Consider the following 144,179-nt stretch of genomic DNA (forward strand, 5'->3'; position numbering starts at 1 on the left):
CATTTTCACATAAAAGACACAGTACTTATAGTTTACATTCATAAAACTGTCAGGAACTATATTTATAGACAACCAATATACGAGTGACCAAACAGGTCGTTTTTGAAGAAAGAAAAATATCCTTGCTATTTTTTTCTATTAAGTCCTTTTGTCTTCTCTTCTGCATTTTCTCACTTTATTATACATGCAATAACATTTTTAACTGCATGTTTGCAAATATATAGTGTGCAACAAACAGATTGTGGGGTAAACGTCATTGAGACAGCAACCTAGCGACAAAAATATGCAAACGACATGTGCACGCTGAACGGTGAAAAGGAGATGCGAGTTTCCCTCATGCATGAGACAGCATCCCAACGACTACAGATATATATGAATGACATATTCACTTTGCTGATGCTACCATTTGTTTGGGTTTTTGTTTAATCTGGTTTTTTTTTTATAAAGGTAGTTCGCTGTTTAAATAGACAAAATTGTTTTTTAGACAACGTTTACACAGTAGCTGATTATGTCCAGCGCAAAACAATGCTGTCATAATGCAAATAAATAATTATTGTTCATTATTTTAGTGTTTTCAAATACACGTTTGTAGTAGAAAATGCTGATATAATGATAAAAAATATGAATAATTTACAAATACCTTGCTATTCTAACTAATACAGGTTCGAATTCAATCCTCTTTGTAGATTTATACACATTACGACTCTGAAACACATATACACATCAAAATTTCTCCAGATTTCTACACTTATATCCAATGAGTGGCAAGGAAGTATTACGGTCAACTCGACTAATCAATTGTGTTTTGTTTTTTTGCTGATATGGGCTGTGCGATTAACTTTTTATTTATATATATAAGTTACATATTATAAAATTGAGAATGGGAAAGGGGAATGTGTCAAAGAGACAACAAAACGGCCAAAGAGACAACAAAACGGCCAAAGAGACAACAAACCGACCAAAGAGCCAACAGCATCCCAAGACCACCAATGGATATTTAACACGACAACGAGAAAATCCCGCATACGGAACTGACCCCTAAATAAGAACGTCTACTAGTTCAGAGAAATTGGACGTCTCACTATAAACTCCGAAACATGAAGATGAATAAAATTAAAATTAGGTTTGTTTATTAAAATCTAATTATTTTACGTTAGCTTCACAGCCAATGCCCCTCTCATTTATCCTTTACTTCAGTGCTTTGAGCGTTCCCGATGAAGGTATATCCAAAAAGGCACTTTGGATGCATTGAATTCATAGCATTTTGTTTTAAGATTTTACAGCACATGGCTATCAATTCTCGGAGGGTATCCTCAGCTCAGTAGTCAGTATTTCGGTTCTGACATGATCAGGAAACAAACCGTTCTAGAATTTTAAAAAATCAATTGTCCGTTCCTAAATTTTGAAATTATTAAGAAGCTGTTGTTTAAACTACCTTAGGCAAAGTTGAGATGGATTGGTCAATTTTTGAATATCTTTTTTTGTCATTTTGCACTTTGTCCTTTTCTTTTACACCTTTGACTTTGATCGTTCTTAATGAAGGTAAGGGAGCTACCATTTGATTTTTATGGGGGGGCTAGGATGAAAAATTGTGTCCTGCATTTTTTTGTAGCTGTAATCTCTGTCCTGCCTTTTTATTTTTCGCTCTAATCGGTCCTGCCTTTTTTTTCAGTTTATCCTGACTTTTTTTTACCTAAATTGTCGTCCTGACTTTTTTTTTTTGCAAGTGTCACATCCTGCCTTTTTTTTTACTCAAAACTCCTGTCCTGCCTATTTTTTTTCAAATTTCATCCTAGCCCCCCCCCCCCCACCCCCCACTCCCCCCCCCCATAAAAATCAAATGGTAGCTCCCTAAATCAAGAATAGAGTTTCGAACGCATGAAATTTTGATCTTGTTGTGTTCATGTTTTGGTCACGCTATTTCTCATGTACTATTATACAACTGTCCCAGGTCAGAGGAAGATTGACGCCTTCAAACTAGTTTAACACCACCACACTCTGTAATTGCATGTCTCAAGTCAAGAGACTGCAATTCAGTGGTTGTCGTTTGTTGCTGTATATAATGTTTGTTTGTTTTTCTTTCTTTATCTTGTACATAAATCAGGCCGTAAATGTTCTCGTTTGAATTGTTTATATACATTTGTAAATAAGGCCTGTTATAGCTGAATATGCGGTACTGGTTTTGCACTTTGTTGAAGGACATACAATGACCTACAGTCTTCACTGACACTTTCTATGTCAATTTGTCTCTTGTGGAGAGTTGTCTCATTGGCAATCACATAAAACATCTTCTTATTTTTATACTAATTACGAAAACTGAAAATTGACTAATGAACCTTAAAAAAAGAGGTCAATGTCAGATGAACCCTGCCAGACAACATGTACCCAATGTATTCATTCTATACACGAAATTTCTTGAATTATCGGATGAGTTGACAAAACCATGAAAAAATAAAATTGACATCTCAACCATGAAAATGCTGCCATACTGGCATAAACAACTCACAAGCATTTAATACTCCAAATAACCTTGACATATTCCTTTAAGTAACTGATAAACTGACAAAGCAACAACAAATTTACAATGCCTAATGAACTATGAAAATAAGATCAAGGTCAGATGAAACCTGCTAGATAGATATGTATACTTTACAATCACCCAAGACTCCAAATATAGTGGCCTTATTGCTTAAACCCCAAAAAAACTTTACATTGACAAATGAACCATGGAAATGATGTCAAGGTCATATAAAACCTGTCAGACATGTTTACCTGACAATCATTCCATACACAAAATTTAATTGTCCTATTGTATCAAGATATGGACTTTACCATAAAAACTTATATCTTTATCAGTGATCTAAGAAATGAGGCTGAGGAGACATATGCCTTGCAAGGGATCCATATATCCCAATTATAGTTATGATAATTATTTCACACGACAAGACTATAATTTTTGTTATCAAGCATTCACTGAACAATGAGGCATCAGCATACAAGGTATGAAGCATCCAGGCCTTCTTATTTCTGAAATATAAAACTTCATACAAATAGTTCACACTGGCACCACTGCCACTATATTGTTATCATTTGGAGACTTTCAACTCAGGCAAGACAAATAGTTATACCCTGAAAATGAGGCTGCTTTCAACCCAGGCAAGACAAATAGTTATACCCTGAAAATGAGGCCTTGGTCAGATGAAAATTGCCAGACAGATAGTAAAGCTTTCTATAAGGTATGGGTTTTGCTCACTGTTGAAGGACATGCAGTGACCTAAAGATGTTACATCAATGTAATTTGGTCTATAGTGGATAATTGTCTATTGGCAATCTTACCACTTATTTTAATTTTACAATGTGTATCTCTATAACTTCAGTATACATTTAACCTACTACTTGTTGTATTTGAAAAAACATACCTTATCAGGGAAAACTTAACCTTGATCTATGAAAAATGAGCTCAAGGTCAGATGAACCTTGCAAGCCTTGCAAGAATTCCTTATACCAAATATAAATATTCTTTTACTAACTATATATTTTGAACTAAATATATAGTGAGCTATATAGCCAGTACATAAAAAATCTGGCTCAGTGTGACAGTAGGGTTCATATTCATATCACATAATAACATTTTCTTTTCCAGAATTTAATTTGCCACTGGACAATTAACAACAATCTGCTATCGATTCATCATCCTCAAAAGCATATATCAAGCTACCTATACTGGCTCCTTGAGTCCACAGAGCTCATAATTTTTATTGCATATTGTTAACAATGAATTGTAAGAGAGAAAATAATGTCTTTGATCAAACTTTAATTTCACTAATTTTTATTTTTTGAAACATTTTTGATACTTAACAAAAAACTAAAAGTTATCAAATTCTCCTTTGAAAATGCTAGAACTGTGTAAAAATCAATATCAAACCGTGCTGAAGAAAAGACAACACCAGGCCAAAAGATAAAAGATCAACACGTCTATAAAAATCCATTAACCACTGTACAAAAAAACTAAAAACTGAGCATCTTGAGCTAAGATCCTGTTCCAATAGTGGCACCCATCATCCATGCATATGAAAAATGCTGTCATAATAATCTTAATGAGATTTATTTTCTCGCTTGAGCCGGTACAGCGAAGTGAGAAAAGCAATAAGTTGAGATGACCAATGATAATCTGTTTATCGCTATTTTACCTATGGCCACGTTGTTTGTTTCATTGACAATAGGCATGTGCCCCCTTAGTTTCTAGCGAAAAAATTTCATATCACTCGACTCAGAAAGGAAATTATAAGTAAGATTAAAGGAAAATTTCGTAAAATAGTGATAATGTTTTTTAAAGAAGAAAAAACCCAGGATAAAGGCTCAGACAAGTGGAACATAAATTTTAAACAAATTAATAAAACAATGAGACATTTGAGCCAAGCTGGCTAGTTTATTATGTCATCTGTGCCTGCTTACATTATAAGAAAGCTACACTATATTCAAATTTCTACAGTTAGGACGGAAACAGTAAAATGTAATATTTCTCAGAATTTCTAAAAACATTGAAAAAAAACAATATAACATATAAATAAACATAGACAATAATGTCCAAAATTTGTATCACAGTTTACAATGTATACCACAATTTCTACAATATAAAAAATAAATTACAATAAAATGCATGAATAAAAGACAAATTTATCAAAATATTTTGATTATTTAACATCATAACACATTTTTATATTTTCCAACAACTTTCAGTATTTTGTCATAGGGCTATTCCATTAAAAAGTATGTGGGTAGGAAGGAAAGTTTTTAATCATTGAATGTGGGACATGTGTTGCTTTTCAGTATGTGTCTATTACCAGTATGCAAAATTATCAAAAAATGGTTCTGGGTTGCAGGGGTATTTTTCAATCCCTTCCTATCCTCCCCCATACATTTCAATCAAAATAGCCATAAGTATGTCAGACTCAATAAATTTTCTGTTGTAATTTAAAAAAAAAAAAATCTTAAAATCAAACTTCATGTAAGTCCCCAATGTGGGTAAATCTTAAAACAGAAAAATCACAATTAAAAAATAGTCATCTAATCTTATTCCTATTCAGCAAAGAGGTTTTTATATTTCATATTAATGAATGTAAAGTTTAAGTAAGGGAATGTTATCAATTGGTAAATAGTATACTAAGCAATATAAAAATACAAACTCAAGTATCAATTAAACTTCATAGACCTATTCTAATACTTCTAAATAATAACTACCTAAGTTCAATGTTATCATGAAAAAGATCTTTAATAGAAATAAAGATAAGAAAATCATAGACTCTTGAGCTGTTCCTGAAATTTGATATTCCTGGCTATCATTAGAGCTTTTCCTGCTATATAAAATTATCAAATAAACTATAATATTCACCAGCAATCATTCCACTTTTTATATCATTTAAGACAACAATAAAACTACATTCAACAAAATACTTATACATCAATTGGACTGATCTAAGCAGAAATTTTATAATGTAAATCTGAACCTCATTCAAAATACTTAAATTGTTTTAATTCCTATAAAAATCCCAATCGTCAGATACCTAATTTCCATTAAATAACAATGCTTTCAAAAAATATTTTGTTTTTTAATTGATTAACAAGTGTCAACATCATCCCACCATGAGCACGCTATCTCAAAACCTGCATCTTTTTACTGACTGATGCTAAATGAATATATATTATTGCTTGTTCAATTTGATACACATGATAATATTACACATGTTAAATAATTGTTATTTTTCTATGAACTAGTATGTTTTGTATACAAGCTGTCTATTCAATCTCTCTACGATAGTTATGAAGCACCAGTTGCTCAGAGACATCATCAGAGTAAGGTCTAATCTAGGGTTTATAACATAGTTTATTTATAGCTCTGGGGTTAAAAACTAGGACTCTACTTCTGCTTCTATTCTCCTCTCCATGCTCTGAAAAAAAAATCAAATTATATTCCTTAATATACTAGTAATGTTATTTAAAAGAATTATGCAATAATTTATGATGCCAAAAAAAATCAACCTAAAAACAGACTAAATAAATAAATAGCTGTACTTTGACCTGTAATAGTTTAATTTACATGTTGTGACTTGGATGGGAGTTGTCTCATCAGCACTCTTTACCACATTATCCAAATAAGCTTTGCAACAATTACAAAAGTTTAAAAAAAAAAAAAAATCATTTCATGTTTAAGAAACCAAGAACCATAACTCCTGAAACAAAACTGTTTAAATGGATCTCAAGCTATTACATAGAAAAATATTAACCAATTTTTTTTCATCAATCGAGGAGTCCTGGACCAGCACTCATGAACAGCAAAAGTGAAAATCACTAACATTAATCTTGATCTCAGTTTAGACGTAAAAAAACAACATAACAAAATAAGAAGATTGGTTGACTAATTCTCAAGTAAACTTGACCATTTGTCAAAAACAAAACTCATTTTGTCTCAATTCTCAAGAAATACTTTCTATACATACCATACTATTTTCTATTGTATACAATCTATTTTCACTTTCAAAAAGGGATCTTTCTTTGTCTGTTAATTCCTGTTTCAAAGTTTTTATTTCATATTTTCTTCTCTTGGATGCTTCTTTTTCTGCTTTCTTCTTAGCAGCATTCTAAAAATTTCAAATCAATGCATACAAAATTTTTAACATAATGTTCTCATCATTTTTCCTTTTCAATATTCACAACAATCTTTGATTTCACTGTAAAATTTGACAGCTAATCAAGTAAAAATTAGTGCAATTTTGACATTTATAATCAGGAGGTAAGAAATTCTTTCTCATGATTTTAACTTATGTCTACAAAGAGTAAGTATTGCAGTGCAAAAGAGAAACTTTCTGAGTTAATTGATCAATGTTTGGTCATTACAACAATCAGTCGGTCACCTTTGGGTCTATGTAAAAGAAGGCATTAACAGATACAGATCCTTTCAATACATCAATTATTTGTGTGATAATTACCTTTCCAAAAATATCCTCAGGAGGACATCTATGTGATGGTGGTCGTATGTGTGCTTTCTCATTCTCAAGATGGAACGTCTGAAATGTAATAATATCTTGTTATGAATTAAAATATCAAAAAGTGCACATTTTTCAAAATTTCAAATGAAGATTGCAATAAGGTATAATCGATGCTACAGGTCAAAAGAGCAAACAAAATAAAAACAACACTTAGATCTACATATCTATCTTCCTTTTTTGTTGATTAAATGTTTGTTGTTTAAAAATAATGCGGTAACATTATACCATATTCAAGAACTGGTTCAATTTCTATTCTACTAAAAAGTCAATAGATTAAAATGCTGAATATTCAAATTTCTTTTTCCAAAGGTCTATAAAACTTTGACTTTATTCTATTTATAAATAAAAGTTGTTTTATTTCAGTCTCGAACATGAAAAAAATTCATACTGACATACCTTCCTTTGTTTGATAGCTGAATTAAGTCTGCGTTCTTGGTCAAGTCTATCTCTTGTTCTGTTCAAAGACTCTCGTAAGTAGTGGGTTTCTTCTGTTCTATTCTTTATATCAGTCTAAAAATAAACAATACAATTATAGAAAATCTACAATAGATTCAGCAGATTTACTATTACAGTTTTTTAACATGTAGTTCTCATCAAGTTTATAAGAAAATTTACATATAAGCTTAAAACAAGTCAGGGTAGAAATTTCCATTTTAATACAACCTGCTGAATTAAGCTACCTGCGAAATTAAAGTTATCAATTTATAATAATACAAATGTATGATCAATTGAATTCAAGAACTTGAGGCTCACTAGCTCTTTCTATTTTATCCATTCGTCGCTGACGACGTCTTTAGGAATATGACCTATGGGAAGTAATCCTTGTACAAAATCAACACCCAGATAGCTTAGAGAAGTGTCAAACTATCCATACTCAGTTTGAATAATAGTACTTACTGCTAGACTATCAACTTGTGTAGTTTTCTTTTCTGCTAGTTCTGTTGCTTGTCTGAAACAATGAAATAAACATTTCATAAAAAAAATCTAATTTATAACTAATGCAATAAGTCCTTTCCTTTTATACAGCACATGGACACCTTTGATTACATGTCAGTGTATGTGGTTGTACCTCTTACTGCTTGTATATAGTTCATAAAATAAGACTGAAAGAGTCATATTAGATTTATAATCTCCAATCTAGCTTAAATTCACAGGACTCAATAAAAAGAAAAAGTTGACAAAATAAATTTGAAAGACAAGTTAAAGAATACAATGGTTTTCTTGATCAAAGAACACACAAATAAATTTCAATGGTGTTTCTAAAAGTGGAGGCTGCTTATAAAACTGGCTAAGTTTGCAACAATACAAAGAAAAAGTGATTTCGAAAAAAGAGAATGGCAAACTTTTCAGTTAAAAAAATCATTTAATGCCAATTGCTGACAGTTCAAAAAGGTTTAGTTTTCATTTTACCAAATATAAACCAGGATGCATCCATTGAAGGTAGCAAGTTTCTGACATTTTAAAGCATGTGCATGTTACAACTACTCATCTCTGCTAAGCTGCTGTCCAAATATGACAGCATTATTCAGTATAACTATAGTTATATGTGAAGGGCAAACTGGTAAAGAGTGGTCGACAAAACCAAACGGCTTACAATTATTTCATGCACATTCAGATAACTTTTCTTTTTGACCAATTTACAATGTTTCTAAAATAAACTTTACCTCATCCTTGCTAGATCTCTCTCATAACCCTGTAACAGTTCATCTTTCCTGTCAATTCTTTCCCTAATTAATTTGATTTTGACAGTCAAGGCTTCACAAGCTCTTTCTCTTTCATCCATCAGTCGCTGACGCTCGTCTTTTGGAATGTGACCAATGGGACGTAATCCTTGTACAGAATCAACATCAAGACAACTAGCAATTGCTCTGAGAAGTGTCAAATACTGAAACAAAAGATAGCTTTATTATTATAATGAATTTATATTTGATATAAATTATTGAAAAAATGAATTTTCTATCTGATTACTAAAAGCTCTTCTTTAATATTCAATAAGTAGAACATAAGAATTGTAATAAGTTATCCATTGATGTTCACTTGTTTTTCAGATTTTTTACCAAAACTTTGCTAAAGGCTGCTGATGAAGGTTTAATTAGACATGTGAATCAAAGTCTCCAATTCTGTAAAATTTATTCTGATTACCACCACTGGGTCAATGCTTCATTTTGACCTTGACCATTGTTAAATAATCTTTAGAAAAACTTTACTTCAAATGCTTCATGAAAACTTATTTTAAAAGATGATCACTGCATATGCCTATTTAAACAACTAACAGTATTTTCACTAGCTTCTAAGGCATCCATTGTTTCTCTATGAGCACTACGTTCCATGTCAGCCTCAGCATTAACATTAGTCAGAAGTCCTCTAGCTCTGTTGACCTCTCTGTCTAGTGATGACACATTCAGTATGTGGCTGTCTTCAGACAAAGCCTGGTTGGCTCTCATTTCTGCTAATTCTTTCTTCAGAACTAATACTTGCTGTAAAGCCTGATCCTTTGTAGGCACTGTAAAAAAAAAAGGGGGGGTATTTAAATGTGCAAGTGATGTATAGCCAGTCAATGTCGTTAAAAACTTCCATTTATTGTATTTAAATGTGTTGGAAGGAAACAACTATGGCTATCGGTTATGTCTTACAACATCTGACTATACATATTAATAAATTAAAATAAACATCCATTTTTTTTACACAAAAATATTATTTTTTTTACACAACATTATTATTTTATCTACCGGTACTCATAAACATTATTAAAATGTCATTTAGTACTTATCTCTCGTACAACTTCAATAAAATGGTTTTGTATCAATTAAAGTGTTCATCATTAAGTTATGGGCAAATCAATATTGATGCTATTTTTAAGAAATTGAACATAACAGTTCAGCGTACATACAACCAATTCACTTTAACTGGCATTGACTTTAATCATGTTAAAAACTTACATGGGGGATTGGCCTGTTCCAAGACCTTGACCCTTGACCTCAGTTCAGAAAGTGCCTCCCTCTGTCGTGTAATAACCTGTTCATGTCTTTCTCCACGACACTGAGCACCAAGAGCTGTCATTTCTGAAGTAATTCTTCCCTGTAACAAATAAAATTAACTAGATTGAGATTTTAAAATCTATTTGAGTTAATACAAGCATGAAGGTTAAAATTAATAGATGTGTATATAAATAAATTAACAGCTAATTTGAATTACATTTTCTTGTAAATGTGATTTCATCTTTTTATCTTAAATTAACCAGTATTGAATGGAGAAATGATAGTTACATAATTGTTAACCTAGCTTTACTTGAACCTTTTCTCCATTTTGTACAATTAATTATCTACAAAATTATGACAAATCTCACATTATTCTAAGGAACAGTTTAGTTAAATTCAACAAGTGAAACTGCGAGCTACTGCTCACTGATGATACCCCCGCCGCAAGTGGATAATATTAATAGTGTAAAAATATGCAAGTGTTCGGTAAACAGGAAGTTGTCGAGTGATGAATCTGAAAACGCATCACACGGTATAGCTGACTTATAAAAATCCTGAAACTAAATTTAAGAAATCCTTGTATTGCAGTTCCTGAGAAAAATGTGACGAAAATTTTTAACTTGGTTATTATGTGTAAAATCATACAAGTGTTCGGTAAACAGGAAGTAGTCGAGTGATGAATCTGAAAACGCATCACACGGTATAGCTGACTTATATAAATCCTGAAACCAAATTTCAGAAATCCTTGTATTGTAGTTCCTGAGAAAAATGTGACGAAAATTTTCAACTTGGCTATCATGTGTAAAATCATACAAGTGTTCGGTAAACAGGAAGTTGTCAAGTGATGAATCTGAAAACGCATCACACGGTATAGCTGACTGATATAAATCCTGAAACCAAATTTCAGAAATCCTTGTATTGTAGTTCCTGAGAAAAATGTGACGAAAATTTTCAACTTGGCTATCATGTGTAAAATCAGACAAGTGTTCGGTAAACAGGAAGTTGTTAAGTGATGAATCTGAAAACGCATCACACGGTATAGCTGACTTATATAAATCCTGAAACCAAATTTCAGAAATCCTTGTATTGTAGTTCCTGAGAAAAATGTGACGAAAATTTTCAACTTGGCTATCATGTGTAAAATCAGACAAGTGTTTGGTAAACAGGAAGTTGTCAAGTGATGAATCTGAAAACGCATCACACTGTATGGCTGACATATATAAATGTTGATACCAAATTACAGAAAGGGTGGATGTGTAGTTCCTGAGAAAAATGTGACGAAAGTTTCATGGGACGGACGGACTGACTGACTGACGGACTGACAGACAGAGGTAAAACAGTATACCCCCCCTTTTTTAAAGCGGGGGTATAATTAACTATTCTCATAAATGAAAGATAACTAATATAGCTAATTTATAGCTCTTCATCTTTTATATAAGCTTTGGATTTCAAATATTTTGGCCACGAGCATCACTGAAGAGACATGTATTGTTGAAATGCGCATTTAGTGCAAGAAAATTGGTACCGTTAATTTTATTATAAATAAAAGTTCTGACTTATTATACCTCTTGATCAAGAAGATCTAGTTGCTTTTTTTGTTCTTCATTGTTCATTGATAGTTGACTTTCCAACTCCAGTATTCTTCTAGATCTTTCTTCTATATGTGACTTGTATTTCACCGATATGGATTTCTCTTTACTAAAGAAAATATATACAAATACTATCACAACATTATAAAATAAAAGTATGATTTTTATTTTTTTTCTATTACAAGAACTTCTTCCTCCTAAAATCACTGGAAGCAATGGAGTTGATCCTAACAAAAGTTCATTCACTGGTTTAGTAATACAAATCTTAGATTCTTATCCTTGAATCACATAGCATAAGGAATGTTATGGCAATTCACTATTCATGTAGAACTTTACCCCTATGTAATAAGTGTTATCTCTTTGACTTGTATGTGCTCAAATTTAGACAAAGTTATCAATGTGTGAAATGTAGATCAAAGTGATTCAAAGTCTGCATGGACCATCATCACTATGTCCCTGATGATTGCAATAACAAAACTTCCTTTCTCTATAATTTTGTAATGGCTTTGCACTAACATATGTAAATCAAAGTGACCTAATTTTTGCATGGACCTCTTTAATTATTTAAGATGTGTACAATGTTAACATATAACTATTATAGGGCTTTAATTATCTTGTATTCTTTTCTTTTTTTACAAATCTTTTAATACTTTTATTTAGAATTCAAATCAAATCTCCATATTTTTGAAGGCTTGACAAAGTTGACAAATGCATAATTATATTTTCTAAGCCTTACTTCTTTCTATATCTTATCAATACTCCAAATTGACAACAACACTTCAAATGGTCAGCAACCCTGAATACTAAAGGTATCCACTTCAGGGACTCTATCGAAATGATTCACACAGGCGTTGGTTCACCTCATGGAGTTTAATTTAATATATCTAATCAAGTATAGTCATTGTGTGTGTGTTTACTTCTTTCTATATCTAATAAAGTATAGTCATTGTGTGTGTGTTTACTTCTTTCTATATCTAATAAAGTATAGTCATTGTGTGTGTGTTTACTTCTTTCTATATCTAATCAAGTATAGTCATTGTGTGTGTGTTTACTTCTTTCTATATCTAATCAAGTATAGTCATTGTGTGTGTGTTTACTTCTTTCTATATCTAATCAAGTATAGTCATTGTGTGTGTGTTTACTTCTTTCTATATCTAATCAAGTATAGTCATTGTGTGTGTGTTTATTTGTTTGTTTTGTTGACATACCTGAGATCACACTCCACTGATTTCATTTCTTCTTTCTGCTTATCAATGATTTTAGACAATTTAGCCAGCTGTTGTCTAATGTCCATAAGTTCTCTTTCTCTCTGAAACAACAGATCCTTGTTTCTCTCAATTTCCTGTTTCTGACTTTCACTTAATTCTCCTGTAAAACAAAGAACATTTTACTAAAATGTAAAGGATTGTCATACCTTCATTATATTCAATAATCGTCATTTTTTCAATGAAAATAAAATACATTGTTTAAACTGTTTCAGCAGAGAAATTTCTATTTAGAAGATCTCTGAAGTAACATTTGAAATAATATTTCATTACAAAGAGGCATAAAACTGTTGAATAGTCAACATTGTTTCATTAGCTCAAACTATCCTGTGTTCTTTCTGAACATTGAATTAAGGTGAAAGTTGTTGTGCATTTAAAAGATTTGTTGTAATTTAAAAGAAAATCAAAAGCATCAGAACTTGCAGTATTCTAATCTGTAAGATATACATATGTTATTTACAAAAATATATCATCAGTTTAGAACAGGATTTTCTAGTATGGCAGTTTTCTTATACCAGAATAGTAATTTCCATTCAAATTTATTGGTACAGTACTTACCTGTAACATCAGATAATCTAGCATGAGCTCCAGCTAAATCTCGTCGTAATCCGAGAATCAAATCATCCTGATCTTGTAGTTTAAGTTTCAAATCACCGCTCTCTTTCCTGATATTAAAAAATCAACAATCATATTAATCTCAAGTTCAATTAGTGATGTCTTTTTTTATGTAATTTATTTTTCCTACTAGAAAAGTCTTATTTGTGTAAGTATTTGTTAACTAAAATATCACTATGTCAATCTATAATTTTTATCACGGAGAGATTTTTCTTACAAATGAAGAGTTGTCTCCCCTTTTCATTTGCTGATACACAGAGTATTTTCAAAGCATACTCATGTGTGGGTCTCATTGGGGTCTAAGCATGACCGATTTTTGTAAACGTGACACAGAAAATTGCAAAAAAATTGAGAATTGCTTACGTACATGGTGTCAGCGGGAAACAGGAATCTGACAAAACAGTAAGTGGGATCCAGGATCAGAACCCCCCAATAAGACCCCTCATGTTTGACCTTAGTTACTGCTTACCATAACCAATATGTATACACCTATTTACTTGTATCATTCTCAACTGGTAAGATTTCAAGTCATGACTTACCTCAACATAACAATGAGTTGTTCCATGGCTATGATATCTTGTGTAGGTTTTTGGACTATGACCTTTGGCTTTGGAGGGATGTCAGGTTTAATATTGGCAGTGGCTCTATTCCTGAGATCATTCATCTGTATCTTCATATCTGTAAAGTAATTATTTTTTTGTAATTAGCAAATGATTTCAGTACATAGAAGTATATAAACTAGAATTATTACTTCTTGATAAATATATTGGCACAACCATAATACAATAAATTTATTGATCTGTTGAACCCTGGGTATATGATCATAAAATTGAAATAACTTCCAAAAACTAATTTTGATATGGTCATGGCTAATAATCAATAGTCAACAATAAACAATTTTAAATATTTACAGTTTATTACACATTTTTTCACCAAGCTTTATACCTTTTCTACAATTCTTTATTGATTGAATTTTATATTTAAATCAATCAAGCAATCATTCTATAAACCAAATAAAGTTGGCCTATTGCTTATTGTATCAAACTTAATGAATAAACTTACCTTGTATCGTCTTTTTATGTGAAGAAATTTCCTCTTGATATTCTTTGTTTTTCTTCATTAGTTTTTTCAATCTTTCTTCCATTGCACAAATAGTTACAGAATGTTGTTTAGTTTGTTCTTTGAAAGACAATAAATCTTGTTCATATTTCCTTTCTCTTTCTCCTGAATCTGACACATATTTTGTAGAAGATTCAGAAATTGTTGCTTCTAATTCAACATTGCGTTGTTCTAATTCTACAATTGTTAATTTTAATACTTCTAATTCTGACACTTGTGATAAAGCTTCCTCTAGCTGTTCTTTGCTTCCAGATTCCTTCTCCATGAGATCCTGAAAAAATGAACATAATATTATAGCTATATCATATGCAGATATTAAATCTTACTAATTTTTGTAAAAATATTCAACATCGATACTAAAATGAGGCTGTAAATAAATCTATAAAAAAAAGTGGTCTCGTGAAGAGTTCTATTAAAAACTGCTACTGCTCACCGCCAAAATATTTCGGTAAACAGGAAGATGTTGAGTGATGAATCTGAAAACACATCACATGGTATAGCTGACTTATATAAACCCTGAAACCAAATTTCAGAAATCCTTGTATTGTAGTTCCTGATAAAAATGTGATAAAAATTTTCAACTTGGCTATCATGTGTAAAATAATACATGTGTTCAGTAAAAAGGAAGTTGTTGAGTGATGAATTTGAAAACACATCGCACAGTATAGCTGACATATATAAACCCTGAAACCGAATTTCAGAAATCCTTGTCAAGTAGTTCCTGAGAAAAATGTGACGAAAATATTCATGGGCGGTAAAACAGTATACTCCCACTTTTTAAAAGCGGGGGTATTTAAAGCCAGGGTATAAAAACAAAAACATTTGTGTACTGCATATGTATAAATAAATCAAGATATGACTGATATCCTGTTACAACTATTTTTCATTGAAGTTTAACAAAACACCTATTTTATAGTTTAACCGAATTTATGAAGTAAACCAACAATCAATTTAAAATAAACATAGACATGTTTGCTCATTTCTGTTTAATATAAAATAGATTGTTAAACATGCATGAAATAACAAATAGTATTTGATATATCCTACCATTCAAAGTTTGTCTATCACTTATTGTATATGATATACCTACCATTCTAAGTTTGTCTATCACTTCCTGTAATTCTTCTAACTTCGTTTGTTCTGATTCCACAGCTATTCTCCTCTTTTCCTCTTCTACTGCTTTTATTTCTTCCAGTGCTCGGTTCAATCTTTCTTCAGCTGGTCAAGATAAATTCAGTCATGTTATTTTGTTGTTTGAATTTTTCTATTTTAAATTTTATATCTAATTCATAAAAAACTATTTTTTTCAAATTCAAATTTCAAACTTTAAAACAAGAATTTAGTGCAAAATCTTAAAACTAGCTTCTTACAAAATTGTACCATGTATGGACCACCATAAATTTTGTAAGGTTGTGTATCTGACCAATATATATAAATATCATTTTAACGGATTTGTTTTGGTCAAAAGGTGCTTTTAAAGTTTTTCAGAAGGAAAAAGACAGATGAATAAAAATAGGCAACTTAGATACAATTTTCAAATCTTATAACAAACAGCAGACAGGTATAGATCATCTTAATTTGCATATTTAAGATTACAAATATAAGTTTTGTTTATATGATAATAATGATACAATTTTAACAATATTTACCTTCTAGTCTGGCTTTTTCCACAGCATCTGTAACCCTGTTATCTGAATCTTGTTTTGTCATGCTGACTTGTCGTTCTAAATCTGCTTTGTATTGTTGTTCTAATGTAGATATTTGTGATACAAGTCTTTCTTTCTCACTTATTGATGCTTCCCATTTAGAAAATAATGAAAGAATGTGTTTATCTGGACCTGTAAAATGATAAGTATTGCAAGTGTTAGTTATAGTATTCAAACATTATGAATAGATACAATTAGATAAAATATATTGGAAAATGCTTTCAAAATCTAATGATTCTGTTAGGTATGGATCTTTTAAAATAGTATTTTTGTTTCTTTTTTAACAAAATTCGTGAATGGTTACCTTTTATAAATAATTATTGAATCGGCCTATATCCCTCACACAAAAAGGAACACATGCATTAACTTTCATAACATATCAATATCAATGTTTCTGATTTATATCACAAAATCTCAAGAATTGGATTTATAATTCCCCATGCACAAAAAGAATAAAGCATGACAAGTTTTAACTGATTTCTATAAAGTGTAACAATATTTTCAAAAAATATGTTTGTACAATAATTCGAATATAAACAACCAACATGTATTGTCAATGAAAATAGAAAATTTACCAAACATAACTTACTTCTAGTTTTCATATTACTTTAAAAAAAAATTAAACTATTTGTTTGATAAACAAGTAGGGAATTGATACAAAAACAGCCGTTTTGACATTTAAAGTATAAAGACATGATAAGAAGAAGAAACAGTAACTCACCATCACTAGACAAGCGTACATTAACACCACATTTCTCCAGTGCATTGTCAATATGCTGCTCCCATGAACTAGCACCAGAAAGAATACTGACAAGAGCATCTCTAACCCATACATTGGAATCATCGGTAGATGAGGACTGCAATAAACAAATTTCCTGCTTGACTGAACTACAGGAAAATCCGTTCTCTTTCAAATGTGACTGCAAAATAGCAAACAAATAAATAATTACACCATTCAATGTGTGCTTTAATCAACGGATAACATGAGGCTTAATTGTATTTGTTTGTTGTTTTGTTAAAATTACATAAAATTAATTTCAAATGACAAAAATCACTCAGATCTTATACCCTATAACAAAAGTTTGGTATCAAAATATACACATTATTTTAACTTCTGAAAAATATGAACATTATTCTAACAGCTAAAGCAAACTTACAACAACTTCTTCCACTTGGCTGCGTAGTTTACCATTTGTTTTCTTTAATTTACTAGTAGAAGTTTCTGCTAATTTTAAGTCTGCTTCTAAGTCCTTTATTTTCTTATAAAATTCTGTTCGTTCATCAATTACTTTTTTCAAAGTTTCAACAAGTTCATCATCACTAATTTCTGCCTCTGGTGCCTTAATACCAGGAGTAGAGAATGCTGTCTGTACAATTCTACTGTGAAATCTTTCTGACTGAAATGGAAATTGATGGGATTCATTAATAAGCTTTATGAATTATGTTAAAAATATTAATTATGGTTATTCTGTTGGTGTTTTTTTTCTAATTTTGAAATGAGCACTTTCAAACATTCATGCATTCTGTATTTGGGTATTTTCTGGCTTACAGTTTGGTGTTAGCCAAGGCTCCATGTTGAAAGCCATTCTTTGACCTATAATGGTTTACTTTTTTAAAATTGTGTCTTGGATGGAAAGTTGTCTCATTAGCACTCATAGCACATCTTCTAATCAATAGCAGGCATTATACTATTTTAATAATTCTAAGATCAATTGGTACCTACCTTTTTAGAAGCCTGTTCCATATCTACCCTGACCATCCTTTCAGCTCTCTGGACATCAATTAGTTCTGCCTTCACTTTCTCAACATCAATCTCAAGTTTCTTCTGAACACTTTGTTCTTCGTAAACTTTAAGTTTCATTTTTTCAAGTTCTTGTTTCAAGCTGACAATCAGATCTTGTTGCTCTTGTGTTTTATTTTCTGCTGACTTGAATTTCTGAAAGATGAGTTTGTGTCATTTATTTTAAATGGACAGTTCCTGATTAAATTTCTTTGACAAGGGTTTTCCTATCTTGAGAGTGGGGACTAGCATATTTGGTGGGGTTCAACTTATTTTAATTTAAAAAGTAAAACCCCCTTAATAGCTTTCACTTGAAATACAGATACATGTATATTTGAAATAACTGAAAAGAGACAAATAATAAATGTTCGTAACTTGTGTAATTCTATGAAAAGTAGATCTCACATAAAATGTTCTAGCTTATCACTTACCTGTCTGAGACTTATGAGCTCTTTTTCTCGTGCGTCTTTATCTTCTGTTGTACGTGGTGTATCTTTTGGCTTGTTTAACTGATATAAAATAAACAAATAAACACTCAAGGGATATAAATTATATATTTGCTACATCAATTACTGGGTACCTTAGTAAAAGCAGAATAAATTTCAATTGTTTACTGTAAACTGTGATGGTTATATAACATACTCATTTTCATTGGTTGGTACCCATTTTCATGGATTTCAATAATGAATGTGAACTACAAATTTAATTGTTCATCTTAAATACAAATTTTCTATAGGATTGTATGCAGACTTTGTCAACACCACAAAATCAAATATCCATAAAATACAATTTTTCCTAAATCAACAAATTAGAACCTATATCTTAACCTGACCAAAAGCAATAAGACTAGACTAGTTAAAGCATTAGTGGTTTTTGGTATAAAAAAATATATGTTACCTTTGCTGTAATTGTAGTAATCTGTGTGTCTCTTTCTCTTAACTCTTTCTTCAAAGTTTCTATTTCTCTTGTAAATTTACTTATTGTTGAGTCCTGCAATTAAATAAATAAATACATTTTTTTAAAATGGTGCTTGACATTTATATTGTACAAGTTATTTTATGAATTAAAATTTGCATACTGAGACAAAAAGTATGTGTGTTATCATAATATTTTTTTAGCTTTTGAGGATTCAGAAATAAGCTCTTACAGTATTTTTGATCACCCCCAATTATTTCAAATAGCAATTTTGTAACTATGGTTTCTAAATTTTCCACCTTAACATAAAGATAAAGTATAGGACACCTTTTCTCCTTGACAAAAGTCACTTTAGCATAAGTGAGGTAAATGTATTAAACTAACATTTAACATATTGGTGCTTAAAGCTAGAATGCACAAACCAGAGCATAATGCTACACATAGGTTACACAAACTATAGCATAAAGCTACATGTAGGTTTCACAAACTATAGCAGAAAGCTACTTGTAGGTTACATAAACTAGAGCATAAAAGACTATATGGCATGTTAGTAAATAGGAGTGTTAAATTTCACTGGTTGATTTTTTTTACTTTTATAAAAATCTGATGACAAATGAATCCAATTATACATTTTCTAAGACTCTAAGTGAATAAATCTTTAATTAACATTGACTTGTTTATCTGTATATGATCAAAAGTATGGTAAATAATTGATTCTCAAATATTTTCTTTTTTTTATTTCAGCCAATTTTCATTAACTACTCAAAATTGGCCAAAACTGCCACCCCGTAAAAATAAATAGCAATACAGTAAATGGAAAGAAAAATGTAGTGCTGTGAATTCATTACTCCTCATAGCATACCAGTTTTTATTGATACAATGATGAAAGACAATTTTTATTAAAGGATTATTGTTCATCTATAAAGAAGGACAACATTGATTATGTTCAAGAAACCAAACCAAAAGTTACAGGAATAAGTTCTCCTAAATCGTTTAAATTGGTACTGTACTCATAGTATGAATTCACAGCTCATGTTTTTTTTTAATATCTAGCATATAAATATATGGTTATACAAATAGGAAAACAGAATCAAATCAAGCATGCAATGTAATACACAGATAATCACATCTTTTATTAATACTGAGAAAGAAATTAGATATAACAAATGTGTGAGGTGCATTTCAGTGCTGGTGCAAATCTTCCACCCAAACCACACCCATCAAGAATTACAGAGAAAAAGCAAAGCATGCATTTGTGTACCACTCGACTGAAGAAGTCATGCCTGACTTACTTTGCTGGACATATCACGCTGCATCTGGGTGACAAGTCCAGTTGTAATGCCCTTGTCTTTTTTAACACGTTCCAACTCATTTCTAACATTGTTTAATTCTTTATTTTTCTCTGCTATTTCTTCAGGAAGAAGAACTTTTGTCTCAGTGGATTGCAATAATACAAGCTGTAAATTTTAAATGGTAAATTTATGGCACAGTTTTTACAGGATCTTTAAGAAGGAACAACAGATTTTATATCATTTGGCAAGACTTTTTGGATATGAATACATTCTTTTTTACAGAATAAATTGATTCAATGTATGACAAAACACAAACAATTACTAGACAATGTTGTTAAAAACTGAACTTCACAAATTTAGTAAAAAAAACATGTAAAATGGGACACAAAACATTTTAGGCAAGCACACCAATACAATCTGTTACATTTAATCAAATTTCTTGGTAAGATATTACATCTTATGTTTAAATATTCTTTTGATATCAAAATGGTCTTAAATTTTTTCAAGGTAAATTTGCATTACCAAAAGCAAGCAGTCATGGCACCCACCAAACATCTACCCTAAAACCATACATTGCAAAAATCTGCATAAACTTAACCATATGTGTCTATGCTAAGCCAGGAATCTGTAGTTAAGTGTTTGTCTTCTTATTACTTTCTCTTTCTATTTTATTTCAAATAAATTAAGACTAAATAATTTCTTTTGAACTGCCTTGAAGGAAAAGCAATGGCAATGGAAGTTAAAGTCATTTTGTGAGGAAGGTCTCTCATTACTGAATTCAAAATGCTACAATGATCATTCTTTTACAGTGTGGCTGTGTCATTGGCCCTTGTGTTTTATAAATTTTGTTGCCTTTATCGCCTTATTCAAAAAAATATGTAAGTAAAATATTTTTGAATATATTCTGCTTGAAAGGATTATTCCAAAAGAAACAAAACTTCATGTGTCTCAACAAGTTACATCTAGCATGAACAAAACAAACATACACAACATTTGTATTTGACCCATGACTTACAATAAAGTAGTTTTCAATTCAACAAACTATTTCAATTAGCTTTCCAACTAAAATCAAAAATTAAATGCATGTGTTAATTGAAAACTATCTTTCTCACTAGGGGAGATAACTAAGATATTTTATCACACATCAAAGGGGTACAAGCTACAAAGATAGCTGTTTTTCTTCATTAAAATGTCAGTTACATTAGTAAGCCTATATCATGGGTCAAATCATGTACAACAGTTATAATTAGCAGACATTCACACTAGTGTTAGGTGTAGACACAAAAATTATATGTTTTACAAATTATCTACAGAAAGAATTCGGGATTTGAAGCTAAGAAGTTTTTAATTTTAAATTGTTTTGCAAATAACACACTTCCTGGGTCTTAAAAGTAGTTAAAACAAAAAGGTAAAAAAAGTTAAAATTTCTCTATTTCTTTCTCAACACCAGATTTGTATTTTGAAATTTGAAATGCCATTAATGATTCTCAACAGCAATTCATACAGATAGTAAGTACACATTTCATCAGAGCCTGAAGCAGACTACTGTATATGGTAAAAATTCATAAATAATGTAAGTCTAGCAAAAATCTGGATGATTATCCATTTGGTATATCATATCTTTGAATAAATTCAACCGAAACCTAATTTAACCATGAATTTAATTTCTCCTAACTAGTTAAACATATATCATATCTCTGAATCTAACTTTAGCCAAAACCTAATTTTACCATGAATTTAATTTCTTCTAACTAGCTAAACCAGTATTAACCTATCAATTATTACCATCTATCCAGTTAATGGATTGACATTTTAGTGAATAAATTGTGATTAACTTAGAATTACCTCTTCAAGTTCCTATAAAATTAAACAGAGTAAATCTAGTTTAAATTTGACAATATGGTCATTCAAATTCTCAAATTCATAAAAATAAACAAAACATTGATCATATAAAAGTAAAAACCCCATAATAAGAGAATATACTTTTGCATTTTCAAATGCCCATCTTTAAATTAATGTGACAAGAATTTTTCATCTTCAAATTTTGTTTAATTACTTGGACAGATGACTTTTAAATGATAAAAATTCCTAGAAAATAACTTAAAACAATTCACCTAAAATGTGTCTATCATTTTTTCCTTACCTGTTCCCTTAAAGCTGCAATTTCCTCCTTTTTGGCAGTGACTTCATTTTCTAAATGTACAATTCTCTGTGTGAAGTCAGGGTCATTTCCCATTATTAAAGGCTGTTGGTATATCCTCTGTTGAGCCTCTGAGAGCTGAGACTGTAATAATTGTATTTGTTGGTCTTTTTTATAGGCTTCCATATCCATAGCACGCAGACGAGAAACTTCTTCTTGTAGCTGCATTATCCTTTGTTCCTGCATACATAAATTGAAAATTGGGAAAACATTTCAAGAATGGTGAAAATATTTCAAAAATTGTTTACCCTTCTTCCACATTTTGTATGAAAGTTGCAGAGTCCATTTCCTGCTGCATCGAAAAACCCCAGAAATCTTCAATGGATTTTCTTGCTGTGCTGAAGACCCATTGGTGGCCTTTGGCTGTTGACTGCTTTTTGGTCAGGTTGTTATCTCTTTGACATATTCCATTTCCATTCTCAATTTTATAATATTTTCATAGTACAAAACAAGAATGTGTCCCCAGTACACGAATGCCCCACTCGCACTATCATTTTCTATGTTCAGTGGACCGTAAAATTGGGGTAAACCCTCTAATTTGGCATTAAAATTAAAAAGATCATATCATAGGGAACATGTATACTAAGTTTGAAGTCGATTGGACTTCAACTTCAACAAAAACTACCTTGACCAAAAACTTTAACCTGAAGCGGGACAGACAGACGGACGAATGAACAGACGAACGGACGCACAGACCAGAAAACATAATGCCCCTCTACTATCGTAGGTGAGGCATAAAAATGTATTCAAATTGTATGACAAAGAATAACTTATTTGCCTTCTCCTCTTTTATTTTTCTGTTATATTTAAGAACATTGAAAAGGTGGACCTTTGGTATATATAAAGAAATTCTAAAAACCTGCTCATGATAATGATTAAGAAAATCATTCATACCTTTTCTTGAAGACGTAAAGTTTCTGATGAAGTTGTTTGCTGTCTTGCATTACCAACCCAACCACAACTTGATGTTGCTAAAAAACAAAAATGTAAACAATAATTTCATGTCTGATTACAAAAATGTTAGTTTAAATACTGGTAGAATTAAATTATGCATTTCAAAAAGTGTTACCCAAAAAAATAAGGGGGGGGGGGGGGGGGGCATTGCAGGGTTAAGTTGTCAAATCATTAATCTTAATCTCACATTACCTTTTAAAAACCGTATTCATATTTAAAATAGTACTGAGACGAAAAATAATTTCAAAAGTACACACGGATCCAAACAAATTTTAAAGTCTCAATTATTATGTAACTAACTGATATTATCTAGGCAGTGGAGAATAGAATATATAGTGACATAATAGATAATAGCTATTTCTTTCACATTAATGTGAAGTAAACTATATGAGTGAATGTTATTTTATCCAACAAAAAACAAAATGCTTCAACAAAGAAAAAGAAAAGAAATGTGTTCCATAGTAATAAGTAAATCAACACTATATAGCGTGCAACTAACAGTTCCCATGTTTTACAGTCAGTGAATTATGTCTTTATGAATCAGTTTATTCTTAGAAAAACACTGGGGGGGACTTCTAAGATTGTCTCCATCTGTCTTGATTGTTTTTATGGGCAAATGCTATAGATAAGAAACTACCACAAACAAATATCGTGGGAACCATCTGAACTCTACAATTCTATTAAACTTTTAAATATGTTGCTTTGTTTTTGTGTACTAGCTAGAATTTGATATTTCATTTGGGTGATCATATTCCTTGAGACCTATACTTCTTCTTTTTGTATTCAACATAACATCAGGTACATTTTTTTACTTTCATCGTTGTTCAACAGGAGATTTTTTAGATTTTGTATGTTTTTGTGTTATAAGAGGGGTTGATTTTTCATTTTTGTGACCTACTCCTTCCTTTCATATTCAACATGAGGCACAATCTTATACTTACGTCGTTGTGCAACAGGAGATGCCACTGGTGTTCCACCAATGGTCTGAAACTTTTCAAATGCATTAGTTGTAGTTGTTCCCCTTCTTGTTGCTCCAGCACTTAGTGGGCGACTCCTGAGAGTAGGTGGGCGTGGTGCAGGACCCTGATTGACAGGTGTCCAAACTGTTGATGGAATGGTAAATGTTGAAATTCCAGTCTGGAGATATGGAAGAGGATTGGACTGAGGTACTTCTACTCCAGTGTAACCACCAGCGTCTGAGAGGAGAGTCAAGGGTTGTGTCCATGCTGGTCTTTGCTGAACAGGTGGGTAGCTTATCTAAAAATAAAACAAGAAAATATAGCTTACTGTGGATTCATTTATTTTCGTGGATACCAATTTTCGTGGATTGAAGAAAACTTGCGTATTCATGGTTTTGGCACAGTCTGCATTCATTCCTTTAGAAAATGCGTAACATCTAAATTCGTTGTTCTCCTGTACCCACAAAATCCACGAAAACTGGTATCCAACGAACATTAATAAATCCACATTAGTATATTGCCTGCATCTATGTTTCATCTGATCATTTTCCTCGTTAAGATATAAAGCAATAAAAATTTGCATCATTTGTATTACTAATGATATCATAAAATAGATTTTTATCTATGAAAAGTGACTTAATGTTAAGGAATTTGCTTTGAGACAGGGATCTTTGTTCCAAGAAAAGAAGTGGAAGATAAGTAAAAAGCTGAAAGCACTAACTACTACTCTGCAAGGTCATAAACTTTTAAAGTACAGAAACATGAGATATGCATCCATCAAGCAGTTTCAATATATTTCATTTCTAGCTAATTAAACATGATTCTGAATAACAGGAAATCTCAAGGCTTTCAAACACTGGAAAACATGGAAAGAAAAATGAAAACAAAATTGAATCAGATAGGCAACCTACTTTTGAAAAGGAAATCTTTTGATGAATCAACACTTGCAGTATAGTGCACTAATAATAAATTCAATGTGTTAGATTTAAATCCTTATAAAGAAAAGACCCATAATTCAAGTAAAGAAATGAGAACAAATATTTGTATAACCATGCTGCATGTATAAAGAAGAACCGTAGAGCATTAAGAGGAATTCAGATTGATGCCATGTTTATTCAAGGTTTATTTTCTATTTACCTTTGTTCATGTATTTAAAATTTATATTTGACAGGTGCAATAATTCCTCAATACCAGGGGGGAAAATGCATGTTTTAAATAAATTCAATATACTTTACTTGATAATAAATTTAATTTCCTATTTCAAACTTTTGGAAGTATAATTTAAGTAATGTTCCATTCATCAATTGAATAAATAAAATATACATGAAGATAGAATATAAATGCTAATTAAACACTGAAAGAAGACCATGTACAAGAAGGTGCTTTTTCAGTTTGAACATATCAATGCATGCAGCTATCAGGTGCGGCTCCCAAGGGAGGGTTCAGTGGGTTGGAACCCCCCTTATTTTTTAACAATCCATGAATTTGAATGGGGACATATTGGAAGAACCCCCACCCCCTTTATCCTGGGTTAGGAAACCCCCCTTTTGAAAATGGCTGGATTGGCCCCATTAAAGAACTTAAGGCTGCAGGTAAACACAATAGGGTTTGGGGACAGATTAAAGGCAAAGTGGTCCAGGACATACATTTTCCATTTATTTGTTCAATTTAAGCAGGACTGGGTGCCAATAACCCCCTTGAAACAGGCCCTGATTATATGTCTCACTGAACTTCCTAGTTACCAAACTACATGTTTAAGGGGTTGTGACATATGAGGGCCCTCATGGGGTTTTTGATTATGTGATTACTTGGCCGTTTTTTTAATGATTATTTGATTATTAAGCCAAATATTTCATGATTATTTGATTACCTAGGACTGTATTTTTAGTTTATGATTATTTGATTATTAAAGATAAGCAAATATTTAATGATTATGTGATTATATTGGCAAAAAAATGGTGATTATGTGATTACTAGGACCCCCCCCCCCCCATGAGGGGCCTCACATATGGAAGGTCAATCACATATAAATTCAATAAAGAACTTTTATTCACTGAATACTTCCATATACTGGATACTTTAAAATGGTGTCAACTGGTGTCCAATAGTTTAAATTACTAAGATAAAAGAATAACAAAGAGGAAATCCAGTAGAAACAGTTGTTTTTTTCTCAGAGCAATTCTATGTACTGTATCAGTAAACTGGAACAAATCATTTCCAGACTACCAATTATGCCTTAATATATAATGTTAAAACTACATTTTATTGTAAGTCATTGACAATTAAGTCATCATAAATACAGTTGATGGTCTTTTGTGGAAGTATAAACGCATGAGGAAATTCAATTAATAAGCAGATAGAATCTCCTTAGCTTGCATCAAGTCTGCACAGATTATCCAATGAACCTGACTTTTCTATCATAGCAAATTTTGTTAACTATACAACAACTTCACAGAACTTTTACAAATACACAAACCAAAAGATTCAAAATCAAAAAGCATATACTTTTTCAGGCCTGACAAATACGATAGTAATGATGTATTAGGGGTAAACACTTTCCTAACAACAAACAGAACCGATTTTTCCAATAACTTGATTAAAAGTAATTCTGATACAATTAATAGCAATCACGTAACTCAGCGTGACCCTTACTTTGACAATTGACAGCAATTAAGATGTTATAATAAAACAATTAATTAAATTAATAAAATGAAAAGAAGAAAATCCATTGAAACTGTCTAATCAAATGTAAAAACATTGTTCGAACATAGCGACTATTGATTTTAACAGTAGTAGGTGTTTGAAAATTAGTACAAAAACCTTTTAAAGTTTAAACTGAATTGCTTTGTCGTGTTGACTCAACAGTTTCTATGTACAAATGTGTATATGGTGTTGTTCTTTCTTATTCCAAATTTATTAGTTTATCAACATTGTTTTAAATGCCTTCAGCTTATCATTCCAAACTATAAAATAGATTGAAAGATATATTCATTCCAATATAACTAGGGGGCATATTATCTAATAGTCATTGTGAACACCAAATTCATGCATTGCTATGCATCAAATGCACAACTGTGAAATCTTCTACTGACCTTTTTAAAATTATTGGGTAAAAAAATCTTCCTATCTTTGTATTTATAGTCATTTATAACCTAAAGTGGATACGAGTCTGCACAATGCAAACTTTTATCGGTTCTGAATAAAAATGTTAGTAGAAAATAGAATTTGAACTGCAACTTAAACGAAGATTGGAACAAGTGTTCAGTCATTTTCAACAGAAATTTCTTTTTTTTTGTTATTCATCAAATAATTGCAAGACAAATAACTTTCATGACACCATTTTGAAAAAAAAGTCTATTCATTCAAATTAGTCCACAACAATACAATGTAGTACATATACAGAGGTGAATCTGTTTTATAAATAGGATAGAACTCATTTTGCATACCAGTAGATAAACTCAAGAATTCATCCAACAGAATTTTAGCAAAGTTTGAAATTAAACAATTTACTCAAGTCAGTATATGTATATTCTTTAGCTTTTGGAGTTTAATGTACTCAAGTCAGTATATATATATTCTTTAGCTTTTGGAGTTTAAAATTGAAAAGGACTAATTCTAAAAATAAAAAATCTTGGATTAAATGTATATTTCATACTCAGTATCTGAACTGACCAGGGCACTTTTCTTAAGATCAAGTTTTTATTTTAATTCAGTTAGGAATGTTAAAACCACCTGAATATAAAAAATGAAAATGTTCTGCACTAAGCCTAAGACTATGGTCTAAAGTCAACATTACCTTACTATTATAATAAGTCATCACAGAATTTTAATCCAACAAATTTATAATCCTTCACTTCGAATCACTTTACTTTGAATTTATTTTCCACGTATAACAAACGTGTATTTTTGTATCTATATTATTTTACTCCATTATACTGTATAAATTCCTTTAATCATATCCAAATAGAACAGGAATTGTTGAAAGCAAATGCACCAAAAAACATGTGCATCTTTGTTTTACTTTTCGTATTTGTGCAAACTTGGTTGCCAAGAATTTGTTCTATCACAAAAATCAATTGTTTAAAGTTAACTAAACACCAGAGTAACAATTGACTTGTCTTATCAGTGACGGCTATAATTGGCCAAATTTTTCTAATTATTGACAGACAATATTTACACACAGTAACACAATATAACAAAAATGTTATAATTAAACATGCTCAAATTATTTTAAATCCTTGATATATGTCTCAAAACGTATGTGTTAGTCAATGAAAATCCTCCCCTCATAGATATGTGACAACAAGTCTAAGACTGATCGTTTGAAGATATCATCAAAATTTGCTATAATTAATAACCTGTGAATCGATTTATAGATGATCGCACATGGCGGATCAATCATTCTACCGATCAATGGAGTAGGAATTATGGAATCTTTTGACGAGGGATTTAAAGTTTTAACAAGGTAGGTATATATGTAAACCGATAAATGTAAACCTAAAATACATAAAAACTTCCAATTAAAAGTTGTTCTCAAAAGAATAGGATATAACTGTAATGGTAAAGAAAATAGTTCTATTACAATGTAAATTGTTTAAAAGTTTTGAGGATAATGGTTAAAGTTTGAAAAAGTTAAATTTTAACACCTGAAGTACACGTATGGGGTAAATTGGACAACTAAACATTATCATAAAGATTTAATTCAATACATATGTATTAGCAATTACCTGCTAAATAAAATTTTCAGTAAATAAATAAAAATGTTAGATCACTATTTGATATGAGTTATATTCATTGTTTAGAAAATTTATTAAAAAAAAATTACATTCTATTTAAAAATGAATTTACATTGATTAACCTGCAATGTGTTTGTACTTAAAAACTGCAGACAATAATTGTGATATTTGTCAGAAAAAAGATTGCATTTCAAAATTTAAGTATAACAGAAATCAATAAAAACTCAATTTACTTCAGAGATCCAGTATTTACCCGACCTCAATAGTAACCAAGATAAATATTAATGCATGTCTATATTAAGCTTAAATGAGAAAGGCATATCTAATTGAGAGTTAAGCTTATTACGCCATTAATTCAGACTATTTAAGCATCTTTATGGTAGTCCACTCAGTCAGATTATTGATGATTTTATCATTTATTTATAGTATCTTCAGTGAAAATCAGCCTATCTGTGCCATTAAATAAAAGATAAATACCTCTCATTTATTGTTTAAAGTTTTCTCACATGCCATTTTACAATAAATATTTATCTCTGATGAATTGAAGATTAAGTTCATTGTTGGGATTTAGGTAAAAGAAGTTTTGTAAACTCTCTATAAACACAGACTTTCTTTATCTTTACAATTTGTCAAGTTTTGACAAGGTAATATATTTAACCTGTAAATATAAACTTTTTAAAAAACATATTTCTGAAGTTCATACAGTAAGGTTAAAATTGAAAAGAGAGGCCCACTATAATTGTAATCTTACGTTCTTCTACAGTTAATTGATTTTTTTTTGTTCCAATTGATAACCAAATAATAGTAATAATGAATCCACAGTATAACCTTAATTGCAAAACAAAAATAGTTTATGCTGTGTTATCAAATAAGGAATAAAACTTGCAGATGCTTTTAGATTATCTTGAATTCATAAGCAGACTTATCAGACATGTAATAAGCGAAATCTTTTAGCAGTGCATAATAACATACTCTTGCACAATACAGTCAATTTATTTGATAGAATCTGTACCAACACTATAAATAAAACCATGAAAAAGGACTTTTAAGAAAATAAGTCCTATATTAGAGGGTTTGGATGGGGTTAAATGATTAAAGAATAATGCCCTTAAAAAATGAAGATTAGAGAATAACGGGCAAAAAAATTAAGATTAGAGAAAAAAAGGGGTTAATTTTTTGAAGATTTGAGAAAAAAAGGGGTTAATTTTTTAAAGATTAGAGAAAAAAGGGGTGAAAATGAAATGTTTACAGAATAACAGACCCCCCCTCATCCAGACCCTCATATAAAATACATTCATATCTGTCCAAAGTGTATAAGAAACCAAATTTGCATGAACGAATTGAAATATCGTGTCATAGACATACAAGACATGCATATTGTTAGCTAAAAGTTAGTCCTTTTTTACACAATTTAAAATTCTTCTTCAGAGCTTCAAATGCAAATACTGGTAGTATAAAGCTTTTTATCAAAGTTGTATTTATATTTTTTAAATGGTTGAATGAAAATTTATAACCATGTAATATATTTGAATGCTTCATTTTTTAAAGATTTAAATGATGAAAAGAAATAAATCATGAAGCGCATATTCAATTCATCATACTTTAAAGTTTCATTTTTTAAATTTATATACAATATATCTTCAATGTTGTACCGGAAGTTTGATCAAAGTAAATATAACCACCTAACAACTACTGCTGGGTTTGTAATTTTCTTTTTAATCAGTTCATCGCACACTAACAAATACAAATACTTTTAAAAATGGGAGATAACTCTAGTTTAAAATTATGTATTTAAATCTTTTAAAATAAGACTTCAGCTAGAGCCTGCTCTTTTGGTGTTTTTTTTAAATAACAAATAAACTTATCATATAAACCATTATTAAACAAATTTTCGTATTTGAAATGTTTTTTTGTGAGAGAAAAAAAAGGACAAACTTTTTATAAATACTTAGAAAAAATATAAGAGATAGATACGACCCAATATTCCTCTATATCTCTGACATGCAGAATCCATTAAAATCTAGTGTATGAACGTACAATGTCATATGTACAATATATTTTGAAAGTATACATTTTGCGAGCTTAATGCTGACATCAAGGCAGTGATATATTTATGGAGGTTATTGTGGTGTAAAAACATTTTACACTATCTTATGCTATATTTTTGTAGAATAATTATCCCTTCCACGATATTTATCTGAATGCATTCTACATAAATGTGTCTACCTTTTTTGAACGGTACATATGTGTACAAAAAACATAAATTAATTTTAAAAGGTTTATATTTAATATTATTGTGTATTGGTTCATGCAGTCACTGACCTACATATACTACATTATAACATGTAATTGACAGCTTAGTTGAAGGCTTGGTAAGACACTAAAAAGGTCAAAATCTACAGAATGTGTTTCTTATTATATGTCTTATCCCTTGTAATTGTAAAAGATTACCCTAGCTATTTAGTCATTTAATCAATACATTCTAAAACAGCAGACCAAATAATGTATCTATTTCTGAATGCTGAGCAGTAATGAACTTATCTTAATTGTGTATGATAAATGTCATAAAAGTAATAAAATTAACAAAATTCTATAAGTATGATTGAATAAAGTTCATAAGAGTACAGAAATGACAGACATGTATGTACAGTTTCAAGCAGACAAAATGACATGACTGTCTCAAGCCATGGATGTACTTTGCAGAGATCTACAAATATAGATTGCTTATTAAATGTATAATAATGCCAAAACAGTTATCTATCTTAATAATCCTAAATGTATTGAATGTGTGGAATTTCCCTTTTTGTATAACAATATTATACTGAAAACCAGATCAGGAAATATATTATTTTTGTAATATTTTTATCTAAGGATTGACCAAAAGCATTGAGCTGACATATGCTGGTGGATGTATATTAACTCTTATAGAAAACATTAAAAAATATCATAGATTTTACCTTTAATTGTATCACACATAATTTCACAAGCTTGTAAATATTTGATGGTGAGGCACAACTTGAAAAGACTTATTGTCTGTAGTTATACCTTTGTAACTGTCATTCCAAGCAATATTATATTACATGATTTATGTGGACATACCTGTCGATATCTAGATAACTGATGATAGAAAGAAGTTTTCTACAGAAAAGAGAGAAAAACAGTAAACAAAGGAATAGGAAGAGCTGACGAAAGTGTGTCAACTGTATTCAAGATATCTAAGGAAAACTTGAACTCTCAATCCAATTTGACTTGAATTTGTCTTTTGACTCTGTAAAACTGTAGTACAATGTACCATTTATAATATTATTAAATGAAATGATTAACTTGTTGGAATGTACTTGCAGTCCCTTTTTTCATAACAGCAGAAACATAATAAGAAGTTGTATCTTTTTTGACACAGTTTTCATTGATCTAGTACAGCATATTTTCTATTAGCAACCTCCTGCAACAGTAAAATATCAATGCCAATGTATTATGTCATCTATTATGAATGATAGCAATGTCTTCAACACATTCAACATGAAAGACTTGAAAATAAGCTTTCCAGTAAAGATACTTTGGAGTGGAGAATATGGTAGGGTGAAGTAACAATTGTGGTGAATGTTACAATGTTTTTCAAAAATGTTCAACTTGATATTCCAAACTATCACACCTAGCAAGATATGAATTAACATGTAAAGTGTGAAGTGAAAGTGTTAATTGACAAATTGGTTCAATACAAATTACAAACGGAAAAAATATATATTTCATGTATTTTGTAAATTTATTGAACACATAAAAACACCAACACCAAAGTTACAAGGGAATACACAGACTCTTTTTAATGAATCTTTTCATTGTCTGAATAAGAAGGTGGAAACCATCATACAGAAATTTACAATATGTATTCAATCTTTTAACATAGTTAATTATTTCTGATTTTTTACTATCATTTTCCAAAAAAAGGACAATCAAGATATATTTTCTAAAGTTACTAAAACACAGGTTTGTTTATAACTATGTCTGACACTAATGCTGTTGTTTATGAAATTGAAATATATACACAAGCTAATGATAAAAAGTAGGAGAAAGATAGGGTTCTTTTAACTTCTTTAAAGACATTTAAAAGATGTATGCACTATTTGTTTTTGTGACTGCTGTTAGTCTGTATGTAAATTCCATTTCAACATGCAGTAAATTAAATGTTCACTATATAAATTGCAAGATATTTTAATTTTAAGCCTTTTAATATTTCTAGATTCTTATTGTTTGTGTAATTTTGATGCACTAGTGAAAGCAAGCTTTTATCCTCAAACAAATATAAAGGATATTTGTTTTTAAAATATGAACATACATGTAGATATACTATAAATGTTGTGTTCCATGTTTGCCTTAATAAAATAAAGCAAGCAAAAAGAGTGTAGTGAAAATTTTGCATTCTGTCACTGCATGTTTACATGTTTGGTATCAAAATGTTTTAAAGTGCCTGTATGCCAATAAGGCTAAATGTACTATAGACAAGATAGAAAGGAAAAACAACCATCACCAAGAGAAAAAGAACATGCAGGTCTATTGGAAGTGAAATATTAACAATGTTACTCTACCTGAGTGGATGATCTTAATAACTGACTTTGTGAAAACTGTCGCTCCTATTAAAATGAGAATTGTACAAATAAGAAATGAAGTTACATGTTATCATTTAACTATGATAATGAAACTTGAGCCTGTGTATCGTGTAAACATGAATAATAAATAACAGTTTAGGAGGAGATGATAAACTACAAATATACCACTGCGCTTTTTCTTTCTGATTTTGGGCATCTGGTTTTTAAAGGTAACTCCTAATTTTAAATTTTGTTACTTAAAATGTAATGTATGCATACAATTTAATCTGAAATCTTTGTTATTGAACACCTGTTAAAATCTTAGTTCTTACTACAAGGGCATAATGTTGACTACCACAAAACGTAGTTCTAACTGCAAGGGCAAAGTTCTGACATATTTACTTTTGTGGCATTACAATAGATTAATAAATATTCACTTACTGGTGGTGGATTTTCAATTTCTAATGTGAATGGTACACCATTATATCCAAACTTAATTAGGTCTCCAGGCGCCAATCTGACAGTTGCATTCTGAACTCTACATTCGTTTACATATGTTCCTTGGGATGTGTTCAGATCTTGCAGCACATAACCATCTTCTTGTTCACTGTACTCAATAACACTATGTTGAAGGTCAACACCTTGTGTCTGTAATTAGTTTAAATAATCATTCAAAAAGCATGAAAAACAATATTAACTTTACAAAGCTAAATAATCTGTAAAAGGTGTAAAAAGTGAATGATCAAGGAATATAAAACATTACAGGCGGGTCATGGTAGGAGTACCTTCATTAGGAATAATGGTAAAATACCTAGCTAAATGATGCCAATGATAGTTTTTGATGCATGATGATAAATGTACAATTTTAACTGATGATTGAAAAAAAATCATCTGATTTTGACGAAATATGTTTTATTTATTTTGAAACATAGTGGCAAGACATGCAAGAGTAATTTATTTGACACCCCTGACAATTCACACTGTAATTTCAACAAATTTGACATTAAAAGTAGCTGCAAATGACTGTTTGATACTAAACATAAGAGGCATTCCTACCCTCTTACATTCTGAAGGATGAACAACCATGAACCAAAATATAATGAAATTTGATACTCTCAGACTAGTATGAGATTACTCTGACGTCCAACAGCTGTTTGCCAGACAAGCTGGGGCCGTGGGCCTGGCAAAACAGCTGTTGGACGTCAGAGTAATCTCAGACTACTCTCAGAAAAGTGATTTGATCATCTTTTTTAATATAAAGGTACATGAATATAGGTGATTTTTTCAGAGACAAGTGAGTAGTGTCACCTTCATGATGAAGGACCTTGGATGGAAACCTCTTGTGGAAAGAAGACGCTAACAACGACTGGTACTACTATACAAAATAGTGACTGACCTGGTAGCCATCCCCACTGAACATCACGTAGAATTTAATACTAGACCATCCAGAACTTCAAACAAATAAAACTCTTATCAGCAAATATTGACATATATAAACATTCATTTTTTCCACAAATTATCATTGACTGGAACTTACTACCAAATACTACCGTGAACTGTAAAACTGTGGAAAGTTTTAAGGCACTAAAGGCAGTTTATAAATCGTGTGACTAGTTACATCAGTGGCGCACACACACTTCCTGGATAAGTTTTACTCAGTATTTTGAGTTCATTTCCAGTATTATACAGATACTTGAAGTGGGTCTCAAAATTTTATCGCTATTCTCAGCTGACCTGAGAATACACCTTATCGCTATTTGTCCGCCATTACTGGACATCACACAGGTTCCCGTAAAATTTTGACGTCATAATTCAAAATATCTGACGCCACAATGGAAAAGTGATTGTTGTATGACGCCAATAGTTCAAGCGGAACAGATTCTCGGGTCAAGCGGAAATAGCGATAAGGTGTATCGGTCCTGCTTGAACTATTGGCGTCATACAACAATCACTTTTCCATTGTGGCGTCAGATATTTTGTATTATGACGTCGAAATTTTAAGGGAACCTGTGTGATGTTCAGTAATAGCGGACAACTAGCAATAAGGTGTATTGAGGTCTAAGCATGACACAGGATTGGCTTGGCTTCCTTTTTTAGTGGGACACGTAAAAGTTGAATAATTTAAAAGCGTGAAAACAGGATACAAAGTCTGGCGGGAAACGTGAGATAACATGCACTATTGTGGCATGGAGAAGCAGGATATGGAATTCTCAAAAAACAATAAGCCAGATCCAGGATCATACCCCTCTTGAAGTGTGGTTTTTCTGTGTACTACACTTTTTTCAAATATATGAATATTCAATAAATCTATACCTGTAAGTTGATGTCACAACCTTCACGTCCAACTGTTGTCACTTTGGGGGCTAAAGTAAATGCAGACCCATCATTTCCTTTTAAAAATGCTTTCATCTTGACACTCTAGAAAGTTGTTTACATTTGGTTGCTGCTCGGGTTACCAAATACTCATGAACAGGTGCCCGTTTTCCCACGTGTTTCCTGAAAATATTTCTTCAGTTGTCAGTTTTGATGAGATATTTGCAGACTCTATCAATGTAGGATTAAATTCTCCACGTGGGATTAGTAAATTAAGTCAGAATCAATTGTTTTTCTATTTTACATGCAGAATAAACAAGTTTTTTGTCGGCGCGAGTGATGTTGCGCATGCCCAATAGCGCATAACAACCAAACATCCGAAACCTCGAACCTGGATACAAAAATAAGCAGAATTGTTTTTATCTCTGAATAATAGTTTTAATCTTATAAAGGCTATATTTTTAATTGTCTTTTCTAGTGTTATGTAAGATATAAATGTTGAAGGTACACTTTAATAATTTTTACAAAAATTTTCTAGTAGAGATTATTGAATAAAAAATCTGTATCTTTCATACGTTTAAACTAACGAAGTAACTAGGAGGTTAAACAAGTTGCATTGTGCTTCTGAATTTAATGTTTACATATTTTTTAATAAAATTTGGACAACTTTGAAATATTAAATTGCCAAGTGACAGCTTTTAGCAAAAACAAAAATGCCAAGTGCACTTGTTCTACTCGCCGAAGGGGCAGAAGAAATGGAAACCGTCATCACAGTGGATGTTCTAAGACGGGGAGGAGTACGTACCTTATGCTTAGGCTGAGTCCCAAAATTATAATCGGCCCAAAATAATACACCTTATCGCTATTCCCGGCTATCAGACCCGAGAATCTGTCCCGCTTGAATAAACTTATGTATCTTAATGTACATGTTATTGTAACGGATCACATCAAAGACATCAAATAAGGCGATAAGTCGAGTATGCGTTCTATATAAGTATCTTTATTCTTCAAAACTACATATGGCTAAATATACTATATCATAACAACCGATTCTCTTCAATAAAATAAAATACACATAAACATACATCGTAAGTAAAAATATAACTTAAAAAACTAAAGGCATTAAATACTAATCAAACAATATGATTCACTTTCTTTCACGCTTCATAAGTAACTTGTTAAATTAAAAAGTTAATTAGAATAAATATTAATTTATAAATACTTTTACAATTCTTAATATTTCTTCTTAAAATAAATATTGTTCTTAAAACTGTACATAAATTATCTCTTACCGATTATGATCTCTCTATAACAGGTTGGGAACAAACCCCCTGTAGGGTGATTATACCTCTATAGAGGGATAATCCTTCTTTAGAGGGATAAAATTATCCTTCTATAGAGGGTTATTTTTGTTTGCACTGGATTTAAAGCAAATTAGGGCAGAATGGCATTATCTAGTTATATTGGCTATAATCTCTAGCATTATATGCATCAACATATGCACTTTACTAAAAATTAGGATAACCAGTTTTCTGCTAAAGTGACAAAACTTGCAATCTATTGTAAACCTATCTGAACACCTGATCAACAGCAAAAGGAATAGGTCTCGGTTATTGTATAGAAAGGTATATACTATGAAAATTAGAGCGAGGGGCTTTGCCCCAAAGCTCTTATTTTCATAGTATATACCTTTCTATACAATATCCAATTTAGCACATATTTACAACTTGAGTAATCCTGTAATTAGTCTATTGATATGTTTTGGCTGACTGGATGTAGCTCATTTACGTAGTTTTGTAAATCTACTCACTATAATATCATTGTAAAAATTGGATTTCAAAAGGCCCTTGACTTTAGAATGTAAAGAAGGTAGCTGCTGGTGTACGTATGTTTATTGATATGAACGAAAACGTTGTTTTACTATACATGTACTTATTTACATGGTAAGATGACAAAATGAATTGACCAAGAGCAGACAATTCTTAAATTGCAGTGAAAGCTTTACATTCTTGAAAACATTTTTTTAATTTCACATAAAACCTAAAACTATCACAAACAGTTGGATCCCCGTCCCACATCTTTGGTTGAAACACCTTTAAAAAATGGCTGGATCTGCCCATGGTATGTACCCATAGGTAGTCTAGTAGGTAGTTTATATGCATGAAATATTTGTCACTGGACATTAGGCAACCAATTATCGACCAATTTATGACTAAATATATCAAATTTCTTTATTAATAATTTCCCTTTAAAAGATTCATGGTTGACTCTTTTTGTGTACAAAGTAATTGCATGGAAGATAAAGGATTACAAATTTTAGATTGAGTTGTACTTTAATCAAGGTATAAAGCACCATTATTATTACTCTTTATTTAAATGAAAGAAACTTTTTTAATTGTCAAAACAAAATTTAGATCAAAAGATTGATTAGTAGGATGTTAAAAATCTGTTTGAAAACTAATTACAAACTATTTAGTTAAATTTGGAACACATAATTTATTTCAAAATAGCCAGTAGCAATTTTTGTTCTAATATCTTGATTACAATACAATGAAATCTTACCCTTGTGGTCATTCATGCGTAGTTACTTAGTACACGGAAAAAGTATGTACTATGAAAATTAGAAGGCAAATTCAAGCAATTTGATTGGACGAGAACTTGTAAGTATGTGCTAATGGGCGTATGACATTTGCGCCAATTTGAAAATTTTCATTCTTTCATTTGCGCCAATTTCATTTTTTCATTTGCGCCGATTTTATATTTGTTCCTAATTAGATTTACAGGTAATTTAATACTTGTACATGTACTGTACTATACCATTGATAAAATCTGGTTATAAATGTTGTTTATTTATGTTTAATAGATATAGGAAGATGTGGTGTGAGTGCCAATGAGACAATTCTCCATACAAATAACAATTTAAAAAGTAAACCATTATAGGTTAAAGTACGGCCTTCAACACGGAGCCTTGGCTCACAACGAACAACAAGCTATAAAGGGCCCCAAAATTACTAGTGTAAAACCATTCAAACGGGAAAACCAACGGTCTAATCTATATAAACAAAACGAGAAACGAGAAACACGTATATATTACATAAACCAACGACAACTACTGTACATCAGATTCCTGACTTAGGACAGGTGCAAACATTTGCAGCGGGATTAAACGTTTTAATGGATTCAAACCTTCTCCCTTTTTCTGAAACAATAGCATAACATCACAACAAAGAAAAACATACGATAAAATATCAATTGGCAGACTTAACTCAATCAAAAAACGTATGATTAAATAAGTTTATTTTGATTCATATTGTTCTGGAACTTCGTTGTAACATGATGGACATATTACACACTGAAACCGAGGAGTAAATTTTTTAATCATCGAGGGCCATACATATCGGAACTTTAGTGTCCTGAAACATAAGAACATATCTTACGAATGTACCACAAATCGTGTAAACCCAGAGTCACCACGGATTCTATTGTCAAAACACTGATCGAGCATAAACATGTGGCAGATATCCGAAAGACAGAGGTTAAAGAACTACGGGTACTGTCAAGAAAAAGTCTGGAGGTGTATCTTGTAGGTCTTCTTCCATCTCTCAGTAGTGAGCAGGAGACAACAGTTATATACATGTTATGATTGACAATTCATTACATTTGTACAAATGGCTAATGGAAGAGGTCTTAAATGATAAATGAAAAATGACATGACTTGGATGGAGAGTTCTCTCATTTGCACTCATACCACATCTTCTTATATCTATTCACCTGTAATTTACCTGTAAAAAAAATCGGCGCAAATGAAAAAAAAAATCGGCGCAAATGAAAGATAAATCGGCGCAAATGAAATGCAGATCGGCGCAAATGCAAAACGCCGGTGCTAATTGACCTTTAAATTTCATGTTAAATCTAACAATAGAAATTCTGTTCAGTGAGGCATAAGTGAGTAGAATTTACCTGATCATCAGAGCTTTCAATCATGGTGAACAATAGATTTTATATTTAGTCAGATAAGTATCAAACTGGGTATGTGCATATTAAATTAAGTACATTAATTGGTGCATCAACTGTTCCAGGTTACTGCCATAATAAGTAGAGAATGCCATTCTGCCCTATTTTGATTTAAATCCAGTTTAAACAAAAATACCCCTCTATAGAGGGATAATTTTACCCCTCTATAGAAGGATTATCCCTCTATATAGGTATAATCACCATACAGAGGGTTTGTTCCCAACCTGTATAAAATAATGATGTGTCTCCGAATATCAAATAACTAGCAATGAATAAAAAACTAGACAACGTAACGTACGTCAAAAGCGAAACGTCATAAAACTTAAAAACGGGAGATATTATAATGTTCATGATCGCAACATTACATATGCGCAAATACCCAAAAATAGTATCTACAAGTATTATAAATAAAATAAATAAATTCAGTAATAATAAATAAAGTAACCCAACAATTTGGAATAACATTTCAAATCTAACAATTATATTAATGTTTCCGGATAATAACTAGTATAAATAAATAGAAATCAATAAAATTTTAACATATGTTTATAACCACAAAAGGAAGGTTGGGATTTATTTTGGGGTTTATGGTCTCAAAGGTTTAGGAATAAGGGGCCAAAATAAACATTTTTGTAGTTTCAAGGTTAATAACTTGTGATTAAGTGTATGAATCTCTCTGACTCTCTGAAATTATACCACAATTTTTCCATACTACAAAGGGACGGTTATGGGGGTGGGGGTGGGGTTGTTATGTCTCAAATCATTTAGCAATTAGGGGCAAAAAAAGGGGGAAAACAAGGGTATTTCTGGTTAAAGGACAGTTTTGACAATTTAAAAGCAGTGTAAGGGAGGTAACCTAATTCTATTTAAAGAATACTATATATATGTTTGATTACCTCCCTTACTCTGCTTTAAAATTATGTATTTAGAAATGAATCATGATGATTGTCTTGAGATGATTATCTGTAAAACTATTTTTAGAAGTTACTATTAATTTTAACCATGACTGTATGTCATTTTATATTTTGATATTTCATGATGTATTTAAATGAGTAGTTATTGTTGCAAACTCCATAAGAAATTTGAATTGAGATTATTTTTGAAATAAGGGAAAGGGGGAGGTGAACAGACCACATTCATTCTGTGCCAGAAACCTATGCTGTGTCAACTATTTAATCACAATCCAAATTCAGAGCTGTATCAAACTTGAATGTTGTGTCCATACTTGCCCCAACTGTTCAGGGTTTGACCTCTGTGGTCGTATAAAGCTGTGCCCTGCATTGGTTCAAGAATTGGGTAAACATTATTTTTCACCAGTCACTCGTTTCATATACTTTAATGTAATTGATTACATTACAATTACAATTACATGCTAATTCAATGTAATAGTTTACATTTCAATTACACACTAAGTCAATGTGATTGATTATATTACAATTACACACAAATTCAATGTAATCAATTACATTACAATTACACCTTAATTCAAACATATTCCATTACTTAATATTAATTTTGAGGTTTTAGATTTTGCATCTGACATTTACCTCCTTTTTGCATCAATTGAGTGACCTAATGATGTTTGCTGTAAAAATAATTGCTTTGGACAGTGATATATATATCCAATCCTTTTTTCAATTTTGATCAGAGTTCTCGAACAGTGGTGGTCCCAGGGATTTGACAACTAAAATATGCAAAGGACCATCACAATTTCAGAATTATTAATATAAAAAGTAGTGAGGTCAGCAGTTTTTCTTCAGGGACCACCAGAAATAAAAAGATTTCTAGAACTTTGTTTTGATGCTAAAAAATCATTGGCTGTCAAAAGACTCAATAAGTGATAATTATAAGGTGTATTGTGCACAATCAAACAGCAATACTGTGACAAAAATTAGCAGAGAGACTTGCAGGCTTCAACATACAATGTACAGACATTAACAATAGATAGGTGTCTATAGGGTATCTCAAGCTTTTTATCATCTAGTGTCTATAAAATACGGTACACTATATGTTTATCTGTTTATTCCCATGTGGGGCAACAACAAGGATTTTTGGATTGTAACGTCTTCTATACAAGAGTTCAGCTCCTAAAATGAACATTTCAAACTCTGTTGAAATTTTCATATTTACATTAGAAATCTAGTCCCCCAAGACTATATGCAGATATCGATAAAAAAGAATGAGTTATGGTAAAAATGTTTATATTGTTGAGTCCAGTATCTTCTATGGGAATATTTAACAAGTACCTGCATATGTAGAGGGGTTAAACTAGGTATTTGCAATCTCAACCTTTTCCCTTATTAATCTTGGTCAGCCTGATCAGAGAGTAAAAGAACATACAAATCAGTACAGGAAAACAATGGTCATTGTATAATAGATAACAAAAGCACAAAATAACCTACAAATTATATATACTATATTAAATCATTCAATCCTATGTATACTCTTCATATCCCATGATGTACATGTGCATGTATTTCAACAAAATTAAAGATTTTATACTATTAGATACACTATAGATTAAAATTTCATCAATTATGATGTCATCATATCATAATTTAGGCTTCTACTTTATGTACATATGCCTTTGCTCTTTCTTTATTTACAAATCATTTGGCTTTATTATATAATGTTAGATTAAAACTATGACAAAAAAAGTCTTAACATCCCTCTTTCTTTTCAATTTAGAAAGCTTAAAAATATTTCCCCTGTAAACTTAATGTACATGTAATTGTCTGTTATTATAGGTAGATGTGACACTTGCAGGTATTGATGGCATTGATCCAGTTGTCTGCAGTAGACAGGTGAAAATTGTTCCTGATAAGAGTCTTGATGATGCTTTGAAATCTGGTCCTTATGATGTGGTGGTTTGTCCTGGTGGAGCAGGAGGAGCAAATAATCTCTGTCAGGTATCTCCATAGTAACCATAGCTTATTTATTTCATCAGCTCAACCAGATCCTAAATGATGTAGAACTTTGCAAATATAGGTCACTGTACAGACATCTACAATGAACAAAACGTATGGCATAGCAAGTTTTAAAAGGCTGCGGAATGACAAATGTAAAGCAATTCAAATAAGAAAGCTAATGGCCTGATTTATGCCAATTATGGACATTACAATAAACAGAATAACAAATATGATATACAGCAACAAAAAACACCCAACTGAATTACAGGCTCTAGTAATAGATATTAGGTTTTGGTCTATTTCTCAGATTCTTTGAACATAATGGCTTTTATATTTGATGAATGGAATGAGTGAGGTGTACATGAATGTCTTGTAGATTTCATGTGACCTTGCCGACATTTTCAAAGTTCCTTGATCAATGTGTGCCAGTTTACCTATATCAGATACTTTGAGCTATTAAAAATCAACTACATTTGGGTATGGAATGATTGTAAAGTGTCTGTTTGACAGGGTTTACCTGACTTTGATCATATTTATATGGATCATTGATAATGTTAAATTTATGTGATACCATTCTTTTTGTTCTTCAACATAACTTTTATCATAATAAGTAAAGTAGGCAACACATGTCAGTGTGTGTTCTCTTGTTTCAACTTTTGCATTTGGTATTTGGGTATTTTATGGAAGTTTTAAAATCCTATTTATTTCATTTATAGTCTACTGCAGTTGGGAATCTGCTTCAAGAACAAGAAAAGGGTGGACGATATGTAGCTGCTATTTGTGCAGGTATGACATTATAGTGTTCTTATCTTAAGTCAACGAACACATGATACAAGCCATTTGATGTGCGTGATCTCTAATGGTAGTTAAATTATTTAATCTTATCCTTTTTTGTCATGTGTAATACCTATATAAGTAATATAATGAGAAGTGCATTTTTTTTTTTAAATTATTGAATTTTCTGCTCTGTATGTTCTAAATGGACAAGAGAAATTTACAATCTGGTTAGATAACCCAAATGTATAATAAAATGTGTAGGGTATTCATTCATCAATGACCAATGCCACCTTGCATAACAAAAACTTGTAACACATCTAGATGTCATCATAATTGTTTTCATCAATAGACAGTGGTTTTTACACAAAGTCATGCTCTTTCAAACAAGATTTGCAATTTGTGTATACCAGAAGACTTAAGCAGTATTTTATTATTATTCTTCAGTATTTCTTTGTGTACTATATTTACAGGTCCAACAGCTCTCAAAGCTCACAAGATATGTGGTGGAAAAACAGTTACATCTTATCCAAGTATGAAAGATAAAATGGTGGAAGGTAACATTTTAGTTTTTTAAACACAGTAAAATAAATTTTTAAACATTATCTTGTTTTGTGAAAATTTAAAACTTGTGTACCTAAATATTACCTGTTATTTATAGTTTACAAATTTATGCAAAGAATTTAAGATATGATATCAGCAGCAATCTTTGGAAAAACAAATCTCCTTATTATTTGCCCAGTTAATGCAGAATTGAATAGCATATAGATTATTTTTTTTTAAATAAGAACCCAAGGCTGATTGCAAGACATAAATCAAGACATGTCTAATCAATCAGCCAGACTAAGACTTGTGCTTTAAAAGATCATATATTGGTTGTGATCTACAGTTGGCTTTTTTAAAAATAATAACACATCTACTGTTTTGTGTGGACTAAATAGGTTGAAATTCTGAATTTCTTCTTTCAATCTTATTCTCTTTTATGTCCATTGGCAACTTGAATTTCTGGTTTTGTCTTGGTGAAATGCTTTTAAAAAGCTACTGGTTTCATAAAAACAAGCACAAAATACTGAATTTAAGAAAAATTCAAATAATTCTTTAAAATAAAATGATGTAGAAAACAACTAGAAATTTTTGCATATTTCAACTAGATTGTTTGCAGGATTTGGGTAATACACAATACATCATTTGCATCCATTTATTTAAATTCTTTCTTACGAGTTTCCTTAGTTCCTTCTACTTTAAAAACCTTCATCAGTAACCTTCCCTTATGCCTATATTTGGGAAAATACACCAACATCTATATAAAAATAAATTTACCTGTCTAAAATTGAGGACAAGAAATTTTGTGCTTAAAAATAATTATTGTGACTTTCACAAACACTTTCAGCATTCATATAAATTAGTATTGCTCAGTTGCACCAGTTGTGTAAACCATGGAGTACTTGGTAACCATAGGCAAATATAAAAGGAATATAACATCAGACCAATTTTAAAGAATTACCATTGCTCATCCAACACCCCAAAATTATCCTACCAACTGTAAAAACATGTTTTGTATGCCCCGCTGTAGTAGAGGGGGCATTAAGTTTTACCCTTGTCTGTCTCTATGTACATCTAAAAATTGGTTTCCGTTCTCTAACAAGTTTGCCTCAACCAAATGTTATGACACTTTTACACAATGCTTATTACTACAAAACACAGATCAAGTTTTAATTTTGGTGGCGTCACTTTACCCATTCTGGAGTTATGCCCCTTTATAAATGAAAAAATTCAAACTTTTTAGTTTCTGTTCTCTAAGTTTAGTTAGCCTCAATCAAATGTTATGAAACTTATAATCAATGCTAATTAAAAAAATACAGATCAAGTAAGAGTTTTGGTAACATCACTCCAAACAAATTGCAAATTTTTAGTTTCCGTTCTGTAACTTAGTTTGCCTCAACCAAACATTATAAAACCTATACACAATATTATACTTATTACCACAAAAGTCATATCAAGTATAAATTTGGGTAGCATTACTTTTATCGTTCATAAGTTATTTCCATTTATAATGTTGTATGCAAGCAGGGGCATTATCTGTGTCCATGGGGACACATTCTCTATTTATTTTCCCCCAAGTTTTTCTATGGCTCTTTCTACTATTTCTTTACAAATTAACCTTTTTATATGACTGCAAAAAAATATTTTGGGGTTCATATATCGCTTTGATGTTGTTGTCGTCGTCTGAATTCACATTTGGTTTCTGAACAATAACTTAAGTTTAAGTGAATGGATTTCCAATAAATTTTACAAGAAGGTTTAATACCACATAAGGAAGGTTGGGATTAATTTTTGTGGATATGGTACCATCAGTTAAGGAATTAGGGACAAAAACAAGTGTTTTTCTAGTTTCCAGACAATAACTTGTGAGTAAGTGGATGGATATCTCTTAAATTGTACAAGGTTCCATAATACAAAGGTAGGCTGAGATTGAGTTTTGGGGTAATTGTTCCAAGGGGGAGGCGGTGGTCAAAAAGTGTGGGTGATTATTATCAAGGGGTCAATTTTTTTTTCAAAATTTATTTTAAAATATTTTGGAAAGTTTCAAGAATAGAAGATATCTTTAAATTCATAGTATTGTGCAATAGATTTTCAAGATCTTTGACCACATATATTTTGTGTCAGAAACCTACATTATGTCAAAAATTTGCCCACAATCAAAATTCACAGTATCAAGCTTGAATATTGTGTCCAAATTTGCCCCAACTGTTCATGGTTTGACCTCTGCAGTCGTATCAGGCTGTGCTCAGCAAAGCATTTTATTCAGATTTTATATGCTTACAAATATCGATTCCATTTCCCCTTATATAACTTATCCACTGATTAATTTTATACTATTTTCTGAAACTCCTATTGCATGTGAACAATTATCTTCCCTATGAAGATATTGTCATTCAATCTGACATATTTAATAAGGTTGTGTAAATTAAGCTGAGTTTTTTAAAAACATTAAATCACTCAATTTACCATTTTGTTTTTGATTTTTGATAGGTGGATACAAGTATTCAGAAGACCGTGTAGTGAATGATGGTAAGATTATCACCAGCAGAGGACCTGGAACAACTTTTGAATTTGCTTTGAAAATTGTGGAAAAATTGCAAGGAGCAGAGAAGGCCAATTCATTGGTCAGTCCAATGCTTGTGAAGATGTGATTGTATAATTTTACAATGGCAGAGTTTGGTGCTTGTTTGTTGATATTTCACATAGTGACAGAAAAGACTGACATAAAAATTCAAATGTGGGAAAAAGATCACTATAGCTCACATGTTTGTTGTTGAATCATAACTAAATCATGTGATAATCTGATAAATGATAGTTTTTAAGGCTGTTTGCTTGTCATGTTTTGGAATTTTTGTCAGTTTTTCGGAATCCTCTGGTTTTATCCATTTGAATGCCTTAACAATATTTGCCCATGGACCCTCCATTTTTCTTTTTATAAATCTTTTAAATGTACAATTTTAAGCCTTTTTGTAAAAGTCTTATAAAATCTTATTTATTTTTTAAATAGTATTTGAGAACTTAAACTGGTCAATGATAAAGCTATGAAAAGTCAAGAGAGAACATTTTCCCGCCAAAATTCAAATGGCAAATATATTGAAAACAAGCACATTGACCACTATAATTGTTTTGGCTTTTTTGATTCCCCAATCTCTCCCCTATCAATTTATACTAGTTTTATGAAAAGTTATTTATTTTGAAACTGATCAGCGAACATCCTTAAGCCTTTGTTGACAAAGTGTTCCAATTGCTTTGAGTTAATGCTTTATTTGAAAAATTCTGAATTTTGAATCATTGCAAAAATTTTAACACTGATGCCTCAATCGTGCCATAATATGTTTTGTTATAATATCATTTTCATATACTGCTTGACATTTATAGAATATCATTTTTTGTTGATTGAAAATAAAAAAATTATAAACAATTAGATTGTTATATTTCTTAATGTCTCAAGATAAATAACACTAGTGTCCATTGCTCAATGTTAAGTTTTGTGTTTTTGGTATGTTTTTCTTAAACTATAAGCAAAAGGTAAACTTTATTTGTTATATGGAAGGATTGTAAGCTGTACATGTCTGCCTGGCCTGCATGGTATATCTGACCTTGACCTCATGTTCCTGGTTCATTGGTCAATGTTTAGTTTTCTTAATTAAGTCAGTTTCTTAGAAACTATAAGCAATAAGTCAACTATATTTAGAGTATTGAATGATTGTAAGGTGTACATGTATTTCTCGTTTGGTTAATATGACCTTGACCTCATTTTCTTTAATGCTTTATATTTAGGACTGTCAACATAATATCAATGCTTAGGAAAGAAGGCGAGACATTTCAGCGTGTGCACTCTTGTTTTTCGTTTTTTGAATGTTATGAGTAACATAATGGTTGTATTTGGTTTGTGGGATCTTTGCAAGTTCTTCATGTCTCTCCAACAGGGTTTACCTAACCTCGACCTCATTTCATTGATCAGTGTTTAAGAATAGTTACTCCATTAGCTGTTTATCTATACTATAAAATCAGTAGGTCAAGTACATTTGGTGCATACAATGATTGCAAGGTGAAAATGTCTGACTGGCAGTTGACCTCTGTTATTTCCATCTTTCAAAGGTCAATGTTATTTATTGTTCTTTGTTTGGTTTCTGAGAAACTATAAGCAACAGGTAAACTTTATTTGGCCTATGGAATGATTGTAAGGTGTACAGGACCTCATAAAGTGATTCATCAGCTATTCTGATTTTAGTGTTTTGGTGGTTACTATGATACTATATTCATTAGGTCAACTAAAATAGGCATATGGAATGATTGTCAGAAAGGTATCAGATAACTATGATCTTCATTTCATGGTTTATTGGTCAATGTGATGAGTCTGTTAACGAATTGGTAGACAAATAAAAAAACTGACATTAAATGGAGGACATAGAGGAAAGAACAACAGCAGTAGACGCTCGGATGAAAGCATTCTGCTTCCTCCCTATGCAATATATCGTGCTTACTGAGTTGCAAGTTGTTAGGTCTGTTTCCATATGCTAAAAACTAACTTTTATTTAGTTTTTGAATGATTGTCAGAAATACATGTCCATCTTGCAGGTTTTAATGGACCTTGACTTTATTTATATGGACCTTTCATAAAGGTAAGTTTAAAAAAAAAAGTTGGGATATACTGTTTACCTCTGTCTGACTGTGTGTCAGTCCATCCATCAGTCAAATCACCTGTACAAATCATCTTTTATAGGAACTATGTTACAAGGATTTCTGGTTTCAGGGTTTATATGAGTCACCATTGTGATGTGTTTTCAGATTCATCACTCAACAACTTCAGCTAAACAGGAAGTTGAAAATTTTCATCACATTTTTCTCTGGAACTACATTACAGGGATTTCTGAAATTTGATTTCAGGGTTTTCTATAAGTCAGCTTTACTGTGTGATGCGTTTTCAGATTCATCCCTCAACAACTTCCTGTTAACCGTCAAGTATTTGGGCAGGGGTATTATCAGTGAGCAATAGATTTTATGCAAGGCAGTGACTGGTGGCACAAATGTCTTTCAGGAATATTCTAAAATTCTTCTTCTCAGTGGTTCATAAAAATATTTCATTTTTTGTTCATTTTTTTTTTTGTTTATTCTGTATACTTTGTATACACTGCATATTTCTACTGCTTGGATGCAGGACTATTAGCATCTAATATACATTTGTTGTAGCAAGTCTGAAACAACAAAACACTGTTTTCAAATAAATCGTTTTATTTTAATGTAACATTAGTTTGAGTTTCAAACAAATTAAGCAGATGATAAAGGTGAAGAAAAAATAAACATACTTAACAATGGTAAAAATGCACTTATTTCAACTACACATAAAATCTTCCAAAATTCAATTACAAAAAATACTGCTTATGACCATTTATAACATATTTTGGACTTTTGGTACAGTGGATTCACTCCATACATGTATACGTATTGAATTTTCCATGTATAAAATTTTAAAATCTTGTTTGATAATATTGATGTTGGTATTGCTGCTGGTTTGTTTATTCTTAAACATTGTAAATCTTTAACATATCTATAAAGAAGGAACATATAGTTTTGATTTTTTTTTCATTCCTCTTAGAAAAAACACAATATTTCCAATTTGTCTTCAAATTTTGGCTAATCATCTTGCTTTTTATATTTAATTTAAAAGAAAAGTTATCAACTTTGGAAATGAAAAATGTGGAGAATTTTATACTTGCTAGAAGGAATAACCTATTCAACTTTTAAATGAGACAAAATGATAATTTAATATAATTTGATATGTTTGCAAATAATGTGTAATTTTTTTTTATGAATAAAGAGAGATAATTTGTTTGCATTCTATTCATTAACCCAAATAAATACATAATACGAATAACAAATGTTGTTTACAAACACACATAACAGCTGAATAGACAAAACAATGAAGAAAAAATGTCAGTATTATACAAGCACAACAAATTACATAAATGGATTTTCTCAAAAATAAGAAAAGTTTTTCATTAAGAAAAGCTTTTTAAAATAGTTTCTAACCTAGATTTTGTATGTAAACAAATTCATTGACTAAAATTTTTTTTAAACTCATTGAGGTTGGTAGCGGTTTTTTTAACGGTCAGGATGATTTTTTGGATAGAAAAAAGACATATTATTAAAAAAGGCAACAGAGTTTGTACAGGTCTAGTTTCAACTTCCTTTTTTCTTCCACTATAATTATCATATTTTGCTCATGTCATACTGGCTTTTTTTAGCTTTTTTTTATTCTTTTGTATAAGATTTCTATTTTAAGAAAACCCCATATTGAGTAAAAAATATGTACACAGATTTTTAGTAAAGAATGTGGAAAAATTAATCAATGTTAATTTTTTTTCTCAAATTGCTACCAGTACCAATTTTCCACTAATTAGCAGTTTCTTCACAACTGCCTTTACTTGTTCTTTCAAGCGACTTGTTGTTTCTTGGACACATCTCCCATTTCCATTCTAAATTTTATATAATTCATTTGCTGGATGAAGACACATTATTTACAATTGATTTCACTTCCTTTTATAAGAAAAACAATGATTGTTAAAGCACTTTTCTACAAACATCAGGTTGATGCTATATATTTTTCTAAGTTTTATCAAATAAGGAATAATTAACCATATGTAATGTATATATATCTATAAAAATAATGATAAAATAACAAGTACTACAAAATCTGGTTAAACCCCAATTGATAACTGTAATATTGGAAAAATTCGGTAGTTCATAACATATGTGTATAGTGTATATAAATTTCAATAAATACAAATTATGCTATTTTATTTAATATCTTAAGTAGCTGTAAAGAAAAATCTTTAAAACTTTTACTTCATAAAAAGTTTGAAAAAATTATTCCTACTAAAATACATATCTCATTTCAAGGTACACATGTATATGCTTTATAATCTTGTTACATATCAAATAAATGTACACAATGTAAATATTTTTAGTGTGATTAAATAAAAACTATGTTTCTTAAACTGACAACTAGGATATAACTTCCATATGAATATCTATTCTATTATAAATGCCCCTTGTGTTGATGCCCCTGTTAGGCAAACATATTAACCCGTTGAGTTTATAATCAGATATACCAACTATGGAAGTTTTTAACTACCTTGACTGGCTACACAGCCCTTGCACGGTCAGCCCTGGCTTGCACCTATTCGGGCATTTAAATAATTTAATTCTTACCATAAGGTTATTGATATAAGATATGAGGACAAAGGATGCAGGTAAGATGGTTGTTTAGAAATCATAAATTGCTAAAGAGCAAGATGTATCCATGGGGATTTCATAAAACCTTTTTACTTTTTGTCCATAATACCAACTGACATTTATAGTGTAAAAACTTACATTTATCTGAATTAAAACCGGATACTGAGGATTCATCTATTTTCGTTGGTACCACTTTGTGGATTGAGGAAACCTTGCTTTTTTCGTGGATATTTTATTTTGTGGTTTTCAAAAGTCTGCATAAATTCCTGAACAAAACTTGTAAATCATTGGATATTTGAATTCATGGTTTTCTTGGTTACCACGAAATCCAAGAAAATTGATATTCAACGTATAAAAATGAATCCACAGTATGTAAAAAAAAGTATACATAGTATGATTGCTAAGCTTAAAATATAATGGCATTGTTTAATGATATATAGCATTTTACAAATAAATTTGAGATTCATATTGTTTATTCACCAGAAACATGATAAACCATGCAAGTGTGACAGGTAAAAATTCTTGATTCAAACGATTTAACCCTGGATTAACACAAATCATTGCTGACACATTTTCAAACAGCCCTTTAAAATTCCTTAATAGAATTGTTCACTTGCAATTGGTTGATGAATATATGGTTTATGTTGTACAACAACAAAAAAACATGGTGGATATTTTCTCTCGACGTTTGTTAGATTTCTTCATGAATATTTATAAAAGCTAGTTTAACATCACATAATAAAATGACCAATCCTCCATTACAATTAATGTAGAATTTATAAAACACCAAAAAAGCCTAAATTTAATTTCATTATAAACCCCCACGGCCTTCAACACCTAGTACATATTTGTAATAAAATTTGTTAAGTTGTTCTATAAATATAAATGTAAGAACTGTATGAGGTCCTAATCTAAAGTAGTAAGGCGTAAATCCTTTCCATAGACTGAAAAATCCTTCCTTTCTCACAGTTTTGAATATCACATCCTGCAATGACAAAATATTATACAATTACTGTCTTTTGATGAGGTAAATATGCGGTTTTATTGACTTTTGAAAAAATGATATTCACTGAGGCCGACGGCCTCAAAATCCAATTCATATAGAGAAACCTACTAAAATAATACCAATATGGAATAAACAATTTTATACCAGCAAAAAATTGACAGTTGTCAATAATGACCATACATTTAAAAGCATAAATATTGATAATGTTCAAGAAATATAGTTAGGCACATATTGTTTTTTTTTTTAATTTTATCTAGATACAAGCATCTGAAAAAATAGAATTTTGGAAAAATAATAAACTTGCAGGTTTCTATATGTTTCTATATTTGTCAGAATGAATTTAATGTTAAATGTATGATTAATATATTGTAAATTCAGAAATGTTTGCATTTCTTTTTTTTTGTGAATTAAAAACAGAATAATTTTATAAATGGCAGATTTATTATTGTAAATCAAGAAAATACTACATGCAATTAATGATATCAAATTTAAAATGGGAGTTATTTTGGGGGATTGGGGGAAAACATACCCTTAAGCAATTTTGGTAATAGTAAGAACTTTAAAAAGGTATTGAATTTATAAAGTATTTGAAATAGCAAGAATCTTATCATCTTTGTCAAATTAAATCAACAAAGCACTTGGAATTATCTGAATTTGTTTGAACTTCGTGCAAGGTATTGTAATCGCAACAAATGTGTTTAATTCCCATGCTTAGTTTGTTAAATTCTAAACTCAAAAGTTTTCAAATAATTTTTCCAATCCTAAACCTACATAAACTAGACAAAACTTGTATTGCCTCTTGAATGTAAAATTAAAGTTTTAATATTTATTATTCTTTAAAAGCATGAAAATTATTTATTCGGTTAGATTAATATATGACATACCAAAGCATTCTTATACTCTGGTTTTCCATCAATAATCTTCATGTTCTGTACTCTGAAGTATAAAAAAAACAAGTAATGATTAATATAAATAGTATAGGAAATTGAATACAAAGAATCATTTTTTTTTTCAACCTGTATAGTATAGAAAATTGTATACAATCATTACAAAGAATAATATTTAATATCTTTTCAACCTGCATAGTATAGAAAATTGAATACAAATAATATTTATATCTTTTCAGCCAGCATGGTATAGACAATTTTATACAAAGAATAATATTTAATATTTTTTTAACCTGCTGTGAAATCAAAGTGTAGCGAGGAAGACATAGTTGGGTGTCTTGTCAGAGCACAGATAATTTAATCAAAATACATTTCTCAGCAGTTGCATTTTTTTTTATATGTGTACAAGTAGCTAATGGTGAGCTTAGGTCCAGTTCCCAATAGATAATTCATTCTCCTACCTTTTTCTATAACTCCATTAATTGTACATGTATAAATAAAAGAACCTCCCATTTGAAGAACTATTGCATTTTTTCCAATTTGTACATTTTCCAGTAGTATTCTTTTTCTCACAATCATAAATATGTATGAATGAACCATGCATATCTGTCATTACTACAGCTTACTCTTACACTTTGAGTGAAACCCTCTTTTGAAAATGAATCAATTTTTTTTTTAAATAAAAAACAATTACCAGTAATTGCGCCTTTTGATAAATTTTATTTCTTTTCTGTTAAAAATAATAATGAGTTGTGGCTTTTGTTCATGGAAATAACCAAATATTACAAAGCAAATCTCTAGGGGAAAAATTGTGCATTATTTAAAATGACTCTGTTTACATGAACGCTTAGAGATGAACAAAATATTATGAATGATCTTAATAGTTAACATTTATCCATATAAGTAAAGATCATCTATTAACCAAATTTAATAAAAATGCTTTTTAAAGTAGGGGCTGAATTTTTGGCCCATTATTCTCTATTCTTATAATTTAGAACCCCTATTCTTATTTCTTTATTTGTTTTGCATGTTTTTCTTTGCTCTTTATTCTTTGTCCATTTTTTTCTTTTTTCTCTGTAAACCTAATCTAGGTCTGTTTAAGATGCAAAATACTAAAGTCATACTTTACCTTGTCTTTGCAATATCTGTTGGCATTGATGCAATAGTTGTAACTAAACCACTAAACATACTGGAGACAAAATGTAAGAAAATACCCTCTCCAAAATATCCTGAAAATATAAAACCATTGTTTAATACGTGTATAGCAGAATGCACAAATTTCATACATCCACCACAAATAAACAAAGCCTCTTATGTTGAAACTAAAATGTTCCATAACTGGCCGTGTATAGGGTGCAACCCCTTCCCATCCCCCATTAGGGGGTCTCATTGGGGGGTTCTGATCCTGGATCCCACTTACTGTTGTCAGATTCCTGTTTCCTGTTTAACCTATGTACGTATAAAGCAATTTTCATTTTTTTTGTAATTTCCTGTGTCCTGCTAGATTTTATTTTCTGTTTTCACGGCACAATAATTTGACTGTCAGGTGTCACATTAACAAAAAAAAAATCTGCAATCCAATTGAGAACCACCAAAAAATCATGAAAAAAAAGTTGAAAAAAATAGTTGAAAATTTTTTTTTAAACAGTAGTTCACTGTTAAAATCCTTTGACAGGGACCTTAACCCTTACCATGCGGTGACCGTCATATGACGGGCGTACCCAATTAACCGTTATTTGGCTCCAATGGCGTTCCATACTTTTAGAAGTCTACTTTATGATACTTATTTTAAAAGTTGTGGATGTTCAGTCAACCTGAGGCTATCCATATTCCTGTTTCTCATGTATAAGTAGCATTTTGAGCACAAATACGGACTTGGAAAATTGTAATTGGCTAAAACTCGGTTTTCTGGAGGGGTGGGCTTCACATCTGTATCTTACACAGGAAGTTCAGAGGCATTAAACTTGCAAAAATAGTGCAAACCCATGGCCATATAACTACTGATCGTTATTATTATTGAAATACTCATAGGAAACAACTACTTCCGGTTTTGGGTCCATTTGAAGTCAAAAATCGGCAAAATTCAGGAAATTCAGTATTTTTGGTCCAAATGACCTTCTGTAGACTGCTGAACCAAGATCAGATTCACTCCGACCTAACAACTGTTGGGGTCAATTCGTTAACTAGGGTCCACTCTACATGCAGGCTACAGCTGGATACCTTTACCAGCATTCCTGGGTCTTGTGGGTCAAGAGAAAGGACGAAAAATCGGCAAAATTGACGCTTTTTGCACCTGATGACCCACTTTCGGGCAAATGAGAAATACAATGCTTTACCACTTCAAACCAAATACCATTGACTTATCATATATGGTTCCCTTTAAACTATGCAAACATTTTAAAGTCTTTAAACCATGATGAGAGGGTGTGCAGCCATATATTCTCCATTCAAATGAAATGTGCCAATGCTGATAAACTGCATACCAAATATCAAATATCATTAATTTAATATTATTGGTTCATCGTAAACTGACTCTATTACTAACACATTGAAGCCGCCCCCCAATAATTTCATGGTTAAATCTCATAAAAGTTAGGAATGTGTCACATTTAGAAGAATGAAACTAAAATATTTTTTCATGTTTCTAAAAGAGACAGTTATTTGTGCAATTTCTATTTTTATGATATCCTGTGCAAAAACATTCCAGTCAATTAACAAATACTTAATTTTAGAAGAATGAATTTCTTTTAATCTACTGTACCTGTTTTCTTCAATTCTTCTTTAGCTTGAGAATATGAAGCTAACTGTGCTGCATTAACTACCATTGCTCTTGCAACAGTCGGCTGCCATCCCTGTTAAAATTAACAAACTATAGTTTTGACTGATTGACATGGTTTAACTATCGTAGGAGTCAATGGTCAGAGTGACCTGACTTTAGTACATTTCTATTTGAAAAGTTTTGTGTACTACAGACGTATTTGAGTGTTTATTTATAACAATGTAGATTATAAAATGGATATGCAGAGTTATAGTAAATGAGATAGCAATGCTACAACCTATTTTTTTCTGGTAAAAATTAAGAATGATATTTTTAAACAAATAAATATTTATGTTAGTTGGCAAACTATTGTTTTTGCAAAAGTGGTGGCTAAATTCAAAATTTATCCCAGGAAAACTGTTGTGTAGTGTTTAATCTTACCCTCCACATAGTTAAAATTCCCTCTTCTGAAATAATCCTAGATATAGCATTAAATACTCCAGTGTAACCTCTTCTTTGGTCAATAGGTAATCTGTAAAATAGTTTTTGTAAAAAGTGCTCAACTGTAAATTTTAAAAGTATATAAGGGTTATACTAACATATTCTTTAAGCATTAGGGAACTTTATGATAGATGATATCCAATTGATATGGTATTTATATGTATCCCAAAATATCATATAAATTTAGATGCAAATAAGCCAAAATTATTAGATAATTAGTTGGATATAGCCATTGAAATGAAAATATCAATCTGAACACAAAGAAATGCAAATAAAATCTATAGATACTGTGAAATCTTTATTTAGTCATAGGCTATCCCCTTTTATGGATTTCCTTGGTACAGTATTTGGTTCCTTTGATTTTTTACTTCCTCTTCCTTACCTTCCATCAGCTGTCATTCTAATGAGACAAACTTCTGCTGGTGTTCCTACAAAGGCTCCTATACCACCAGCAGTACACCCCATAAACAACTTTTGAAATGCATTTGGAGGCTTGCCCTCTCTGAAAAATACAATCATCCAGTTCTGACAAACATGTTGCATTTTGATGATTTGAAACAAGTTGTTTAAATATAGTTAAAAAAACATGCAATTCATACTGCACCAAATTCATTATATTTGTCATCATTAATACTTGAAAGGTGTTTATTATTCAAAATCTTACAAATGTTAATAGTACAGATAAGAAAATTGATGGTCATATCAATCACTCATATTTCTATCACCCATTTTCATCTCATATGTTCAGTAGATGTCAACCAGATGACAAAATTGTAATAATAAATGCACGCAATAATTTCTGAATTTACAGTATCATTTTTCATAAACAGTATTCATCTTCTCTCAAACATAGCATACATGTATATATCATCGCTGTTATACAAAAACCTTGTATCTAAGGTTTTGATAATTTTACACCAGGCAGTAAAAAACTGAAATCTTTTTTATCGATTATTTAGAATTAAATATGTATGTGTTCCACTGTATGCGAAAATATTTGATCTTCTAACCAATCAATTACCAAGACGAACAAAAATTTCTGCACCTATATTGTTTTTTCAAAGCTTTTCATTATTTCTAAGCTATATTAGCTTTGAGAACCTACAATTCATAAAACTGTACCTATTGTAATGTCAGCTGCCGTGCCATGAGTTTTTCTTTTAAGATACAATATTTTGGCACAACAAAATGTCTCACCAATCCGACTACACTTTTTTGTCACATGTCAGAATTCTGGTTAATGATTGGTTAGAAGATCAGATATTTTGCATACAGTGGAACATACATATTTAATCCTAAATAATCGATAAAAAGATTTCCGCAAAAAATTGAGATACAAGGTTTTTGCATAACAGCAACGATATATTATAATTCAAATTATAACGTAGACTTACCTTGATTTTGATACATAATCAAATATATTCATGTAGACCCCAAGTCGAGTTGTTGTGTATGTTGCCTGTCTCAACAGTCCTGCTGAAAGACTGAAACATTCAAATAACCATAAGCAGCAATCCTACATGTAAAATACACAAAACACATTATCTTTAAATTTAATATTATTTCATAATACACAATATGCTTAATTTGAGTAAGAATTCTTTTTCTAAAAAGTTCAGTTTTCAAGATATTTTTAAAGGATCTTTATTACATCTCTATTACTGAATGCCACATATTTCAGGGAAACAGCAAGACAGCAACAGCCTACCTTTTTTTTTTTTTTTTTTCAGATTATGCAAATTAAGACTTAACATAATCCAGTTAGCATCAATCTTGAAAAATTTACTGAATAAAAAACAAAAACATATTTTCAATCAATCTTTCATTTGTACCTTATAGCATGTATAACAAGAGACTCAGAGAAACCAGAAATGCTTGTCTGGCATCAATTTATCCCTTCATTCAAGACAAGATTACATCGTACATAAATAACTTCATATCACTCTTTTCCATTAATTTCCAAAAATTCAAATATTTGGCCTCCTTTCAAAAACATTTTAAATTTGACGATTCAGTAAAGATATTGAGTCTGATGACCATGGTTTCAATTGGATGTAAAATACCAATCCATAATATCACCAACAATTCTAATATTTTTTCAGGAAATCATATACAGTCAAACCTGAGTAAACCGGACCCTGAATAAATTGGATTCCTGTTCATTCCAGCCGAAAATTATAGTCCCATTTTTTATTCTTCAAAATCTTTGTTAAAATACCCTTTGTAAACCGGACCCTGTGTACTCCGAATTCCAGTCTTATGATGCAGTCCTAATACTCTTTATCAAATCAATTATATATATTACCTGTCAAAACCAGTGTCTAATTAATGACAAGTGATCGATATGCAATCAAAACATATTTGTTTATACAATATGGCTTTTCAAGGTAATCAATTAGCCAGGTGTTTAACTGTGAACTTACAATCGTACAGTAGTCTTAGATAGTAGTGAACTGTATTATTCATTATAATGTGTCAATTAAACAAAAAGACACGCCGAATATACATTTTTGTATCTCGGATTGAACTTATTTTGTAACTTGGATACAAAAAAATCAAAATCGCGGAATAAGAAATTTATATCGTGTTTTGGAAATCCTTGCTACCCTGTTGTGAACCCCTTAACCAATGACCCTGATAATGAAGAACACCTGGATGATAACAATCAATATGTATTGAACACTGTACAACAATATTTCGATAGTTTCAAGTTACGGATCATGGAAGTAAATAGAAAATCTTGTATCACAATCCAAACCAAGCGAGTATTATGATGCAAATGGAAACAATGAAAAACGAAGTGAAAGTGAAATTGACAAGTCAGAGACTGATGCTACTGAGGTCTATTTGATATACAATGACATACGAGGAAATGTAACACACGGTGGAATTATTTTTTTTTAAATTCGAGGAACAACCAGTTTCTTATATAAATTAAAATACTATAACCAATGAATATGAAGATTCAAAACAACGATTATATGTTATTTCGTTGTTGTGTTTTGTATTTGAATTTATCAGTTTATAATTTACAATCTGACAGAACTTTTACATGCAATATGTCGGACGTCTGAATTCATTTACTTCCGGTCAAAACGGAAACCTGAATATACTGACTCACTGTCCAAACCATCCCTTTTTTATAGTCCCATAGCTGGCGGGTTTATACAGGTTTTACTGTAGTTACCAAAAAATAATTACACATAAATGTACATGATGTATGTGCAATTCCTTGGTCACTGCTTATAATTTTATCAAAATACAAAAATATTAGAGTAGACTAACTGTTAATTACCCTGTATATATTCCTCTCACACCTTCCTGTCTCAAAATAGTTACTAGTGCATCACCAGTATTTTTGTATTGTTTAGTTTTACCCATTTCCCCTGCAAATCATAAATAAAAGTTTTAAAATATGTGATTTTTCTTACTTAAAACCAAGCTTTTTAAAATAGTGTTGACTTGCATAAAAATTCAACCATCACTAATTTAGGGGTAAGATTAAAGATATGTCTCATACAATAAAATTTTCAAATTGAAAATGAGTGTGGAGTGCCAAGTGATATAAATATTGGATTTTAAACCTCCTATTTGATATTTTTTTAAAGTTTAAATATCTCAATTTGAGGCAATATTATATCTGACTCAGTCCAGTGATTTCTGAAATTGATGGCTTTAAAAATATCCCTACCTTAAAAACAATATGGACAATAAGATTTTTTTTCATTTTATATGCAAATTTTTGTTTGTTTTGTTCTATTTATATGTCAGCATACCCTTAATATCAGAAATTTCATTAAGAATTTTTCATATGAGTTCAGAGACAAAGTTGACAATCATTTATGAAACCATTTTATTCTAATCCTATTATTCTATATATATCTAAACACATTCTGTTTTGAGCATAAATATACTAAATTTCATGAATGTAGTCTCATTTTCACATTTATAGAATGGAAACTTCTAAAAGTAAAACCTGCTTGAAATATTGTTTATCTTACCACTTAACTGCATTCTGTTTTTCACTAAATCCAATGGTTGTACAAACAATGTGGCTGCCATCCTGGAAAAAATTTTGTTAAATATGTTAGTACAAATGTATTGTCATAAAACTGAATGAATGTACATGTACAATAATATTTGGACAGTTGGTTATAAGTAGGTCCATTGTTCTTTCTTTCTGGTTGATTCATAGACAAATTATTTTTTTGCTGACCGTGCAAGGGCTGTATAGCCAGTCAAGGTCGTTAAAAACTTCCATTTGTTGACAAATTGTTTTAATTCATTGTCATCAAGAATGTAGTGTTGTTTAGCATGTTGTGTTCCTCATCTTTAGATTTTGTTTGACCAGTTTCATCCCGGTAGTATGAAATTGCCCCTGATCAGTTGGCATGCATCATTTAGTCAAGTTTTATTGATAGCTGTTTCAAATCCAGAGAGGCACTCTTTATCAAATGTTTTAAGATTATAGTATAAGCATATGCAGAGATATTTTTTTCCATTTTAAAAACTCATGCCCAGCTCTAGCTAGCCCAACTCAAATCACAGTTTGGGCCAGTTCTGGTCATTCAGAGCTTAGAAACAATTTGTTTATGGCTATAAGGTCTTCTTCGCCCAACAGTTGTATTGTTAACCATTTCATGGTTTGTGTCCAGTTCTGGTAATTCAGAGCTTAAAAACGAGTTGTTAAGAGGTATAAGGACTCCGTCCAACAGCTTTAACGTTAACCTTTTCTTAGGGGTAGATCTTTTTATCTTGTGGAAAAATTTGCCAAATTGACTGTTTGCAATTGATGATTCTAATCAAGTATCTGTCATCCCATTTCATTTGGCTATGAGGTTATTGATTTGATGTTGTATCTTTCTTTATATGAACTGTAATATGACATGTAATATGACATTGAGGCCACAGGCACTTGTCTCAAAAAAAAATTCCTATATACCTATATAGGAATTTTTTTTTGAGACAAGTGCCTGTGATTGAGGCAAGGAGCTTATCAACTTTTGGCAAGTTCAAAAATTTTATCTCCACCTGGTGTTTTTCAGAAAAATGTACATGCAGTTCTTGTAAATAATGTACTTACTTGCTGCCCCATAACTTGATCTTGAAGCCTGCTGTTTGTTTGGTTTTTTTTATGTTTTATTTTTTTGCAGTTATTTTTATTTTTTATTTAGCCATTTATTTCTTTTGCTTATGCATTACCTTTGCTATAGCTGCATGCAGTCTTTTGTTTGTGCTTAAAGTGTTTAAGTTTGCATGTGCTACTGTTATATAAATACTATGTGCTACTGTATATGTGCTGATATTAGACATTTGTTTTAATCTATCTTGCTTAGCTTTTATTCTGCATGTGCTATCTATGTATTAATATATATATGTGATGTCTGTATGTTTGTGTTGTATGTGTATCTGATGTTATTACATGTATGTTTTGTTTATTAATATCAGTCGGTTAAAGAGCTCTTAAGAGCTCATGTTCATTGTTATTATGTATATATATGCAACCCGACTTTAAATAAAGATTACTTTACTTTACTTTACTTTACTTCTATTGAGGATTCTTAATGGTAAAAATGGTATATTTCTGTTTTCTTGCTTTGGAGTCGGCAAGTGTTTTGGTTTTTTGGGGGAGAATATGGCATCAAAAATGTCAAGCTCTTAAACTTCAGGAACCGTTAACTTATTGCATTTTACACTTATTTTATGATTTATAGCCCAAAAAAGGCCCCCAAAAAATTGAGCTTGCTACGCTCAGCACAATATGTTATTCTACATCCCACCTGTTATTTTTGTTTGAATATATGTGTTCTTTATTACTAATACTTTATAACATTAACAATAATTTCAAAGGAAAACAAACATTAAAAAATATAACTGAAAAAAAAATTTAAAAATTCTACATGGGACAAAACAGGGGTTAGGGGGAATCATTTAGGTTCTTCCTCATAGGACATCCAAATGATATTCTGTCAGTATTGACCGCAATCATATGTACCGGTGATCCGGCATTTAAAACGTGATCATTTCTGTATGCAACTTTTATGCTTGTGCAATCAGATACCATTAACTTCAGAATAAAACTTACCCTCCTCCACCTCCAAATAAAAACTTCACTCCAGTCGGAATTGTTTCTTTTGATGACATTTTGCTGTTTTGAAATTAACAGCTGAAGCCGTGAAGGTTACTGAAGTCAAAATTTGGTCCGTCCAAGGGATAACCTTGACCTTCCACACGTGTGTTATAAGAGTTGTCTTCCCAAAAGGGTGGACCTAAATACATGATAAATATCCGAACCCGAGTCCGAAACACATTAAAAAATTATTCAGTATCTTCATTAATCAAACAGCATTGCCGATTATTAACTAAATGCAGGAATCGTTAACTACATTAAACATTCTAGGTTCAAACAAACAGTAAAGTACATCTAAGACTACTATAACACAGTATATAGTAGTCTCAGAGTACATGGAATCAGGATAAAGTGTAACCGTGATTTTACAGTAGAAATAATACAAAATTCTTCAACATTAGGAAAACTTCCCTCTATATCGTTCTCAGTATTCTGCGTGTACAGGAACGTGTCTCTAAAATATTAAAAACAAATCAAATCAAAGTTTTATTTATTGTCGATATATAGTGCAAAGGAGGGCCGCCAGGTTTGTAACCAACAACTACACTGATAAAACACCTGGATGTGTGACAACTATGGTCAAGACACTAGGATGGGAACCACTAGCTAACAGACGAAGCAACCATCGACTCGTCATGCTTTACAAGATCCAGCATGAGCTAGTGGACATTGATGCCAGTTCCATCTTGCGTCCAAACGATCGGCGTACTAGAGGCAAACAACGCCTATATCAACCACCAGCAAACCAGAGAGTATATAAGAGGGGGGACAAGGGGTTTAGCTGTTATGCTGTTATGAGGCATTTTAATCCTTTGTTATCTGTTATTCTGAAAATATATTTGCTGTTAGCTGTTATTGTCTTATTCTTTGTTAGCTGTTATTGGGTTTTTAGTTTTTTTGTTATCTGTTATTGTGATAATGTATTTGCTGTTAACTGTTATTGAAAATTGGGATGTTAACATTTTTGAGACAGCCAAAATTCGGTAGAAATTGAAGATCATTGGACATTGGAGTCTACCACTACTTATATGCTGGTCCCGTATTTGGAGAAGGATTCCATTAACATATACCCATCACAAAAGTGATGTCCAGGACAATTCCATTATATCTTACGATTATCCTTCGTAAAAGCTTTTGTATTATATGGTACATAGACTCAGCTCTTTTCAAAGCAGAACCAACTACATTGTACAATGAAAGTTCCCACCATGTACTAGGTTCCGAAGCTGCACATAACTCATTACAATTAAAGATGTATTTCAACTTCAAGCCATATAGTTCCCCTATTGAACTATGTATTCTACTTACTAGTAGACTTGGTACAATCAAAAACCTGATAAAAATTTGTTCAAATGAGGCCTTTGAAAATAGTGGAATAAATTACTTTTGGAGTGTCAAAATTGGTCCTACTTGATAAATTGCATGCTTATAATTGGTGCTTTTGATTTTTCTACCCAACATACAACTTCGCCTCATAGTCTTATTCAGAAAAATTCACACACCTCATTAAATGGGCATTTAAAAAAGTCAGAATGCGAATATATATATTCAAACTCTTTTAGGTTATTTTTTAATAGCAACAAAAAAAAGAACTATGTCAACTGGACCTACTTTGATACCATAACTGCCCTTGAATTTTTAATAGATATAATTTTTGTCTCTTTGACATATTCCTCATTTCCATTCTCAATTTTATTACACATTATTTAAATTACAAACATGTGTGAGTTTTGATATTTGTACAAAAATAAATGCTAAAAAAAGTATTACATAACAAATAAACAGCTACGCCATGAGTACATGATACGCCCGTCACCTTTTTGAAATATTCGATAACTTCTCAATGTCATATCAGATATTTATAAAAATCAGTCAATATATATCATGTATATAAACAATACATCAAAGTTTCATGAGAACTACAGAGAACATTTTTGAGTTATTGTCCGAAAACTGGAAAATACCATCTTTTTTAATGAATAAACCCCTTAACTGAATAACATTAAAACGGAAATAAAAAAAAAAATCGAAAGGGCGCTTACAACAATAGACATAAACTATTCAGCAAAGTTTCATGAGAACTGCTGAAAATGTTTTTGTGTTAATGTCCAAAAACTAGAAAATCCCCCCCCCCCCTTTTAATTAATAAAAATCCTTAACACGGAAATGTAAAATCTAAAATTGATAAAAATTGAAAGGGAGCTCATGTCAATAGATATAAACAATTCACCAAAATTCCTTGCAAATTTGTGAAAGGATTTTTGAGATATTATCAGAAAACTGGAAAAAACACCATTTTTATTGAATCAAACCCCATTACTCAGAAACTTAAAATCTAAAATTTACAAAAAAAACAATAGGGAGCTCACGTCAATAGATATAAACAATTTCCAAAAATTTTATGTTGGTTAAAGAATGTTTGAGTTAATGTCCGACATGTTGATGACGGACGAACAAGAATATACCAAATACATATCTAGATAATTACATAATTCTGAAAACCATGTTCATAGAAAATGGAATTCATTACAAAGGATTTTACCCGTAATAAGAAATACTGGATTTGTCAAGGACCCGACTTATTTTAATATTTCATTTACTGTTATCTGTTTTTGTCCATTTCAATTCCTTGTTATCTGTTATAAGCCAAATCAATTTGCTGTTTTGCTGTTATTGGGACCCCCCTTGCCCCCCCTCATATAAGTACTCATACTTTCCAAGGACTATACAAGAGTGGAACCACCTTCCAACAGTTACAACTGAAGCTCTGACAATAGAGGGGTTCCAGAGTGCACTAGCCAACAATAGTGCACCCAAGAGACCAACACCATAGACAGCAGCCAAGTGTACATAGTTTTAAATTGTATATATTCGGAACGTTTTATTTGTAAATAGTTACAGGAGAATTGCTGTCTCATTCTCCGTCTAGTGGACTTGTAACATTCTTTTAAGAATCCAGTCCTAAGCAAGGAAGAAGAAGAAGAAGATAGTAAAACAAAGTAACACAAGCTCTAGTGAGCTTTTCAAATCGACATTCATGATAATACATTACACACAAGCAAAATAAAATGCAAACAAACCACACATATTTAAAAGACATACATACATGTACATACATTACAGCAGGGAATAAAAACATCAAGCACATACATGACATAAGCAAATATAAATATCCTGATCATGCATATAAAATATAAAATCAATGCGAGTTAATTTTAGTCCAGGGAATGTATAGTTAGATTACTATACAAATCCTTGTTTAAGTATAAAAGCAGCAACAAAACCAAGCTAAGCTCAAATAATAAAGCACTAATTACATGCATTATATTGACATGAGCTGCCATTCCAGGTCTGCAATAGATTGGAAAAATTGAGTTAGAGAATTTTCCTGTCTTATGAGGTTTGGCAGCTAATTCCATAACTGTGCAGCACTATAATGAAATTTTAGCCCATATCTTGTAGTTTTAACTCTTGTTATTTCAGCTGTATCCTTAAATCTAAAATTATAATGTTAAGTTTTGATATTTATTAGGTCATGAAGATAAGTAGGACTTTTCTTGTTTACAATTTTAAATGATTCTATTCCAATGGTTCTAAGTCTGTGAATTTTAAAAGATGGAACTTTGGAAGTCAAAAGTAAATTTTCATAGCTGCTTAAAGTCTCCATATGTGAAGCGGAGATCGAGTTCTTTTCTGTATTTTTCAATTTTTTGCGTATTTTTTTCACTACAGAAATGCCAAATTACCGGCAAATAAAAACTTGGAAGCCGATGAAAGAGTAATAAGCTATTAGACGTCCCAACCTGTTTAGATATTTGCAAATACGTTTAAGAATGTTAAGTTGGTTTGAAGCTTTTTTACAAGTTTGTGAAATAGGTTTATCAAACTTTCGTTCAAAGTCTATCGTTACACTGCTGAAGGAGTTTAACATCTTTATCACATGAAATGTTATTGCTTTCTAAATCAAAATTTTATTTTTTTGTCTTATTCCCGAAACCATTACCTGAATGTCACATTAAGACAAATAGGTGGATAGAACCCTTAATTGTCAGGCGACAAACAGTCATGTCTGGCTACTCACTATTAGCGTCAAATTGGGTTTTTTTTAACCGTGATTCGTTAACTGAAAATATCCTTATTAAAATGATTACTGCATGTGATGGCTGTCAAAAAGTATACCAAAAATTTCAGAACATTGGAATAATGAGATTGGATTTTTTTAAACTGTAGTAATACCCCTCCCCCGAAAGATTTGCCACATGGCGTTTTACCCTGTCTGGTATACCCGCATCTGATAATATATACTATGTGCCAATATACAAATCTACATGTACAACCTACTGCAATATTACCCTCTGATATACATCCTGCCGATTTTATCCGATACATGAAATATTTGCCGTTGGACGTCAATCAACCAACAATCAATCAATCGAAATGTACTCAACATGATTGTCTATACGTATACTTCTTTTCGAGAGAAGGGACGACTATAGCAATTTGATTTCAATTCGATTTCAATTTATTTAAAGTTTTTGACAAAAAATAAATACTAGTAATCCCTTTGCTTGATGATTAACAACCCCCCATAATTGTGGGTTTATTTAGGGGAAGGAGTATAACTTAAGGTCTGAACTATGGAACAGTTTAGCCTAACCATCATATACACTCATAGTTAAGATGGTTTTTTTAATTAAACCGAATAGAGAAATTGTATTCTTATGAATGAATAGGTTACATTTTCAAGTTTTATTTTTATAATATAAGTTTTTTTAGCAGATTACCTCATAGCAATTAATATAACATTTTTTTTTCATATATCTCGCACCAGTTCACATATCGGTATACTGGGACCTGATAGTTTTCCCGGCAGTGTTGATTATAGAAATAGAAGATGTGGTATGATTGCTAATGAGACAACTCTCCAGAAGAGACCAAATGACACAGAAATTAACAGCTAAAGGTTACGTTCGGGTCTTCAACAAAGAGTCTATTTGAGAAATATTACAAAAGAGGCAGCAAAGATGTCGAAAAAAATTATACATATTGAACAGTTATTGAATACAGAAGAAATTGTTACAAAATCTTAAATTGCTACTGACTGTTGGAAGTAAGAAATTTTACGTCATCTGGTACCAAATGTATTAGTCCCAGACGTCGCCAGTAAAATTTGGTAAATGGATTATTTTTGGTAAGAAGTCCATAACTTTACACTTTAAGGATAACACTTATATCATATATGTAATCGTGTAAGCATCAGAAAGCCTTTCGATTAATAAAAGATAATCCCCCTTCTCCACATGAATGAACTGATCCATTAAGTATGATATCAGATAACATCGGGATGTGCCAATTGCTGCTGTATGTGAGTCAGCATCCTGATGATAACTTTCTCAGTAATATAGGATTTCATATATTTATTGTGTGTAATTTTCTAAAGCAATGTCTGTGATTATATACATGACTTCAACAACGACAAACAGAGACGTAAGTTCATTTATTTGTTTGCAATATGATTTTGATTTGAATGCATACACAATGAAATTATTTCGTTAAAAAGCTGAGTTTTCAGTTTTTCCACAGCACTTCATCTAAAATGGTTTCCATGGTTATCTGTTTTTCACACTCCTTATTAAATTATTGCAGGCTATCTATTTAATCGATTTGCAAAGGTCAATACAGTGTTATTATCGTTTGAGTTTTATATCTGTCGAAAAGATGTAAAGGATTACATGTATACATAATCCTAATTAACTAGATCTGAAAAAGGGGGGGGGGGGGCATTTACTGTTATCTTCATATTTGTTTTGAAATTTTGAGATACAATGGCATCCTAGCTAGTGAAAATATATACATTCTCCAAACATTTTGTCATTGCATGTGTTTATAATGCATTGCATATGCCCGATTTCATCACGCACCCCCTGCTTTTTAATCATCTTTTTGTTTCTGATTTGTCATACGAGACGTACAGAAGATTTCGTTAATTAGTCTGTTTATTAACTAGGAAATGAAAAATATTCACATGTGAATGCATTCATGATGAATCTGTATGTCATCTCACGCTGATATATAAGGGGTACATTGTAGGGAAATCTTATAATTCGCTTATTAAGCTCATTTATTATCCGTCTGATGTATAATTGTATAATCGTTTGGTAAAGTAAAACTATCAACTTTGAACTAACTGTAAACATGCAGCATTAATGTCAATTTTCTCACTATCCTAATACATGTTTTATGATGTATTAATTGCTTGAAGGATATGATTATTTTTTTACGAAAAATTGATACATAATATCGTTGATGTTCAGAACATATGTTCGACCTTGAACGATGTTGTATACAAAACTTTAAGATAAGTGTGCTTAAAATCTTGTAATTTAAAACGTATAAAACTAAATTAAGGATACTTTGATGTTAAAATTTGGTCAAACACATGTTTTACGCACATAATGTGTGTATTTTGTAAGGTTGAAAGACTAAATTTTATATCACGACCAGATAATTACACGAAAACTAGTTACCTATAGCTACCATGATTTATATACGGAAGAAAAATGTAGAGGATCACATATATTTATTCAAGTCGAAATACTTTGGAGTGGTTAGATTTTTATCAGTATTTCATATATTTTTTTATAATTCTTGTTCTTTAGTACATTTTCCGCTCTGTAAGAATGTTGGCACATGCACATCTTTCCGGTGTTAGGCTGACAAACCGCTTGACGAAAGTATTGCTAAATTATAGAACAAAATTAGGATCTATAGTATTCTACACAAATTGATCCGTTTTCCTTTTTTTCTAGTTTTAGCTCATCTGGCACGAAATTGAATTGTCGTCCGTCGCTAACTTTTACAAAAATTTTCTCCTCTGAAACTACTGGGCCAAATTTAACCAAACTTGGCCACAATCATCATTTGGGTATCTAGTTTGAAAAATGCGTCCGGAGAATATTTTAACATGAAAAATTATCAGCGATTTAAGTTCATCAAAAATGGATAATTATATTTTGGTCCACAATGTTGCAGTGTATAATGTTATGAATACACGTAGTACTAGGTGAGCGACGAAGACACAGGCTTTATAGAACATCTAGTTGGACGACTTTGGGCACTGTTTCAAAAATATATTGATGATTATATCTACCATAGATTGTCATTAGGTTTTATGGTGATAGTACAATGAATAAATTCGTTCATTATGATTTCTCGTTTAAGATATACCACAAGCAAAGCAGAATAAAACTTGTTCTTGAGGGAAAAGGAATAAAATACGAAGAAGTAGATCTATGTAAGGACAAGGAAAAGCGAGATTATATGAGAGAAAAAGCAGGAATTCCAGACTTACTGCCACCACAAATTTTCAATGGAGACACATACTGTGGGGTAATATAGTACTTAGATCAATATAAATACATCTATAGTTACTATTGAGTTCAAACTCTCGAAATAAACATTTTTGACGGAGCAACCAATAGGACTGTATTATAGTCTTGGTGTACATTTAAAAAATAAATATTATTACAACTGGATATTCTGTTTCGAAACAGGAAAACAAAAGTATGCAAAGATGTGATAACTAGGTGGTATTTTGTGATATGATATTAATAGCGTATTGATTAAAAACCTAAATCTTACTAAAATTACAACTCTGATTAACTGTCAGTTGACACTCTATACAGTACTTACAGAAGCCTGGTACACCAGCTATCTCGCATTCTAAATTAAAATGCTGATGTATCATATTCATATGCATATCATGCTCATTTTGTAGAGCTGATACGATACCATAAGTATTGTTCTGTGTGCCATCTGTATTTTCTAATTTAAGTCCGAAAAGGTTTTTTTAAATGCCAGCAATGGTAGAAAAAGTATTTTATTGTTTGAACAACTTTTTGTCGTTTTTGCTATTTGATTAAATATATTGGTGAAACTACTACCTTAGGTGCAATGGTGTTTAATGTTTCATATATACAATGGCGTATTTCTGGTACCTGCTTATCATTTCTAACCAAGACGTCTATGTATAATCTTTCCTTTTAGCCCCTGTCTGCAGTTATACAGTTAAAAATTGTTAACATTAGTATAAACATATTTTATTAATAAATTCCCCATGTATAATACTAGTGGTTACAAGCACATCTGAAATCAAGTAATTCATCAGACTGGATACGAAGACATGGGCAGTGGCGGCTTATATAAATCAATTCAAGATCTAAAACTTAATTACATTAACCATATTTACATGCTGATAGGTAGACAGATGTGTATTGAAGATATATTGAATACAATAACCTAAATATAGATCATTATTGATGATATTTAGATATGTCTATGTATAAACACAAATGAGTACGTGAAATTTTTTACTATGTCGGAGAATGACAAAAATATGATTTTAATACGTTTACTTTTAATATAACATCCAGTAAAAAGCGAGGAGAGATGAACAAGATTGTAATTCAACACTGTCTGTAAGGTCCAGTCTTTTGTTTCACTGTTAACGGAGATCAGTGTACTAACATGAGCATCACAACGGTGCCACATGTGGATCAGGATCTGCTTTCCCTTCCGGAGCTGAAGATCACCCGAAGTTTTAGTGGGTTCTTGTTGCTCAGTATTTTGTTTTCTATATGTTGTGTTTTGTGTACTATTGTTTATCTGGGTTTTTTTTTCTGGCATTGTCATTTTATTGTAGTGTACAAATATCAGACATATCATGTGAAATTCAGTATACATGTATTAAAAGTGTTTTGTCCGATATCAATCAGTTTGTCTATATGTGGTTACATAGATTTCGTATACTTCAAACATCTCCAGGATCGGATTCTGTCGTTTTTAGAGGAGGGGTTTTCAACCCAAAACTAAAGGGGGACCAAACCATATGTCCCAATTCAAAAATTTTGCTTGTCAAAAAAAGGGAGTTCTTACTCCCGGACCCCTTTTTGATCCGCCACTGCAGTTTTGACTAATCAAATGTTTACTTTTAGTCCTTATGATACCTCAAATAATTCAACTTGCTACATCCTCTATAGTTTATCGTCAGTGACCTGGTCGTAGTGTGTGGAATATAACGACTTGATCATTCTCGGGTTGTAGTTGTGATTAACATTCATTGATGCTTAATTTCTTATCTCGAAGATATTGCACTTACAAAGAAATGCAATTATCATAATGAGAAATGATAATCAAATCGTCATTCTGATTTGACTGTTCTTATACATGAGGTAAAATCAAACTCAAAGTAACAACCTTTATCTTTTTTGACTAAACATAAATACATTACAGAAATGCCTGAAGATATTACCCCTTACATTTCCTCAAAACATACACTACGTTACAGGCACAATGTGCATGTATATGCATGTGCATTGAATCATATATTTACATGACTCAGCTGTTGAAAAAGTAATTGCCTTCTGGTTATTTTGATATCAAGCGACTATGCAATTATATGCTTTAGTGTCGTTTTCGATGTATACGTCCTTCACACTTTTATTTCTCAGTTATTTTGTAATATCAGAATAGGATATCGTTTAAGAATAAAAGTGCATAATTATCATCTGAACCTCAAGTTTATACTGAACCAAAACAATCACTCAGACCACACTTAAAAATATGCTCAAACCCTACTCAAAGGTACAAGTAGAAATAGAAGGCAAAAAGAAATTTAAGTGTCAAATGCCGGTTATAAGTCTTCATGCCTATGTGTTAAGTAACTGTGTTATTTCAACCACAAGCTCCTTTTTATACTAATTGCCTTTAAAACTTAGCAGACGAAACAGTCGCACGTTGTATAATAGAGACATTCACAAGGATTTATTTCTGTTTTTTTTAAGCGATAATCGTTCATTAAAAGTTTAAGGCTGTAAAAACAAACATACAGTAACTCTAGATCTAATTCTAAAATATATTCTGTAATCAGTTGAAATACTCATGCATCACAAGTCACGATCGTTCAGTGGTTATCTAGTTCAAAAGACAATGAACAAGTGTATGTGCCAGCATGTCATAAATAAAGAGCCCAAAGGACTTGAATGACTTGAAGTCTGTATAGTCTTTATTTAAAAGACAAACAACAGTACACAAAACTTAGTATAAAAAGCATGAGCAACAAGACTCCCAGTAAAAACCGGGTTATCTTAGTGGCTTCAGAAGAGTAAGTAGACCCTGCTACACACGTGGCACCTGTCGTTTTGTTCGTGTTAGTACAAATTTGGTAATAAGTATCATTTGGTGAAGTCACATAATAGAAGAGGGGGGGCAAGGGGTTTAACTGTTATGCTGTTATGGGGCAATTTAATTCTTTGTTATCTGTTATTTTGAAAATATATTTGCTGTTAGCTGTTATTGTCTTATTCTTTGTTAGCTGTTATTGGGCTATTAGTTTTTTTGTTATCTGTTATTGTGATAATGTATTTGCTGTTAACTGTTATTGAAAATTGGAATGTTAGCATTAATTTTTTGACAGTCCATATTCGGTATAAATTGAAGATCATTAGACATTAGGGTCTACCACTACTAATATGTTTGTCCCGTATTCAGATAAGGATTCCATTAACATTTACCCATCACAGAAGTGAGGTCCAGGACAATTCAAGTATATCTTATGATTATCCTTTGTAATAAATTCTATTTTTTTATAAATGTGTATTTTGAATTATCTTAATTTTTTGTATGAGAATAATGTTCCTTGTTTCCCGTACGAACATATTAAATTAAAACAATTCTTAATATGACAAAAAGGAAAACATATGGCCAGGAATATCTGACAAGGATCTCAATTAAGGACTTGGTCCTAACATCCAGTTAACCTTTTTTTATAATATGGTACATAGACTCAGCTCTGTGATTCTTTTCAAAGCAGAACCAAATGCATTGTACAATGAAAGTTCCAACCATGTACTTGGGTCCGAAGCTGCACATAACTCATTACAAACAAAGATTTCTTTCGTTTTAAGCCATTTTTTCCCTACTAAACTATGTATCCTACTTACTAGTACACTTGGTACAATCAAAAACCTCAGCTGATAATAAATTGTTCAAATAAGGCCATTGAAAATAGTGGAATAAATTGCTTTTGGAGTGTCAAAATTCGTTCGAAGTACTTGATAAATTGCATGCTTATAATTGGTGCTTTTGATTTTGCTACCCTATATACCACTTTGCCTCATAGTCTTATTAAGAAAAATTCACACACCTCATTAAATGGTCATTTAGAAAAAGTCAGAATATTCAAACTCTTTTAGGTCATTTTTTTATTAGCAACAAAGGGAGCTTCAGTCAATATATATAAACAATATACCAACGTTTCATGAGAACTGCTGAAAGCATTTTTGAGTTATTTTTGAAAACTAGAAAATACCACCTTTTTCTAATGAATAAAATCCCTTAACTCAATAACATAAAATCTAAAATTAATAAAAATCGAAAGGGTGTTTACAACAATAGATATAAACATTTCAGCAAAGTTTCATGAGAACTGCTGAAAACATTTTTGTGTTAATGTCTGAAAACTGGAAAATCCCCCTTTTTAATTAATAAAACCCGTTAACTCGGAAAGGTAAAATCTAAATTTATAAAAATTGAAAGTGACCTCATGTTAATAGATATAAACAATTCACCAAAATTCCTTGCTTTGTGAAAGCATTTTTGAGATATTATCAGAAAACTGAAAAAAAACCACCAATTTTATTTAATAAAAACCCATTACCCAGAAACTTAAAATCTAAAATTTATAAAAACAAAAAGGGAGCTCACGTCAATAGATATAAACAATTTCTCAAAGTTTAATGCAAATTGGTTAAAGAGTTTTTGAGTTAATGTCCGACACGTTGACAACAGTCGGACAACAGTATACCATAAAACGTTCTGTAAACGAGCGTATAAAAAATATTATAATATATTGAGTAGTAATTTAAACTCATTCTAGATACATAAATTAATACTAAAAACATAGTCATAGAAAATGGAATGCATTACAAAGGATTATATCCGTAATAAGAAATACTGATTTTTCAAAGACCGAATTATTTTAATATTTCATTTACTGTTATCTGTTTTTGTCCATGTTAATTCCTTGTTATCTGTTATGAGGCAAATCAATTTGCTGTTTTGCTGTTATTGGGACCCCCTTGCCCCCCCTCATAGAAATTAGGATGGTGCAAACAACTATTATTACATCACAGTGGTATATTGTATACATCATAATTAAGCTAGTGTATTCAAGTTTTGTAATGCTGTCCGAATAACTGTAGACTTGTTTCTTCAATATTTTATTACTGTTTTAGGATTTCCAATCCTTTGATGATGCACTGGAAGCAGGAACGTTACAAGAATTTTTACTCCTGAAATGAGTGGATGGATGATTTTTTAAATGGTAAGCTTTTCTAAAGTAACATACGCAGAAGGCTAGTCTATAATTAGAACAATATCAGTAGCATCGTCTTAATGGAATTACTATTTACATTATATGCGATACGTCGTTCAAGACAATTTCTGTAGTTTAGTAAGAAAACAATAATGTTAACAATAGATCACAATAGGAAAAAATATAATTGAAAATCGCTTCTTTTTTAGTATATATAACTCCCTATAAAGACTGTTTATAAATGAATAAAAAGACAGTGATTTTAAAAATAACACGTGCTAGCTACTAAAATTCGTTGGTTTTTTTTCAACTTGCCGTTGATGCTTTCCCGAATTGAAAGTTAACTTGACAGGTCTTGATAATTATCTTTTTAAACATCTAATTGTTTTAAATATGTGTATGTCTCAACTATTAGGCTATTAAAATTATTCGGCATAAATCTAAAAATAAAAGTCTTCGATTTGTATGGTATTTTCATAAATGCGATCGTACAGTGTCTGAGTTCATCGTTGATAACTAATGGAAAAAGCAGCAATTATACCAATAAAGGGTGCACTTTTAATATAAAAGTTACTTTTAATAGCATTTTATTATTCAAATATAACTAATATGTTGGTACATCAATATGCACAATTTGTACAAGATATTGTTAAATCCAGATGATAACTTTCTATTTTCAGTGAATGATGCCTGTTATGTGCTAGAAGACGTATGCTGAAGAATGCAAGAACTACAAAGAAATGTTTCTACTTTTATATATAAAGTGCAATTCTATAAGAAAAAAATGCAATTCCGTGTCGTATTTGTTTTTAAAGATGTCATTTGCTTGTAGAACTGAATATGGACTTAACAATTTTGTATCGTGAAAATCTTATATCGAAATAAAATAACAGTTATTTTTTACTACCTATTTTACTTTTTTGTCTTCTCCGATAAGCTTATATAGTTCTAAATTCTGATGGTTAATGAGCAATGTAACTAAACTGTAAATGTTTGACGAAGTATAGTTTGCCGCGGATTTATTTAAGAGTTGGATCTCTTTCGACTCTCTAACAGACCTCAAATTAATGAATTTACTGATGTAATAGTTTAATCTAAGTGATAAAATTGATAATGGAAATTGGGAATGTGTCAAAGAGACAACAACCCGACCATAGAACAGACTACAGCAGATGGTCACCAATGGGTCTTCAATGTAGCAAGAAACTCTCCAGACCGGAGACGTCCTTCGGCTAGCCCCTAAACAAATATATATATACCGGTACTAGTTCAGTGATAATGGACGCCATACTAAACACCAAATTACACACAAGAAACTAAAATTAAAAATCATACAAGACTAACAAAGGTCAGAGGCTCCTAACTTGGGACAAAACACGGCTGGGTTAAACATGTTTTGTTTAGATCTCAACCCTCCCAAATTACCTCTAGCCAATGCAGAAAAGTAAAGGCATAACCATACGCACAGTAAAATTCAGTTCCAAAGAAGTCCGAGTCCGATGTCAGAAGAGGTAACAAAAGAAAATAATACATAAATAACAACAGACTACTAGTAGTTACTGACATGCCAGCTCTAGACCTCAATTAAACTGATTGAAAGATTATTTCTTCATCATATGAACATCAGGCACAATCCCTCCCGTTAGGGGTTCAGTATTATACCATCATAAAATATATAAGAAGAACATAACCCGTGTCATGCCAACAGCTGATTTGTGATAAAATTGTTTATTTTTAAATAAATGTGTTTAATTCCGATGCAAAGCCCCTATAATATATTTTATAGCAAACGGAAAAATAGATGCAAATCGTGTCAGTATCAAAGCCCTTATTCTGACTTGTAGCTTGCTTGATTGAGGATCTATCTCATTGTTGAAGGCTGCACGGTTTAAAACTCGGTGGGATGGTTATTTCATCCATCATATCAAATCCTCTTATTTTATACGTCCACATTTTTTTATTGAATCAAAAAAGACACAGGACAATTATACTTGAGTCTTATTAAAATATAGAACTCTGATTTCGTTATACTCCATATGAAGTATAACGAAATCAGAGCTCTATATATAATAATTAGACTGGACAGTATTAGTACTCCATTTAGTGTGTGTATATACAAACATGCATTACAAACCATGACGGGAAAACACAATTTACTAGAAATGCAACAACATAAGTTAAATTCAAAATCGCTTGTTTCCCTTTTTACAGTGAATAGAAATTCTTTATTGAAATATTTATTATGAAGATATGTTATGATTGTCAAGGAGACAAGTATTTAACCAAAGTCTAAATGAAGTGGATGTAAGCAATTATAGACAACCGAACGGCCTTCAACAATATGGGAAAATGCACCGTATATATTCGGCTATGAAAGGCTTTGACATAAACAATAAATATATAAACAATTTTAGTGAGAAAACTAACGGTTAATCTGTAAAAATGGGACCTTACGGGTTTAAATGTCAATGATTTTTATGGCAATGAAAAGAACTTATGCATTTAACTATCCTATATACTTGGTCCCAGATGCATCTAGTCAGACATTTCATTTAACGATATCAATATACATTTGTTGCTCAAAAGCTCAGCTTGGTCAATACAAAGCAGAGAAAAACAAGAATGTGTCCTAGTACACGGATACCGAACTCGCACTGTCATTTCATATGTTAAGTGGATTGTGACATTGGGGCCAAAACTATAATTTCGCAGTAAAATTAGAAAGATCATAATTATCATAGGGAACATGTGTACTAAGATTCAAGTTGATTGAACTTTAACTTTATCAAAAACCTAAAACTTTAATCTGAAGCGGGACAGAGGGACGGACGAACGGACGCACAGACAGAATAAAACAATAAATTGGGCATAAAAATGAAAATTGGTATAGATTGTTATCAGCAGCATGTCTACCTCTTAATTAGTCCAGAACAACCAACTCTACTTAAAGCTAGAATAATCATTCAAACAAGTTCTATAATAGTAGTCAGGGAATCTATCAAAGGGATAGACCGATAGGTTGCTGAACAACAAGTGGTCGCCTACCATATATATATATAGAGAGAGGGGGGCTAAGAGGAAACAATATTGGACGAGAATTGTGTGTTATTTACGAAGCCAATACAGCGAGGCCCTTCAAATGTTCCGAGTAAATAATGAGATAAGACAAGGTAATATTACAATATTTAGCGTAATATTTGTGTCAGGCACTACCTCATTGCTGTCTGCTTTGTCGACTGGTATTCACACAAAATGCTTTCCGATAACTTGAAGCCTATGTCTAATCCGGGAACTGCATATATTGATATATCAATATGTCATACCTTCTTATTTTCATATTAATTGAAATTAGTTATGTATATCGGATTTCTGTATTTATAATTTTATATCAATGTTAACAATAAAAAAATATCATATTTGGTTACTTGGTTTTCTAGTTTACAACCTATTGACGCTGAATGAGGTTGAGTAGACTGAATGAGAAGACATCATATGAGTGCCAATAAGACAACTCTCCATCCAGAAAAGTAAACAATTATGGGTCAAAGTATGGCCTTCAACACGGAGCATTGGCTCACACCGATCATCAGCAAGATATAAAGGGCAACAAAAGACTAGTGTAATACAATTTAAACAGGAAATTACCAACGGTCTAATATATATAAAAAAAACCGAGAAAAACAAATGAAGCACACCATCAAGCGACAACCAATGAACAAAACTGACTAATGATATTAGACTATTATAACATGACAAAAGGGATCATATCTAAAGTTTGACATTTTACAGTCTTATGTTGGATAAGGATTATTTGCTACACTGGCAACTGTTGATGCAATAGATTTATGATAATATACTACTTTAAAAACTGTGGTCATAAAGTGTCAGTTTCCTTATCCAATTGTGTGAATGGTGTTACAAATAAAGTTATAATTGGACGCATATTCCAGTTTCCTGTTTTCGGATCTTTTTAACGGATAAAAATGTTAGTTTCTTATTCAAAATAATAATTTTTGGTCATGGTCATGTAATTTTGTAAGTTTTCTATTCAATCGTGTTTGTTTATATATATCAACTATTCAAAACAAGTATGATACGGTTTTGCTATAAGAAATACAAAATGATGATTGGGGACAAGCCGATCGAATGGTAATGTGATAAAGGCCTCTTTCAATACAAGTCTTTATAATAGACTAGACAAAACATCAATTTGAGAATGTAATTGGGAAAAAAGCATACAATACTAACGAAGGCGTGCGCCAGAGGCCCCTGACTTAGAACAGGCGCAAAATGCAACAGGGTTAAACATGTTTGTTTGAGCCATCTAAAACCTCCAGCCAAATGTAGAGTAAAGAAACACATAACAACACGCACAGTAACTATTTAAACATCGTTTTAACTGAAGAAGTCCGAGTCTGATGTCAGAAAAGGTAACAAAAGAAACTTTGCAAAGTGACAATGATACATATATTAACAAAGGACTAACCAGCAGTCACTGACATGCCAGCTCCAGCTACACCTCAATTAAACAGATAGAAAAATTAGGTCTTTATCATGTGAAAATCAAGCACATTCCCTCTCGTTAGGGGTTTGGTATCATACCATCATAAAATATATGAGAAGAACATAATCCGTATCATACCAACAGCTGCTTTGTGATAAAATTTCAGTTTATTTCCTATGCAAATGTGAAACCCAATGAGTGAATCAATATTTTATACCAAAATATGTCATCCTAAATGACTTTCCAACAGTATTGTAAGTATATTCCTTATCAGGGGCGGATCCTGCCATTTAAAAACAGGGGGGGGGGGTCCCAACCCAGGACAAAGGGGGGTTTTAACTATATGTTCCCATTCAAATGCATTGATTGGCCAAAAAAAAAGGGGGGGTTCCAACCCCCGGAACCCCCTGGATCCGCCAATGCTTATGGATATACGGTATAATATATACATATCTATTTCTAGAATAAATCTGTTTCATGATAGGTTTGGTTGAGAATATGAAGTGAAATATATTAGTCTGTTTATGGTGTTAAAAAGCGTAAGCTATAACAGAGAGCAAATGAAAATAAGTGAGTCTGATCAAGGATTTGTATAGCGTCGCTTTACAAATTCTTGGTCTGATCCGTAAAGATCCTATACTCAGAAACGTTCACATATTCGGACATGTTCGGTTGTTTCCGCCTTTTTACGTCTTTTTTCGATGGAAAATCGGAATACGCTTACATTTCCGTCTTTGGTCTTAATATTATTCACACCGGAAGTTGACGTTGACTGACAACATGGGAGCCAGCATTCAGGAACAAATTTTACAGTACGCAAATATATTGACTGACAATGTCCAGAAACAGGATCCAACTACCATAGGCATCATAGTAGCAATCTTAGTTGTTTTGCTTACAATAGGTAACACATGATATTTTATTTCACCCAAGTTAATGTTGCAATCGCGTGAAGAAATGTGGCCATATGTTTTATCCAGATTTATATGCGGTGCAGGAGCTATAATTTACATTAATAATCAAGAAGAAAAATTAAAAAGACCTGTCTCTAACAAAGGATCAATCTTGCTAGCTGAACTTATAGCAATGAAAATTGTACTCGATTACACAGAATCTTTTTCAAAACAGCAAATTGATACTTTATTTTCGGACAGTCAGACCGCATAATTTAGGTATCTTAACTCTTAATTGGAAAAGTGACAGCTATCATCAAACCATTAACGAAATCAAAGGGAAGATAAAAAATTTAAATGAACATGGAATTTTAATAAACTTAAACTGGACACCAGGACATGCCAACATAAAAGGAAACGATGAGGCAGACTCCCTAGCAAAAGAAGCTGCTAAAGAAGCAGAATCACTAGCAGTTGATGACATAGTGTATACAAAACAAGATGTAAAAAAAGCAGCTAGAAATTCTGTTACAAAAAAATGGCAACGCAGATGGGAAAACAGTAATGCTGGCTGTCATTATTTCAGATTTCATCCTGAAGTTAAAAATAAAGTAAAAAAAGACTACCCGTCAAAAAAATGTACAACATAATCAACAGTTTATGAACAGGTTATTCTAAATTAAATGCATACCAATTTATAATAAACCAGCACATCAACTCGGAAACCTGTGATCACTGCAAAGAAAAAGAAAATGTACAACACTACCTTTTTGAATGTGACCTGTAATCAGATGCCAGAGACAAATTATTTCATCAAATATACTTCATAACAGGACAAATTCCAACAGATTTAGACGATTTATTAACAATCAATTTGCCAAATGCAGAAAATATCAGTCAACTATTAGCGGAGTACATAGAGGAAACAAACAGTTTAAGTGGATAATTTAATTTAATACAAATTTCTTTTAATTTTTAATATTTTTTAATTTTTCATGCCATTCCAATAACCTAATTAACCTTTTTTTTTTTCTTCAAGTGATACATTTATATAGTTCTATAATATTTTTAAAGAGCCACCTACAATATCTAAGTACAAAGGAGAAACTACATTAGTGAAATTAATTTTACAAGAGAGGGTAATTCACAAGAGAGATTACTCTGTCATCACGACAAAGATTGAAGATTGAAGATTTATATACATAATGTAGTTTACAGTGGCGGATCCTGAAATTTTCATTAGTGGGGCTCACTGACTGCCTAAGAGGGTGCCCGCTCAAGTCACACTTTATTGATTCCCTATAATATGAGGCAGGCATAATGCATGCACATTACCTGTAAATGGGGACAAACAGAAATACAGTAACCTTTCCGATTTTGGTTCTATTGTTAGGGATTTTAGTTGTGACGTTACTTATGTTATGACTCATATGCAATGTAAACAAAGAAATGCTATCATCATGTAACGTTTTTTCATATCAAGGAATAATTAAAAATGAAATTGGTTTTGCGTTCATTCCTATTTTATACTAGACTGATAAATATATATTTTACTCAAAGTTTCATACAAACCAGACCGGTAAAAGGAAGAACATTGTAGATTTTTGCGCAGATGCAGGAATTAAAAAACATGACATCAAAAAAATTGAACGATTTTGTTGTTTTTGTCGATCCTTGCAACTTAAGTCGAAAAAGCGAGACATAGCGATCCTACATTCAGTCGGCGTCGTTGTCGGCCACAAATATTCACTCTGTGGATAAAGTTTTTCGAATTTTAATAACTTTCTTATACAGTTATACTATTTTGGATTTGTACCAAACTTGTACAGAAGCTCGTTCATGATCAAAATCTAGTATCTAGAAGGAAATTTTGTTAAAATTTTGTCCTTGTGTATACATCTGTTTTTTTACTTGTAAATGGACTTACATGTAGTTTTCAGTTAAAGTTTTTTAAAACATTAATTAGATTCATAAACTATCCTGAATTTTTACCCAACTTGGACAGAAGCTTCTTACAATCGATATTTTTATTGGTTTTTTTCCTCATTTTTGTTGAGCCTGCGATTAACAGCAAAAGTAGACTAGACACTGGGTTTTGTGGAACCCTTGCAAATTTTCTTAATTACTATTCTACATTTGTGTACATATCTATTTTATAACCTACATCATAATAAATGAACTCTAATTTTGAACAAAAAATTCTCATAATTTTTTAATGATACTGTATAATTTGACTTCTGGGAACACAGGATTCAACTTCAGTTTATCATCAGTCCGATATGTCCTGTCTACATGGTCTAGTTGAAGGACAAGGAATAAAATAAGAGATTATCCTTATAGATACTTTAACCCCTTAAGTAAAAATTGAGTCATAAAATAAGTAAATAAAACTATGTGAAGTACCTTCTTCAAACAATTACATTTTGTAGTTGTTATAACAGTATTTAGCTTGGATGACGTGTACAGCCATTTTACCACATGTTTTCATTAGCCATACTAATAATACCTTCATTATTTAAGTCCATTGTTGCCAAATGCTACAAAATGCATTCAGCTGTTATTTCTGTTAAAAGGTGAAATGACGAGTATTGTCTCATTAAGGAAAAAGTCTGAGAAACCTGAAGCAAATTTAACAAGATAGCAGAATTCAAACAATTGTATTTCTTAATTTCTAATTGCCACAATTATTATTGTTTTGCAAAATGTGAAATGGCCACCATTTTAAACCCTATCCTAAGTTCTTTACTGGTTATATATGACATGTATTAGGGCTGCCAACTCAGAAAATTACTCCTCATTCAGATTTCAAAAGGAATTATTATGGATCATAACATTAACTACTGACAAATATGGCCTTGTTTATAACTCTTTACTACAGTCTCACAAGTGCACCAGCAGCCGTAAGTTTTAAGACATTGCTCAATTTCCTGGATATACATGTATGTACATATAAATTTTAATGCATTTTGAAGTGACCACTTCCTCTTAATAAAATGAAGAAAAAAAACCAGAAAAAATTAACCCCTTTAACTTTAGTTAAATGATATATTCCTTATTTTCTGGTAGATTTTTATAAAGAAATATGGTTGAGTTGATCTAGACTGTTTTTATCACTACCACAAATCACAAATTTTGTCTATATCTGTAAGATTTGAAAACAAGTTTCTTGTGACAAAAAGTCAGTATACATGTACTCAAAGATGTATTTTATGATATGAAAAAATATTAATTTGATAAAAATTGTCAATTAAAGTTGATTCAGATAAGTAAATGAGGAAACTTGTTGGGGTGTGTGTACTGCATATGTCAAGGAGGAAGGAAGTACTTGCAACCTTCATAATCGATTAATAGTCTTGTTTGCCAATTCATGTACATGTAATTGACCCGATAATCAGAGATCAATTTTTTAGTTGTCTCCCTTAGCAGGGACACATTTTCATTGAGAAAAGAGAGCTAGTAGAAAGAGCAAATTATTGTGCGCATAATGAGTGTAACCCTTAAAGTTTTTCAAATCACCGTATTAAATATAATTAAATTGATTTTTGATAAACTAAAATATTTTTATATCAGAATTTTTTTTTTCAAATTGATTAAAATTATCACTTTCAACTGATCATACTTTACGCATACTAAAACCAATTTTGTTTGGAATAGTACAGATCTAGGATGAACAAAGGAAAGCAATTTTTTTAAATGACTGTGTATAATAACAATCAAATAGGCAATTAGCAAATGAACTACAATGTATTGAAAAAGTTTACTTTCTAAGTCAGGAATAGTATCTTTAGTATGTCAATTACTGGTTTGTAGTGCTCTACCCCTTCATACCAGTAGATATACTACATGTAACTATAAAAAATAAGTAGAGATTCACTGTCTTAAGGGAGCTACCATTTGATTTTTATGGGGAAGCTAGGATGAAATTTGAAAAAAATAGGCAGGACAGGAGTTTTGAGTAAAAAAAAAGGCAGAATGTGACACTTGCAAAAAAAAAATGTCAGGACGACAATTTAGGTAAAAAAAGTCAGGATAAACTAAAAGAAAAAAGGTAGGACCGATTAGAGTGAAAAATAAAAAGGCAGGACAGAGATTACAGCTAAAAAAAATGCAGGACAAAATTTGTCATCCTAGTCCCCCCCCCCCCCCCCCATAAAAATTAAATGGTAGCTCCCTAATGTTATATCATTTTTTCCCCCAAATACTGAATGAGAACATTATTTTTTAATGCGATTTTGTATTTAAAAAACAAATTGCAACACTCCTCCAATATTAACATTTTTAGTACATGTATGCCTATTACAATGTACAGCATGGGCTTTTCATGATTTTATGTGGTTATCTTCTGCACCTTGAAATCCAGGTACAAAAAATGTATGGTTGGTATGAATTTAAAAATTTGAACAAAATCCTGAAATATTGTTAAACCTTCATGTAAAATAATTTACTTTTTATTTTCAGTACTCCTTGTCTGTAGAGGAAAATCCAATAAGAGAAGTGGTGTGTTGGTGCTGGGAATATGTGAATCAGGGAAAACTCTGTTGTATACCAGGGTAGGTACAAAACATATAAACAACACACTCAACATACAGACCTTATTGGATCCAAATCTAACCATGCATCACAAACTCTTGTGTTAGATTTATAAGTTACATATAAGTTGGTTGGATGTAAAGAATTTTTGGTCACCATTCACTACAGCTATGTAGTTATAAATACAAACATTCCTCTTGGTTTTTTTGAAACTCATTACAGCTATGTAGTTTTGAAGTTTCAACAATTTTTTGAGCGTCCTTATAGAATGCAACAAGAACTAATTTCTAAATGTCAAAAGTATTCTACTTTATTATGTGAAATTAATTAGAGAGGTGGCAAAGTGGTACATTTGTAAAGATGCTTTTATAATTGTACTAAAATGTACATATTGTGAACATTAATACATGTACATTGCAATTGTATGTCCATGTTTTACTGTGACTGTTTTTTGTTTTGTAGCTTGTTCATCAGAATTACACAGACACCTTTAGCTCAATAGCCAGTAATTCTGGAAGTTACCAAGTTCAAGGAAAGGTACTGTTGATACAAAATAGTTCTGCTTTATTTAATGACCCAATAGGTAATTAAAGGGAGGTAAACTACTGCAGATATGTGTCTTAGAGTTGCATGACCATATTGCAAGCATTTAAGAAATTCCTTTAGTGTTTGTAAAGGTCAAGTTGAAAGAAACATTAATTGTGATTTGTAAGATTTCAATGTACATGTACATACAGCACAGTCAAATTTAAAGTTTGTTATACAAAATGAGTGACTTACATGACTTAATAGCTGCTATACTTTTGTAAATATAAATTAGTTATGATTTAATATTAATACCATTAAAATGTCACAAGGGATATATATAAATTATGCATCAAACCTGTCAGAAAAATTTGTACAATGTATCAAGGATCCGGAAATTTTTTCACCTAATTTCGGTCATTTTCATACAACTTAAAAGTTGATACCCCTTTTCAAAAGATGATTGCCAAAATCACATTACTGCATGAGACTCATTATGAGTATGCTCATACTCGATCGTCATGTTCGTAGCATCAACAAACTTGTTTCACTGTTGCATCGCATTTACTTCATGATTTGTCCTACCATTTTCCAAAAATCGATCAAGGGCAATTAAGGGAAGGCAGCAGTTTAAAAATAAAATGATTTTAATGACTCAAAACGATAATATTCTCAGTTTAGCTTACGTTTCTTTCGATTCTGAAGTCAAAATTCAAACCGGATGCACTGCGACAATACTAAAACGAACAATTCCGGACTCATTTCCGGGATTAGTTTTGTTTATCCAAATCACAGGAAATCATCGGCTTTTTAATATTTTATCTTTAATAGTGTAAGAATATCAATTAAAGTAGTTGCACTGGCTTTATTTAGGATGAAATTATTTAAAATTTACGATTAATTGTCTAAATCTGTGGAAGAGAATTTCAAGCATGCGTATTACATAGTAAACAAAGCACGTGTGTTAGAAGTAAAAAAAAAAAAAATTCTACAAAATTAAACCAAGTTTTAATTTGATTTTAAATCATAATTGACAATTGTCTGACTTGTTGAGTAATTAAATATTGAAGCCAGTTGGTATGGAATTTTTATTTCTTTATAATAATAGTTTGGAGCTTGTGATTAATTGCCAGGTGTGAATTACAATGAATTAAAAACACAGGTAAAGAGATTAATTAGCAATCATTAGCCAATAGCTCCCCGAGGCATTAATATAGTTATTAGGAGGGCCCTCAGGATTATAACACTTTATTGGAGTGGCAGTTTAATTACAGGAAGTCATTAACTTAACAAAAATATGTTCAAAATGGCGATTTTGAAAGTCGATCTCAACGAAATGACCGAAATTATTAATGTAGGAAAATAAAATTTGACCTAAATCCCAATTAAAAGTTTAGGACATTATAGTTTCAGTTTAGGACATGACTGGCAAATATGACCGTTTCCGGACCCTTGCAATGTATATGATAGTGCAAAAAAGGATTTCTTCAACTCTAAATATGTAAATGATAATTAATTGAAAACATGCATGTATGCCTTTACATTTACTATACCCAACTCCAAATGAGGGTTGTATATACTGGTTACCCTCTGTCATTCTTGTCAATCCATAATGTAACACATTTTTGTTGTATTTTAAACAACAACTACAAAGTTGAGCTTGTTGATATAAGGTACCAATGTGTCATATTAATATCTTATTCTATACATTGTACTTTGAAAGGAACCATATTCAGATCCTAATTTTTGCAGTATAAATGTATTTTATTCACATGGATGAATGTTTAAGAAAAATAATTTAAAGACACTAAAAATCAGGGCTTTTTGATATTTGGTCATTTATGGTTAAAAGTTAAGTAGCTCACAGTTTATAATAAATGATGAAAAGTAGCACTGGCCACAGTATAATCTCACATATTAGTTTAGAGGAAAGAAAAGTTGAAATTTATTATAATTAAGTTCTATTAATTACTGTATTGAGTTATTTGTTTCTCGTACTGTCAGAATCAAAGCTATTGTTATAAAAACACTTGTATATCAAATTTTACCAGACATTTCACTTTTTTATTTGCAGAATAAAAGTTTAAGGATAATTGATATACCAGGTCATGAAAGATTAAGACAGACCATGCTAAACCAGTACAAAAGCTTAGCAAGGTAAAGTATAAGCCATAAGTAAACTTTTACCAGATATCATGTGACTTTTATCAGAGTTTTGATTGATGAAATTTTGTATTAAATTTTACCTTTTACAAAGAGACTGTCTACTGTTAAAACCTGTTATATTTTGATAAGTCAAATATTTGTTTTCGAATTTGAAATATCCAACAAAAGAATTTAAATATGAAAATAAGAAGATGTGGTATGCTTTCCATTGAGACAACTCTCCATCAGAGACCAAATGACATATCACTTAACAACCGAAAATAACCATAGACCTTCAACAATGAGGAAAACCTATACTTCATAATTATCTATAAAAAGCACTGAAATGACAAATATAAAACAATTCAATCAAGAAAACTAATGGCTGATTTATGTTAAAAAACAATAAATGAAAAACAAATATGATATACAGCATTAAACGATAAGTTGAACCACTGAAGTACAGGCTCCTGACTTGAAACAGACACATACAGAATGTGACAGGATTAAAAAGGTTAAGTGTGTGTCTTTGAACTGTTTGTTTATGTAGTTATGTAATATATTAAGGTTAAAAACCCAGGTTGAAAATTTTCAATTTATTCCAATGGTCAGCATATGTACAATTTTGCTTATTTGTTTCCAGGGGTATAATATTTATGATTGACAGTTCAACCTTACAGAAAGAAATTAAAGACGTTGCCGAGTAAGTTAATATTGAAAAATAAATGTTTGAAATCTGTCAGTAAAGATGAAAATAGAGTAAACACTAGTATGACAATTACTCTTTAAATCGATAGCAAAATGAAAAGGAAGAGGTAATTTTGTAACAGTAACATGCAAAAATCATTGCAAATTTAACCTTAAGGAATTTTTGTTACAGTAACCATATTGATAAAAAAAAAATTCTATTTTCACATATTTAAGATCAGAACTAGAAATTTGTTTTTCTTTTTGTCTTATTAGAAAAGTGAATAAAAAATCACTTAAAAAAATTTAAAATAATAAAAATCATATTTGTTCGACAATTTCTATTGGCATATCCTTGATCAAATAGATAACAAAATTAATTGAATGTATTATAAAATGAAGTTGTATTTGGTGAAAACTTTAAAACAACAAAGCTCTATTGAATTGAATTTTTTGTGAAATATAAAGTTGAGATTTTCTTTGATGGAACAATTGGAAGTGATCAACTGATGTCATTTATTACTACCTCAGACATGTTGTAAAAAATATTTTATATTTTATTTTTAGTTTTCTATACACAGCACTTAGTGACAGCGTTATATCATACAATATCCCACCTGTATTGATAGCATGTAATAAGCAGGACCTTTTAACGTCTAAAGGAGCTGAGGTCATTAGGTCACAATTAGAAAAGGAAATGTAAGTACCTGTGTTGCTTATGTGTTACATCTTTTAACACTGAATCACCAATAAAAAGTTTATTTGATTGATTTAAATAGGTGGGGAATTTTAATAGTCAGATAAGCTACTGGTTGAGGATTTGTCCTGAATTGAATAGCCAACTCAGTACCTGGCATATTTGTGTTGACATGACAAGTCAATGAATTTTCAATTTTTGTAAAGTTATTGTTAATTTAAGATTTGGCCATGGTCTTCTAACTGATTAAAATCAAGCACCACTGATGAGTCTAATTAAGATTAAATGCTCATCTCAGGAACCAAATTATATTGGATTCCCAATTTGTATTACTCCATGAACATGTAACAATTATTCTCCTACTAATCCCTATTTTTGCATAATTTAGCTCCCATGTGTACAAGTGCTATTTAAAAAGAAAGATTACAAAATCACAACTACTTAGATAGTCAGATGTCAGAGCAATCTCACACTTGCCAAAACCACTTACAATATCACAAACGATATAGAAGAAGTTATTTATTTGACGATCAAACAAATGATTCCTATATTTTTGATATTTTAGGAACACATTGAGAGTAACAAGGTCAGCCTCATTGCAGCAGATCGAAAGTTCGGGAAACAACAATACATTTCTTGGTAAACGTAACAAGGATTTCAGTTTTGATGATTTGAAACCAATGAAAGTTGACTTTGTAGAATGTAGCTTGAAGGGTAAAAATGCTGAAAGTAAACCAGAAATGAAGGACCTTGAAGATTGGTTGATAAAAATAGCTTAAGATTTGATTGGTTATTCAAAAATTCATGAATGCAAGTTTTGTATACCTGACAAATCAAATGTGTGTTTAAAACCAAGTTTGTTTTATAGAAGAACTGTTAAGGATATACATGTTGTGTTTGTAGTTTAAATGGATAGTGTTTGTTAAAATGTACTTAAGTACCACTTGTTAATCAATGCTCATATATTTAGCATGTTTAGAGTATTCTTAAAATATAGAGATCAATCATTATCATTTATTTTATGACAACCAAAGGCATTAAGAGTAATTGATTGAATTTTGTAGAAGTTTTCAAGTCATTCAATTTGTACAAACTTTAGTTTTTTTTAAAGACAGTCAGAATTTGTAAGGGAAGATACTCAAATTGTCAATTGTGTATATTTTGTTTGGTGCTGGAAGGAGAAATAAATTCTGAAATTGGAATGTTTTAATTTATTAGACCTATACCCCAAGTATGGACCCTAATGCATAGATCAAGGTGTGCTTTTATTATTGCAAATTCCTGACAAGCAAATTGACCAAGATTACTTAGTACAATTCTATGAATTCTAGTACCTATTTTTGTAACACAATAAGCCCAGAAAGATCGCTTGAGCTACATGTATATGGGTAACATTTAAACAACAGCATCCATTTGAAAAAAAAGGTGGTAATTGTATGCTAAAACAAATTTTTTAAGGTATTTGGTTCAAAGCTGGATGACAGCATATCATTTGTCCAAATACTCGTCACTTTCATGGAGTTTTTGTCTGAAATTAAAAATGACCATACATTTTCTGAGTAAATAAGTAATTTTGTTTTTTACCTAATTGCACAAAGAGCAAAACTGGAACAAGTTTGAATGGTCAGGAATAGAAAAGAGGATACATGTAGCAACTTGTAATCCAACTTCAAGTTTTCAAATGTCAACCATTAAAGTAGTGAACCTGTTCTTATGGAATTGTTTGAGAAATTTTCTCTTGTTTTCAAGATTTGGGAACCTAGTTGTATTTCAGCAAAATTTTCAAAAGAGATTGTCAATAGTTTGTATACACTCCTACACTTTTCAACAAACCCTTCAAGCTCGAAAGAAATATTGACACACTCTGAAGTGGTGCATCTCGTTTTAGAGAAAGAAAGTAATTTTTCAGCATTAATTTCTGGATTCATTTGCATGCCAGTTGTAGAATAATGTGTTATGGTTAAAAGTAGTGTAGCTTGTTTTGAATGGAATGATTTTTATTTGGTCTGTAGTTTGATAATGATGAGTTGCAGTATGTCAGCAATTTTATATCTGCCACTTTTTAATTGCCAATAGTTTGAAATATAACAACACTCAATGTAAAAGGAAATTTTTTGGTCCAGGGTTTCTTGGCTTGTATCAAAGGAACAAAAATATGTTTGGTCTCCAGCTTGCTTTGAAAATGATGAGTTATAGTGTGTAAGCAATTTTGACATTTGCCTTGCAGCCTCTTCTTGTTTGATATTAGCTTGAAATTTATACACTTTCTGTACAAGAAAAAAATCTATGAAAGGGAATGATCAGCTGTACTTCAGTTAAGTTCAGTATATATGCAACCTCAATCAAATACATGCAGCAAAACAGATCCAGATTTGGTATTGGTCTTGTTAAACTTTCAATTTAAGATGAGCCAAAGCTCACTCAGAACTTCAAATTCTATAGCTAGAGTGCACATGCTGAAATGTCTCACATGCTTTACTCATTCACAATTGAGTAATGTTGGAAGTCTTTACAGCTCTTCTATAAAAGCATGCAAAGCAATCTTTTGATCAACTTGCTTGCTATGTTTGTTTGGGTGTTTGTAAACAACAGGTAGGTAGTCTGTTACAGTCTGTTTACTATATACTGGAATTTGATTGGACAATAAACATTAACTTGATTTCAATGTCAATTTTTATTGTCCAATCAAATCCCAGTATAAGTAAACCAGACTAAAACTTCACCTACCTATTGTTAGCATACATTCAATGTTTGCTTTGCATGCCTTTAAAGAAGAACTGTAATATAAAGGTTTTACTACAAGTATCGCATAAATGCAACATTATCAAAGATCAATGTAAATTTAGGTCAAGGTCAGATGAACCCTGCCAGATAGATGTGTGTACCTTACAATAATTCCATACACCAAATATAGTTGATATATTGTTAATCATGCCCATAAGTATTTGATGAATGGACAAAAAACATCAAAACTTAACATTGACCAATGAACCATGAAAATGAGTTCATGGTCAGATTAATCCTTCCAGACAAACAAGCATTCCATAAACAAATATAGGAGCAAACCAGAAAAACTTAACTGATGAATGAACCATGAAAGAGTTTTTGGCAAGATCAAACTTGCCAGAAAAATTTGTACACTTGACAATCATTCCATACACCAAATACAATTGCCCTTTGCTTATAGCATCTGACAGAAAATAGCCCAAACCACAAAAGTTTAACATTGACCAATAAACAATGAAAATGAGAGTCAGGGTAAGAAGAAACTTGCCAGTCTGACCTTGAAATGATTTTTTACACCAAATATAGTTGACCTTTGCTTCAATTATCTAAGATACGGACCGGACCAAGAAAGCATAACCTTGATTACTGATCTATGAATTGAGGTCTGCTAAACAATGTCAGACAGACCTATAGACCTCGCAAGGATCCTATATACCAAGAATAGTGATCCTATTACTCATAATAAGTGAGCAATTCACATGACAAACAATTCAACATTTTTTTTCAAGTAGTCGCTGATCCATGAAAAGGAGGACAATAGACATATGAAAGACAGAAAATTAGTAATGTAAAGCATCTGCATGTATACAAGGTATCAAGCATCTAAGTCTTCTGATATATATAAGGCTTTCTACAAAAAGTTTACACTGCTGCTGGATAGGTATCTCTCTGACTAGCATTCTTAGGTGAGACAAAAATCTGTAGCATATGGAATTGGAGAATATTTCTAAGTGACAACAACCTGACCGAAGAGTAGAACATTTTAAACCAATCACAAAGTTTTGGTGTACGTTTTGAAAAAAATGACCCCGAATGCATTAGATTCGGTATAGGAGAATTTGTTATTATATACAGAGGAGTCAATAAAGAAACATAGTTTCATAATTTTCTTGTATCAATGTCAAAACGATTAAAACAAAGGTACAATTCTTATTTTTGTTAGTTTTAATACAATAATTTTAAGATATATCAAAAATTTTATATTTTGATGATTGAACATATCCAAGCCAAAAGAGGTAAGGAATAATTTCATTTCTGTCTTCTGCACTCATATAATCATATGCTTTTGTGAAATGGATAATGCTGTGATACCAATCCCCTAAATCTTCTGATTTCTCCATAGCGGCTTTATAGTGATTTGGAGTAACTTCACAGTATAAAAATATTATCTGAAAATAAAAATGAAAGTCAATATTTTTTATCTCACATTTGTATTTTAATCTTCAAAAATCGCATTAATTTCTGAATTTAATGTAGTAAACTGTAAATATCATCATTTAACCATTTTCGCTAGCCAAGGGTTACAATCCACTCCCGCTCTCTTCACCCTTGGTGGATTGAGCCAGATTTTGTTAACCACAAGAATATCATTTGGATTGGTCGCAGTCGTAACTGGCAGCATCCAATCAAAAAGTGTCTTACAGCGAACACGTGTAAATGATAAAATGTAAACAAACATGGCAACCTGCAGATTGTGTCACGAGTCTCTACCCCCAAAAAATAGAAGAACAATATTCAGTGACACGTTTAAAGTATTTGATCAACTTATCAAAGTTCTGGGATATATTCCTCGTGTAAACGATATATTATATTATATATTATATTTGTGGTTTCTGTTTCACTAAATTCATCTTCGCTAGCCAAGGGTTACGTAACCCTTGGCTAGCGAAGATGTCATTTAACATGTTCAAGGGAAATTACTCCTATTAAGGGTCATCTGACATTTTGTTCATACCTTACAATAGGTATGTAATGTAGCATATTAATCTATTGTAATACAAATTCATAATAACTAATAAAATTTGTAGATTTAGCTAACAAGGTCCTTATATTTGGATATAGTAACATTTGTTTATAGTGGAAAGTTGTTTTAACATTAAATCAGCTACAATTAAAAATTGCTTGCTAGTCCCTCTCTGTGATTACCTTTAGATAACTCTGGTTCATTTCCCAATCAATCTATCATGAAGGGAAGATAAATAATACAAATTTCAATCATAGTCTTTTTCAAAAATGATGAACGGTTCTTTATATTGGTATGTAATCATTTTAAACGTTTCAAATTTATGAAATTATATTCGTACATCAATGTTTTTGATACACCAATAACAACCAGATGCTCCGCAGGGCGCAGCTTTATACGACCGCAGAGGTTGAACCCTGAACGGTTGGGGCAAGTATGGACACAACATTCAAGCTGGATTCAGCTCTAAATTTGGATTGTGATTAAATAGTTGACACAGAATGAATGTGTTCTAATGAACTTAAAATTCTTGTTTTCTCTTAGAGCAATTCACTATGCTGTTGAATATTAATCCTCTCAAAAAAATGTTTGAAGAAATTTTCTTTTTATTTATGAAATCTGAAATGAAAAAAATTGACCCTCCAATTTTTTTTTCACATCCCCCTTTCCCTTATTTCAAAACTGATCTCAATTCAAATTTCTAATGAAGTTTGCAACAATAACTACTCATTTAAATACATCATAAAATATTAAAATGTAAAAAAAGTGCTTGTTATCACTGAATGGTAAAGATTGTTTTAATCTATCAGTTGGTAGTAAAAGTGAATATACATTGTATATTGTATAAAACAATGATTTAAGTTGATTCAACTACTATTCTGGACAAAGAAAGATAACTCCAATTGAAATCCAATTGGAATTTCTTGCTATTGCACAATATTGTGCAATTAGATATTTCTTGCTATTGTGCAATACTGTGCAATTAAAAATATTTGCTATTGCACAATACTGTGCAATTGAAGATTTCTTGGTATTGCACAATACTGTGCAATTGAAGATTTCTTGCTATTGCTGAATACTGTGCAATTGAAAATTTCTTGCTATTGCACAATACTTAATATAATAATTTTGGATCCTGATTTGGACCAACTTGAAAACTGGGCCCATAATCAAAAATCTAAGTACATGTTTAGATTCAGCATATCAAAGAGGCCCAAGAATTCAATTTTTGTTAAAATCAAACTTAGTTTAATTTTGGACCCTTTGGACGTTAATGTAAACCAATTCTAAAACGGGACCAAAAATTAAGAATCTACATACACAGTTAGATTATGCATATCAAAGAACCCCAATTATTCAATTTTTGATGAAATCAAACAAAGTTTAATTTTGGACCCCGATTTGGACCAACTTGAAAACTGGGCCAATAATAAAAAATCTAAGTACATTTTTAGATTCAGCATATCAAAGAACCCCAAGGATTCAATTTTTGTTAAAATCAAACTAAGTTTAATTTTGGACCCTTTGGACCTTAATGTAGACCAATTTGAAAACGGGACCAAAAATTAAGAATCTACATACACAGTTAGTTTCGGCATATCAAAGAACCCCAATTATTCAATTTTTGATAAAATCAAACAAAGTTTAAATCTGGACCCTTTGGGCCCTTTATTCCTAATCTGTTGGGACCAAAACTCCCAAAATCAATACCAACCTTCCTTTTATGGTTTAACATTTTAGGAATTAGGGGCCAAAAAGGGCCCAAATAAGCATTTTCTTGGTTTTCGCACTATAACTTTAGTTTAAGTTAATAGAAATCTATGAAATTTTGACACAAGGTTTATGACCACAAAAGAACAGTTGGGATTGATTTTGGGAGTTTTGGTTTCAACAGTTTAGGAATTAGGGGCCAAAAAAGGGCCCAAATAAGCATTATTCTTGGTTTTCGCACAATAACTTTAGTTTAAGTAAATAGAAATCAATAAAATTTAAACACAATGTTAATGACTACAAAAGGAAGGTTGGTATTGATTTTGGGAGTTTAGGTCCCAACAGTTTAGGAATCAAAGCCTTAAAGGCTGTAAAAGCAATTGCTGCCATGTTAATGTTTGGGGACTTTTATTTTTCATCCACATATATACAAGAATTAAACCTGACATGAGTGTTGTCTAGTTAAAAGTAAGAAGGTTTTAACTTTATATAAATAAAAGACTTTAGCAGAAAGTCATTTTTAATATGATTTATATTTCACAAGGAGACAACACGTTTACCAGGCTAAAGTTGGGGTCAAATATACATGTGCTGAAACATATAACTCAAAAAGAAATCATCATGGATTATCCCCTGGTAGTGTTTGTAACTTCCTTGGCAATAATTTCCTTTATTGATTTAATTTTAACAATTTTCATTATTAATTTATATTTAACCATTAACACAAATGATTAAGTTAAAACATTTCAACTTTCCAGACGCAAATGTTAAAAAACGGGAAAGAAATAAATATCTTACAAGACATAAACATGTAAAGAATAAATGTATATTTCAGCTTAATAAAAATATTTTCATAATGTTACTTTGTCATCATTTTTAAAACTAAGTTCCAAACATTATTGCTCAGTTGATATGTGTCCTTCTGATGCGGTACGAGTACAGGCACTTGTTTCTATCCATAGGAAGGTCGATTATCCATATAAATAGTTTTATATGGATAGTCGACCTTCCTATGGATAGAAACAAGTGCATGTGGGTACGAGATAACTACAATTCTCATGCAATCCCGAAAAGGGGGGTCATCACAGACGAATGTAGGAAAAAAAGTCACAGGAAAAAAAGTCACGGAAAAAAAGTCACGGAAAAAAAGTCACAGGAAAAAAGGTCACAGGAAAAAAAGTCACAGGAAAAAAAGTCACAATATTTATATATTTTTTGCAAGAAATAGTCATAGGGTCTTGCACATACATGTATTACCAGGAGAAACATTCCCAATTTGTATTTTTTTATGGAAATAGTCATAAGGCCGCACATATATATGAATATATTTGTTTGGAAATAGACATTTTTTAATTCATTTTATACGACTAGCTTTGGAAATTTAGATATAAATTGCAAATAATTTAAATGGAACATTTACATGCTGGTGTACTAGATTGATACATGTTTTCAAGGATTTGTTGTAATTATTTTTATTTTATATCTCTTAGAGATGTGAGTTTAACAGCAACAATTTCCTTCAGTTTTAATACATTTTAAAACAACTCATTGCCATTAATAATAGCTTAGCATTTTTATACATACATATCTAGGGACTGTTGATATTGATGTATGGTTTCTTGTGGCACCTCCCCCTTTGTAGACCTTTCATTTCCTGTCTTCGTAGGAAGCCATATCAATGAAATACAACTTATGCTCAATATTAGATAAAAGGACACAATCAGTTTTCCTTGTTTGTTAAAAAGTCAATTTTGAAAAAAAAGAACATTATTTATTCCAATACACTTTTATTAGTATATATAGAATTCCTGTATAGTTTTAAAAAATTAACCACTAACATAACTCCGATACAAATATATTATGACTTTTTTTCAATGCATTCAAAAACTCCAATGAGTTTGATTATTTATTGCATACATGTACATAGTGACTTTTTCACATGCATTCCAACATATTTCTGACAAATAAGTTTACTTAAACAAATTGTGACTTTTTTTCCTGTGACTTTTTTTCTTGTGACTTTTTTTCCTGTGACTTTTTTTCCTAGGGATATTGTGACTTTTTATCCTGTGACTTTTTTTCCTGTGACTTTTTTTCCGTTTACCTCACAGACAAACATGACATTAAATCGTTATCACTGAACTAGTATATATATTGTATAGGGGCCAGCTGAAGGACGCCTCCGGGTGCGGGAATTTTTCGCTGCATTGAAGACCTGTTGGTGACCTTAATTCTGCTGTTGTATGTTTTTCTATGGTCGGGTTGTTGTCTCTTTGACAAATTCCCCATTTCCATTCTCAATTTTATTATACGAACAAGAACAAACAGCTCTACGTTGCTTTGATATTTATCAATTTTCAGGAAACATTGCGAAACATGATCTTCAATATTTCGAAAACATGTGAAATAAAATTGCTAACACGGTGGACCGTCGAGTGTCAACAAACGTAGTAGACTTGTTCACTGAAAAGACGAGGATAATGGTTTCATCTGACATTTGTTATGCAAACCCAGTTTTGATCATGATATTTAAAAAGACGTACTTTTTTTTCAATCTATGTATTAATAAACTAGAAAATTCCAAATTGTAAATATCTCTTCATCTGGACCGACTTGGCATCTACTACGTTGGACGGGTCCATTTCATTAGTAAGGTGATCGATAAATATTACGGAGTTTTGACAGAAAAGGAAAACGAACTTATTGTTATGTGTTTTCAACAAGGGTTTCGTTCCGCTAAATTATTTGCGCAAATAAAGTTTGTCTATTTTTAGATTACAGGTAATAATTTGACACTACGCATTAACCTGTGTAGTGATTTTGATTTTACGATAAATGTATGAATGAACGATAATGTTATGAATGAACAAGAGCACCTGACCTCTTCAAGAAACACAAATTAAACATAAAAAACCGATAATTCAGTTAAATTTTCAATACTAAATCAACAACTGAAATGAATCCATATTTTGTTGAAACATCGTACGAACGGCGGAAAACGGAATCGCATTTATAAAAATGTACTTTTTTTCACTCGGACTTCTATGTTATTTGATAGTCAAACGGATGACCCTTTAAATACAAAAATACATCTACAAGAACATATTCTGAAACTTCTTAAATCCACTAACTTTTTTTAAAGTTTCAAGCTATGTATTGCATTAGAAAACATACATAGGTGTTAAAGAATGACTGACCAGGAGCCTGTTTAACAAAATACTATGGCTTGATCTGGGCGGAGTCTCTGATCTGGGTCACAAAGATGGCCATACGCGACGGCATAAAAGCAATTGCTTTAATAATTAGGGGCATAAAAGGGACCCAAATAAGCATTTTTCTTGGTTTTCGCACCATAACGTTAGTATAAGTGAATAGAAATCTATGAAATTTAAACACAAGGTTTATGACCATAAAAGGAAGGTTGGTATTGATTTTGGGAGTTTTGGTCCCAACAGAATAAGGGGCCCAAAGGGTCCAAAATTAAACTTTGTTTGATTTCATCAAAATTGAATAATTGGGGTTCTTTCATATGCCGAATCTAACTGTCATGACTGTGTATGTAGATTCTTAACTTTTGGTCCCGTTTTCAAATTGGTCTACATTAAGGTCCAAAGGGTCCAAAATTAAACTTAGTTTGATTTTGACAAAAAATGAATCAGTTAGGTTCTTTGATATGCTGAATCTAAAAATGTACTTAGATTCTTGATTATTGGCCCAGTTTTCAAGTTGGTCCAAATCGGGGTCCAAAATTAAACTTTGTTTGATTTCATCAAAAATTGAATAAATGGGGTTCTTTGATATACCAAATCTAACTGTGTATGTAGATTCTTCATTTTTGGTCCTGTTTTCAAATTGGTCTACACTAAAGTCCAAAGGGTCCAAAATTAAACTTAGTCTGATTTTAACAAAAATTGAAATCTTGGGGTTTTTTGATATGCTGAATCCAAAAATGTACTTAGATTTTTTATTATGGGCCCAGTTTTCAAGTTGGTCCAAATCAGGATCTAAAATTATTATATTAAGTATTGTGCAATAGCAAGTCTTTTCAATTGCACAGTATTGCGCAATGGCAAGAAATATCTAATTGCACAATATTGTGAAATAGCAAATTTTTTTTTTATTTGAGTTATCTTTCTTTGTCCAGAATAGTAAGCAAGAAATATCTAATTGCAAAATATTGTGCAATAGCAAGATTTTTTTTTAATTGGAGTTATCTTTCTTTGTCCAGAATCAACTTAAATCTTTGTTATATACAATATACAATGTATATTCACTTTTTACTACCAACTGATAAATTAAAATAATCTTTACCATTCAGTGATAACAAGCAGTTTTTTTACATCTTAATATTTTATGATGTATTTAAATGAGTAGTTATTGTTGCAAACTCCATTAGAAATTTTAATTGAGATTAGTTTTGGAATAAGGGAAAGGGGGATGTGATCAAAAAAATTGGGTTCAATTTTTCTCATTTGAAATTTCATAAATAAAAAAGAAAATTTCTTCAAACATTTTTTTGAGAGGATTAATATTCAACAGCATAGTGAATTGCTCTAAGAGAAAACAAGAATTTTAAGTTCATTAGAACACATTCATTCTGTGTCAACTATTTAATCACAATCCAAATTTAGAGCTGAATCCAGCTTGAATGTTGTGTCCATACTTGCCCCAACCGTTCAGGGTTCAACCTCTGCGGTCGTATAAAGCTACGCCCTGCAGAGCATCTGGTTAGTCATGGCAGCCAAGTTTGTTGATGGATCAAAACTTCGATACAATTCATAAACTAGATACCCTAAGGAACATTCGATTAAAGTTTGAAGGTATTTGGCCTAGTTGTTTCAGAGGAGAAGATTTTTTAAATAGTTTATGACAACGATGGACGCAGAGTGATGGTATAAGTTCACATAAGGCCCTTCAGGCCCCAGTGAGCTTAAAACTTAACACTGAGCAATGAACTGTGAAAATGAGGTCTAGGTCAAATAAAACCAGCAAGACTGACATGTACATCATAAAATATTTCCATGTACCAAATATAGTTGACCTATTGCATATAGTATTAGAAAAAAAGACCAAAACTAAAAAAACTTAACTTTGACCACTGAACCATGAAAATGAGGTCAAGGTCAGATAACACCTGCCAGTTTGACATGAACACCTTTCAATCATTTCGTACAAAAAATGTAGTTGATCTATTGCTTATAGTTTAACAAAAACAGACCAAAACACAAAAACTTTACAGAGCAATGAACCGTGAAAAAGAAGTCTGAGTCAAGGTCAATTAAAACAGGCAAGACTGACATGTACATCATAAAATATTTCAAATATAGTTGACCTATTGCATATAGTATTAGAAAAAAGACCAAAACTCAAAAACTTATATAAACCAAAGAACGATAAAAATGAGGTCAAGGTCAAATGGCACCTGTCAGTTGGACATGATGTCTTACAATCCTTCCATACACCGAATATACTAGACCTATTGCTTATAGTATCTGAGATATGGACTTGACCACCAAAACTTAACCTGGTTCACTGATCCATGAAATGAGGTTGATGTCAAGTGAAAACTGTCTTGACAGGGATGAGGACCTTGCAAGATACGCACATACCAAATATAGTTATCCTATTGCTCATAATAAGAGAGCAGTGAATATTACAAAAAATCTTAACTTTTTTTTCAAGTAGTCACTGAATCATGAAAATGAAGTCAAGGACAATGGACATGTGACAGACAGAAACTTTGTATAAAACATAAGGCAACTAAAATGTATATGCAAAGTATGAAGTATCTGTGTCTTCCACCTTCTAAAACATAAAGCTTTTAAGAAGTTAGGTAACACTGCTGCAGCCCTTACTGCCACCAGATCACTATCCTTATGTCGAGTTTTCTGCAACAAAAGTCGTTAGCTCAACAGAAACAGGCACATCTTGTTCTATTTCACCAATCAAATAAATTACCTTTGTTCCACAGCAAAGAATTCCAATAACTCCAGGACAAAAACAAGAATTACGTCTATCTAATAAGAGCTCTTTTGCAACCTTATCCAAAAGATCTTCAGATAATGAGTCTATAACTCTGCTTTCTTTTCCCGCATCAATATTTTCATATAACTTTTCATTGTGCTTATTTATCTGAAATGAAATTTAACTAAAATCAAAACAATTCAGAAATGCAAAAACAACTAGATTGATTAATTTAATTAATTCTTGAAATCATGTTGTTTCATGCATGCCTTTGTTTGCTATGTAATTTTACATAGTATCGAAATATGAGATTTTGATAACATTCATTTGGTTTTCAATGTTTTAGTTCCTATACATTTTCAGAATGATTGTGTGCGATCATGATATTCTGTATATATCTAAAGGAAGCAATAAGAAGAAGCTATAACATGGTTTATTTCTCAGTAGAAAGATGATTACAAGGAATAATTGCAGAGAGGGCCAGGCAAACTTTGTTATATTAGAAAACCTTACATAACATTTTCCAATGAAGATAATGATAAAAGCACTGTCTTTTTGAAGATTTCTAGGAAATGATATATGAATGAATCTTAAACTTTTTTGAACAAGACAAAATGTAAAGAAACAGTGGTTTGATACTGCATTAACTAGTGATATCATTGGTGTTAACTTGTTATTGTGTTTTTATTGTCAGTAATACCTATATCATTCAGTTAAGTGAATTTATTGTACCTTTTCACTGTGCCATTTATTATCCCATTTATCTAGATAAAATGGAGAAAGGGTTAAGAGGTCAATTTCATTTAACCCTGCCACATGTTTATGTGTATTTTCTAAATCATCTTTTTAAGGTGTTTGCTTACCCCATTAACATAAACATTGAGAAAAGATTTCATTGACTGGGGTCTTTCATACTTGATATCTGCACCATATACAAACATCTCACCATTTATTTCAGTACTATTTTCACAGCAATCACCTGGTCTAAAGAAAAGTCATAACAGAATAACTACTACATACTGTAAATTATTGTGATTTTGTCATTTTAGACTAAGGGAGCTACCATTTGATTTTTAGGGGGGGCTAGGATGAAATTTGAAAAAAATAGGCAGGACAGGAGTTTTGAGTAAAAATGAGACACTTGCCAAAAAAAAAAAGTCAGGATGACAATTTATGTAAAAAAAGTCAGGATAAACTAAAAAAAATAAGCAGGACCGAATAGAGTGATAAATAAAAAGGCAGGACAGAGATTACAACTGAAAAAAAATGCAGGACAAAATTTTTCATCCTAGCCCCCCCATAAAAATCAAATGGTAGCTCCCTAAAATGCATATTTAATTTTTGCAATATAAATGAAAAAAATTCTATCTAATAGATCATATAAAAAATTTCAATATGCAAGTTTAAATTATTGTGAGTATAACCCTATTGCATTTTTATACGACCGCAAAAAATATTTTGGGATTGTATAATGGTATGATGTCGTATGTGTCGTTGTCTTAGTCTTCTGCGTCGTCATCATCGTCTGCGTCGTCCGAAGACACATTTGGTGTCCAGACAATAACTTTAGTTTAAGTGAATAGATCTTTATGAAATTTAATGAGAAGGTTCAATACCACAAAAGGAAGGTTGGGATTGATTTCAGGGATGATGGTCCCAACCGTTTGGTATTAGGGGCTAAAAACAAGCATTTTTCTACTTTCAGGATATTAACTTGTGTATAAGTATACCACAAGTAAAGGTTTGGACTCATTATGGGGTTATGGTGCCAACATTTTAAGTATTAAGGGCCAAAAACTAGCATTTTTATAGTATCTGGACAATAACTTGCGTGTTAGTGTATGGATCTTTCTTACATTGTACCACAAGGTTCCATATCACAAAAGGAAGGCTGGGATTGAGTTTGGGGGTAATTGCCCAATTCATGCGGGAATGAAGGGCTAAAAAATTTGTAAGGGTTCCACGGAACCCAGTGTCTCGCCTACATTTGCTGTTAATCGCAGACTCAAAAAAAATGAGGAAAAACATCAATAAAAATTTCCCTTTCGATACTGTCTTTTGATTGAAAGAAGCTTCCAAGTTTGGTAAAAAATCAAGGATAGTTTATGAATCTAATAAATGTTTTATAAACTTTAACTGCAGACTGTATGTAATGTTAACTGGAAGAAAAACTAAGTCCATTTATAAGTAAAATACGGAAAAAGTAATTTTTTTTTTTACAAAATTTACTTCTGAATAATATCTTATGATCAGAAACAAGCTTTTGTCTAAGTTTGGTAGAAATCCAGGATAGTTTAAGAACATTATAAAAACTTTAAAAACTTAACCACAGAGTGAATGTTTTGTTTCTGGCAAAAAAACTAAGTCCATTTATAAGTAAAATACGGAAAAGTGGAAATTTATTTTTACAAAATGTTCTTCTTGATACTATCTTATGATCATAAACAAGCTTCTGTCCAAGTTTGGTACAAATCAAGGATAGTTTATGAAAGTTATTAAAATTTTTAAAACTTTAACCACAGAGTGAATGTAATGTTTCCTCACAGAAAAACTAAGTCCATTATAAGTAAAATACGGAAAAGTGGAAATTTATTTTTACAAAATTTTCTTCTTGATACTATCTTATGATCATAAACAAGCTTCTGTCCAAGTTTGGTACAAATCAAGGATAGTTTATGAAAGTTATTAAAATTTTAAAAACTTTAACCACAGAGTGAATGTAATGTTTCCTCGCAGAAAAACTAAGTCCATTTATAAGTAAAATACGGCAAAAATGGAATTTTATTTTTACAAAATTTACTTCTGGATACTTTCTTATGATCATAAACAAGCTTCTCTCCAAGTTTGGTAGAAATTCAGTATAGTTTAAGAAAGTTATTAAAATTTCAAAAACTTTAACCACAGAGTGAATATTTGTGGACGCCGCCGCCAACGATGACGACGACGGAATGTAGGATCGCTTAGTCTCGCTTTTTTTCGACGTAAGTCGAAGGCTCGACAAAAAGGGCCCAAAACAAGCATTTTTCTAGTTTCCAGACAATAACTCGTGTTAAAGGATATGGATCTCTCTGAAATCATACTACAAGGTTCCATACTACAAAGGAAAGACTGGGTTTGAGTGTTGGGGTCATTGATCCAAGGGGGGTTCAAAAAGTTTAGGGGTTCCAGTTTTTTTAAGGGGTTCAAATTTTTTTTTTTCAAAATTTTTCCAATTTCATTTTTTTTAAATTTTCAAGAAGAATCTTTAATTGCACAATATTGTGCAATAGATTTGTAAGATCTTGACATTAATTTTGTGTCGGAAACCTATGCTATGTCAAAATTTTTATCACAATCCACAATCAGACAGAATCAAGCTTGAATATTGTGTCCAAATTTGTCGCAACTGTTCAGGATTCAACCTATGTGGTCCTATCAGGCTGTGCTCAGCATATCATTTTATTAGCAAATAAAATAAACATTGCAATAATTTCTGAATTGACAGTACTCATACCCTGATTTTTCTATATACTGAGTGCTAATAGAAACAGCAAATTCTATAGCATTTGGAAATCTTCAAATTTCACTTTAGAATGTTTAAAAGCATTTATTGAAAATTAGTAAACTCTGGTTTGTAGTACATTGTATATTATAAAGTTATCATTGTATTAATATAAAGCTACTTTCATAAAAAATATGGAAATGTGATATGATTGCCAATCAGAAGTATCCAGCAAAGAACAAAGGAAACAGATGTAAAGGTATATTTAGGTTTAAAAAGGAGCAAACACACACTTTCTTGTCAGCTACATGTATGTTGTTGTCTCGTAACTCTTGGGCATTTATAACTCTTTTTATTTAACTTGTTTTGTATTTTTAATTATTTGCATTAAAAACACTTACATTGGTTCCATCAAGAAAATTTCAGAAAACTTCATAAAAAGTAACTGATAATCCCTCTCCTTCACTTCATAGTTATGACAGAGAGTATATAAAAATCTTTTCAGGTCACGAGAATGGAAACGTTTCAAATTTAAGAACCATTTGTAAAATGTCCTGAAAAATAAATAAATAAAGTCTAGATATTTTTTTTTATATACGATAATTATAAGTTGTACCTGAAGTCCATTACTAGTTTAGTACCGGGTAATTGACTTTTGGTTGTACTTTATAATAAGATTCATCTTTCATTTAAGATTTCATGATTTCTTTATACATATATATATATATATCATTTTGAAAACTTATACTAAAGCTGGAGGTTCTAGACTCTAAAAAGCTTGTAAAACTCACCTGATCGGATTGATCTCAATGTTTTTACTATAATCAGGGACAGGAAGGGGAGCACAATCAAGCAAGATAGGCATGCATATTGTTATGTCCTTCTCATGAAATTTTTGTTTTAATATAAACTTTGACCTTTTGATTTGTAAGATTGGAATATTTAGGGATAAGTCTTTAAAAAAGACAATATGATAGTTAAGGTGAAGGTTGGCGCCAGATAAACGTTTAAACCTGCTGCATTTGTTTGCAGCTGTCCTAAATCAGGAACCTGATGTTCAGTGGTTGTCCTTTTTTTCATGTGGTTCAAAGGTGTTTCTAGATTCTTGTTTTTTATATAGATAAAGATAGGAATGGTGGTTTTCCTGTTTGAAAGGTTTTACACATCATTTTTTGGACCCTTTATAGCATGCTGTCTGGTGTGAGCCAAAGCTCTGTGTTTAAGGCTGTTTTTTTTTTCCTGTAATGGTTTATTTTTACAAATTGGGACTTGGATTGAGAGTTGTCTCATTGGCACTTTATAATAAGCCACATCTTCTTATATCTATAATATGACATTTTCAAATGTCTACCTTAAATTTGAAATTATGCTTTTAATATATTCATCATGTTTAATTAACTTTTTTCAACCAAAAATAAATTCCACTATCCTATCATCAGAGACCATATACTTCAATCATAATGTATCCTCTACAATTTTGTAACAAAAAAGATTAAACTGCTATCCCAAGACAAAACTTTGACTTCTCAGTTGATCTTTTATTTGATGTCATTTTTATTTGATGTACTATAATCATGATAATTGATAGGAGAGACAAAAGGAATTTTTATAAATAACCTTCACTTGAGCTAATTCCTTTCTTTACTTTCAGAAATTGACAAAAATAATATAAGCACATATAGATGAAAGAAAATGGACCTAAAAATCCTACTTTTAAGGAATAAAATCCTTACAACTCTAACAAAATGACAAAACTGACACAATTAAAGACTTATGGGTATTCAAAATAAATTCTTAGTGTCTAATGTCTATTTTATTTTGCCTGGTTACAGACTGTTACTTGCACATGAAAGCCTATGCTACTTTAATAATTAATATAATATATAATTTTTTTTTAAGGTACGGTAACTTATAAACATTAGAATGGTACCAGCTGAACTAATTTCCAAGAAAACCTAAATAAAAAGTTCTAACAAAATGGAATAAGGCAATAAAAGAATAGGTGTGTTTGCAGCTGCCTACTCAAAATCTTTTATTGTCCTGAAGTAAAAAAAAATGTTTTATTCAGATAGGCATGAAGACTATAAAGCAGGTTTTGAATACACTAAGGATCATATTTTTTTCTAATTTTTCTGATTAAATTACCCTGTATTGTCAGGTCTATCAATGATGAGTTCAGACAATTTCTTAATTTCTTCGTTGATATCCAAGTTAAGCTGACAATTGCTATCCTCTACTAATTTAATATCCTCCTCTGTTCTATTGTTAGCCTCAAATATGCCAATGTTTTTGAAGGACAATTTGAAATAATCTTTTGTTAATCTTATCAACAATTGCGTAACTTCAGGCATGTCTTTAATTTTATCATTACATCTGTTTTCCACTAAAGAAAATAATTCTTCTAGAGAAAGATTTTTGGTATCATAATTAATTCCCAATCTTGTAAAGTCTAATCCTTTCCACAGTGAAAAGGTTCCAGAGTTTTGTGAGGTAGATTTGTTCATCCATGATTGAACTTTGAAATAGTTTTTTCTTGACGGGCTAGAGTCTGAAGCTGATGAAGATCCTCTTTGTCTTTTAACTGTTCTCCTTTCAGTAGATCTAGACCTTTGTCTTCTCTCCATTTGATGCTAGTATATCTATCTGAAATTAAATCAAAATTTAACTATTAAATCCATTTTAGTTTTAATAAATACAGGGGCTGATCCGGTCATTTTCCAAATAGAGGTTTCCAACTAAGGATAAAAGGGGGGATGTTTCAACCATATGTCCCCTTTCTAAAGCAATGATCATAAACAAAAATTGTAAAGGTTCTGTGGAACCAAGTGTATCACTACTACAAAATGTCTAAGAATATAATAAATGTATTAAAAACTTTAACTGCAAACTGTATGTGAATTTTGCTGAAATATAAAATTGAGAATGGAAATAGGGAATGTGTCAAAGAGACAACAACCCGACCATAGAAGAGACAACAACAGAAGGTCACCAACAGGTCTTCAATGCAGCGAGAAATTCCCTCACCCGGAGGCGTCCTTCAGCTGTCCCCTTAACAAATATATATTCTAGTTCAGTGGTAATGAACGCCATACTAAACTCCAAGTTGTACACAAGAAACTAAAATTAAAAATAATATAAGACTAACAGAGCCTAGAGGCTCCTAACTTGGGACAGGCGCAAAAATGTGACAGGGTTCAACATGTTCATGATATCTCAACCCTCCCCTATACCTCTACCCAATGTAGAAAAGTAAACGCATAACAATACGCAAATTAAAATTCAGTTCAAGAGGAGGTGAGTCTGATGTCAGAAGATGTGGATCTCCTGTAGTTGGTGATTGCAATACTGGTATACCAGTATTGTCCACAATACTGGTATAAAAAATTTGTTCCAGTATTGTAACTTTTTATCAAAAAAAACAGCAATACTGGTACATTACTGATATACCAGTATTGTAGTTGTATTGTTGACTAGACTATATTGGAGATCAAAGGGAGATTAAATGAACTCAAAAAGATTATAGAGGATAATTGTGAAATCAATTAACAACCAGTTAAAAGTCATTACTATACTTGCATAAATAAACAAAGGATTATTGAAATTAACTCAAAAGTCATCATTATTATTTAAACAATTATCATATTTCTATATTTTATTTAATTCAATATAGATAAAATAAAAGTTTATTATTATCTGAGTAATAATTTAATAAATTCAAGTAAATTATTAGACTCTAACACTGTAAATTCAGCATTTACTTGTATGCCATCACATATTTTGACAGATATTTTAATACATGTATACATTTTTTGTGTACTAAGATCATATGCATTTGTTTGTCTTTATTTTCTTATTAATCTTTCACAAAAAAGATATCTATATTATTCATTAATTATAAAAAGTTGCTTCATAGGGGAACCTATAATCAAATTAACTAGTTTCTCTACATGAATGTTAAGGGTTGAAGCAGTTGATTCAGAACCAATTAGTAGCAGATACATGTATATCTACTGGTACAAATACTAATACTAGACCAGCATTCTACTTCTACTTCTACTTTTTAGTGACCGCCTTCAACACGTTGAAGTTTATGTCACTTGCACTGTGCATTGCTTTGTGGTCCACAAATTGTGGAGACGTATATACAGTGAAAAATTTTAATTTTATGATTAAAAACAAAAATTAATTATAACATTTTTACAAAGTGATAGTGCATATTTTTTTTATTTTATTTATTTATATATTAAGATAAAACTATTTACACATGATGAATTTACTGACTGTAGGTGTGGGTTGATATTGCTGTTTTGAATGACTCTATAGAGTCACTCATGACAATACTCAGAGGAAGACTGTTCCAATTTTTTATTGTGCGTGGGAAGAATGATTGTTGGCGTATTTGCGTTCTGCAGGATGGAATCTGATATGAGAGTACGTGCATGTTCCAGGACTGTCTGAGCGGTTGTATTAGTCTGTCTGTTTTTGTGATGGCAATGAGGTGGTATGAAATTTTATAGAACATGACAAGGCGTGCATCAGTTCTTCTGTATGCTAGGTTTCTCCATTTTAGGTGGTCAATCATGTCACTAACACTTGATGTGTTTCTATGTCGGTTAGTGACAAACCAAGCAGCCCTTCGTTGTACCTTTTCTAGTTTGTTTATGTCCTCAGTAAAGTAAGGATCCCATACTGAACAGGCATATTCTAGTGATGGTCTGACTAAGGATTTATATGCCTGTTCCTTTACTGAGGTGGAACTGATGTTAAGGTTCCTTCTTAGAAAAGCTAGTGTACTGTTAGCCTTGTTACAGATGGTGTTTATGTGACTATGCCATTTTAGGTCTGATTGTATTGTCACGCCTAGGTATTTTGCTTTGTCCACATGTTCAAGAACATGGCCGTGTAGAGTGTAATTGTAAGTAATTGGATTTTTATTTCGACTGATGGACATAACATTACACTTGTCAGGATGAAAAGCCATTTTCCAAGTATGTTCCCAGATGCCTAGTGTGTTAAGATCTTTTTGTAGGGTTTCGCAGTCGCTGTTAGATTTTATAACCAGATAAGCAATAGTGTCGTCTGCGAAAAGGCGTATGGTGGAATTTAGCCCAACTGGAATATCATTAATATAAAATAGAAACAGACTTGGGCCCAGAACAGATCCTTGAGGCACTCCTGACTTCACAGGGACATAGCCTGAAGTCTCACCCTCTAGAATAACTGCTTGGGTACGACATGATAAAAAGCCCTGTATCCATGCATTTGTTTTCCCCTGTATCCCATAGTAATTTAGTTTGTGTGATAATAAATTATGGCTAACTTTATCAAAAGCTTTAGAAAAGTCCATTATGAGTACATCTGTTTGTTTTGAAGTTTCAATATTTTTAGTGACATCATCTATAAATTCCAAAAGCTGAGTTTCACAGGATCTATTTTTTCGAAAGCCGTGTTGAAGGGGATACAGGATGTTATGGTTGTATGCGTGTGTCATGATTGCGCTAACTACGACATGTTCTATAAGTTTGCAACATATGCATGTTAAAGAAATAGGCCTATAATTCTCTGGATTATATTTGGACCCTTTCTTAAAGATGGGAGAAACATGTGCAGTACGCCAGTCAGTGGGGACTTCGCCAGTGTCTAGTGATTTCTGATATATGATGCACAGTATAGGTGAAATTTCATGTGCTAACTCCTTAAGGAGGCGTGGCTTAAGTTCGTCTGGTCCACTTGCTTTTGATGGGTTTATATTTAAAAGTAGTTTGGTGATACCGTTGATGGTTATGTTTATGACTGGCATGATAGGATAAGCTGTTTTTGTTGCATGTACTTATTGTTTTTAAATTCAGTAGCAGTGATTTTGTTTGGTTCTGAGAAAACTGATTGAAACTGCCTGTTGAGTGCATCCGATTTCTGTTTTGTGTCTGTTACAAGTTTCCCATTTTGCTTAAGTGATGTTATTCCACTGTAATCAGTTTTTTTGCTTTTTATATATGACCAAAATTTGTTCATGTTTGAAAATTTGCTTTCATTACGTTTTGGTGTAATAATATTTTCAATGTATTGCCAATATGATTGTCTTAGTTGTTTTTGTACCTGATGTTTAACTTGCTTATATTTGTTTCTCATATTGTCATTTCCTGATTTTTTCATCTTTTTATAGAGTCTGTCTCTTTTTTTCATTAATTTTCTTGTTTCGAATGTAACCCATGTGGTTTTGCTTTTTGAAGTGAGCTTTTTTTGTGGAATATGTTCACTGACTAGTTCATTGAGTTTTGTTTTGAATTGTTGCCAAAGTTCATCAACAGTATGTGTATTAACCTTTTCCTGTATAGTATGTTGTAGGTTAATTACTTCTTTTTTTATAGTTTCCCAGTTTGCCTTGTTGTAAATTGGCACATTCCTTGGTGTTTGCTTTAATTTGGATGGTGTTATTTTGAATTCCATAAAGACAATGTCATGATCTGAGATTCCCGGCATGATTTCAATTCGTGGAACCTGGTTTGGTAAATTTGTGATCATAAGGTCTAATATATTGTCTTTCCTTGTTGGGTATTCGATTAGTTGTACCAAGCCGGTATCATCCAGTGTGTTTCCAAAATCATAGTGTATGTTTTGGTGGGTAGATTTTGGTTTTAGAATTTTGTTTTTTCCAATCCCACCCTGGGAGATTAAAATCTCCACCTATTAGTATTGCTGCATTTTAAATTTGAGTAGCTCTCTTAACTGATGTATCAAACCACTTTATGCTTTGTTCATCAGATGTTTTTGGGTTGTAAAAGGATGATACGTAAAGTGATCTGCTACCCTTAATTTCAATTTTTGCCCAAACCATTTCAGATTTAGCATCAGGTGTAAGGTCTTCAACTTCATCGCTTATAAAGTCTGATTTAATTGCAATGAGTACACCACCACCCTGCTGTTTTTTTCTGTCTTTTCTGTATAGTGTGTACTCTTCAGGAAATATTTCAATATCTTTGATCATGTTGATTGTTGGGTCAAGCCAAGTTTCTGTCCCAATAACAATATCCGGTTTAGTGCTATCTATGATATTTTGAACAAGATGTTGTTTACGTTTGATAGACTGAAAATTGATGTTAAGTATTCGTAGAGGTGTATTACAATTTGTTTTTGTTTTATTTTTACGTATTGGTGTAGACTGGTGAGATGGTTTAAAAGAGTTTGTTGGCGTTTTCATGCCACAGTCATCATTTGAATAATGGTATAAACTTTCAAATGGATTAGATGAACTTGCACCATGTAAGTCAAAAGGGCATGTGCTGTAATTGGGATTTTCACAAATTAAGCAATTCCAACTAATCATGCTGTCATTTAGCAAATTGCTGACATTTAGCAAATTCTGACAGTAAGACTAAGAGAGCTGTACAAATGCTATCTGAAATAGCTTGTAATCTAGTAAGCTGAGAGAGCTGAAAGAAAACATAGAAGAAAGTACAGAGTTTGTTAAAATGCTGAGACAGAATGGTTAAGAAAAAAACATCAGAAGATAAAACTTTATTTGATGACAATCACAGTGTACCATCTATGGCATCATCAGTTAAACACAATCATTCCTAATAAAATTGTCATGGCATATGTTAATTATGCACATATGTGACACCTTTAATTAAAGATTAATTACCTATATATTGTTTATTTAAAAAAAGCACAATATTGGTACAATACTTGAATACAATACTGGTACAAAATTTTTATACCAGTATTGCGATCACCAACTACAGGAGATCCGACCCCTTTTTAAAATGGCTGGATCTGCCCCTGATTAGAAAGCGGAAATTACACAGGCACTTGTTTCTATCCATTGGAAGACCCACTATCAACGTATATTTAAATAGATAGAATCCATGACAAGTCGCCCCACTGGCAAGTCGCCCCACTCCTAGTCGCCCCACTTTTTCACCAACTCGCCCCACTTTAAAAAAAAACGCCCCAACCTGGATCACCAACTCGCCCCACTTTTTAAAAAATCGCCCCACTTGTGAAATGTGTTAAATCCCGTTAATATTACTCCTGAAAACTCGCCCCACTGAATGGAAAACGATAAAATCTAGATTAACATATTAACCAGGATGAATGTAGTAAAGCCAACTCGCCCCACTCATGGAAAAAGATGTTATCCCGTTGTATATAACTTAAATTCCGTAAACATTACTCCTGCCAACTCGCCCCACTTATAGAAAACGATAATATCTAGATTAATATATTATTAACCAGGATGAATGTATTAATGCCAACTCGCCCCACTTATGGAAAAAGATGTTATTCCGTGAATATTACTCCTGCATGCCAACTCGCCCCACTTGAAAGAAAACGATAATATCTAGATTTATATCATATTATTAACCAGGATGAATTTAGTAATGCCAACTCGCCCCACTTATGGAAAAAGATGATATCCCGTTGTATATAAGTTAAATTCCGTAAATATTACTCCTGCCAACTCGCCCCACTTATGGAAAAAGATGTTATCCCGTTGTATATAAGTTAAACTCCGTAAATATTACTCCTGCCAACTCGCCCCACTTATTTGCTATCCCATTGAAAACCTTATAGAAACTTCTTATATTATTCCTTTTTTTTAATATAGCAGTAAGAAGTGAGTATTAATATTTCGGTAACGTGAATGTCAACTAGCCCCACTTATGAATAGTACAAGTATGAGTCTTGCGGACATAACTGGTAAACTTCTTATAAGTGCTAGGTCAGTAACACGGCTGGTTAGCTCTCTAAATGTTGGCTCAATGTGACTAGCAGGTAACAATGGTAAGGCCATGATGTTACGGCAGAAATAGAATACATCACCTCGTCTGTTGTAGGAGAACTGAAGAAAAAATTATGAAAATTAAGTCTGTGATAAATATTCAAATTTACAAATCACAATCAAGTAATAGTATAAACTGATCTAATCGGCTTTATGTCTCAAAAACAATTATCTCATAGACAATTATACCACATTTGCTTTTGAATGAATGAATAGGCATTCTCTTTGATATTTACTTGAAAGAAACATTTGCCTTTCTCTGATTGCTCGTTAGTGTTTTAAGTGGGGCGAGTTTTTATATTTTAATTTTATATCTAAATATTACCGTTTTCCATTAAGTGGGGCGAGTTGGCAGGAGTAATATTAAACATCATGTAACCAATTTCACATGTGGGGCGATTTTTTAAAAAGTGGGGCGAGTTGGTGATCCAGGTTGGGGCGTTTTTTTTTAAAGTGGGGCGAGTTGGTGAAAAAGTGGGGCGACTAGGTGTGGGGCGACTTGTCCTGCTTCCATTTAGTATATATACGTTGATAGTGGGTCTTCCAATGTGGGAAATTATTTTTTATGGAGGAACAGACACACACACGCAAGTACGGAACGACGAAAGAGGTGATTGTCATGTTGTCTGTCGATTAATCGACGAGGATCTAATAATCACTTACTTTGTAATAATCCTTTTCAAAGAAAAACAAGATACCTTTTTAGACAGGGGAAAGAGACTAATGCAACTGTGTCAGATATCAATCAGCTAGCTAGAGACATGAATATAAATGTGTAGTGTCAGAGTATAATATTTCTCTGGTAGTATTTACGATCATTTACACAATGCCTAGGTATTTTTAAGATAAAATTCCAGAGGGAAACGAATGATCGTCAGTTAAAAGCTGTGTCTCTTTTAATGAGGTTGCTCAATTTTTTTTTTTATTGAATTCTATTATGTGATTACTTGGCCGTTTCTTAAGTGAGTGTTCTCTAAACTATCGAAATTTAGTTTGATGCTTCAACTCAAATTTAAAAACTCAAAAATAATACAAAAAGAACAAAGTGTTTACCGTCTGAAAACAAATCTTGGAGTGAAAAAAAGGTTTGTAGTAGAATGCAACTGATAAATCCAAATAGAAAAGCTATAACAAACTTTAGATGACGAAATTTTAGAAGCAATTAAACAAAAATTCGCTAAGGGCAGAAAAGCGATAACAAAACCGCGAAAAAGTTAAATCTTGCTAGAATGGAAATTTCTTATTCGGTATTTAATCATTTTTGTCTCGCCTTGACGGAGTCAAAAAGCGAGACATTAGGTATATGCTGTCCGAGTTCCGGCGTCGGTGTCAACAATGTATTAGTTTGTGATTAGGTCTAGTTATGGGGAACAACTAGATGTAAGTCAGTGATATTTGGTATGCAGTTGTTCTAGCTTTGACATATCATATATCATATTACCATCAGGAGATTATTGGCCCGCTCCCTCAGTCATGGCAAGGAATTGTATATTTAAATATACAATCCTTGGTCATGGTCTATTGACTTTGAAACTTTTCTTAGTTTCCCTATGTATTAGTTTATGATTAGGTCAGTTTATGGGGAACAAGTCATCTAGTGGTAGTTCAATCATTATATAAGTAATATTTGGTATGCAGTTATATAAGCATTGGCAAATCTTAATATTTCCTTGGAGATTATTTGGCCCCGCCCCTCAGTCATAGTCTATTGACTTTGAAACTTTAGTTGCTCAGTTTACATGTATGATCTATCAGTTTGTTTTTAGGTCAGTTTATGGTGAACCACTAGTTGAAAGTAAATGATATTTGGTATGCAGTTGTATAAGCATTGGCATATCTCATTTCGATGGAGACTATTTGGCTTCCGACCCATATATAGTCATGGTGTATTGACTTGGAAACTTTTACTTAGTTTACACGTAAAAATATATATAATATTAGTTTGTGATAAGGTTAGTTTAAGATAAATCAATAATGTTGTCAATGATATTTGATATGCAAATGAATTGCCTAACACCCTCAAAATGGTTTATTGACATTGAAACTTTTACATAATTTACAAACCGCAGTTAATGACTGTGTTGAGGTTTGTTTAAAGGGAACGACTTGTGAGATTTCACGTGTATTTGATATGCAGGTGTATTCAGTAGCTTTTGCACATCTCATTTCCATGGAGATTGTTTAGCCCTGTACCATTGACTGAATATTTGCATAACTTAAATATCAAACTATTGCTATTTTAATTTCTACATTTGCATTATCAAAATAACAAATAGGCGAGACATATCTCTGTCTTAACAAGTCCCAATGTGTAAAAAAGTGAAGTTTATTTCGCTCCCCCACTTAATTCATCCCCACTTTTATTTCGTTAAAATTGGTTTTACATTTCATATTTGTTGTTAACGGACCCCATATTGTCCTCCCTTTTTTAAGAAAATGTTACAAATTGTCTACTTAAAAATATCGTAGACATATCATCATACATCAATATGAAATATAGACGCTTAAAAAAAGAATACCACTTTCTTTCCTCTGTCGGCATAAAAAGGTGACGCATAAATTAAAAGACTTCTTCGTGCACCTAGATCAATCGGAAAATAACACTCTAGATACATTTGTTTGCCGTCTACAAATTCGTCTAGCGCTTGTATTTAAAACATGTCTGAAACTGAAAATGGGTATCTTTTTAGGTTCTACAAAAACACTTTCGCATTTTCATTTTTTTACAAAAGATTTCTCTTGGATCTCTTCGTAAGGAATATTTATATTATGCCTTTTAATCGATATGATATGTAAAGTATATAAAATCCCTTTCTTAAACATATTTATTGCCAGTAATAGTAGAGAGTACCCCCATTTTACACCTGAACAACGTTATCTCTTTTTCCGAATGTCAAACTTAGGAAGTTATTTATCAACGGTTTGTTTGACCAACCTGCTATCCATTCAAATAAACTTTAAAAGTAAAGTAAAACACATGTAGTAAATCGATAAACTCATTGATAAAACGCGTTTTAAACCAGAACAAGACAGATTAGTTTCGAGATGGCAGCTCTTAACGGAAAATGGAAACTTTCTTCTGGAGAAAAACTTCAGGAGTACTTAGATGCATTAGGTAAGTTAATATGGGATTATTTGTTATGGTATATTTCAACCAGACTGCCTTCAGCTATTCTCCGTTACTCTAATTATTATGCAATTAATATCCTTATAGCTGGTTTCAGATTTAGAGCAAGGGCATCTTTATCAATATCTTGTGAAATATTTTCCCTCTGACATTTTTCTGGAATGCCTATTCTCATATTTTCCACAAGTTTACATATTTGAAAAAAAATAAAGAACATTTACAGATTTGTTTCTTCAAAGATTACATCCAAAGAAGACTTCAAATACGTTTTACTGTTCGTTTTGTATTTTTTAAGCACTAAGAAAATACAAACAGTCAGGACCTGCATCAAAACAAAAGTGTGCAACAATTTCTCATGTGGAGCAGGATCGGCTTACCCTTCCGGAGCACCTGAGATCACCCACAGTTTTTGGTGGGGTTCTTGTTGCTTAGTTTTAAGTTGTGTTGTGTGTACTATTGATCACTATTGTTTGTCTGAGTTTCTTTTTCATATTTAGCCATGGCGTTGTCATTTTAATTTTGATTTATGAGTTTGAATATACCTCTGGTATAAGTTTCGCCCCTCATTGTCATAAACACCATAACACACATTTCATTACTTTTTAAAGCGCCATAGATATTTGTTATTGTAATATAATGATAACACAATATTCCAGGACTTCAAGACGAGGTGAAGGCGAAAGCTTTAAAAGTTTTGACCCCAGATAACGATATAACGCAAGAAATCAAGGTGTCTGGAAATGACGTCACAATTATCACAACAACGCCAATGGGAACAACGGAAACGAAAGCTGCAGTCGGAGAAGAATCATCACAATCTGCAATTGATGGTAGTCCATTAAAGGTACCCTATATTTGCTCAACAAAGTTACATGACTTTCAAATGAAGTTATTACAAAATGTCTGCTTATCGGTATGCACTTTGTTGACTCCTTTTAAATAATACATTAATATTTCAAAAAGCCAGCGAAATTCGTCAAGATATTTAATCGTTACTTGAGGAACTATTTTCGTGTTTAATTGGAAATTAAGTTTGGGAACATGCAATGACATAAACGGTTCCAATTTTTCTGCACCAGATGCGCATTTCATGCTTTTGATTGTATATCTGAAATGAAGTCAATGATGCAGATTTTGTTTGTTTTTACCTTTTAGGTGATATACAAACTAGATGGTGACAAACTAATTGAAGAACAAAAAGGATCATTTGAATCTGTCAATGTGAGGGCTCTAGAAGGCGGCCAACTTATCATGGTAACTTTAACCAACGTTATCTTAGTTTTAAAGTTGATTTGTAACTTGTGTCCATATTCAAAAATATATATATACATAAAATACGTCAAAGGAGAATATTTATTTAATGCTTGATGGTCTTGCAATTAACATTCTTTCTTACATTAATATTTGACTTTTGAAAAACGAAAATACATCACTTAAATTGAACAATGCCCGTTGACTAACTTTGTGTTAATGCAACTTATAAGATGAAATCTAAACAAATGCTGTGTTTTTATTCTACCATATGCATGTGTAACGGGAGTGGAAGTTTCCACTGGCTTCGTTTTCCCGTTGTCTACCCAAGTTCTGGGATATTGGACAAAGTACGTAAAACTACGTAAATGTAAACAAGATGTTTATTTGAAGACATACATTATGGTTGAACATAAGTTTACATAAATAAATATACGGTGGTGGCTAGTCTACTTGTATAAATGAAGGTTACCGTGGCATCGCAAACCAAAGTATGAGCGTCTGCTCATTTCAAATCCTTAGTGTAGACTGCCCAGAACCCGGTGAATGACGTCATACTTATAGTTCCTATGGACAACGAGCCCGGCCGGGCACGTGCCAGAACAGGAAGTCCCGACAAGGATAATTTCATGGCCGGTCTCGGAAGAAAGAGTTACGGAACTATAAGCAATTCTAAAGTTAACCAATGTCCCTAGAATATAGACAAGTAAACAAAGTGACCACCATTACACATGCAACAAAATAGTATTCAACTGGTCAAACTCTGAAGTCCACCACTTGTTGTCTAATCAATCATACGGTAACTTGACTTACAATAAATATTGCATCATATGACCAATATCAGAAAACTGGTACCAATTGTTTTTTTTAAATCGCTCACTTGCCCGTTTGGAGGTTTTTGTTTGGACCTTTTCCTCTCAAGCTATTTGCAAAATAGACCAATCTCATTTAATCTACAGGCATGCTATTCTCTTTTGTAAGTAACTTGCTGAAAATTTTCTTTGTTTCCGCTACTAGTTTTAATGAAACTATAGATAGGAACCAAAAGAAGTATTAATCGAAAGAAAAATAAAATAAAAAAAAAGTCCTTTTACAAGGGCTGAATTTGTTTTTCTCGTAGAAATAACAATTTATGCCGATGTTTCTATTACATTTTTTTTTATTTATTTCAGAAATTGACAGCAGGTAATGGAGTCACATGTACCAGGAAATATGATAAAATTTAAAAGAGAGGAGAATCAACCAAAGCAAAACGGCTGCTTATCAAGATGGATATCGTCACCTAAGTGTGTTTTTGTATGCTGTGAAAACTAAAGTGTTCATAAACCGACTTTAGATTTGTGTGGTTTTTATTATCAAACAAGTGCTATTTAATTCGTTTGAATCGTGATAATTTAAAATACATAAATGTGGATAATGTCTTTATTCATTTTAAATGCACTTTTTAAAATGCTGTCGAACCATACAGGATATGTATTTGACATCAAAATATCCTTACTAGTGTTTACATGCAAAGATTTATTTTGTCCTTATATGCATATTAGGTACTTAAATGCAAGGATGTATCCAATTGTTTATTGATTGATAATTTAGTCTTAGATGCATTATTATTTTATTAGTTGTTATTAGCTTTGAACTAACTGTCAGTATCTTCGAGTACTCTCAGATCTATATTTTATTGTTTTTACGATGTTCAAGTACCCGGCCATGTCCACTATTTTTTGTTAGATGCATTTCTATTTGTATCCATCTGATGAGTTGAATAAAGACATTATTAGTATATTGCTGGTTAATAGTCATAAATCGATTTAACTGAAACAAATCCATGTCACAAACCAAAAACCGAGGAAATCCATCATCCAAAATAGGAAACGAACAAATAACAGAAATAATACTAAAACGAATGCCAACAAACTTAGAAACAGACTATTTGATAAAAATTGCAATTTACTCATGAATTGGAACAGACTTTTTATGAAGAAATGATAGGTTGAACCTAGTTTTATGGATAGAAAAACCTCCCACTTTTATGACAATGTTAACAAATATCGCTAAAATGAAATCATCATTACGTGACAGGAATTCAAACAAATACATGCAAGAACACCCAGGACAAAGAAATACATAACTAAATAATAATGATAGTACAGTTCTACATGTAAAGCAAAAAAAAAAACAACAACGAACACCTAAATTAATTTGCGACATTGCACAAGTTCAGCACAAAACAATATGAGCTGTGTGTCATACGTATGTGACTGTCAATAGTCAGGAACCTGCAATTCAGTGGTTGCCGTTTGTTGCTGTGTTACAAACATGTATATGTTTTTGTTCATTTTGTAGTACATAAATTTGGCAGTTAGTTTTCTCGTTTATATTGTTTTACATTTGTCATTTTCGGCTTTTTATAGCTGACTAGTATGCGATATGGGCTTGTTGAAGGCTTGAGCCTGAAGTTGTTATTTCTGTGTGATTTGGTCTCTTATGAAGATTTTTCTCATGGGCAATCATGTCACATCTTCTTTTTATATATGTAAATATAACTAACATGTCATTTTTTGCTTGATATCCGAATATGAAGGAATGAACAATTTAAGTTGCTGTAATCTGTTTTGACTGGTATTTAGACATAATTTCAAATACATATTTTTTATATAGATTAACCCGTTGGTTTTCCCGTTTGAATGGTTTTACAAAAGTAGTATTTGGGGCCTTTTATAAATTGCTGTTCGGTGTGAGCCTAGGCTCCGTGTTAAAGACCGTACCATGACTTAAATTTTTTTTTCTTCATTTGTTTATATAGATTAGACCGGTTTTTTTTCAATGTTTGAATGGTTATACACTATTATATTTTAGGGCCCTTTAAAGCTTGCTGTTCGATGTGAGCCTGGGCTCTGTGTTGAAAACCGAAAATTGACCTAGAATGGTTTACTTTTATAAATTGTGACTTGGAAACCAACGGTCTGATATAAAATACGAGAAACTAGAAACACCTATGAACCACATAAACAAACAGACGACAACCACTGAGCACCATATTCCTGACTTAGGACAGTTGCAAACAATTGCAGCAGGATTAAACGTTTTACTGGTACCAAACCATCTCCCTTTTCTGAAACAATAGTATAACATCACAACATAGAAATACTCACTATAAACTATCAATTGGAATGGCTTAACGCAATCAAAAAATGTAGTAACACAAATTAACACACAATATACGAATGCATTTGATCTGTGATATAATGTAAATAGATAGTTAAATTAATAAGAGTTAGGGATGAATAATTAAAGAAAAATTTTCAATTTTTTGTGCTATTTTCACATTTCCTGACCAGTGTGAGAAAAATATTTCTCCTGATCTCTCCTCACCAGTGAAAATTCTGTTCACTGCAAATGATTGTGTTGTAAAGACTACATGTTATTCTTCGTTTTGTAAGGAATGTCTTGAGATCCGGTACGTGCTTTCTTTCGAACTTGGACGCTGTGGAATTTTTCTACGTCAGCTATGCTTATCACACCTCCACATACGAGAGGTCGACTAACCCGAAACACTACTATAGTGACGTTAAATTTTCTTGTTTTCTTCTGAGCTTTCTTATTGTGACAGTCATGAAAAAAGGCGACCATGCCTGATGACGTCACATCAAAAGTACACAACTTTCCTCAAATCTTTCAAAAAAAAGGATAAAAATCATAAGAGAAACATATTCCACCACTGTAACTCGTGTATTACGATATTTCTCCACTCTCAACAGTTAAAATATAATTATTTAAAAAGCTCGGCAAGCTTCGCACTTTAAATATTAAAATTTTACTGTTTCGAGTGGAGAAATATCGTAATACACTCTTTGCAGTTGTGGAATCTATATGTATAAAACCGCTGTGAAATGTTTTGCACACGTTTAAATACAAATTTATACAAAACGCTCACTGAGACGAAAGTAAGATGAATCTTTGAAACTCTCATATATCTCAGTGAACACGAAAGTAAGGATACCACCGTGACATGAAGGTCTGGTTCATATCTGATTCTTTATTCTAATATTGAAATATATGGTTGACGTCTACCAAGGACATACGACAAACGTGACGTTGAAAATTCACTGAAAAAGGAAAATCCCTAACCAAATGGCAAAATCGAAAGCTCAAACACATAAAACGAATGGATAACAACTGTCATAAATGGTGGATTAAACCTGGTGTAAAAGCTAGCTAAACCTCTCATTGAATTATCCCAATTGATACGTGTCGCTCCTAAATATTCTCTTAAAAGAGGATTGCTCCTTACAATAAAACTACTAAAGCAAGGGTAAGAGAAAGAACAACTAAAATCAACACTTTGCATGTTGTATGGTCTTATCAAGAATTGGTTGATTGATACGATGTGTCTGTGACTCACTAATATGCGACAGAGTTTTGCAGTATAGATATTTAAGAAAACAGTACTATGGATGTTCGATTTATAAACCTACCGACTACATTTAATTCCCTATTTGGACTTTTTGAATGACTTTCAAAATTGATCATGTATTGGCATGGCTGTCGATGCATATATACAGCATGCGACGCGTACTCTATAATTTACCTAGGTATTGATTTTTTTATGGAGTTGAAGCGAATCCGTAAGGTATGGCGTTGTGTCGGTATTCCAAATGTATTTACGAGATTAGAACATTATATAACTTCTATTGCCTATACTCAACAGTGTAAAGTCCTTTTGTCTGTGTGTGAAGTGTTTACATTGAACTTCATTTCATAAGAGACAACATACTTGGTCTTGGTATCTGAGAAAAGATCAAAGCATTCGCCCAATCTTAAAATTCAATGGTATTTCTATTTGTTTTATTAAATATGCAATGAGTAAAGACTTCTTCTTCGGTCAGGTATTTTGGGCTGAAACACAACAAATCATTCTCCTACACTTTTGCATTTGTAGAAAATCGGTTTGTTAAAACAGGAAAAGTCAGTATACCTTAACTTGTACAACCAAGGCTTTTCAAATCTTCAGTATCAAATAGCAGTCAAAATCACACAGATTACATAAACTTGATTTACCGCGCTTTGATGGGAAAATTTTACAATGGCAAAACTTTTGGGATTCCTATGAATCAACTATTCATTTCAACAGTACTTTGACCGAGATACAGAAATTTAGTTACTTGAAGGCCCAACTCCATGGTCATGCCGCCCAAACTATTGAAGGTTTCGCACTGACAAATGCCGATTACACCACTGCCGTTAATTTGCTCAAAGAGCGTTTTGGATCGCCTCACAAGATTATTCATGCCTACATGAAAGCTTTAATGGATCTTCCTTCACCGTCAAATGATTTAAACAGCCTAAGAAGGTATAGAGACCACCTAGAAACGTACGTAAGAGGTCTTGAATGTTTGGGTCAAACACAAGAAATGTATGGCGCGTAACTAGTACCTATAATCATTAGTAAACTACCAGAAGAAACGAGAAAAAGTATTGCCCGTGAATATGATAGCGATCATATAACCCTAAACAACCTCAGAAAAGCCATCACAAAAGAAGCGAGAATTCTTGAAGCGGGACAATTTACCCACAGCGACGGTTTACATACTACCGCAACATTTCTGACCGAAGCTCGTAATACAACACAGCGAAATTTCAATACAAACAATCCACGTTTCATTGACAAAAAACGTCCATGCATCTACTGCACTGGTGCATATTTTCCGGGAGATTGCACGATAATTTTTGACGTGAATGAAAGACTGAACATCGTAAAGCAAAAGAAAAAAAGTTTCAATTGTCTAGGAAACCACGGTGTTTCCTAGTGTAAATCGCGTAACCGATGTAAGAAATAAGAAACATCACACCAGTATTTACGGGGAACAAGCTACAGATGGAAAAGGACAGGACAGCAAGGAGAAATTAACCGTTGTAAGCTTGGTAAAAACAGAAGAACCAGAAATGGCAGTAATGTATACCTCACAACACACAAGCGTTTTATTGAAAACAGCTATCGCACCAATATTTTACGGGAAACAGATCATAGAAACTAGTATTTTATTTGACGAAGGTGCCCAACGTTCATTCATCACTCAGAGAATAGCCGAAAAATTACAGATAAGACCAAGCGGAAGGGACACAATTGAACTGTCAGCTTTTGGAGACAAGGAAAATAATATACGCCATTTGGATACAGCAACCGTTCAACTACAAACTGACAAAGGTGAGATTGTAAACATTAATACATTGATTGTTCCAGATATTGCAGTCCTACTTCAAAACCAGACGAAATACCTGACACGCAATTTGCCATACTTGAAAGATTTAAAGCTCGCACATCCTGCAAATAACGCTGATAGCTTTGAAATTTCACTCTTGGTAGGAGCTGATTATTATTGGGATATAGTTCAAGATCACGTGATTAGAGGGAATGGACCTACAGCCGTAGCATCAAAAATTGGTTACTTGTTATCTGGACCCGTAATAAGAAACGGAAAGAAATCCTTTACTTCCTCAGTTCTTTTGAATATTCCTTCACACCATGCAGAGGAAAGCGAGATCGAGAAATTCTGGAATCTATAATCGTTAGGAATACGTTTACCACAACAGGACGATGAGGAGAGTTTTGTAAAGACTTATCAACAAGATTGTATCAAATTTGAAAACGAACGTTATTTTGCCAAGTTGCCATGGAAACTGGATCATCCGGACTTACCTTCAAACATCATGATCGCTAAAGAAATGACCGAAAGCACAATTAAAAGACTAAGTCGTGAACCACATTTACTAAGAAAATATTTAGAAATTATTGAAGACCAAATGAAGAGAGGGTTCATAGAGAAGGTAAACGATAAACACGACAATGGTCAAAGCACTCCCTATACCACATCATGCCGTAAAAAAGGATTCGACAACAACGCCAATTCGTATAGTGTACGACTGTAGCTGTAAAAAATCGCAAGATCACGCAACTCTGAATGATTGCCTAATGTCAACTCCATCAGACTTGAACGACTTGACAAACATATTAATGGGATTGAGAACCAAGAAGTACGCAATAAGCACAGACATTGAAAAAGCTTTCTTACATATTGGATTAGATGAGAAAGATCGAGATTTTACACGCTGTTTTTGGTTGAGCGACACAGATAATCCCATCAGTACTCTTACAACATATCGATTTACATCTATTTTGTATGGTGCAACAAGTTCACCGTTCATCCTAAATACAACACTGCTTAAACACATAGATGCATGCAACACAAATATATCAGCAATGATAAAAAATGACCTTTACGTGGATAACATTTTGTCCAGTTTGGAAAATGAAGATGACGCCGCAAAGTATTTTGTACATCATTGATGTCGGAGTCTGGAGTTCAAATTGCTCAAAACCTACAGATTTAGCCAAACAACATAACGTATGTGAAAAAGAAACTTTTTTCAAAATACTTGGACTGAAATGGGATACAGTTAAAGATACGATCACTTTTCAAAAAGTCGACTTATTTGATATTGAACTACCAAATATTAGGAAACGTGAAATTCTTAAACAGTCGTCACGTATTTACGATCCGCTAGGATTACTTAGCCCTGTATCCGTACGAGCAAAATTTTTAATGCAGACATTGTGGGAACAGAAGTACGAATGTGATGAGCCACTACCATTAGAAATACAGACAACATGGAAAAATTAATAGCCAAGGATTTGGAGAAAACGACTTATACAGAATTGAAAAGACCGTATTTCCCCAATTTACCAAATCAGAAAACCCAACTTCACGTTTTTTTAGACGCTAGTACAACTGCATACGGAGCAACTGTTTACATATGTAACCATCATGACTCATCTTTAGTTATTGCAAAGAATAGAGTAGTACCGCTTAAACAACTGACACTACCACAGCTGGAATTAATGGCCGCATTGATTGGAGCACGACTAACCGATCACGTTAAATCAGTTTTACACATAGATGACATAACGTTTTGGTCAAACAGTCTGATAGTTCTACAGTGGTTATCACCTCAAAGCAATTGAAAAGGTTTATACGAAATAGAGTAACGGAAATACGCAAATTAACCAGTACACAAGAATGGAGATATTGCCCAACGAAAGATAATCCAGCTGACCTTCTTACTAGAGGACTCAGCGTGTTACAGTTTGAAAAGAACACACTATGGTTCAACGGACCCGAATGGATCACTGATAAATTAAAATGGCCGTCGTGGAAGCCAAATGACACAATAGTATTACTAACCAGTACAGATATAGAAGATTCAAGGACAGCGGACAATTCAATGAAGTAGATAATCAACAAGGAATACACCAAATTGTGCAAATTACTAGATATAGTAAATTATCAAAATTACTACGAATAACAGCTTATCTATTACGATTTATACGAAATTGCCGTTCGCCAATATTACAGAGAAATAAGGCAAAATACGTTTCAAGAGAGGAATTGCAGGATGCAACAGAGTGTTGGATATTAAATTGCCAAAGAACTTCATTTAAGGACGAAATGTTATACTTGAAATTAAAGGATACTAAACCTAATGTTTTAGTTAGACATCTTATATTGTACCTGAATAACAAAGACGCAATTTGCTGTGGAGGGAAAATTCATAACGCACCTGTTTGTGAATATACGAAATTTCCTTATTTGTTACCTAGAAGTCATCCTTTTACGAAATTAGTTCTTCTTGATATACACAAGTACATGAAACACTCAGGAGTTTTATCAACAGTGACTCAGATACGACAAACTTATTGGATACACCGAATTCGCCAATACGTAAGAGGAATTTTGCGAAATTGCGTAATTTGTCGAAATATCAACAGTAAACCATATACAGCATCTGATCCGCCGCCACTCCTAAAAGTTCAATTACTGGAAGCGCCGCCTTTTACAATTACCTTCGTCGACTTTACAGGAGCGCTGTACGTTGGAGATACACATGATACTGAAAACAATTTTTTTATATGTCTATTTACTTGGGCTTCAACGAGAGCCGTACACCTGGAAGTTGTACCGGACTTATCAGAAAAATCCTTTTTACAAACCTTTAGAAGATTTGCTAGTCGTAAATCTAGACCACACATCATGATTTCGAATAACGCCTCGACATCATTTAGCCGCCTCGGAAACATAAAAAAAAAGAACCCAATCACCATCGTTAAACGATACGTTGTCAACATATGGAACAAATTGGAGATTTATACCGAAAAGAGCGTCCTGGTATGGTGGATGGTGGGAACGCTTAATAGGAATTACAAAAACTTGTTTGAGGAAAACATAAGCCAGATCTTACGTTACCATGGATAGCTTCAAACAATTCTGACAGAAACAGAAGCCATCATTAATGATAGACCATTGACCTACGTATCACCGGATATTAAGGACGAGGAGCTGTTAACTCCATCACACTTACTGTACGGAAGAAGAATAACTTTAACGCCGTATCCACAGCCGAATATTGAGTACATTGCCGTGAATAGTGGAAAACAAGAACTGCATAAACATTTGAATAAACAGTCGAGTTTAATGGAGCATTTTTGGAACCGGTAGAAATCCGAGTATATAACGACGCTAAGAGAGTTTCATCGCCAAGCAGGAAAAAATTTACAAACTATTCAAGTTGGAGATGAAGTGGAAATCCACGTCCTATAGTAAAACTGTACCCGCTCGAAATCCGAACAAACATTAACAATTTAGAAGACAAAAATGATGATACTTGAACAGAGAGATTAACAAGAGTTCTACTAAAACTAGAGGCATTGTTCGAGCTCGAGAGAACATCAAGAAATGGACTACCCAAAAGTGATAGACTTCGTTAAAAGTGAATTTAATAAGTGAATTATTTTAATTTGCTTTAGAAAGACAATTAATTATTTAATTTTCAGTAATATCTATTCGATTGACATTTAAAGTAATTAATAATTTCATATTTTAACTTTTGCCGGCCCCGAAAGATTCGGAAATTTAGCGCGAATATATATACATGTTAACCTTGCTACCTGATTTATGACGTTACATTGTAGCAATGGCTAGACGTTAGAATAAACACAATCTATACACAACGCATTTTATCCACTTTACACAACACCTCTGGCCTTTGTTAGTCTTGTATTATTTTAACTTTTAGTTTCTTGTGTACAATTTGGAGTTTAGTATGGCGTTCATTATCACTGAACTAGTATATATTTGTTTAGGGGCCAGCTGAAGGACGCCCCCGGGTGCGGGAATTTCTCGTTGTATTGAAGACCTGTTGGTGACCTTCTGCTGTTGTCTGCTCTATGGTCGTGTTGTTGTTTGTTGGCACATTCCTCATTTCCTTCTCCATTTTATTTTTTACTATGATTATGCAGTTTGCAAAAGTGGAGTTGAGTATGCTACCAGACTCGTGAAGGTTTAGGGTATATGTAGTAAGGTGCTTTGGCCAAAATGTAGAATTTACTTGTTCGGTCAGTGATGATAGTTGGTAAATAATTTGTGATATACAAGTTTCACCAACACTATACCGTTACGACAAGTCTGATAGAAAGCGTAATAAAGGCCGTGCCTACATTTTAACCGGTTTGGGTACTTGTTTCGTTACTCGACTAACTCAAATATTGTCAATGTGCACATGCAAATGGTTAAACTAACGGTCTAATTTATATAAAAAACGAGAAACGAGAAACACTTATGAACAATATCTTCAAACGACAACTACTGAAAATCAGATTCCTATTGTACATATAACGATTTTTATATAAATATGCGCGTAAAAGCACGCGACGTTTAAGGCGGTGAAGAGACTTTTTCTGCATGTGAATATGCTTATTTACTCAAAATCCCATTCACATATAGAAAAAAACTACTGAAGTTCTATCAATTTGACATATTATGTTGTTATTATTTTGAATAGAATACCACGACCATCAGAAGAATATTTGGTAGAATTCAATATGTTGAATGTTGAAATGTGCAATTTATGATCAGAAGAATATTTTTCTATGAATAGATTTGTAAGTATAAAACATGAAAAACATTAGTTGTTCAGCAGGAAATATTTGAGTATTGTAGTTTAGGTATTGTCATCTAGAATGAATAGAGTTATCTTTCTTTGTACTGATTATTATTGGTATTTGTATTGCAGGATCATTTCATACTTCACAATAAAACGAATCCATTGATCCTGAGGTGTTTATTTTTAATATAAGACCAAAAAAACCTGTCTACATATATGCTAACTCAATAAAAGTGTAAAAAATATCCTATGGCACTAAAAGTAGAGTTACTAGTATGCATGGCCTCTTCTATGTTTCGTACCATGGATATCCTAATTCTTCTTTTTCTTCCTATATATATGTTTCTCTCTCAACATCACAAGATGGGTAAAAATACTTTTATTAGCTGTTTACACTATACGATCGTAACTTTGTATTTTGTACTTTTGATATTCTTATTCTCAAGTTTAGTATCGATATCTTTTTAAGCTGCTTTTCATTGTATCATATTTTGTGATGTAATACCACTCTCGGGGTTAATGCTAACAACCATATTTAATTAACTCCGCTTCATTCAAGTACTTGTATGTGACTTATCCCGGAAACGTCTACCATTATCCATTTCCATTCAATACTGGATTGTAAATCGGGCTTTTGGTTTGCTCTTTGTAATTCTTTGTGGGTTTTGCCTATTGTTAAAGGTCGCACGATTGCCTGAACTGTGTTGAATCTTTGTTCCTTGGTCTCTGTACGCAGTTGTCTCATTAGCAAATTATACAACATTTTTATTTGCATAAACTATCAATTTGAATCAGTTATATCTGTTTATTTAATTCAAAGAATAAGGGATCCTTTTTTACGTAAACATTTATATTTACATAAGTCACATATTTATGGTAAAACACATAGAACATAACATCCACAGTAACAGTTACTTTTCTAAACATTTAATTTGTCTTAATTTTGTACAATTTAAAATATTCGATCAGTAGATGTTACGGCTTGTTATGCGTGTCACTGTTGCTGGTCACCTCACGTTCTTCACTGGTTTACATTGCGATGCTAAACGTTATACCAAAACGAATTAGTTCAACTTTGCTTTGTAAAAAAGAAATGACAGCGCTAATAATTTGTGGGGGTTAAAAACTATCAAATGTCAATTGATTTATATCAACATCATCAAATTAAATGTCATACAAGTATATATATATCGTTGGTTACATAAAACCTTTTGATGTTTAGATTGACAGCAAATTTATTATGTTTGTAGACGTATATTTCAACAGAATTATTGATTTATTATGTTTGTAGACGTATATTTCAACAGAATTATTGATATCAGAATTAATCAATCCTTCTCGCTATTTTGCTCCTGTAATCATACATGTGTAAGCGCAAAATTTTTTTTACAGTGGCTTTACATAACAATGCATACAACTGTATTTTAGAGAAAATTCGTAACACTTGATTTTTGTTATGTACCTTTATTACAAATGTAAATTGTATGCCAAACTCCGCTATATATTAATGCTGTATATGTTTATGTAAACTGTATTAAATTTGTGTATGTATTTAATCCTATGAGCTGTATATTTGCTTACGGAATAAAGAATTATTATTAATAAAACGTCCCATTGCTTCTGTGGTGTTCTTAATATCAAATTAAATGTTATAGATGCAAGTAACATGGTGACCACATCATGTGAACACGATACTGACTTACTAGATTGAAAGAAACATATCGGAATTTGAGAGCTCAATGGTTTTCGATCTACTGGGTTTTTTATTCAAGCGTCACTGATGTGTTTTATAAAGATGAAATTATATATATGTATAAGTAAATACGATTGTTTGTTACTCCTAACTCACAAGAAGCAAATAATAAACCAATTAAATAAAGTTTTCAAAATATATCTCATTTAAATCAACTAGTTCCATTATTATTCACGACAACGCCTAAATTTTCAATGACTTCACTTTTTCTGGGTTTAAAAAACTCGATCTCAAATAGATTCTAACAAATGAATAAAAAATAAGCTGAACAATTTAAAATAACTGAAGAACGATATATTTGTATCACAAACGATCAAGATAAGCAGTAATTATCAATGTTCAATTTATTTTGCGATTACCAATCTCGACCATTCTCTGGAATTCATCGGACATGGGCATCAACATTTGAAATGGGCAATATTGCAATAAAAACATTATAAGGAAGGGACATGTAGCAAGTCAAACGAACGAAGAAAAGAAGGAATGAAAGTCTTAATGAAAGCGCAGTGATTTACCCTTTCCTAATTTTTCAGGGCACATGAGTTCACACATCGTATTTTTTTTTAACTTGTATTCGTCTGGTGTCATCTCAAATTTTTTCTTGATTCAAACTTCGATATCTGACATATTATCAAAGCATTGTGTTAATTAACTAGCTTTATTGGTAAATATATATTTATAAACAATCAAACTTTGATGCTGAAAGTTACATTCTCAACCACATCGAAAGCAACAGACCTTTATTTCAACATAATGCTGAAAAATTATAGATGCATTTCTATTTAAAATTACCTATTTGTTAAATACGTGCCTCTAATATTGCAAACAGCTGAATTATTATAATAGCGGACTGACTCCTGAATACCATTTTTTTCTTCAGAAAGCGGAAGCAGTAGGATCTGTATGTTTCTAGGATCATTTGGTTCAGTTGACTGAAACACGTACATCTGCGCACGATCAGAACACATAATTGATGTATACCTTGATCCGCTAGGAACTATTGGAGACGGGTATCCAGAAGATTCTTCTTGAACTGCTGCTAAATTGCAAAATAAACAAATTTACATTATAAAAATATGGAAGAAAAGGTTTAGTTTGCAATATTATTCAGCTTATTTAAGTGATATGGAGTTTAATGTTGAATCATGACCGTATTTGATAATATATTGAAATATTAATAGCTTGCAAGATACTTTTAAATACTTATGTTGCAACATCTGAATATGATATTGATGGAAAATTTCTAGACAAATTACTATGTGTTATACGTTTTTATATGAATTAAATGAAAAACACGGTAAATATCAGGATAGTACGGAAGCCCATTAAGGACCTCCCAAAAATATATAATAAATCTATTACTCTTTAAATCTGTAATCTCGAAATAAAAGTAATTGTACTAGTAACGAAATAAATCCGTTATTACACATAACAAAAGCTGTTATAACCAATTCCATAAATTCGGAAAAAAAATTAATCTGTGATAACGAACTAAACAATTCGTGATTACGATTTTAATTTGTGATATCGAATTCAAATTATATTTTTGACAGATCCTTAATGGCCTTCCATACTTCGAACTAAAAAAACACGGTCAACTTGTTTTCCCTAATGAATCCAATTTGGTGGGGTTTCCTGTACTGTGAGTATTGCTGGTGGTTCATGTTTTACGTTTTATTTATATCAGTGATGTTGGACTTTTAGTCCCCTAGGGTTTCATTGGCTCAGTAAGAACTAATTCGATACTGACATGATCAATACTTTCTAAAATTGTACCTTAATAAATTTTGAAAATATAAAGAAACTCAGTTTTCAACTTTTTCAAGCAAGTTGACATTAGATGGGTTTGCCTATTTCTTAAGGAACATTTTGGCATACATCTCTTCAATTGTTTAAGTTCCTATACATCATTGGCTTTCACATATTCGGCTTTATGCGTTCCTGGTTAAAGTCAATCCAGAAAAATCAGAATGGCGCTTTGTTAGACAGTCAGGATCCTACTTCGTCAAAATTATCTCCCCATTACGCCAGTTCATTTTCACAATCGTAGAAATGGAAGCCATTGTAGAGATGACGCGCTACCAATTTTGCTCTTGGAAACCGATAAATTTATCCACATTGCACCAGTACGACCCTTATATGTCAGTTGCATTTTATAAGAGAAATGTATCAATTCGCTAATGAGCATCAGTTAATGATCTTGTCTGCATTGATTCAACTTAAAACTATTGTCTGATCGGTTGTCAGGTGGAATTTTCGAAAATTCACAAACATTAAAAAAAATTCTAATTAAATATTTCGTGGAAGGGCAGACTAGATTTTTTTTAGTGGTTGAAGACTATAAACCCTAGCTATCACACACACAAAATTATAATTTTTCGAAGATATGCATTTTCATCATCCAACTTGAAAGACTGTCGTCAAGTACTTTTAGTAAAATAATAGCTATTTGAACACACCTACTCTGTTTTTTGTGATTCATTAGATATGTATTTCACTTGACCCATATATTTCATCTTTTAGTACTGTGATTTTTATAAGTTATAAAGTCAACCTGTAGCTTTGATATATAAAAATGATAGAATCTGAAGCGAGACGGTGTATGAAATATTCTGGCTTTGTACGATACCAAGACAAAATATTCAACTCAAACACGCCCTAACATAAAAAGGTGCACTCGATTTTCTCTTTTCAATACTGTTGTTACCCATTTTTTGGAATTTTGTCTTGAGTCACATAATAGAAGGGCAGATACGAAAATTACTGAAATGATAGATTGATATGTTTTCCGTCCGTGGTAATTTTTTAAAAGAAATCGGAGGATATGCATTTTCTTCATCCAACTTGAAAGATACCCATGTCGTCGACCTGATATCTAATTGTTCTGCTTAACTATGTACTAGATAAATTGAAAACTTATGCAAATGGTGTTTTTAAAATATAACACTTCGGTATTGAGAAGAAAATTGTAATTTTGTTTGTTTCTATCAACTTTTAAATTGTTTGTCACTATAGTAAACATTATAGTACACATTTATCGCCTTCTCTAACAAAGAGCTTCGATTCTTTTGTTCTATTTCAACCGGGTTTCCGACTGCATGGATATCCTAATTCTTCTTTTTCTTCGTATATATATTTTTCTCTCTCAACATCACAAGATGGGTAAAAATACTTTTATTAGCTGTTTACACTATACGATCGTAACTTTGTATTTTGTACTTTTGATATTCTTATTCTCAAGTTTAGTATCGATATCTTTTTAAGCTGCTTTTCATTGTATCATATTTTATGATGTAATACCACTAACGGGGTTAATGCTAACAACCATATTTAATTAACTCCGCTTCATTCAAGTACTTGTATGTGACTTATCCCGGAAACGTCTACCATTATCCATTTTCATTCATTACTGGATTGTAAATCAGGCTTTTGGTTTGCTCTTTGTAATTCTTTATGGGTTTTGCCTATTGTTAAAGGTCGCACGATTACCTGAACTGTGTTCCTTGGTCTTTGTACGCAGTTGTCTCATTAGCAAATTATACAACATTTTTATTTGCATAAACTATCAATTTGAATCAGTTATATCTGTAAATTGAATTTTGATAGAATAATAAATCTTTTTTTACGTAATCATTTATATTTACATAAGTCACATATTTATGGTAAAACACATAGAACATAACATCAACAGTTACAGTTACTTTTCTAAACATTTAATTGGTCTTAATTTTGTACAATCTAAAATATTCCATCAGTAGATGTGACGGCTTGTTATGCGTGTCACTGTTGCTGGTCATCTCACTTCCTTCACTGGTTTACATTGCCATGCTAAACGTTATACCAAAAAGAATTAGTTCAACTTTGCTTTGTAAAGAGAAGTGACAGCGCTAATAATGTGTGGGGGTTAAAAACTATCAAATGTCAATTGATTTATATCAACATCATCAAATTAAATGTTATACAAGTATATATATATATCGTTGGTTACATAAAACCTTTGGATGTTTAGATTGACAGCAAATTTATTATGTTTGTAGACGAATATTTCAACAGAATTATTGATTTATTATGTTTGTAGACGTATATTTTAACAGAATTATTGATATCAGAATTAATCAATCCTTCTCGCTATTTTGCTCCTCTAATCATACATGTGTAAGCGTAAGATTTTTTTTACAGTGGCTTTACATAACAATGCATACAACCGCATTTTTGCGCCTGTCCCAAGTCAGGAGCCTCTGGCCTTTGTTAGTCTTGTATTATTTTAATTTTAGTTTCTTGTGTACAATTATGAAATTAGTATGGCGTTCATTATCACTGGACTAGTATATATTTGTTTAGGGGCCAGCTGAGGGACGCCTCCGGGTGCGGGAATTTCTCGCTACATTGAAGACCTGTTGGTGACCCTCTGCTGTTGTTTTTTATTTGGTCGGGTTGTTGTCTCTTTGACACATTCCCCATTTCCATTCTCAATTTTAACTGTATTTTAATAAAACGTCCCATTGCTTCTGTGGTGTTCTTAATATCAAATTAAATGTTATAGATGCAAGTAACATGGTGACCACATCATGTGAACACGATACTGACTTACTAGGTTGAAAGAAACATATCGGAATTTAATAGCTCAATGGTTTTCGATCTACTGTTTTTTTTTTATTTAAGCGTCACTGGTGTGTTTTATAAAGATGAAATTATATATATGTATAAGTAAATACGATTGTTTGTTACTCCTAACTCACAAGAAGCAAATAACAAACCAATTAAATAAAGTTTTCAAAATATATCTCAATTAAATCAACTAGTTCCATTATTATTCACGACAACGCCTAAATTTTCAATGACTACACTTTTTCTGGGTTTAAAAAACTCGATCTCAAATAGATTCTAACAAATGAATAAAAAATAAGCTGAACAATTTTAAATAACTGAATAACGATATATTTGTATCACAAACGATCAAGATAAGCAGTAATTATCAATGTTCAATTTATATTGCGATTACCAATCTCGGCCATTCTCTGGAATTCATCGGACATGGGCATCAACATTTGAAATGGGCAATATTGCAATAAAAACATTATAAGGAAGGGACATGTAGCAAGTCAAACGAACAAAGAAAAGAAGGAATGAAAGTCTCAATGAAAGCAGCAGTGATTTACCCTTTCCTAATTTTTCAGGGCACATGAGTTCACACATCGTATTTTTTTTAACTTGTATTCGTCTGGTGTCATCTCAAATTTTTTCTTGATTCAAACTTCGATATCTGACATATTATCAAATCATTGTGTTAATTAACTAGCTTTATTGGTAAATATATATTTATAAACAATCAAACTTTGATGCTGAAAGTTACATTCTCAACCACATCGAAAGCAACAGACCTTTATTTCAACATAATGCTGAAAAATTATAGATGCATTTCTATTTAAAATTACCTGTTTGTTAAATACGTGCCTCTAATATTGCAAACAGCTGAATTATTATAATAGCGGACTGACTCCTGAATACCATTTTTTTCTACAGAAAGCGGAAGCAGTAGGATCTGTATGTTTCTAGGATCATTTGGTTCAGTTGACTGAAACACGTACATCTGCGCACGATCAGAACACATAATTGATGTATACCTTGATCCGCTAGGAACTATTGGAGACGGGTATCCAGAAGATTCTTCTTGAACTGCTGCTAAATTGCAAAATAAACAAATTTACATTATAAAAATATGGAAGAAAAGGTTTAGTTTGCAATATTATTCAGCTTATTTAAGTGATATGGAGTTTAATGTTGAATCATGACCGTATTTGATAATATATTGAAATATTAATAGCTTGCAAGATACTTTTAAATACTTATGTTGCAGCATCTGAATATGATATTGATGGAAAATTTCTAGACAAATTACTATGTGTTATACGTTTTTATATGAATTAAATGAAATACACGGTAAATATCAGGATAGTACGGAAGCCCATTAAGGACCTCCCAAAAATATATAATTAATCTATCACTCTTTAAATCTGTAATCTCGAAATAAAGTAATTGTACTAGTAACGAAATAAATCCGTTATTACACATAACAAAAGCTGTTATAACCAATTCCATAAATTCGGAAAAAAATTAATCTGTGATAACGAATTAAACAATTCGTGATTACGATTTTAATTTGTGATATCGAATTCAAATTATATTTTTGACAGGTCCTTAATGGCCTTCCATACTTCGAACTAAAAAAACACGGTCAACTTGTTTTCCCTAATGAATCCAATTTGGTGGGGTTTCCTGTACTGTGAGTATTGCTGGTGGTTCATGTTTTACGTTTTATTTATATCAGTGATGTTGGACTTTTAGTCCCCTAGGGTTTCATTGGCTCAGTAAGAACTAATTCGATACTGACATGATCAATACTTTCTAAAATTGTACCTTAATAAATTTTGAAAATATAAAGAAACTCAGTTTTCAACTTTTCAAGCAAGTTGACATTAGATGGGTTTGCCTATTTCTTAAGGAACATTTTGGCATACATCTCTTCAATTGTTTAAGTTCCTATACATCATTGGCTTTCACATATTCGGCTTTATGCGTTCCTGGTTAAAGTCAATCCAGAAAAATCAGAATGGCGCTTTGTTAGACAGTAAGGATTCTTCTTCGTCAAACTTATCTCCCCATTACGCCAGTTCATTTTCACAATCGTAGAAACGGAAGCCATTGTAGGGATGACGCGCTACCAATTTTGCTCTTGGAAACCGATAAATTTATCCACATTGCACCAGTACGACCCTTATATGTCAGTTGCATTTTATAAGAGAAATGTATCAATTCGCTAATGAGCATCAGTTAATGATCTTGTCTGCATTGATTCAACTTAAAACTATTGTCTGATCGGTTGTCAGGTGGAATTTTCGAAAATTCACAAACATTAAAAAAATTCTAATTGAATATTTCGTGGAAGAGCAGACTAGATTTTTTTTAGTGGTTGAAGACTATAAACCCTAGCTATCACACACACAAAATTATAATTTTTCGAAGATATGCATTTTCATCATCCAACTTGAAAGACTGTCGTCAAGTACTTTTAGTAAAATAATAGCTATTTGAACACACCTACTCTGTTTTTGTGATTCATTAGATATGTATTTCACTTGACCCATATATTTCATCTTTTAGTACTGTGATTTTTATAAGTTATAAAGTCAACCTGTAGCTTTGATATATAAAAATGATAGAATCTGAAGCGAGACGGTGTATGAAATATTCTTGCTTTGTACGATACCAAGACAAAATATTCAACTCAAACACGCCCTAACATAAAATGGTGCACTCGATTTTCTCTTTTCAATACTGTTGTTACCCATTTTTTGGAATTTTGTCTTGAGTCACATAATAGAAGGGCAGACACGAAAATTACTGAAATAATAGATTGATATGTTTTCCGTCCGTGGTAATTTTTTTTAAAGAAATCGGAGGATATGCATTTTCTTCATCCAACTTGAAAGATACCCATGTCGTCGACCTGATATCTAATTGTTCTGCTTAACTATGTACTAGATAAATTGAAAACTTATGCAAATGGTGTTTTTAAAATATAACACTTCGGTATTGAGAAGAAAATTGTAATTTTGTTTGTTTCTATTAACTTTTAAATTGTTTGTCACTATAGTAAACATTATAGTACACATTTATCGCCTTCTCTAACAAAGAGCTTCGATTCTTTTGTTCTATTTCAACCGGGTTTCCGACTGCATGGATATCCTAATTCTTCTTTTTCTTCGTATATATATTTTTCTCTCTCAACATCACAAGATGGGTAAAAATACTTTTATTAGCTGTTTACACTATACGATCGTAACTTTGTATTTTGTACTTTTGATATTCTTATTCTCAAGTTTAGTATCGATATCTTTTTAAGCTGCTTTTCATTGTATCATATTTTGTGATGTAATACCACTCTCGGGGTTAATGCTAACAACCATATTTAATTAACTCCGCTTCATTCAAGTACTTGTATGTGACTTATCCCGGAAACGTCTACCATTATCCATTTTCATTCATTACTGGATTGTAAATCAGGCTTTTGGTTTGCTCTTTGTAATTCTTTATGGGTTTTGCCTATTGTTAAAGGTCGTACGATTACCTGAACTGTGTTTAATCTTTGTTCCTTGGTCTTTGTACGCAGTTGTCTCATTAGCAAATTATACAACATTTTTATTTGCATAAACTATCAATTTGAATCAGTTATATCTGTAAATTGAATTTTGATAGAATAATAAATCTTTTTTTACGTAATCATTTATATTTACATAAGTCACATATTTATGGTAAAACACATAGAACATAACATCAACAGTTACAGTTACTTTTCTAAACATTTAATTGGTCTTAATTTTGTACAATCTAAAATATTCCATCAGTAGATGTTACGGCTTGTTATGCGTGTCACTGTTGCTGGTCACCTCACTTCCTTCACTGGTTTACATTGCCATGCTAAACGTTATACCAAAAAGAATTAGTTCAACTTTGCTTTGTAAAGAGAAGTGACAGCGCTAATAACGTGTGGGGGTTACAAACTATCAAATGTCAATTGATTTATATCAACATCATCAAATTAAATGTTATACAAGTATATATATATATCGTTGGTTACATAAAACTGTCGATGTTTAGATTGACAGCAAATTTATTATCTTTGTAGACGAATATTTCAACAGAATTATTGATTCATTATGTTTGTAGACGTATATTTTAACAGAATTATTGATATCAGAATTAATCAATCCTTCTCGCTATTTTGCTCCTCTAATCATACATGTGTAAGCGTAAGATTTTTTTTACAGTGGCTTTACATAACAATGCATACAACTGTATTTTAATAAAACGTCCCATTGCTTCTGTGGTGTTCTTAATATCAAATTAAATGTTATAGATGCAAGTAACATGGTGACCACATCATGTGAACACGATACTGACTTACTAGATTGAAAGAAACATATCGGAATTTAAGAGCTCAATGGTTTTCGATCTACTGGTTTATTCAAGCGTCACTGATGTGTTTTATAAAGATGAAATTATATATATGTATAAGTAAATACGATTGTTTGTTACTCCTAACTCACAAGAAGCAAATAACAAACCAATTAAATAAAGTTTTCAAAATATATCTCAATTAAATCAACTAGTTCCATTATTATTCACGATAACGCCTAAATTTTCAATGACCACACTTTTTCTGGGTTTAAAAAAACTCGATCTCAAACATATTCTAACAAATGAACAAAAAATAAGCTGAACAATTTGAAATAACTGAATAACGGTATATTTGTATCACAAACGATGAAGATAAGCAGTAATTATCAATGTTCAGTTCATATTGCGATTACCAATCTCATTCTCTGGAATTCATCGGACATTGGCATTAACTTTTGAAATGGGCAATATTGCGATAAAAACATTATAAGGAAGCGACATGTAGCAAGTCAAACGAACGTAGAAAAGAAGGAATGCAAGTCTTAATAAAAGCAGCAGTGATTTACCCTTTCCTAATTTTTCAGGGCACATGAGTTCACACATCGTATTTTTTTTTAACTTGTATTCGTCTGGTGTCATCTCCAATTTTATCTTGATTCAAACTTCGATATCTGACATATTATCAAAACACTGTGTTAATTAGCTAGCTTTATTGGTAAATATATATTTATAAACAATCAAACTTTGATGCTGAAAGTTACATTCTCAACCACATCGAAAGCAACAGACCTAGATTTCATCATAATGCTGAAAAATCATAGATGCATTTCTATTTAAAATTATCTGTTTGTTAAATACGTGCCTCTAATATTGCAAACAGCTGAATTATTATAATAGCGGACTGACTCCTGAACACCATTTTTTTCTACAGAAAGCGGAAGCAGTAGGATCTGTATGTTTCTAGGATCATTTGGTTCAGTTGACTGAAACACGTACATCTGCGCACGATCAGAACACATAATTGATGTATACCTTGATCCGCTAGGAACTATTGGAGACGGGTATCCAGAAGATTCTTCTTGAACTGCTGCTAAATTGCAAAATAACACATTTACATTATAAAAATATGGAAGAAAAGGTATAGTTTGCAATATTATTCAGCTTATTTAAGTGATATGGAGTTTAATGTTGAATCATGACCGTATTTGATAATATATTGAAATATTAATAGCTTGCAAGATACTTTTAAATACTTATGTTGCAACACCTGAATAGGATATTGATGTAATTTTTCTAGACAAATTACTATGTGTTATACGTTTTTATATGAATTAAATGAAATACACGGTAAATATCAGGATAGTACGGAAGCCCATTAAGGACCTCCCAAAAATATATAATTAATCTATCATTCTTTAAATCTGTAATCTCGAAATAAAAGTAATTGTAGTAACGAAATAAATCCGTTATTACAAATAACAATGCTGTTATAACCAATTCCATAAATTCGGAAAAATCTTAATTAAATAAAATTAATCTGTGATAATGAATTAAACAATTCGTGATTACGATTTTAATTTGTGATTCAAATAATATTTTTGACAGGTCCTTATTGGGCTTTTAAACTTCGAACTAAAAAAACACAGTCAATTTGCTTTCCCTAATGAATCCAATTTGGTGGGGTCTCTTGTACTGTGAGTAATGCTGGTGGTTCATGTTTTACGTTTTATTTATATCAGTGATGTTGGACTTTTAGTGCCCTGGGGTTTCATTGGCTCAGTACGAACTAATTCGATACTGATATGATCAATACAGCAATCCTTTCTAAAATTGTACCTTAATAAATTTTGAAAATATAAGGAAACTCAGTTTTCAACTTTTTCAAGCAAGTTGACATTAGATGGGTTTGCCTATTTCTTAAGGAACATTTTTGCATACATCTCTTCAATTGTTTAAGTTCCTATCCACCATTGGCTTTCACATATTTGGCTTTAAGCGTTCCTGATGAAGGTCAATCCAGAGAAATCAGAAAAGCGCTTCGGACGAGTGAATTCTATTACGTTGTATTTTCATGTAATAAAATGTTACATCTTTCATCTTTAACGAGAATGAGGCGGTATTGACCAGGATTTAGTCTCCATACACCAACGCCATGAGCATAGCTTATCCAGGTACTTGAAACATGTTTCAGGACTCGACACCGATTTGGTTAGCATTACGCTAGATAATTATCGTTGTTATTATTCCGCTCATCATCAGCGCCGTGAAGCAAACATAGATATTTGTTGTTGTGTTTATTATTGTTTTGCTTGCGCGCGACATTTAATAAAAAAAAAAAAAAAAACTACTTGGGAACATTTTATCCCAGTCATTATAGCCTATTTTAGAGTCGATCAAATCCGTTCACCTGTAAGTTCGATCGTTGATTTTAGCGAAAAAGTACATTGTTGAATGATACGCCCCATACTAAAACTGTATGATGGGTTAATGTTTTTATAAAAGATTGTTGCATTTATAGGTAGCAATACACAGTTAGAAGTTTAGTTTCGCATTGTGGCTATGGTGATTTTTTTTTTATATATGAAAGTTTTTGTACTATAAAATTGATTTTTAGATAGTTGACGAATAATATTACCTTCATAATTGGTTTATATGATCATTTAGATTGTTTTTAGCATGTTTTATAGTCCATTTTTCTGTTGAAAAGTCCGTATTTTCCTATCCGTACCGCCCATAGGTCTAGTAATTATTGGCGCTCGATGTTTACAATTCAATTTTATGGAAAAATGAGCAGAAATGCAAATGATTTTTTTTTTACCTTTTGATAGATATATGACTAAGGTTTCAGAAAAGGTATCACTCTTATTGATTGAAATTTTCCTTTGGACCAAATTTTTGGGACTTTTATGACATTTTCATCCTCTTTTTGCAATATTTTGTATTAAATAAATGTAGATTGTTGCCATGGTTACACCAATAAGAGATTATATTTAACCATTATAAATATTGGAGATCAAATCTATGGAAAATTTTTCTTTTCATAAATAAACAAATGCATACCACAAATATTAAGCCTTATTTGTTAGGAAGGAAGGGAAAGAGGGTATTGAAAAATAATGAGTGTCAATTTAATTGTGTATTGCTACTATGATTAAGCAAATCATGAAACAAATGTTGTAGAAACAATCAGGGGAAATAAAAGCGTGACAAATAATGGCTAACGTCAGCCAGCCATTTACGTTTTCTGCATCAAATTTCAAACAACAACCCATATTGATGAATCTGTTTTGCAATTTATTCAAGACGAAAAAAAGCAAGTATTTCGATTGCAATTTTATGAATTATCTTGTTCAAAAGGTATATCAAAAGCCCATTTCGTATGTTAATTGGTACATAAATTGACTAGTAAATATTAAGTTTTTTTAGACTTTAAGTACTGTTTTCTTTTATTATTAACAAACTACTGTAAACCAATTTATTTTCGCGGATACTTTATTTCGCGTTTATACCATTCTAGTCCACTTTGCGGCGATTTAATGTCGCGATTTTCTTATTTACTTTTGGAAGTCTAATAAGGAAAGCACCAAGTTATAAACATATTCGCGACGATTTAAATTCGCGTTATTTTTCTACTCGCGAAAGTCGCGAAAATAAATTGTTCGCGAAAATAAATTGGTTTACAGTATTTCTATATTGTGCTGTCTTGATACTTTTTAAACCTATTATTCAACAATGAATAGATTGAACTAAAATGGGCATTGATAATTACAATTTCCGCTAAAATGGGTAAAAAATATGGCGCTTACATGGGTTAAAGATCTGTCGTCTAAATGGGCTTTACTTTGGGGTGTAAACGTCAGAGTTTTTAACGCTAAAATGTCCTGCGCCGAACGAAAGCCCTCATAAATTATTTGTTTTAAAGCAAGACAAAAAACAGGTCCCGATGCAGAACAGCACATTTGATTTCAGTGATTGAGAATATTATTTTTTTTCTTAGAAAAAAGAGTAAAAAATACATACTAGACAAAGAAAAACAATTTAAAATATAAATTTGATATGATATATATATATATATATATATATATATATATATATATATATATATATATATATATATATATATATATATATATATATTGATTAATTAATCCTATGAATCAAAGAAAATTAAAAAAAAAACCAACAACTTACCATTCTTTATAAGTTTACTTTTTAGGTCCAAACCTTTATCGGTTAAATCAAT

At 31.7% G+C, this 144,179-nt stretch overlaps 8 protein-coding genes across 10 annotated transcripts; 5 read left to right on the forward strand and 3 right to left on the reverse strand.

The window, feature by feature from the left end:
• Nucleotides 1-4,405: 4,405 nt before the first annotated feature.
• On the reverse strand, nucleotides 4,406-36,441 carry LOC139501268 (forkhead-associated domain-containing protein 1-like). Of its 2 annotated transcripts, XM_071290297.1 has the most exons (27): nucleotides 36,051-36,441; nucleotides 34,179-34,385; nucleotides 33,738-33,782; nucleotides 24,401-24,716; nucleotides 23,400-23,476; nucleotides 22,449-22,685; nucleotides 20,306-20,470; nucleotides 18,996-19,088; nucleotides 18,530-18,607; nucleotides 18,042-18,254; nucleotides 17,476-17,715; nucleotides 17,040-17,238; nucleotides 16,262-16,450; nucleotides 15,703-15,830; nucleotides 14,556-14,883; nucleotides 14,033-14,171; nucleotides 13,437-13,543; nucleotides 12,822-12,981; nucleotides 11,590-11,722; nucleotides 9,986-10,124; nucleotides 9,320-9,549; nucleotides 8,711-8,931; nucleotides 7,944-7,995; nucleotides 7,443-7,556; nucleotides 6,987-7,064; nucleotides 6,498-6,638; nucleotides 4,406-5,948 (listed from the first exon to the last, which is right to left on the reverse strand). In XM_071290297.1, the coding sequence occupies exons 1-27, from the start codon at nucleotides 36,144-36,146 to the stop codon at nucleotides 5,910-5,912; spliced, it is 4,164 nt and encodes a 1,387-aa protein (XP_071146398.1). In that variant the 5' UTR covers nucleotides 36,147-36,441; the 3' UTR covers nucleotides 4,406-5,909. The 2 variants fall into 2 exon arrangements, with proteins under 2 accessions (XP_071146398.1, XP_071146400.1); XM_071290299.1 differs by lacking the exon at nucleotides 33,738-33,782 and having other exon boundaries at nucleotides 36,051-36,429.
• A 155-nt stretch (nucleotides 36,442-36,596) lies between these two features.
• LOC139501273 (Parkinson disease protein 7 homolog) lies at nucleotides 36,597-47,711 on the forward strand. Its single transcript, XM_071290308.1, has 5 exons — nucleotides 36,597-36,847; nucleotides 42,812-42,973; nucleotides 43,690-43,759; nucleotides 44,221-44,304; nucleotides 46,781-47,711. The coding sequence occupies exons 1-5, from the start codon at nucleotides 36,764-36,766 to the stop codon at nucleotides 46,939-46,941; spliced, it is 561 nt and encodes a 186-aa protein (XP_071146409.1). The 5' UTR covers nucleotides 36,597-36,763; the 3' UTR covers nucleotides 46,942-47,711.
• Nucleotides 47,712-49,507: 1,796 nt separating this feature from the next.
• On the reverse strand, nucleotides 49,508-62,934 carry LOC139501272 (mitochondrial 2-oxoglutarate/malate carrier protein-like). Its single transcript, XM_071290307.1, has 10 exons — nucleotides 62,767-62,934; nucleotides 60,683-60,744; nucleotides 59,977-60,067; nucleotides 58,076-58,165; nucleotides 57,064-57,183; nucleotides 56,622-56,712; nucleotides 56,184-56,274; nucleotides 54,552-54,651; nucleotides 53,420-53,471; nucleotides 49,508-52,514 (listed from the first exon to the last, which is right to left on the reverse strand). Exons 1-10 carry the CDS (start codon nucleotides 62,823-62,825, stop codon nucleotides 52,341-52,343), a joined length of 930 nt encoding a protein of 309 aa, XP_071146408.1. The 5' UTR covers nucleotides 62,826-62,934; the 3' UTR covers nucleotides 49,508-52,340.
• A 5,204-nt stretch (nucleotides 62,935-68,138) lies between these two features.
• Nucleotides 68,139-76,087, forward strand: LOC139501274 (SH3 domain-binding glutamic acid-rich-like protein 3). The gene is made up of 4 exons (XM_071290309.1): nucleotides 68,139-68,298; nucleotides 70,033-70,200; nucleotides 75,105-75,193; nucleotides 75,865-76,087. The coding sequence occupies exons 1-3, from the start codon at nucleotides 68,254-68,256 to the stop codon at nucleotides 75,168-75,170; spliced, it is 279 nt and encodes a 92-aa protein (XP_071146410.1). The 5' UTR covers nucleotides 68,139-68,253; the 3' UTR covers nucleotides 75,171-75,193; nucleotides 75,865-76,087.
• Nucleotides 76,088-80,423: 4,336 nt separating this feature from the next.
• LOC139501557 (signal recognition particle receptor subunit beta-like) lies at nucleotides 80,424-90,367 on the forward strand. Its single transcript, XM_071290674.1, has 7 exons — nucleotides 80,424-80,592; nucleotides 85,040-85,131; nucleotides 85,574-85,648; nucleotides 87,711-87,793; nucleotides 88,425-88,484; nucleotides 89,036-89,167; nucleotides 89,731-90,367. Exons 1-7 carry the CDS (start codon nucleotides 80,469-80,471, stop codon nucleotides 89,942-89,944), a joined length of 780 nt encoding a protein of 259 aa, XP_071146775.1. The 5' UTR covers nucleotides 80,424-80,468; the 3' UTR covers nucleotides 89,945-90,367.
• Nucleotides 90,368-93,098: 2,731 nt separating this feature from the next.
• LOC139501556 (uncharacterized) lies at nucleotides 93,099-114,608 on the reverse strand. Of its 2 annotated transcripts, none has more exons than XM_071290673.1 (6): nucleotides 114,551-114,608; nucleotides 107,216-107,713; nucleotides 105,472-105,624; nucleotides 102,453-102,573; nucleotides 101,584-101,757; nucleotides 93,099-93,340 (listed from the first exon to the last, which is right to left on the reverse strand). In XM_071290673.1, the coding sequence occupies exons 2-6, from the start codon at nucleotides 107,692-107,694 to the stop codon at nucleotides 93,131-93,133; spliced, it is 1,137 nt and encodes a 378-aa protein (XP_071146774.1). In that variant the 5' UTR covers nucleotides 107,695-107,713; nucleotides 114,551-114,608; the 3' UTR covers nucleotides 93,099-93,130. The 2 variants fall into 2 exon arrangements, with proteins under 2 accessions (XP_071146774.1, XP_071146773.1); XM_071290672.1 differs by having other exon boundaries at nucleotides 114,516-114,586.
• Nucleotides 114,609-116,808: 2,200 nt separating this feature from the next.
• LOC139501558 (sodium/calcium exchanger regulatory protein 1-like) lies at nucleotides 116,809-120,012 on the forward strand. The gene is made up of 4 exons (XM_071290676.1): nucleotides 116,809-116,967; nucleotides 117,636-117,823; nucleotides 118,135-118,233; nucleotides 119,403-120,012. Exons 1-4 carry the CDS (start codon nucleotides 116,898-116,900, stop codon nucleotides 119,454-119,456), a joined length of 411 nt encoding a protein of 136 aa, XP_071146777.1. The 5' UTR covers nucleotides 116,809-116,897; the 3' UTR covers nucleotides 119,457-120,012.
• Nucleotides 120,013-124,173: 4,161 nt separating this feature from the next.
• On the forward strand, nucleotides 124,174-124,794 carry LOC139500328 (uncharacterized). Its single transcript, XM_071289068.1, has one exon. It carries the CDS (start codon nucleotides 124,174-124,176, stop codon nucleotides 124,792-124,794), a length of 621 nt encoding a protein of 206 aa, XP_071145169.1.
• Nucleotides 124,795-144,179: the final 19,385 nt, after the last annotated feature.

This window comes from Mytilus edulis, chromosome 13 (assembly GCF_963676685.1).
Source record: "Mytilus edulis chromosome 13, xbMytEdul2.2, whole genome shotgun sequence".
Lineage (NCBI taxonomy): Eukaryota > Metazoa > Mollusca > Bivalvia > Mytilida > Mytilidae > Mytilus > Mytilus edulis.

What these genes read in the sequence shown, in the direction of transcription:
- LOC139501268 (XM_071290297.1), bottom strand. Translation starts at nt 36,146, where the DNA reads ATGAAAGCATTTTTAAAAGGAAATGATGGGTCTGCATTTACTTTAGCC. An exon ending in AGCGTGATATGTCCAGCAAA is followed by an intron (nt 19,089 to 20,305) that starts GTAAGTCAGGCA and finishes ATTTAATTGCAG; the next exon opens with GACTCAACAATAAGTAAATT. An exon ending in CAACTCATTGTTATGTTGAG is followed by an intron (nt 13,544 to 14,032) that starts GTAAGTCATGAC and finishes TTTTAATATCAG; the next exon opens with GAAAGAGAGCGGTGATTTGA.
- LOC139501273 (XM_071290308.1), top strand. Translation starts at nt 36,764, where the DNA reads ATGCCAAGTGCACTTGTTCTACTCGCCGAAGGGGCAGAAGAAATGGAA. An exon ending in ATGTTCTAAGACGGGGAGGA is followed by an intron (nt 36,848 to 42,811) that starts GTACGTACCTTA and finishes CTGTTATTATAG; the next exon opens with GTAGATGTGACACTTGCAGG. An exon ending in TGTAGCTGCTATTTGTGCAG is followed by an intron (nt 43,760 to 44,220) that starts GTATGACATTAT and finishes CTATATTTACAG; the next exon opens with GTCCAACAGCTCTCAAAGCT.
- LOC139501272 (XM_071290307.1), bottom strand. Translation starts at nt 62,825, where the DNA reads ATGTCATCAAAAGAAACAATTCCGACTGGAGTGAAGTTTTTATTTGGA. An exon ending in ACAGATATTGCAAAGACAAG is followed by an intron (nt 53,472 to 54,551) that starts GTAAAGTATGAC and finishes TTTATACTTCAG; the next exon opens with AGTACAGAACATGAAGATTA. An exon ending in CAGAGTATAAGAATGCTTTG is followed by an intron (nt 52,515 to 53,419) that starts GTATGTCATATA and finishes TTGTCATTGCAG; the next exon opens with GATGTGATATTCAAAACTGT.
- LOC139501274 (XM_071290309.1), top strand. Translation starts at nt 68,254, where the DNA reads ATGTCTGTGATTATATACATGACTTCAACAACGACAAACAGAGAC. An exon ending in CAACAACGACAAACAGAGAC is followed by an intron (nt 68,299 to 70,032) that starts GTAAGTTCATTT and finishes TTCTCGTTTAAG; the next exon opens with ATATACCACAAGCAAAGCAG. An exon ending in ATGGAGACACATACTGTGGG is followed by an intron (nt 70,201 to 75,104) that starts GTAATATAGTAC and finishes TTACTGTTTTAG; the next exon opens with GATTTCCAATCCTTTGATGA.
- LOC139501557 (XM_071290674.1), top strand. Translation starts at nt 80,469, where the DNA reads ATGGGAGCCAGCATTCAGGAACAAATTTTACAGTACGCAAATATATTG. An exon ending in AAACTCTGTTGTATACCAGG is followed by an intron (nt 85,132 to 85,573) that starts GTAGGTACAAAA and finishes TTTGTTTTGTAG; the next exon opens with CTTGTTCATCAGAATTACAC. An exon ending in GAAATTAAAGACGTTGCCGA is followed by an intron (nt 88,485 to 89,035) that starts GTAAGTTAATAT and finishes TTTTATTTTTAG; the next exon opens with TTTTCTATACACAGCACTTA.
- LOC139501556 (XM_071290673.1), bottom strand. Translation starts at nt 107,694, where the DNA reads ATGGAGAGAAGACAAAGGTCTAGATCTACTGAAAGGAGAACAGTTAAA. An exon ending in GATAGACCTGACAATACAGG is followed by an intron (nt 105,625 to 107,215) that starts GTAATTTAATCA and finishes TTTATTTTTCAG; the next exon opens with GACATTTTACAAATGGTTCT. An exon ending in TCAATGTTTATGTTAATGGG is followed by an intron (nt 101,758 to 102,452) that starts GTAAGCAAACAC and finishes ATTTCATTTCAG; the next exon opens with ATAAATAAGCACAATGAAAA.
- LOC139501558 (XM_071290676.1), top strand. Translation starts at nt 116,898, where the DNA reads ATGGCAGCTCTTAACGGAAAATGGAAACTTTCTTCTGGAGAAAAACTT. An exon ending in TTGATGGTAGTCCATTAAAG is followed by an intron (nt 117,824 to 118,134) that starts GTACCCTATATT and finishes TTTACCTTTTAG; the next exon opens with GTGATATACAAACTAGATGG. An exon ending in AAGGCGGCCAACTTATCATG is followed by an intron (nt 118,234 to 119,402) that starts GTAACTTTAACC and finishes TATTTATTTCAG; the next exon opens with AAATTGACAGCAGGTAATGG.
- LOC139500328 (XM_071289068.1), top strand. Translation starts at nt 124,174, where the DNA reads ATGGCAGTAATGTATACCTCACAACACACAAGCGTTTTATTGAAAACA.